General features: G+C 48.9%; 1 protein-coding gene across 1 annotated transcript; it reads right to left on the bottom strand.

Moving 5' to 3' along the window:
- Positions 1-3,253: 3,253 nt before the first annotated feature.
- LOC140212239 (ras GTPase-activating-like protein IQGAP1) lies at positions 3,254-99,078 on the bottom strand. Its single transcript, XM_072282963.1, has 28 exons — positions 98,891-99,078; positions 81,980-82,079; positions 49,307-49,463; positions 47,986-48,063; positions 47,218-47,294; positions 41,767-41,834; positions 40,512-40,625; positions 39,229-39,407; positions 38,326-38,416; positions 29,625-29,788; positions 28,622-28,709; positions 28,176-28,339; positions 27,225-27,385; positions 25,723-25,847; positions 24,548-24,711; positions 18,374-18,464; positions 15,281-15,448; positions 13,712-13,854; positions 13,280-13,450; positions 13,116-13,199; positions 11,347-11,418; positions 10,225-10,294; positions 9,104-9,312; positions 6,948-7,103; positions 6,143-6,306; positions 4,908-5,132; positions 3,994-4,134; positions 3,254-3,365 (listed from the first exon to the last, which is right to left on the bottom strand). Exons 1-28 carry the CDS (start codon positions 98,943-98,945, stop codon positions 3,254-3,256), a joined length of 3,591 nt encoding a protein of 1,196 aa, XP_072139064.1. The 5' UTR covers positions 98,946-99,078.
- Between the last annotated feature and the right edge of the window lie 2,315 nt (positions 99,079-101,393).

Genomic DNA, 101,393 nt, shown 5'->3' with positions numbered 1-101,393 from the left:
TTACCAACTTGACTGAGTTTTTTTGACAAAGTGACAAGAGAGATTGATGAGGGTAGGGCAGTAAATGTTGTCTACATGGAGTTTCGTAAGGCATTTGACGACGTCCCTCATGGGGTGCTAATCCAGAAGATTAAGATGCAGGGGATCCGTAGCGAATTGGCTGTTTGGATTCAGCACTGGCTCGCACAAAGAAGAGAGGGTGGTGGGTGGTGGTTGAAGGGACTTAATCAAGCTGGAGGTCTGTAATTAGTGGTGTTCTGCAGGGATCTGTGCTGGGACCTCTGCTGTTCGTGATGTGTACAAATGACCTGGATGACAATGTAGATGGGTGGGTTAGTAAATTTGCGGATGATACCAAGATTGGTGGAGTTGTGGATAGTGTAGAAGACTGGCAAAGTATACAGCACGATACAGATCAGTTACAGATATGGGCTGAGAAATGACAGATGGAACTTAATTCAGATAAATGTGAGGTGTTGCGCTTGGTAGGGCAAATGCAAGGAGACAAGGAAAAGCTCCTTAACAGTATTACTGAGCAGAGATCTTGGGATCCAAGTTCATACTATAGCTCCTTGAAAGTAGCTGCACAGATCGATAGGGTGGTTACGAAGGCTTATGGAATGCTTGCTTTTGTTAGTCCAGGCATTGAGTTCAAAAGCCAGGAAGTTATGTTGCAAATTTACGGAACTCTGCTTTGGCCACATCTGGAGTATTGCATACAGTTGTGGTTGCCCCACTATAGGATGGATGTTTGGAGAGGGTGCAGAAGAGGTTTACCATGTTGAGAGAGCATGTGCTATCATGAGAGGCTGGATAATCTTGGACTGTTTTCTCTGGAGCAGAGGTGGAGGGGAGATCTGATAGAGGCTTACAAGATTACGAGAGGCAGAGATAGAACAGAGAATATCTGTTTCCCAGGGTTGAAATGTCTAGTACCAGAGGGCATGCATTGAAGGTGAGAGGGGTTGGTTCAAGGAGGATATGAGGACCCAGTTTTTTGAAACACAATTGTGGATGCCTGGTATGGCAAATACATTAGAGGCTTTTGAGAGACATTTGGATAGGGACATGGACATGGATATAAGGAAGGAGGGTAGGGATTAGCGTTTATGTGTTTTTGATTTGTTTTTTAGCTGGTTCGGCAGAACACTGAGGGCTGAATGGCCTGTTCCTGTTTGTATGAAGGCAGTCTATTAACTACTCTAATGTTGTTCACAGTCAAAAAATGTGACATGAATGAATTCCTCCATCAATGAGGACTGGGAACTAATACTCAGTTTTATAGTACTGTAGTAGTATTGGTAGTGTTCTCATTTGTTCAGTATTTTACTCAAATACATAATTTGTTCGTCATTTTGTCTTTTTTTAAAAAAATATATACCTTTTTAACTATTTCCATGAAACTTCAGTGAATTGGAGCAGCTGCTTTGCTGATTATCTATTGGGCAAATGAAAATTGGGCCAAAATGGGTCCCAATTAACCGGAATCCACTGTACTGAGGAATCAAAGAACTGGGGGCGATGCAGGAGTGGTGGCAGGGTGGGGCAAGAGTGTACAGATGGCAGCGAGGGAGTCATACGGTGGGGGAGATAGGACACCAGGTGGTGGAAAGAGAGGTGCCAGGGCAGAGGGTGGGAGAGAGGAAAGAGGGAACAGATGCGGAGAAAGGACATTGCAGGGGGTGATTTATCTACTTTTATTATATATTATTATTTATTAGTAATAAATTCCAGTCCATTGAGCTGTGTTGCCAGCAACCCACCTATTTAGCACTAGTCAAATGGCAGGACAATTTACAATGACCAATTAACCCACCAACCGGTACGTCTACAAACTGTGGGACGAAACCGGAGCACCCAGAGGAAACCCACGGGAAGGAATGGAGGATGCCGGAACTGAACTCTGAACTCCAGTGCCCCGAGAGGTAACAGCGTCATGCGAACTGCTACTCTACTGTGGCACACAGAGAGGGAGGATGAGAAGGGGAAGGAGGGGACCGACTGGGACAGAGAACATGCTGGAGACTATATGGACACAGGGAGGGAAGGAGGAGCAGAGAGGGGGTGAACACACTGTGGGTGGGAGAGATGAGGGCCAGGGTAGGGAGGGAGAGGCGAGGGTAGGGAAGGAGGAGATTAGATGAGAGGAGGAGAGAAAGAAGAGGAATGAATAGTCTTGAGAAAGGAGAGGCAGAGGAAGCGGGGATTGGAGAGAGAGAGATGAAGAAAGAGAGAGAGAGAGCGACAGTGCGCGAGAGCAGAGGGGGTGGGGGTTAGACAGAGGGGGAGGGTTAGAAAGGGGGGTGTTAGACATGGAGGGGGTATTATATGGACAGAGGAAGAACACGAGGGGGTTAGAGAGGAAGAACAGGCAGCTGGTGGGGCTGCTGTTCCCCAGCAACTATTTCTATGTGGCCCGGAGTGAGAATCAAATCTGCATCACACGGCATATCAAGCGTCATACACCAGCAAGGAAACCGCCCCCCCACCTCCAATGGACAATGGCCAGGAGACCCCTACCCCCCGTGGATGGCCAGGAGACCACACCCCTGTGGACAATGTCCAGGGGACCCTACCCTATGCACACTAGCTAGGAGAACTTCCCCTATTTACAATGGGCAGGAAAACTATACTGTGGACAATGGCCAGGAGAACATCCCGTTGTGGACAATACCCAGAGGAACCCTACCCTGTGGACAATGGCCAGGTAACCTCCCTCTTGTGGACTATAGCCAGGAGAACCTCCCCCTTGGACAATGGTCAGATGACCTCTCTCCTGTGTACAATGGCTAGGAGAACCTCCCATATTTACAACGGGCAGGATAACTATGTTGTGGACAATGGCCCGGTAACCTCTTGTGGACTATAGCCAGGAGAACCTCCCCTTTGGACAATAGTCAGGTGACCTCTCTCCTGTGTACAATGGCTAGGAGAACCTCCCCTATTTACAACGGCTGGGAGAACCTACCCTGCCGACATTGGTTAGAAGGACCCTCCCCTTTGAACAATGATCAGGTGACCTCTCCCCTGTGGACTATGGCCAGGAGAACATCCCGTTGTGGACAATACCCAGAGGAACCCTACCCTGTGGACAATGGCCAGGTAACCTCCCTCTTGTGGACTATAGCCAGGAGAACCTCCCCTTTGGACAATGGTCAGATGACCTCTCTCCTGTGGACTATGGCCAGGAGAACCACACTGTACACCATGGCCAAGTAAGCACTGTGGAGGGAGAAGGAGAGAGACTAGCGTTTCACTGGGGGGGAGGGGCAATGCCCACCTTTATCAGCTCTTCATCCGTGGCATCCGGAAACTTCTCGTGTAGTGAGTCCTTCAGCACCTTGGCGATGATTCTCATGCCATACCTGTAGGTGAGATGGAGAAGGTCAGGCTCGTTTAGGGACACAGCAGGGGGATACAGGCTCTCTCGGGAATGAAGGGAGGTACCGGAGGTCAGAAATCCATGCTGAGAGTTCTTTGTCCTCAGAGTCTGGTGGGAGGGTGGTGGAGGTGAAGCAGACCGTGACCTCCCACCCAGAGTGAGGGTTCACAGGGAGCCAATGAGCTTTTGGCACCTGAGTCAGACTGGGAAACAGTACGTGTGAGAGAGAGGGAGAGAGCACGCAACAGAGTGCGTGTGTGTGAGAGAGAGCGAGAGAGTGTGTGTGTGAGATGGGGTGTGTGTGTGTGTGTGTGTGTGTGGGGGGGGGGTGTGTGTGTATGTGTGTGGGGGGGGTGTGTACGCGCGCACTTTAAGTGTGCTTTTGAGGTTGTTTGAGTGTGTGTGTATATGTGTCTATGTAGATGGGTGTGGTAAGTGCTGAAAGGGGTTCCACAGTGCACAACAGGAACACATTGGGGGGGGGGTAGGTGGGTGGGTGAGGAAGGGATTGCGGGAGAGTTCTCTGCACTGGGGGCGGGGGGATCTCTGTGCCGACGGAGAATTCTCTGCACCAAGGGGGGAGGGGAGGGGTTGTTTCTCTGGTCACTCACGGGATTTTGTCCACCGATGTGACAATGGCTGAGAGGAACTTGTCCGTCACCGTCCTCATGTTCTTGATGGAGGCGTCAAGCCTCTGCCGAACCTCTTCGTGCCCCAGCGCCTGGTCTGGTGTCACGTCGTATGGCAGCTTACTGCAGGGGTGGGGTTGAGGGTTAGTTACACCCTGAGACCATCAGCCAAACTCCTCAACCCCAACACCCACCCCCCTCACGCTGACCCTCCCAGCATCACGCACAATCTGTGACCCCTGACCTCAGTCGCAGTGACCCGATAACTCTGTTACAGTAACCTCTCCACGTTCCCTGCCCCTTCATTCCCCTTGTGAATCTGCTTCTCTGTTCCCCCTCTCCACCTCTGTAACTGGACCCAGTCTCTTCTCCCTCCTCCCACTGACCCCCCCCTCCCGCTGCACAAACGCGGGGTGGCGAGCAGTAAACCCGATGCACCCCCAGCCCTCCATCTGGGATCGTGCAAGCGGTGAGGGGTGGGGATGGGGAAGAGGGGTATCATCAAGGTCTCTCACCATCCAGGACTTGCTCCACTTACTGTTGTTTTTAATGGAAGGTCAGGAGCCTCAGGACTCACACCACCATGCTCAGGGACAGTTATTACCCCTCAACCTTCAGGCTCCTGAACCAGAGGGGAGAACTTCAACTTGCCCCATCACTGAACTGTTCCCACAAGCTATGGACTTACTTTCAAGGATTCTTCATTTTTCAATAATTTCATTGTATTTAGTATTTACAATGAATCCCACAAGAAAATTAATTTCAGGGTTGTATATGGTGACATATATGTACTTTAGTAATAATTTTACTTTGAACTTTGGAGAGAGGTTGGGGGTGAGGGGGCAGGAGGTGGAGGGTGATGGTGAGCAAGGGATGGGAAGAGTAGGGGTTCCTACCTGGCCTCTCCGGTCTGCGACTCCATCTGGTTGACCCAGGCCTTGTAGATGTCCACGGGGTCGGTCTTGATGTTCATGGTCTTTTCCTCGATAATCTCCTTGACGACGGGCGCCAGTATCTGGCGCAGGGCGTTCTGCCCCCGAGCCCCCCGGTTAAAACTCACGACCATCTTGATGACGGTGGGGTTTCCGGTGATAATCTCGTGGATCTGGTCGACCTTCGACCTGCCGGAAACAGGGGACACATCAGGCCAGAATGTGGTGGGGTCGGAACCACGGACAGGGAGAGAGAGATGGCAGGGAACAAGCCCTTCGACCCACTGTCCATGTCCACCCATTTACTCTGGTCCCATTTTAGTCTACAGTCCCATCAGCTCCTCCCAGATTCCGACATCCACCTCCACACCAGGTCATTAGAATGCGGGAGGAAACTGGAGCACCCATGTGGTCAAAGAGAGAGCTTGTAAGCTGCACAGAGACAGCAGTGGAGGTCAGAATCAAACCCAGGTCTCTGGCATTGAGAGGCAGCGGCTCTGCCCGCTGTGGGATTGGAGTGCTAGGAGCCGACACAGAGTGGGAGAGGGTCTGCTCCCTGTGGACCCCAGCATGACCACCCGTGGGGCACTGGTGACCAGATCGTCGCCAATTGGACGGCATCAGGCTCTGATGAAATCGGTTCCTGGGAAACCCAGTATGATTGTCCAAAAGCTGTGGCTTCAACCCAGTTCAACCAAGAAGCGTGGCGAGCGTAACGGTTTGCAATGCCAGCAACCCGGGCCCAACCTCTCCTCATAGCAAATGCCTCTAATCCAGACAGCATCCCGATGAACTGCTACACTTTTCCAAAGCCTTCCTGTAATGGGGTGACCAGAACCGCCACAACACTCCAGTGCCCATCTGGAGTTTTATTCAGCCATAGAATAAAATACAGGACAGAGCAGACTCGATGGGCTGAATGCCCTAATTCTGCTCCTATTTCTTATGCTCTTTACTTATGTAACTATTTGAACTGAGTTTGCAGTCCTGGGACGTGCCACGCACCATCCCCTTCCTTGCCAATGTCTACAATCATCAATGGAGCACCATCCTGTTCACCTCCTCCTGCCAAGATGCAGAGTGTAAACCTGCACAGCTTTGCCGTCGCTGGCCCTACCCTTCTCTTCACCTGTCCCCCGGACTGAGCATTGGCTCTCCCTCCCGGTGGGGAAGTGGAGAGGGAGGCCCCACACACGTACTTGATCTCCTCCTGAAGAGCTGTCTTGAAGAGCTTGAGCAGAAGGTATTCCTCTCTCTGGTTCGACGCGTAGTTGTACAGGGTGAAGATGACTGAGTCCATGAACTTGGTGGATTTGTTCTGCGGCATCTGGAAGATCAGCTTAGCCAGATAGGTGGGATTCGTCTGTGGGAAAACATGCACAGGTTTCTCAGTGATCCACAGAGCCCTGTTACAGACCAGTTATCCTGACGGATCGCACGCTCGTCCACCTAGCCCTGTTGTACAGGAGGGGAGGGACTGCGCTCCATGCCTTGGGGGGGGGGGGGATAAGGGGAGGGACAGCGCTCCATGCCTCGGGGGGGGGGAGGGATGAGGGGAGGGACAGTGCTCCATGCCCGGGGGGAGGGGATGAGGGGAGGGACTGCGCTCCATGCCCCGCAGGGGGGATGAGGGGAGGGACTGCGCTCCATGCCCCGGGGGAGGGGATGAGGGGAGGGACTGCGCTCCATGCCCTGGGGGAGGGGATGAGGGGACGGACTGCGCTCCATGCCCTGGGGGAGGGGATGAGGGGAGGGACTGCGCTCCATGCCCCGGGGGGAGGGGATGAGGGGAGAGACAGCGCTCCACCCCCTGGGGTCCACACTCCATAAATGCCCAGCTCGGCCAGGCCCAGGAGCAAATTGCCAAAGAGATCCCGAGTGGCCCACCACTCCCCGTACCCCGTACCGGGTGACTGTGAACCGTGAGGGCGGGGCTGGAATTTGAGGAACAACCCATTCAGATACTCATTTAGAATCTGCAACCTCCTCCCCCAGTATTCTCACCTGGAGAAGGTAGAAGAGGTTCTGATACGCCTCGAGCTTCATTCGTTTCTCCTTGCTCAGCCCCTTCAGACCCCCCTTCTGTCTGTCGATCTTCATCATGTCTGACAATTGTTCCTTGTTCTTCCGTGTCAGCTTCTTACTGTGTGACACCACCTCCTGCAAAATGTCACTGGGCATCAGAATCCAGGGCTGGTATGCGGCATAGGGGTTCATGGAGCACCAGCGATTTGCCATTGAGGTTCAATTCATGCCGCTTTCTGTAGGAGTTTGCACATTCTCCCTGTGAGTTTTCTCCTACATTCCAAAGACGTACAGGCTAGGGCTAGTTAGTTGTGGGCATGCAATGTTGGCACCAGAAGTGTGGCGACACGTGTGGGTTACCCCCAGCACATCCTCGGACTGTGTTGGTTATTGATACATTCCCTGTAATGTTTCCATGTGACAAATCTAATCCCACACTGCACACATCAACATGCAGAGGCTCCTACCTGCTCCCTGTCCTTCAACACATCACTGCAGTGGTGCTGACTGCCACTGCTGGAATGCACAGAGTATTGCATTTCTTGTGCCAGCAAACCGCCACCAACTCCTCACTGAGCTTGGTGTCATTTGCAGAATCCACGTTAATTTATATTTGTTCTCATCAGGGAGCAGGCACGGAGCTTCCAGGATATTTTCAAAAGGTGATGTCCGAAAAAGGTAGTATCCATCATCAAGGAGCCCCATTGCCCAGAACACGCCCTCTTCTCATTACTACCATCAAGGAAGTGGTACAGGAGCCTGAAGACACACACTCAATGTTTAAGGATCGCTTCTTCCCATCTGCATTCAGATTTCTGAATCGACAATGAACCCATGCACTCTACCTCAAACACGAGGAAATCTGCAGATGCTGGAAATTCAAGCAACACACATCAAAGTTGCTGGTGAACGCAGCAGGCCAGGCAGCATCTATAGGAAGAGGTACAGTCGACGTTTCGGGCCGAGACCCTTCGTCAGGACTAACTGAAAGAAGAGCTAGTAAGAGATTTGAAAGATTTCAATGTTCAAATCTCTTACTAGCTCTTCTTTCAGTTAGTCCTGATGAAGGGTCTCAGCCTGAAACATCGATTGTACCTCTTCGTAAAGATGCTGCCTAATCTGCTGCGTTCACCAGCAACTTTTTTTTATGTGTGTTACTCTACCTCACTAATTTTTGTTCTTTTCTGAGCTATTTATTTTATATATCCTTATTGTAATTTACAGTTATTTTAATGTTTTGCACCCAACTGTTGCCACAAAACAACAAAATTTCACGACATATATCAGTGCTAATAAACCTGATTCAGACTCTAGTAGACAGATAATGCCAGAGGTGGAGATCGAACCTTTCATGCCATGTGCCAGTGATATTAAACCTGGCTCTGATTTGCTTGCGTCAATGACCAACACAGTCCAGGAATAAGCTGGGGGTTGCACACAAGTCTTGCCATACTTCCAGCACCAACAGAGCACGCCTACAACTTACTAACCCGTGCGTTTTTGGAAAATGGGAGGAAAATGCAGCACCCAGACGAAAGCCACTTGGGCACAGGAAGAATCTACAAACGCTGAACAGACAGCAGGTGGAACTGAATCGCGATTGTTGGTACAGTAAAGCGTTACACTATCTGCTAGGCCACCGAGCTGCCCCAGTAATGTTCAGAGCTGCTGGAAAAAAAGTTAACTTTCATGGTGTTTATAGGTCGTTTGTCTCAGCCTATGACAACAACAAACCTGAATTTCTGCAGTCCAAGAACAAAAGTTGGGAGGGGGTGAGTCGGGGGATTTGGGTTATCGGCCCAGTGAGCTGTGGAATAGTCCACACTAGGTCAGTCTCGTATCCCAAAAGCACACCCTGAATCTCACAATCCAGAGGGACTTCCCTGGTGAGGGGAAAGTGACATTCCCAGGAGTGCCAGGACAACGGTTTCAGGTGATGTTGGGTGTGGCAGATTCCCGGTGTCTATACTGGGCAGAGATTCCTCATTTCTGGAGCAGAGGGGATACAGGAATTGTCTGGATGAAGGGAGTGATTCCCAGTATCTACGATGGGCATTCCTCATGTCCAGAGCAGAGAGACACAAGGATCGTCCAAGTGAGGGGAGCGACTGGTGGCTGGACACCCATCCAGGTACCTGCAGTGTGATCTTGTTCTTCACCAGCAGCCCGATCTTGATGTCCATGGTGTTGAGGTCGTTCTCCAGCTGCTGGTTGGATCGGATCCGAGTCACCACCTCCTCCCTCAGGCGCATCATCTCCAGCTCCTCCTGGAAGTCCTGGTCACTCTGGTCAAGCAGGTGGACAAACTTACGGACAACGGCCATCGGTGGCTGCTCTGCACTGACTGGAGAGAGAGAGGATGGTGAGTGGGGGGGTGAGAGGGAGGGAGGAGGGGTTTGGTGTGAGGAGGGAGGCTGGGCGAGGGTTTGGGGTGAGGAGGGAGGCTGGGCGAGGGTTTGGGGGTGAGGAGGGAGGTTGGGCGAGGGTTTGGGGTGAGGAGGGAGGCTGGGCGAGGGTTTGGGGTGAGGAGGGAGGCTGGGCGAGGGTTTGGGGTGGGGAGGGTGAGGGGGAGGGAGGGTTGGGAGAGGGTCTGTGGTGAAGAGGAGGGTTTAGGGTGAGGAGGGGGGTTTGCGGTGGGGAGGGTGAGGAGGGAGGAGGGGTTGGGCGAGAGTTTGGGGTGAGGAGGGAGGTTGGGCGAGGGTTTGGGGGTGAGGAGGGAGGTTGGGCGAGGGTTTGGGGTGAGGAGGGAGGTTGGGCGAGGGTTTGGGGTGAGGAGGGAGGTTGGGCGAGGGTTTGGGGTAAGGAGAGGGGCTTGGGGTGGGGAGGGTGAGGAGGGAGGGAGGGTTGGGAGAGGGTCTGTGGTGAGGAGAAGGGTTTAGGGTGAGGAGGGGGGTTTGCGGTGGGGAGGGTGAGGAGGGAGGAGGGGTTGGGCGAGAGTTTGGGGTGAGGAGGGAGGTTGGGCGAGGGTTTGGGGTGAGGAGGAAGGTTGGGCGAGGGTTTGGGGTGAGGAGGGAGGTTGGGCGAGGGTTTGGGGTGAGGAGAGGGGCTTGGGGTGGGGAGGGTGAGGAGGGAGGGAGGGTTGGGAGAGGGTCTGTGGTGAGGAGAAGGGTTTAGGGTGAGGAGGGGGGTTTGCAGTGGGGAGGGTGAGGAGGGAGGGAGGGTTGGGCGAGGGTCTGGGGTGAGCAGAGAGGTTTGGTGGTGAGGGGTGTGGGGGGAAGTTGACTCGAGGTGTCCTAGGTGTGGTCTGGATACTCACTCAGTGTTTTATAATCGTCCCTGGCCTTGTTGGCCCGGATGAACGCCTGGATTTTAATGATGTCCGACTCCTAAGAGCGAAACAGATGGTTGGATGTCAGGTGCAGCATTGGTCTCAGCGATACTGAGAGTGTGGGGCACACTCGACCCCCATCGCAGCCAACAGACACAGGTTATTGTTAATGCAGCTGCCTCGACCACTTCCTCCGGCTGACAGATCCGGATACGGACCAGCCCGGGTGAAGTTCCTCCACCACCTGTCCCCCTCAGGCTGTGGGCTGGCCGCAGCTGGTCGGGCGGACTGGCCTTCGAGTGTTGGGGGAGGCTGGGATCCGAAGGATCAAGAGGAAGGAGGATGGTCTGGTTGGACAGTAAGCCACTATTCACAGTGAACTCAGAGAGGGCGTGAAGCTAGAGCCTATGGTCACCAGAGGGTGGGAACTGATGAAGGGTCTCGGCCCAAAGCGTCAACTGTTGATTCCTCCATGTAGATGCTGCCCGACCTGCTGAGTTTCTCCAGCATTGTATGTGTGTTGCCCTGGATTTGCAGCGTCTGCAGAATCTCCGGTCTATAAAAATGTAAATCTGACCCTGTGCAGCAGGTCTCACCCTGTGCTCAGGAAATTGTTTTCAGCTGATGAAAGTGGCCCTGGGAGGGGAACAAACAGACAGTCCGGAGGGTCTCAGCCCGAAAGATCGACTGTTTATTCATTTCCAAAGATGCTGCCCAGCCTGCTGAGTTCTTCCAGCATTTTGTGTGTGTTTGGTCAGCTCCTGTTGTCACAACACAAACGTACAAATTCCTGCCTAGGCGCCGTTTGTTCGACGCTTTCTCCGGCTGACGAGTACAGAAGGGAATGGGAATGGGCGAGAAAGGGGAAATCCTGCCTGTTGTCACGGATAGACAGAGTGAAGGTGAATTCCCACAGGACTCCTCCAACACCCGGTCGAAGCACTTTCTTCAGCTAGAAACAATTCCCTTTTCCTTGGCGATGGATTTTATAATCCTGAGCCTGGGAACGTTTTACAGATCAGTCCAGGAATGTTATTCCCAGCCACATTTGAAACAGGTAAAAATGGAAATGGTGAAGGCTGTCATGGGATCTCACATTACAACACTCACGTGGTCTCTGAAGTACTTCAGACGATCTCGATACTTCTTCCTGGCTCGGAGCATTCGGAATAACGCCTGGATCTGTGCCAGGAGGGGGAAGAGACGGAAGGTGAGGAAGGGGCGGAGGGAGGGGTAGAGGGAGAGGAGGGTGAGGTGGGTGAGGTGGGAGAGGGTGGAGGGTGGAGGGGGAGAGGGGAGAGGGGGAGAGGGGAGAGGGGGAGAGGGGGAGAGGGGGAGAGGGGGGGAGGGGGGGAGGGGGGAGAGGGGGAGGGGGAGAGGGGGAGGGGGAGGGGGAGGGGGGGGGAGGGGGAGAGGGAGAGGGAGAGGGGGGAGAGGGAGAGGGGGAGAGGGAGAGGGAGAGGGGGAGAGGGGGGAGAGGGAGGGGGGAGAGGGAGGGGGGGAGAGGGAGAGGGAGGGTGAGGGTGAGGGGGGAGAGGGTGAGAGGGTGAGGAGAGGGTGAGGGTGAGAGGGTGAGGGTGAGAGGGTGGGGGAGAGGGTGGGGGAGAGGGAGAGGGAGAGGGAGAGGGAGAGGGAGAGGGAGAGGGAGAGGAGAGGGAGAGGGAGAGGAGAGGGTGAGGGAGAGGAGAGGGAGAGGGGGAAGAGGGAGAGGGGGAGAGGGAGAGGGGGGAGAGGGAGAGGGGGGAGAGGGAGAGGGGGGAGAGGGAGAGGGGGGAGAGGGAGAGGGGGGAGAGGGAGGGGGGAGAGGGAGGGGGGAGAGGGAGGGGGGAGAGGGAGGGGGGAGAGGGAGGGGGGAGAGGGAGGAGGGGGAGAAGAGAGAGGGGGGAGAAGAGAGAGGGGGGAGAAGAGAGAGGGGGGGAGAAGAGAGAGGGGGGAGAAGAGAGAGGGGGGAGAAGAGAGAGGGGAGGAGAAGAGAGAGGGAGAGAGGGAGAGAGGGAGAGAGGGAGAGAGGGAGAGAGGGAGAGAGGGAGAGAGGGAGAGAGGGAGAGAGGGAGAGAGGGAGAGAGGGAGAGAGGGAGAGAGGGAGAGAGGGAGAGAGGGAGAGAGGGAGAGAGGGAGAGAGGGAGAGGAAGGGAGTGAGGAGGGAGAGGAAGAAGGGGAGGGCAAGATGGAGAGAGGAGAGGGAAGGCGGAGAGAAGGAAGGGAGAGGAGGGAGGGAAGGAGGGAGGGGTCACAGCAGAAGGTGAAGAAAGATATAAAAATGGTTTGAACTCCAGTTTTCAGTTTGCAAGGTGGACAGGCCAGAGACCCTGTCCTGGTCCCCGTTACACACTAATGTACCAACACAACACAACTAGACACAATGAATCAACGTACACTGGACACACCCACCCCCAGAGGGTGCAGGACACAAGGCCCTAGGTGCACGCGGGCCCCAGTGCCAGCCGGACACACTGCATTCAGATATCTATCGAGATGTGACAGCAGTCACCCTCAAACTCAGCGATCATTTCCCATGTGGCTGCTTCCGACAGGCCACACTGGCTCAACTACTTTATTTTATCGAGGTGCAGCGTGGAATTGGCCTTTCTGGCCCTTGGAGCCACAGCAGCCAGCAACACCCAATCTAATCCTCGCCTAATCACAGGAGAATTTACAGAGACCGATTAACTTGTTAATCTGTGTGCCTTCAGACTGAGGGAGGAACTGAAGCACCCAGAGGAAAACCACATGGACACGAGACACAAAGTACAGACTGCTGACAGAGGAAAACCTTGCACACGAGACACAAAGTACAGACTCCTTACAGAGGACGCCAGGACTGAACTCCAAAGCTCTAAAAAGTTGTAAGTCAGTAAACTGCTCCTCGCCAGTCTCACCTTCACAACGGCAGCAGTGTTGTCTGCAAAGTACTGAAGCCTCTTCTGGTAGGCCTTCCTCTGTTTGAACCCTCTCCAGTTAGACTATGAAATAAAAGAGCCACGGTCAGATCATGAAATAGCCACCAAACGCTAACGGCCATAAAACAGGGGTCCGCACCCACCTGGATGGTCAGGATCGCTGGCTGCTGCCTCTTCAGGAACTCCCTCCGCTCCAGGAACTCCCTCCGGACCAGGTATCCTCGGCAACGGGCCTGCAGCTTGGTGACGAGGCCCTCATTGGCAACCCAGAGCTGTTCTCGGTTGTAGGCCGCTGTCACACCTGAGATGGTCGACTGCAAGGACAAGGAGGGGACAGGATGGGAGTGGGGGGGGGAGGTGAGGTGAGAGGGGTTGGGGGAGTAGAGGAGGGTGTAGGGGGAGGTGTGAGTGAGAGATGAAGATATCAATCTCAGGACTGAGTGAATTTAAGATTATTCCCACCATTGGAACAGAGAACTGGGAATTGAAGGGAAGTTCAGGGACCTGCTGAACTTCTTTCCCAACCACTATCAAACGGTTAGTGTGGGAGTAGAAGCACGAGGGCAGTCTGGTACCTGGATCTCCTCCCTGCTCAGCTGCGTACTGTTCTGGATGAATCCGGACGGCTCCTCCCAGGTCCCTTCTTTCGTTTCCAGGTTGAAGTAATAATGGTATCCACCCTTCACCCAGTGCCTGACCCACGGGCTGCCATTGTCACCTGAGGTCAAAAGGGAAAGGTTAAAGGCAAACATTTTTATAGTGAGGTCAACCCAGCCAGTGCCAATTCCAGGGAGCAGTGACTAACCTCCGGAGGGGTATGAGCCTCACCCCCAACCTCGGGAGGGGTATGACCTTCCCTTCCAATCCCTCACTATCTAGCAGCAATAATCCTGTGCCTGTCCCCAAGCAACAAATAACTTCCAAGGTTACACGTGTACCCACAATGAATACTCGGGGATTAATAAAGGGGTTTAATGTCTCCGGGCCTGTGCCCGATGGAGTTCAGAAGGGTGAGGGAGGGAGATTCGAATGAAACAGAACGAATTTTGAAAGGCCTACACTGGACATGGAGAGGATGTTTCCAATAGTGGGAGAGTTTAGGACTAGGAGGCACAAGTTTACAAGATCCTTGTGAATACAAGGATGTCCCTTTAGAATAGAGATGAGGAGGATTTCTTTAGCCAGAGGGAGGTGAATCTGTGGAATTCATTGCCACAGCAGCTGTGGAGGCCACATCATTGACTATATTTAAGGTTGTGGTTGACAGATTCTTGATTAGTCAGGGCATTAAAGGTTACAGGGAGCAGGCAGGAGAACGGGGCTGACGGGGGTAATAAGTTAGTCATAATCAGATGAAGGACCAGACTTGATGGACTGAAGTCTCTGCTCCTATGCCACATGGACAAGTGGACTGTGTGTCACACTGACTAGAGATCAAGGAGCAAGCCATGTCACAGTCTCCACCAAATGGGGGAACATCTCCGTGGAGTCGACTGAAGCCCGTGCAGGAGTACCCAGATCTCAGGCAGGGCCTCCCTGCAGCAGAGTCTGAGATACCACTCCCCCAGCACCAGGGTCAGTGGCCAGGCTGGAGCCCTGGCTGGAGAAGCAGATTCCAGGAAACACCATGCCTTGAACGGAAAAGCCTACAAAAAGTAGTGGATACAGCCCAGTCCATCACAGGTAAAGCCCTTTCACCACTCAGCACATTTACCTGGAGTGCTATCTCAGGATCCCCTACCACCCTGGCATGCTCTCTTCTCGCTGTTGTCACCAAGAAGATGGTACAGGAGCCTCCGAACCCACACCACCAGGTTCAAGAACAGTTATACCCTTCAGCCAACAGGCTCTTGAACCAGAGGGGTAAACTTCACTGACTCACTCAATCACTGAACTTCACAAAATCTATGGACCCACTTTCAAGGACTCACATCTCACGTTCTCGATATTTATTGCTTATTTATTATTATTATTTCGGTTTTTTTGATGTTTCTTTGTACTTACTGTGATTGCCTGTAACTAAATGAATTTCAGGGTAGTATATGATGACACGCGTGTAATTTGATAACAAATTTAGTTTGTACTCTGAGCACCAGGGTCAGTGGCCGGACTCGAGGGATTCCCTGAGAGGACCGTAACCTTACCTTCGGACTTCTTGGCTGCCTTGGCCTGGGTCAGTTCCTGCTGGTAGACGTCCTCACACTCTGAGGTGACCCCATACAGAGCCACGTCAGGGGATCGCAGCGAGGACAGGATCTGTGCCGTGTCCCCGGAGTCCACCGCCTCATTGATGGTCAGGATTCCCAGAGAGACTGGGTGGGCAAGAGGGGAGAGATCAGTCAGACCAGAGCAATGGAGGGGCAGAGAGGAATCAGAGAACCCCTTAGGGCCCAAACACTTTCACGTCTCTGTAACCTCTCTGGGCCCAAACACCTTCACATCTCTGTAACCCCTCTGGGCCCAAACACCTTCACATCTCTGTAACCCCTCTGGGCCCAAACACCTTCACGTCTCTGTAACCTCGTAGGGCCCCAAACACCTTCACGTCTCTGTAACCACCGCTGGGCCCCAAACATCTTCACATCTCTGTAACCCCTCTAACCCCTACACACCACCCTACCTCTGTAACCCCTTTCTGGCCCCTGCAGCCCCCCACCCTGTCTCTGTAACCGCCACTGGACCCCACACTCTTTTCCATCGCTGTAACCCCCTCCAGACCCTACAGCCTCCCCACCTCCTGTAAACCCCTCCAGCCCCTACACCCTCCCCATCTCCTGTAACCCCCTCCAACCCCTACATCCCCATCTCCTGTAATCCCTCCAGTCCCTACACCCCCCTCCATCTCCCAGAACCCCCTCCAGCTCCTACACCCCCCTCCTTCTCCCAGAACCCCCTCCAGCCCCTACACCCCCCTCCGTCTCCCGTAACCCCCTCCAGCCCCTACACTCCCCTCTATCTCCTGTAACTCCTCCACCCCCTACAGCCCCCTCTATCTCCTGTAACCCCTCCAGCCCCTACATCCCCCATCTCCTGTAATCCCTCCAGTCCCTACACCCTCCCCGTCTCCTGTAACCCCCTCCACCCCCTCTATCTCCTGTAACCCCCTCCAGCCCCTACATCCCCCATCTCCTGTAATCCCTCCAGTCCCTACACCCTCCCCGTCTCCTGTAACCCCTCCAGCCCCTACACCCTCCCCGTCTCCTGTAACCCCTCCAGCCCCTGCACCCTCCATCTCCTATAACCCCCTCTAGCCCCTCCATCCCCCATCTCCTGTAATCCCTCCAGCCCCTACACCCTCCACATCTCCTATAACCCCCTCCAGCCCCTCCATCCCCCATCTCCTGTAATCCCTCCAGCCCCTACACCCCATCGTCTTCTGTAACCCCTCCAGCCCCTACACCCTCCACATCTCCTATAACCCCCTCCAGCCCCTCCATCCCCCATCTCCTGTAATCCCTCCAGCCCCTACACCCCATCATCTTCTGTAGCCCCCTCCAGCTCCTACACCTCCCTCTATCTCCTGTAACCCCCTCCAGCACCTACACCCCCTCCATCTCCTGTAACCACCTCCAGCCCCTACACCCACCTCGTCTACTGTAACCACCTCCAGCCCCTACACCCCCCTCCAGCCCCTACACCCTCCTCTATCTCCTGTAGCCCCCTCCAGCCCCTACACCCCCTCCATCTCCTGTAACCCCCTCCAGCCCCTACACCCCGCTCCCTGTAACCCCCTCTAGCCCCTACACCCCCTCCATCTCCTGTAACCCCCTCCAGCCCCTACACCCCCCTCCATCTCCTGTAACCCCCTCCAGCCCCTACACCCCTCCGTCTCCTGTAACCCCCTCTAGCCCCTACACCCTCCCCATCTCCTGTAAACCCCTCCACCCCTCTCTATCTCTTTTAACCCCCTCCAGCCCCTACATCCCCTATCTCTTTTAACCCCCTCCAGCCCCTACATCCCCCATCTCCTGTAATCCCCTCCACCGCCCTCTATCTCCTGTAACCCCCTCCAGCGAACCTACACCCCCTCCATCTCCTGTAACCACCTCCAGCCCCTACACCCACCTCGTCTACTGTAACCACCTCCAGCCCCTACATCCCCCATCTCCTGTAATCCCCTTCACCGCCCTCTATCTCCTGTAACCCCCTCCAGCACCTACACCCCCTCCATCTCCTGTAACCACCTCCAGCCCCTACACCCACCTCATCTACTGTAACCACCTCCAGCCCCTACACCCTCCTCTATCTCCTGTAGCCCCCTCAGCCCCTACACCTCCTCCATCTCCTGTAACCCCCTCCAGCCCCTACACCCCCCTCCATCTCCTGTAACCCCCTCCAGCCCCTACACCCCTCCATCTCCTGTAACCCCCTCTAGCCCCTACACCCTCCCCATCTCCTGTAAACCCCTCCACCCCTCTCTATCTCTTGTAACCCCCTCCAGCCCCTACATCCCCCATCTCCTGTAATCCCCTCCACCGCCCTCTATCTCCTGTAACCCCCTCCAGCCCCTACATCCCCCATCTCCTGTAATCCCTCCAGTCCCTACACCCTCCCCGTCTCCTGTATCCCCTCCAGCCCCTACACCCCTCCATCTCCTGTAACCCCCTCCAGCCCCTACACCCTCCATCTCCTATAACCCCCTCCAGCCCCAACACCCCCTCCGTCTCCTGTAACCCCCTCTAGCCCCTACACCCCCCTCCATCTCCTGTAACCCCCTCCAGCCCCTACACCCCTCCATCTCCTGTAACTCCCTCCAGCCCCTACACTCTTCCCATCTCCCGTAACCCCCTCCTGCCCTACACCCCCTCCGTCTCCTGTAACCCCCTCTAGCCCCTACACCCTCCCCATCTCCTGTAAACCCCTCCACCGCCCTCTATCTCCTGTAACCCCCTCCAGCCCCTACACCCCCCTCCATCTCCTGTAACCCCCTCCAGCCCCTACACCCCCCCATCTCCTGTAACCCCCTCCAGCCCCTACACTCCTCCGTCTCCTGTAACCCCCTCCAGCCCCTACACTCTTCCCATCTCCCGTAACCCCCTCCAGCCCCTACACCCCTTCTGTCTCCTGTAACCCCCTCCAGCCCCTACACCCGCCCATCTCTTTAACCCCCTCCGTGTCCCTGTAACCCCTCCGACCCCTACACACCACCGCACCTCTGCACCCCCTCCAGCCCCTACACCCTCCCCGTCTCCGGTGACCGAGGAGGGTCTTTGCTGTGCTGGGCAGAGGAAACTCACATTTCTTGGCATCCTCGGTGTCCTTGTTGGATCTCCAGATGGTGTCCTGGATCTCATCGAGCCAGAGTACGGCAGAGTCATCCTGTGTCTCCTGCAGGGGCAGGGCCAGTTGACACCATCAGTGACACAGCAGGGAACCAGTCAAGAGACCCCTAGCCCCACGAACGGCTGGCCTGTGAGTGACATGTGTAACAGTAGCCCAAATCTCCCTGGTCACTATTTGTTCAGCACCTTTCAAAGCCTCTGGACGCCCCACAGAGCAACTAACAGCCAGCAAATCTCTTCTAAAGACCCCGGTGTGATTCCTCAAAGGCTACTGTGTGTATGTGGTGACAGGAGATAAAATTTAGACCTCACAGGATAGCACTGTAGTGTAATCATTAACGCATTATGCACCAGTGATCACTGATCAGAGTTCCATTCCTGTCACTGTCTAGAAGGAGTTTGGATGTTCTCATGACCGTGTGGGTTTCCTCCAGGTGCTCTGGTTTCCTCCCACAGTCCGAAGCTGTATGGGTTAGGGTTAGTGAGTTGTGGGCGTGCGATGCTGGTGACACCTGCTGGCTGCTCGAGGCATATCCTCCGACTGTGCTGGTCGTTGACACAATAAGATATATTTCACAGCATGCTTCGATGTACAAGTGACGAACAAAGCTAATCTTTAGGATCTTAATGTTTATACACTTTTCACTGACCATTCCACTGTGGCTTTCAGGTCGGAAAACCTGTTCTGCATCGTATCTCTAACACTTCTCTGCTTTCTTCTCTGTAGTGTCAGAGGCATGACAGAAGTTTATAGATTTATGACTGGCATAGATAAGATAGGCAGTCACAATTATTTCCCGAGGTGAAGACGTTGAAGGTGAAAGAGAAATTTAAAGGGAATTTTTGAGGCTTTTTTTTGTTCCACAGAGAATGGTAGTTGCTCAGAACATATACTACATCCACCGTCATTCCATAGGCCCATATGATATAGGAGCAGACGTAGGCCATTCGGTGCATTGAGACTGTTTCACCATTCCATAATGGCTGACTTATTATTCCTCTCAGCCCATTCTCCTGCCTTCTCTCTGTAACATTTGATGACCTGACTAATCAGGAACCAATCAACCTTTGCTTTAGATATACCCAAAATGGCTTGGCCTACACAGCCATCTGTGGTAATAAATTCCACAGATTCACCACCCTCTCGCTGAAGAAATTTTTCCTCAAATCTGTTCTAAATGGACATCCCTCAATTTTGAGGCTGTGCTCTCTGGTCTGAGACTTCTCCACGATAGGAAACATCCTCTCCACAACCATTCTATCTCGGCCTTTCAATATCTGATTGGTTTCAAGGAGATTCCTCCTCAATCTTCCAAACAATAGTGCTGTTGGCAAACCAAAGCTTAAATATAGCATTATCTTTTGCTATATTTAAATTTAAATATGGGTGAAGTAAGGGTTTGTGGTGACTTGTGGTGAGACACCACATGGCTTACAGTGACATGGTACCAAGAAACAGAAGGGCCCCATAGCCGACTTTACCACTGAGACCATGATCTGTAATGACAGTGGCTCACCAGCAGGGGGCTGTGCACCTTCTGCAATGACGACTCCCATGGTTTGCAGTGAAACCCCCACGCCACTAGTGGGCAGTGTCCCTGCAATGCCATCATCACCTCGTCCCACAAGAGGGTAGTGCTTCCCCCTCTCCAGGTGACATCATTCTCCTGGACCACAGTGACACCGCCACACAACCAGGGGTGGGGCCCTATGCAATGACACCTCCCCAGCACCAGGGGGCAGGGCCCCCTACAATAACATCATTCCCATCAGCTGCAATGACACTATTTTGTAGGTATAGAAAGGGCACACGATAGCAGACTTTTTCCACTGAGGTTGGGCGAGATGAATTGGTCATGGGTTAAGGGTGAAAGGTGAAAAGGGAACCTGAAGGGAAACTTCCTCACTCAGAGGGTGGTGAGAGTGTGGATCGAGCTTTCAGCGGAAGTGATGGATGAGTACAAGTTTAACATTTAAGAGAAATTTGGATAGGTACTTGGATTGGAGGGGGATGGAGCAGGTTGATGGGGGAGGGGAGGGGAGGGAACGTCGACTCAGACCATGAGAGGCCTGGACATTTTCATGCCTTACAAGGCACAGATTGGAAGTCTGTGTGGGGTGCCACTCCTCAGACAGACTAGAGCAATATGTGATTAAGTGCCTTGCTCAAGGGCACAAATACGCTGCCACAGCTGAGCCTTGAACTAGCGACCTTGAGACAACTAGATGAACGCCTTAAACACTTGGCCATGTGCCCAACACAATGGGTCATGGTCTCAGTGGTAAAGTTGGCTATGGGGTCCTTCTGTTTCTTGGTACCATGTCACTGTAAACCATGTGGTGTCTCACCACAAGTCACCACAACAGGTTGATGGGACGGCAGATTAATAGTTCGGCACAGACTAGATGGGCTGAAGTGTTGTAATGACATCTTTGAACCACAAGGGGGTGGTGCCTTCAGCAGTGATATCAACCCACATGACCTGCAGTGACAGCTCCCCACCACCAGGGGTGAGGTATGCCCTGCAGTGACATCACACACATGGCCAGTAATGACACCTCCTCACCACTAGGGGCCAGTGTGCCCAGCAATGACATCACACACATGGCCAGTAATGACACCTCCTCACCACTAGGGGCTGGTGTGCCCAGCATTGACATCACACACATGGCCAGTAATGACACCTCCTCACTACTAGGGGCCGGTGTGCCCAGCAATGACATCAGCCTCATGGACACCTCCCCATCGCTGGGGTGGGGAGCCTGCTGTCCCAAGCTGTGAATCAGTGTCATGTGACCACCCAGGGCAGCGAAAAGTCTCTCCCGGTTCTAGGGGATGTCTGATGGGACTGCCCAGTGCCAACTTCAGTGCGGTGGGCAGCAGAGGGATGATCTGTTTCTGAGGGTGGAGGAGATGAGCTCAGCCTCCGTGGAGGAGAGACACCGAGTGGACCTATTGCGTTTGGACCACCTTCCCCCACAGAGGCTGCCGACCCACTGAGTTCCTCCGGTGCTCTGTGTGTCAGAGATCTGACTTCGCTCACCACCACAGTGGCAACAGCGGCCCCACTCCTCAAATTTCTACCAGAGCCTCATGGTATTCTGGCAGAGGAGATACTGCCCGAGAGTCATACAGCACGAAGCGAGCTCTTTGGCCCATCTGCTCCATCCTGAACACAACATCCTGCCAGTCCAAATTGCCCACATTCACTCCATAACCCCCCAAGCCCCTCCCATCCTTTACCTGTCCAAATGCCCATTAAATGTTGCAACTGTATCTGCTTCGACCACTTCCTCCTGAGCTCCAGGTAAAAAAGATCCAGCACGGCCAACTTCTCCCTGTAATTCTGTCCCTCTAGTCCAGGCTTCGTAAATCTCTTCTGCACCCTCTCCAGCTTGACGATACCTTTCCTACAGTGTAGCCAGTTAGCATAACGCACAGAGGCAGCAATCACCCACCCAGGTTCACTTCCTGCCACTGTCTGTAAGGAGTTTGTATGTTCTCCCTGGGACTGCATGGGTTTCCTCCGAGTGCTCTGCTTTCCTCCCACATTTCAAAAACATACGGGTGAGGGTTGGTGAGTTGTGGGCATGCTGTGTTGGTGCCAGAGGAGTGGTGACACTTGCAGGCTGCCCCCAGCACATCCTGTGCAAATGATGCACTTCTCTGCAGGTTTCGATGTTTTGATGGACACGGGACAGATAAAGCTAATCAAACCTCTGTGCAAGGCACCTTCGCTCAGTCCACAGGAGTGATCGGGCTTCCAGCCAAGTGCCCCTGGAATCCCACGCACCTAGCCTACGCTCCATCTGACTCCAACCTTGACCTCCCCACCTCTGACCCCTGACAAGGTCTCAACAAAGCCCAACATCAGTCTGAATAAGAGCATCTCGCCTGCTGCACACCGCAAGACTCAACGGTTTCAGATAACCAGCCTTTCCAGGCTGTGTATCACCACTCCAGTGGCCATCTTTCTCCACTTCTCAATTTCACAGACTCTCACCACATGTAAGAGAAATTGAGATGGGCATTTGAAACGTGCTGAACAAAGAATGGGATGAGTTATTGAAAGCCACCAAACAACCAGCAGACTTGAGGTACAGTTCCGATTATAGAGAAACATAGAACATTACAGCACAGTACAGGGCCCTTCAGACCATGATTAACACCCTGGTTTCCCTAGTTCATCCTACATGTTCACACTTGCTGCTCCTCTGCACAGACACATTTCTCCAGCCTGTTTCCCTGTCTCTGTCTAGAGACATTTCTCCAGCCTGTTTCCCGATGTCTATCCGGAGACATTTCTCCTGTCTGTTTCCCGATCTCTATACGGAGACATTTCTCCAGTCTGTTTCCCCGTCTCTATCCGGAAACATTTCTCCTGCCTGTTTCCCCGTCTCTATCTGGAGACATTTCTCCAGCCTGTTTCTCCGTCTCTATCCGGAGACATTTCTCCAGTCTGTTTCCTGATGTCTATCCGGAGACATTTCTCCAGTCTGTTTCCCCGTCTCTGTCTGGAGACATTTCTCCAGCCTGTTTCCCGATGTCTATCCGGAGACATTCCTCCAGCCTGTTTGCTGGTCCCTAAAACATTTACTTTAGTATTCTGTCTTTGATAAATTCTCAAATCCTCTCAATTTGCTGACTTTTGCTATTTTCTGGCAATATTAAAATATTATCGTGACATCACCCTTAATTTTCTTCTGAGTCATTGTTTAATAACTTTGTCCACCAGGCATTTAATTCTCGAGGGAATGAATTATAAATAATTACTTCAAATATTTATATTATCTGTTATCTTAACTTTGAATCTTGTTTTCCCATCTGGCTATCACCGCTAATGTGTAGATGTTAGTACACCACAATGTAGATAGAACACTTTCTTATGATTAAGACCATAATCTAGTTGTTTAAGGCACCCTTAAACTGAAGAAAAGAAAACTGAATTTTATTCATTTAATTATTGAGAAACAGCACAGAACAGACCCTTCTGGCACTTTGAGCCACACCACCCAGCAACCCCCGATTTAACCCGAAGCTCTCAGAGGACAATTTACAATGACAAATTAACCTACTAACAGGGATGTCTTTGGACTGTGGGAGGAAACCAGAGCACCCAGAGGAAACCCACACAGTCCACAGGGATGATGTATAAACTCCTCGCAAAGGATGCTGGGAATAAACTTTGAACTCTGACGCCCCAGAAATACCTTCGTCAAACTGATGTCAATGAACTTCATCAGAATGCACATAATTGATTTTAAAAACCTGTCCCTGATTGGATTCCTGTCAACTGATCCAGATAATGGTCTGGCAATGGGTGGGTGTGTGAAGACATTGTTGTCTTGGTCGACAGTAGGAGAGGTTCGAGGGAAGGGGCATGGATTTGATGCTGAGATAAGAGAGGAATTTCAAAGGGGGAAAAGCCACTGTGGGGGTACAGGAAGGAGATGCAAAGACAAGATGACCAATCACAGGTGAGGATAAGGTTCCATCTTCCTCAAATCCCTCCCAGCTTAGGAATGACAACTTCCAAACATCCAACCACTTCAAGGTTGTTATCTGGATCAGTGGTCAGGGAACAGGTCAGTTCAGAATCAGACATCTGGATTGAGAAGGAATTCAAAGTTCAAGCTAAATTTATGGTCAAAGTACGTACATGTCACCATATACAACCCTGAGGTTCACTTTCTGGTGGCTGTTTACAGAAGATACAAAGAAACACAACAGAATTGATAAAAACTGCACACAAAGACAAACAACCAATGTGCAAAAGACAACAATTGATTTGCTTTTAGCTGGTTTGGCACAACGCTGTGGGCCGAAGGGCCGGTTCCTGAACTGTATGTTCTAAATTGCGCAAAGACAAAAAATAAGAATAATGAAAGCAAATGATTAAGTAACAACTACTGAGAATGTGAGGTGTAGAGAACGTGTCCTTGAAGACAAGTACACAGGTTGTGGGGTCAGTTGAGAGGAAGTGAGTCTGTAGGTTGTGGATGTTGGGGTGAGTGAAGTTATTCACTCTGATTCAAGAGCCTAATGCTTCAATACACCCACAATGGAGGTATCACTGGAGAAGAGTGATCACCAGTGAAATGTCACCTGGTGCTGCAACATCACCTTACCTGCGCTTTTTCCCTCTTGGTTCTGATGAGCATCTCCTGGTAATGTTCAGCCACGGGCGGGGAGACGTCGGCCAGCTTGGCACTGGGCAGCAGCAAAGCATCCAGGGTCTTCCGAGAATCTCCTTCATCTACAGCTTCGTTAATCAGGCTAATTGCCTTAATTCCTGAAGGGGTGGAAGTGTCAGAATAACTTTAACCTTCTCAGGAGGCCAAAGCAACCGGCTAAAGAGACCGACCCCTCCCAGAATCCCGCTCCGTGTTATCCTGGCTTGTGCTGCGGGTGGGGCCGACGATATTCCCAATGACTCTCTGGACACAAGGGGTGGGATGGAACTCTAATCACAGGGCCTGTCCACACTGTTGTGACTGTGGATCAGAGGTCATGTACCCCTACCAATAAGATCACAGCTTATTCACGACCCAACTCTAAAGTCCTCCAGACACCAGAAACTCAACTATCTCATTCAGCACTGCAAGCATTATTACCTATCCACGTACCAATTCCAACTTCTCTTAAATGGTGCAATCGAATCTGCATCCGCCACTCCCGCTGGCAATTCAGTCCCCACTTACACCACCCTGAGCTGAAGAAGCTCCCCCTTAGTATCCCCTTAAATATTTGACCATTCACTCTTAACCCATGACGCCTAGTTCAAGTCTCACCCAACCTCAGTGGAAAAAGCCTCCTTGCATTTACATTTATACCCCTCACAATTTTGTACCCCTCTATCAAATCTCCCCTCATGCTCCTATGCTCCAGGGAATAAACTCCCAAACTATTCAACCTCTCCCTATAACTCAGCTCCTCAAGTTCCGGCAACATCCTTGTAAATTTCCTCTGTACTATTTCGATCTTACTGACACCTTTCCCGTTTCTTCTTGTCTGCCAAGGACAGAACAAGAGGCTGGGACCTGTTCTCACTAGAATCGTGAAGAGTGAAGGGCGATTTCATGTCGATGTGTAGGTTCTTGTGGGCCTTAAGGATATTGACACAGGGATGATGTTCCCCCGACTGGGGTATCCCATTGTTGATTGGCTGATTAATGAGGTGTACCTAACAAAGTGGCCAATGAGTACACTTGCAATAAAGTAATTGGGATCTGAATCAGGAGCCATTCCTGGACCTACAACCCGCGCACCAGGAGCCTCCCACTCATGATTGGCCGAAACTTACTGTCGTGTTCCTCCTGAACCACCATATTGACCTGGTCAACTGTGGCCTGGATGTCATTCCAGGTGAGGAACTCGGTGCTCTCAATTCCAGCTCGAGTCTTCAGTTTCATCAGCTCGTCGATGTACCTGGGGCACACGAAAAGAGCCTGTCAGACCCACGCAGCAGGTGCCGGGGTGGGGGGGGGGTTCGGTGTTGGAGTGGTTAGACAGAGGGAGGAGGGAGGATCGGAGTTGGGGTTCACACGGAAGCCAATAGGAGTCCAATGGCAGAGAGTCAATGGGAAGCTTCAGATTCGAAGGAGATCTACGCTTGGAAATGGGGTGAACGGAGACAAGAGATGGACTGAGGATGGTGATCAGCCCACGTTATTCTGAACGATAGGAGGGGTTCAAGGGGCTGATTGTTATTTTCTTGAAATTTAGCGTACCTATGCTTGCATGTATTTTTATATTACCACCCACATACATGTGATTTTTCACTGGATTTTCCAGTGATTCTACTGCAGCTGCTTCAGCATTTTTCTGGAAGGTTCTCAGTTTTTCTGCAGGAGTCACACCACTTGGATCTTGCCACTTCAGAGGTTAATTGTTATCACTGCAATATTTTTCCTTTTACATATTTAGAGATACGGTGTAGAACAGGGCCATCTGGCCCAACAAGCCACACCACCCAGCAATTCACCAATTTGACATTTGCCTAATCACGGGTGGTGGCGGGGTGGGGATACCTCTCTACAAAAGGAGGTGTGAGGTGCTCCTTCTCTCCGCTAGCCTGCAGGTCACCCTCGGGCAAGGTGTAGCATCTGCTCAGCACCCCCACCCGCTCGGGGTCACGTGAAGCCATGGCAGGTGCAGGACGGTCGTACGATCAGCTGGTGCATAGCACGAGTCCTGGTTATGTGACCACTGACACCAGACAATCTCTGAAGAGTATTGATCATGGCTGGGGTCACCCATCTTGTAAAGACACTGCCCAGAAGAAAGCAATGGCAAAGCACTTCTGTAGAATTTGCCACAAACAATCATGATCATGGAGACCATGATCGCCCAGGGTACATAATGAAGAAAGTGAACAATCACAGAAAATTTTACAATGACCAATTAACCTACTAACCGGTACATTTTTGGACTGTGGGAGGAAAGCAGAGCCCCCAGAGGAACCCAGCAGGGGAAACGAATATATTGTTGTTGTTTTAGTCGGAGTTAGTTTTCTGTAAAGAATGACCACAACTAATTTGTTCTCTGCTGTTTTTTGTTTGAGTAACATTTAATCAAACAAGTTTTATGCCTCATTCTTAACTTCTGAACCTCTGGATCGCAAAATCACCAGGATCTTGTGCTTAAGAAAATGCTAGCGGTCTGTTGACCCTGCTCTTCTCCCCACAGACGCTGCCCGACCTGCTGGGTTTTCTGTGTCACTGTGGGAAGCAGGAACGACTGGGATTGGTGAGGTGTTGGGGTCGGTGAGGATGGAGGGAGGAGTCACTGGCCTCAGGACCCTACCTCTGTGCATTGCCATCGTCGACATTGGTGAGACCTGTCACCCGGTTACGGATCAGCCGCCACACCTCGTTCATGTCACCCGCCTCCAGCGCGCGGTTAATCAGTGCCACCGAGGAAAGCATCTCCACAGCTACCACCAGCTCCGTGTGTGTCAGGTTGCCCTGGGCCGGAGACAGTGCAAACAGTCAGTGCCCAGATCAGGGAAACAGGTGGACTATAACAATGCGACAAACCTCAAACCCTTCACCACCCGCTCCCCCCTCACTTACCGACACCTCCCCCACCACCAAACTCCCCCTGACCCGCTCCTATTCCTCAGACTGCAGGCAACACAGTTTTAGACCATAAGATACAGGAGCAGAATTAGACTTACTGGTGAACGCAGCAGGCCAGGCAGCATATCTAGGAAGAGGTACAGTCGAAGGGTCTCGGCCCGAAATGTCAACTGTACCTCTTCCTAGAGATGCTGCCTGGCCTGCTGCGTTCACCAGCAACTTTGATGTGTGTTGCTTGAATTTCCAGCATCTGCAGAATTCCTCGTGTTGCAGAATTAGGCTGTTTGGCTAATCGAGTAACTTGATCATGGCTGATTTATTTTCCCTCTCCCGGGGGCGGGGGGGGGGGGGTTGGGGAAGAGAAGGAGGGAGAGGGAGAAGTAGGGGTTGAGGTGGGAAGAGGGAAATGTGAGGGGGAGTGGGAAAGAGGGAGGTGCAAGGGGGGAGGGCGAAATGGGGCAGGAGCGGGAGATGGGGTGGGGGAAGGAGGGAGATGGGAGGGGGAGGGGAAGGGGGAGGGGAAGGGGGAGGGGAAGGGGGAGGGGAAGGGGGAGGGGAAGGGGGAGGGGAAGGGGGAGGGGAAGGAGGGAGATGGGGGGAGGGAAAGGAGGGAGATGGGGGGAGGGGGAGGGTGATGAGGCAGAGAGGGATAGTGGGGAAGGGGACCAGTCCTCACCTCCTGGCTCTGCTGTTGCAGGGTCCTCAGTTCCTGTTGGTACAGGGGGGCAGCAAACGGATGAACCTCCGGTAACTGCGCCTCGGGGTTCTTCAGCTCCTTGACCGTCTGGTCAGCATCCCCGCCGCGGATCGCAGTGTTAATCCGGGACACGGCCTCCAGCACTTGGGGGGGGAGCAGGGGAGGGGGTGGGTATGGGTGGAAAGTGAACAAGAGTGGTCAGCGTGGGACCTGATCAACCGCAGAGAGATCACCTCGCAACCCCAGGGTACAGGTTACACGCACTGCGACCCCGCCCCCCCCCCCCCCCCCACCCAGTGACCACGACGGCCGCTGCCTCCTGTGTGGGGCATGGAGGGACCAGCTGGGGAAATCAACAAGGTAGCACAGCTCAGCAGAGGGGCCGAACGATCTCTCCACATTCCTTTGCGGGGGCAGGTACTCACATTTCTTGAAGCGTTGAGCATCTTCGTTAGCCTGATCAACTCCAGACTGTAACTCCTCTTTGGTCAGTGGCTCGCTCGAGCCTTGCTCCTGAGGGAGAGGGGAGAGGGGAGAGTGGAGACGGGAGTGCACGTGAGTCCTTGCTTAGTCCTCAACACCGTCAGGTTCATCTTCTATCTGGGTAACATCCAACTTGATGGGGATTTCTCCAGCTTCTGGTAATTTCTCCCCACTCTCTTTTTCCAATTTCCATTCTGGTTCGCCTCTCACCTTTTCATCTCCTCACCTGCCCATCACCTCCCTCTGGTTCCCTTTATTCCACTATCCACTCACTTCTCCTATCAGATTTCTTCTTCTTCAGCCCTTTAACTCTTCCACCTATCAGCGCCCAGCTTCTTACTTCATCCTTCTTCCCCCCCGCCACCTCAGCTGGTCTCATCTATCGCCTGCCAGCTTGTACTCCTTCCCTTCCTCCACCATCTTCTCCCTACCTTTCCAGACCCGATGAAGGGTCTCAGCTGAAACTTTGACAGTTTATTCCCCCCCACAGATGCTGCCTGACCTGCTGAGTTCCTCCAGCATTTTGCGTGTGTTGCTCTGGATTTCCAGTATCTGCAGTATCTTTTTGAGTTTGTGGTGTGACACCCATCTACCGTCTGGAAGTAATTCCCTCTCTGCTTCTCCGTTGCTGGCTGATATGACAGTCATCCACAACACACAACCATTCACCTCATGGAATTAGCCTCCATATTCTTGTCCTAGCCCCACTCACCTATTTCCCCAGACAGAGATCTGCATTTACCAAACTCTCCTTTCGAACTTCCTTCTTACAATGCCCCGGGACGGGGGCGCTGGAGACCTGTCCGGGAGCATTACCCCAATCATCCTGGGCTGCGGCCTGGGGTTCTATTCATTCTCCTCCCCCTCTGTACTTCATTTGGCTGTGGGCAAGGAACCCTCGGCGCCCCCACCCCACCACCTCCTGCTAATCAGCCTCACCCTCACCTGGGTCTTCCGTTGTCTGGTGGTGGACAGTTCCTTGAGGTACCAGTCGCAGGCCTCTAGTTCCACGCCTCGCAGGCCGAGGGCTGGTGACCGCAGGGTGTTGTACAAGCCCAGTGCATCCCCCCGCTGCAAGGCCTCCTCCACACACTTCAGACCCGACTGCACTGCAAGGGAAGGGGTTGTCTTTAACAAGGAGCATCAGCAAGGCCCAACTCCTCCATGGACGGTCCCAAGCCCGGCTGTCTACGGAGGAGGATTGGGTAGCAAGCCATCCCATAAAATCCCAGAAGTACAGAAACACACACAGAGGCTTCAAAGCCCTCACCCCTGGGCAGGAAGGATCTTTGCCTTGAAGACGTATGAAGTCATGTGGTAAAAATGGAAACAGGACAGAAGATTCTGGTGAGCTGGGGTCAGTGGCTGATGCCCCAGTTGGAGTGATGGGCTTAAGAAGAAGATCAGCATGGCCCAGGGGTCAGCTGTAGATCAGCAGGCACCATCGCAATATCAAACAAATCCCCAAACAGTACACAGAACACTACAGCACAGTGCAGGCCTTCAGCTACAGTACTGTGATCAACTCCCAGATCAATCTAACCCTTCCCATCCTAAATAATCCTCCATTTTTCTATCATCCACGTGCTTATCTTAGAAACAGGAGCACCCGGAGGAAACACACATGGTGATGGGCAGAAAGTACAAACTCCTTACAGCAGCACCAGAACTGAACCGCGAACTCCGATGGCCGAGCTGTCAAAGTGTTGCACTAACGACGACGCTACCATGGCGCGCAACTCTGTCTGCTGTTATAAGATCATTCAATTGTCCTTCATGTAATGAAAATGAAGTCTTGATTTCTCAGTCTACTGCATCATGAACCTTGAAGTTTATGGCCTGCCTGCATTTTCTCTGTAACTCTAACACTGTACTCTGCACTCTGCTTTTATTGTTTGTACTACCTCCAAGTACTGAAGTATGAAGTGATCTGACCGGCTGCCACACAGACGAAAGCTTTCACTCTCTCTCAGGACATGAGGCAATAATAAACCAATTACCAGTAACTTCACAGGCAGTAATTAGAACCTGCATTTCACTACTTATCTTTTAGTTGGAGCACACTGGAGCTGAGACAATGGGCAATTGGCCAATGATGCAGGAAGGTGGGGTCGTACATAAACATTTCTTAACATGACGTATGTGAAATTTTTGGCAAGTGTTCTGTATTCCTTTCATTTGAAATTTTTCTAAATAAAATAATGGATTCCAGTTAATCGAGCCACTGGTTACTCGGGGCAACCGCTTATTTGGGACAACGCTTAAAGAACAAAAACTAATCCAAAGAATATCTGGGACTCCCTTTGTTTATTTGGGACACGATGCCACTTAATTGGGACAGGAGACTGTTGGCGACCAGTTTCTAACTCGCATCAGTTGCGCGCACGTGTGTGGCCATTAGACACTACACCGTGAGATAAGGTGAGGGCCTCTGTCAGTCAGAATTGACCATGGATATTGTGTCCTGGCTGTCTAGATGTACAAGCCTGGGCTGTACAATAGAAGAACCAGCTGTTGTCCATGAAGCAAGCTCCCCCTCTCCACGCATCTGAAGAACCCAAAGGAAAGGCAGAGACCGATACAGTTGGTTACCAGTCAGCGTTGAACTCAATGTAGGCCTGCCTCAGGGACTCCAGCTCTGGATTTTTCTCTCGGGGTTTATTCCCGACGCCTTCCCCATGAGTGGATATAGCCACAAGGCAGGGGAGGATTGAGACCAGTTTTCCTGCTCCAAGATGAGCTGCCAACCACGGCTAACGAGCTCCATCTGCCCGGAGCGACTCATTTTAAGGCGCCAGTAACGCACTTTTTCCTCTCCTCCTCAGAAACGGTTCCACTGGGCTTAGTAGCTAAGCCATATGGAAGATCAGGAGCTGGACTTGGTTGTCAGAGGCTATTTGAGGACCACGCCATTGGGAGCATTTAACAGGTAGTGGCAGCTTATCCCCATTACCACTCCTGGCTATAAAATCTGTTCTTAAGCAGTTTTTAAATAGCCTCGGTTGTATGTGTTTGCATTCAAAAAGCAGTGGCTTTTGTTGGTGAGAAATAAGCTCAGAACTGGTTTGCTCAGTGCAGATTCAATCATTCAGGCTCGCAGATGCCAGAAGTGAGCGGGAGTCAAAATGAAACAATTTCACTACTTCAACAAGTTAGGAACTCTGAGCAGTTTGAAGATGTTGACAATCATCTTCAATGAAAATGAAGATTTGGAAGACACAATTATTGACAGCATTATAAGAAGGCAGATCATAATTTATTCTAGGTGCCTGCACTGATTTTGTTCATTTACAGTCAATCAAAAGGTCATGGAATGTACACTGGATGAATTTCTGTGTCATTAACTACTGGGAACTAATAGACTCTTATAGTAGTGTTCTAATTTGTTCTGTATTTCATTGAAATACATAATTTGTTACTCAGTATATGGTAATTGTCTTTTTTATACTTCTGTAACTATTTCCATGAAACTTTTGGCTGACTGGGGCAGCTGTTTAATTGGGCCAAAATGTACTGGACCTGATGTGTCCCAATTAACCTGATTCCACGGAGTATGAAAAAACTGGCTCAGGAGGGAGCTGGGAAAGATCTTCATCATCTGTGGAGAGAGACAGCCCAGAGCTGCTCAGTGACCATCTGCTTGCCAGACAATTGAAAGACCAACTGGTGAATGAACAGTGGGGTCTGCCTGCCTCACTCAGGCTTGTGCACATACAGCTCCATTCCAACTGACCATACTGGCTGTCCAAGCACAGCAGGTTAAAGGAGAATTTCAACAGAGAATTGGGAACAGCACCTAAAAGCTGGAAGGAGGCCTGAAGGCAGGAATTGAACATGACCAGCAGAAAAAGAAGAGATTAAACAGCAAAACGGTCATTGTCTTTTCTCTAGGGTTGGGGAATCCAAAACTCACGGCTACAGAAAAGGGGAGAGATTTAAAAGAGACCTTCTTTACACAGAGGGCAGTGAGTACCTGGAACAAGCTGCCAGAGGAAGTGGTTGAGGCAGGTACAACCACTACATCGAAGAAGCATTTTGGACAGGTACATGGAGGGGAGGGGCTTGAAGGGTTACAGACCAAACACAGGCAACTCAGAAAATGCCGTGGTCAGCATGGACTAGACAGGCCAAAGGGCCTGCTTCTGTGCCGTACAAGTCCTCAACAGAATACGAGAAACAGGCCACTTAGTCCATCTTTTCTACCTCCCCTAAAACCATGTGGCCAAGTGGTTAAGGCCATGGACTAGCGACCTAAAGGTCCTGAGTTCGAGCTCCAGCCGAGGGAACGTGTTGTGTCCTTGAGCAAGGCACTTAACCACACATTGCTCTGCGACGACACTGGTGCCAAGTTGTGTGGGTCCTAATGCCCCTCCCTTGGACAACATTGGTGCCGTGGAGAGGGGAGACTTGCAGCATGGGCAACTGCTAGTCTTCCATACAACCTTTGCTCAGGCCTGCGCCCTGGAGAGTGAAGACTTTCCAGGTGCAGATCCATGGTCTTGCAAGACTAACAGATGCCTGTACTTGTAAAACCCTGCTATCGTCTGAAATATCCCAGCACAGACACAATGTAGAACCTGACCTTTCACCCTTGCTGGAAGATCCCATGCACCAACTCGGATTCTGTCACATGGCCAGATGAAGCAACAGGCGTCACCCAACCCAGACCTCGCAAAGAAACAAGAGTGGCCAGAACTTTGTGAAAAGATTGATACTATTTAATTTGAAAGCCGGGTTTTCAATCGAAATAAAGGAAACTCTGAAGGGTTTAGGAGGCTAGTTTGCTGGGGCTGATTGGGAAACTAGAGTAAAGAATGTGTCAATCACAGGCAGTGGCAAGTGTTAAAAACAATCGCAAGAATTGCAAAAAATGCACATCCCCTTACACAACAGGAAGTGAGGTCCAACCACAGGCTACAAGAGAAATAGATGGTGTCAAATCAAAAGAAAAACTGAGAAGGCAGTGAGAGAAATCAGCAAGTCACATGACAGCCTGTGTTTTACAAGTCAGCAAAGGATGACCAAAGAAAGGGAAAAATACAGTGAGCAAGAAACACTGTACAAGTTCCAGTGAAAAACATGTGGGCACCTTGTCGACAAAGGCCAAAGAGTTTATAATGCGGATTAAATGACTGAGGAAGTTTTAATTGGCAATGTGGAGGAACAAAGGTCTTGGGATCCCTCTAAGCTGCCACACAAGTTGATAGGGTGGTTCAGAAGGCGTATGGTGTGTTGAACTTCATAAGTCGTGTGACTGAATTCAAGCGCCATTCGGTAATGTTGCAGCTCTATAAAACTACGGTTAGACCACACTTGGAATATAGTGTTCAGTTTTGCTCACCTCTATCAGAAGGATGTGGAAGCTTTAGAGAGGGTGCAGAGGAGATTTACCAGGATGCTGCCTGGATTAGAGAGCGTGTCTAATTACAGCAGGTTGAGTGAGCTCGAGCTTTTCTTTTTGGAACGAAGAAGGATGAGAGATGATTTGACAGAGATGTACAAAATGATAAGAGGCAGAGATCAAGTGGACAGCCAGAGACTTTTTCCAGAGCGGAAAAGTCTAACACAAGAGGGCATAATTTTAAGGTGATTGGAGAAAAGTATAAGGGGGCAGGGATGTTGGAGGTGAGTTCTTCACACAGAGAGTGGTGAGTGTGTGAAATGTACTGCTGGGGTGGTAGTAGACACAGATACATTAAGGGCTTTCAGAAAGACTCTTAGATAGGCACATGGATAATGGAAAATTTGAGGGCTCTGTAGGATGGAAGGGGTCGACTGATCTTAGATTATGTTAAAAGGTTAGCACGTCATGGGGCAAAGGGCCTGTACTATGCTGTAACAGTGTTCTATCTTCGAAGTAAACACATTCTTTGCCTCTTTATGGAAGAAGATACAAAAATGTTGCTGAACAAGCTTTGAGCACAACGGAGTTGATGATACGAGACCAGTCTGGATTACGAGACAGAAAGCAGAGTCTGGGTCAGCGGGCTGTGACTCGTGGTACCACAAGGATCAGTGTCTGCATCTCAATGATTCACAATCTACATCAACAGTTTGACCAGTGCAACCAAAAGGACAGGCTGTCCCAAGCCGGCGGGACTCAGGATCAGAGGGTCGTTAAATGTTTAGAATTCCCTCTCTCCCAGGGAGACCGGGGGTGGAACACAGCAGGAATGTTAGTAAGGAAGTTGAAGGGTTTCGGGGAGAGAGAGGTCATGTTACAGACGGGCAGAGTACAGAACGATGAGGGGTAGAGTACAGAACCATGAGGGGTAGAGTATAGAACCATGAAGGGTTACGGAGGGGTAGGGTACAGGACGATGAGGGGTTACGGAGAGGTAGAGTACAGAACGATGAGGGGTTACGGAGGGGTAGAGTACAGAACGATGAGGGGTTACGGAGAGGTGGAGTACAGAACGATGAGGGGTTACGCAGGGGTAGAGTACAGAACGATGAGGGGTTGCGGAGGGGTAGAGTACAGAACGACGAGGGGTTACGGAGGGGTAGAGTACAGAACGACGAGGGGTTACGGAGGGGTAGAGTACAGAACGATGAGGGGTTATGGAGAGGTAGAGTACAGAACGATGAGGGGTTACAGAGGCGTAGAGTACAGGACGATGAGGGGTTACGCAGGGGTAGAGTACAGAACGATGAGGGGTTACGGAGAGGTAGAGTACAGAACGATGAGGGGTTACAGAGGCGTAGAGTACAGGACGATGAGGGGTTACGCAGGGGTAGAGTACAGAACGATGAGGGGTTACAGAGGGACAAATACAGGAAGATGGGGAGTGAGCAGCGACCTTGTTCAATGGCGGGGTAGAGTCAAACAGCTGCCCAATCTCGCTCCGACCCCTGATGTGACTGTATGATGAACGAGGAGTTTGCGATTGCTGCTCCCTCTGCAAGTCACCCACAGGCTAACTCATCGCCGCCCGCTGCACAGTTGCCACAACAGCCAAGTGTTTACACTGATGCACAGAGACTCCAGCAGGCCCTGAGTAAGGAGTGGCAGCTGTAGCTGGTAGTACAGACCAGCTTCCAGCCGTCACAATGCCACCTTCAAGGTCACACAGCCAGCGGGGCTGGAGAGGAGGTTGGGAGGTCCGGTGTCATGGACAGTGGACAATGGGTGTTGAGGGAGAGTCAGTCTCTGCTAATTAGTAATCGGTTTATAACTGTCACCTGTAACAAGGTAGACTGAAATGTTTTTGCTCAATGCAGATCAGATTCAGATTTATCCTCAACGGCATGTGGCATGAAATTTGTTAACTTAGCAGCAGCAGTTCAATGCGATACATAATCCAGCATAGAGAGAGAAAAAAATAAATAAAATATAATCATAAATAAACAACTCAATTACATATATTGAATAGATTTTTAAAAAATGTGCAAAAACAGAAATACTGTATATTAAAAAAAAAGTGAGGTAGTGTCCAAGGGTTCAATGTCCGTTTAGAAATCGGATGGCAGAGGGGAAGAAGCTGTTCCTGAATCACTGGGTGTGTGCCTTCAGGCTTCTGTACCTCCTTCCTGATGGTAACAGTGAGAAAAGGGCATGCCCTGGGTGCTGGAGGTCCTTAATAATGGATCAGGTCATACCCAAGTACAATGCAGTAGTAAAGAGGATTCTGAATACAGAAAGCAGGGTTGCAGAGAAAGTGCGGTATGTAGGTGAACGATCAAATGGCAGGGCCACAGTGAGGTGGACTGTAAGATCAAGATTTTGAGCACATGAGAGCACTGAAGAGTCTGATAATTGTGGGATAGACACTGTCCTTGAGCTGCTGGTATGTGCTTTCTGGCTTTTCTATCTTCTGCTCAAACATAAAATATTAGAGCATGGTGTAGGCCCTTCAGCCCAATGTTGTGCTAGCCCTTTAACCTACTCCAAGATAAATCTAACCCTTCCCTCTTACATCACCCTCCATTTTTCTACCATGCATGTGCCTATCTAGGAATTTCTTCAATGTCCCTAATGTATCTGTCTCTACCACCACTCTTGGTGGGACATCCACACACCCACCACCCTGCGTAAAGATCTTAGCTCTGGCACCCCCACCCCCCTACACTCTCCTCCAATCACCTTTATATAATGTCCCCTTGAGTGACAGAGAAGAGAGGATGACCAGGGCGGGAGCTGTTTGCTGTTTTCACAAGACAGGGGGAGGTGTAGCCGGCATCAACAGAGGGAAGGCTGGTTTGTGTGATCAGACCATGAGACATCGGAGCAGAATGAGGCCATTTGGCCCATTGAGTCGGCTCCATGGCAAATTTGTTATCCCTCTTAACTCCATTCTCCTGCCTTCTCTTCATAACCTTTGACCCCCCTTACTAACCAAGAATCCATCAACCTCCGCTTTAAATATACCCAATGACTTGGCTTCCAGTCGCTTGTGGCAATGAATTCCTCAGATTCGTCACCCTCCAGCTAAAGAAATTCCTCCCATCTCTGCTCTTTAGATGTCCTTGTATTTTGAGGTTGTGCGCTCTGGTCCTCAACTCCCCCACTATAGGGAAGAACCTCTCCATGTCCACTCTATCTTGGCCCTAGTGAAGTGTCCACAACTCTCCGTGGTGGTCTTGGGCAGAGCAACTGCTGAAGCAAGCTGTGATGCTTCTGGATTAGAGTGTTTTCAGAGTTAGGGACGTGCTGAATATCCTGAGCCTTCTGAGGAAATAGAGACATTGTTGTGGTTTCTTCAGCGTTGCGTCTGCTGGGCTAGACCACCCAGGATAACTTGTTGGTGATATTTACATCTCAGAACTTGAAGCTCTCTCAAAAAAAAACTTACGTTACCAAAGACTCTCACAAGTTTCTACAGACGTACTGTGGAGAGCATTCTGGCTGGTTGCTTCACTGTCTGGTACGGAGGGGCCACTGCACACAGCTGGAGAGAGCGGCAAAAAGTTGCAAACTCAGCCAGCTCCATCAAGGGCACTAGCCTTCCAGCACTGAGGACACATTCAAAAGGTAATGGTTCAAAAAGCGGTACCCATCATTTGGGACCCCCATGACCCGGGACATACCCTGTCCTTGTTGCACCATCAAGGAGGAACAGGAGCCTGAAGAATCACACTCAACATTTCAGGAACAGCTTTTTCCCCTTGTCCATCAGATTTCTGGACAGACTACTTTGATCAGTTTCTCCTTGTCCACTACTTATTTAACTTAATAACTTTAAAATTGTAATTTATTGTTTAAAAAATATGTATTGCGATGCACTGCTGTTGCAAAACAACAAATTTCACAACATTTGCCAGTGATACATGACCTGACTGATTCTCTCAACCCTTTGCACCATTAATACAGATGGACGTGGACGCCACCCCATGACCTAAAGTCAATGACCAGTTCCTTCGCTTTGCTAACATGGAGGCAGAGGTGTGTGGTGGTCCAGGGTATTAGAGGCACAGGTGAAAGAGCGCACACTGCTCCTCTGTCTCTGCCAAACGATGGTTCAATGGGACATCACCCCAGGGTGTTTGGCTGTGAATGTGCCCCAGCCTGCTCCTCTCACAGACCCCCACACACCAACCGGGCTCAGGATTTTCAGTCCCTTGCTGCTTCAGCCAGTTCCTCACTGCAGGGAAGGGGCTGGGCTTCCACCCAGGAACAGGCAAGGGTGACAACGTCCCTCCAACTTACGGTTGACTTTGTTGACGTTGCCCTGGATCTCAGCCTGAGTCAGGAGTACCTCGTAAGCATCTCGCTCACTGTCTGGGCTCCCTGGAACCTCCTGCAAAGTACAACACAGCTAATGTTTCCCTTTTCCAATTTCTGCGTCTCTCCCCTCCCCCCCACCCCAGCTCTCAGACCCCAGCACCCACCCTGGCCCCAGGCTGCTGAAGACATAAGACCTATGTGGGCTGGAGCTCAAAACTCCTTCTGCATCCGTATTCCAGAGAAAGAAAGCAGCATGCACACCACATACCCACTTTTTCCCTCTCTCTCTCTCAAAACACACACTCTCCACCTTCCCTCTCACTCACACATAGACACCTGCACTATTTCCCTTTTCTTTAACATATTCCAGAGCAAGGCAGCAGTGTGTAAACCATACAGCCACTTTCTCGCCCCGTCACACACTCCTGCACATTCCACACCTTCTCCCCCTCTCCTTCTCACACACACCATGTCTCCTCTCTTTCTGACACACACACACCCCTACTCACCCACCATATCTCTATTTCAGGCTCAGACTGGGGGTCCTTATAAACATTAACTGTTTATTCCCCTCTATAGATGCTGCCTGACCTGCTGAGTTCCTTCAGCATTTTGTACATGTTGCTCCAGATTTCCAGTATCCCTTGTGTCTCCCACCATCTTCCCTCTATTCCTCAGACACACACACAAATCCACACCATCTCCCTTCTCTAGTGCACACACATAGATACACCAGACACACAAACGTGCACACGAAGACACATGCACAGCACTTGGAAAACCCCACTTACAGAACCCATCTCACCGCTCAGCGACAGAGCCCTGCACACAGTCAGGGTGACAGAGCTACCCCCGGTACCACCCTGCGCTCACGCAGATGCCCACCTTGTTTTTAGCGTTGGCTGCCTTCTCGCGCTTGGCGCAGCTCAGCGTGGCCTGGTACTGCTCGCTCTGGCTCTCATCAAGGTTCAGCAGCAGGGCGTTTGGGTTCTTCATTGCTGTCAGGGTCTCTGCCGCAACCCCACGGTCTATGGCGTCATTGATAGCGATGACAGCAGCGTGCACTGTGGGAGGGGTGGGGGGAACAGCAGGTCAGCCAGGAGGAACCAGTCTCTTCCCATGCCCCCCGCCCCCTCGGTGTGGTAAGTCTTCATTCAGAACCCTCATCCTTTGATTCACCTCCTGTAGCCCCCTGTCACCTGCACTCCGTTTGTCAGGCTGACCCCTACACCCACCACTGTAATCACCTGCCACACTTAACCCAGCCCCCTGTGACACCCACCTCTGAAAACCCTCCAGTACCTAAACCAACCCCCTCCACCCTTCCTACACCTACTCCCCTTTCTGTAACTGCCCCCCCATAGTTACACCACCCCGTCACCCCCGCAAGTCCCTACACCCACACTCTGTAACACTCTTCCCAACCTGCAACCCCGCTCTACAAACACGTCCCACACCCATTCCTCTGTTGTACCCCTACACCCTCCCTGTGTAACCCTCACTAGCCTTGGCACTTCGCTACCTCAGTTACCCTGACAGACACGAAACAGATCTCTAACCCCCCCCTCCCCGTAACTGTTTCTGTGACAATGACTGGATGCTCCATCGCCAGAAGGTGCTAGCGTTTCAAACTCTCCACAACGCCTGAGTCACCCCCTCATCTCCTCATGAGACTTACATCAGTCACCCCTCTCTGCACACCTCCTCTTCTCCCTCACTACAATCCTCGCAATCCCTAAACCGTTACTCTCCTCCGTCACCCCCTCCCAGCCCCTCACACCCCCACACCCTCCCTCGAACCCCTCTCCTCACCCTGACCACCCCCCCCCGATACAAGCTGCCTTTTCTCTCAGTACAATGCAGGATTTTGATGCAAAACCTCACAATCACTTCGTCCCTCCCTACAGACACTGCTCAACCCACTGTCCCTCCAGCAGGTCGGATATCCAGACCACTATTCTCCCCCTACCCGGGGTGGGGGGAGGGTGACTCAAAAGGGAGACAGCTGTGATCGTGCACACCCTTTCCTGGGAACAGTGCATTCCTCACAGTGTAATACCACATGGACTGAGGCCCTTCAGCCCAGCTCGTCTGTGCTGTCAAACCTAGCAGGGCTCTCAGAGAGCATGCTGGGATTGGAAGGGGCCCCCGTTGCCGATGTCACTTACGGGCAGCCTCATCCACCGAGAGCTCGTTGGCGAGAATGCCGCCGATCTTGCTGAAGGCAGGCATCTGGATCCCATACTTCTCCAACTCGCGCTTCATGTTGTTGATCTCCTCCTCTGCAACAGACCAGTGAGGGTGGGTGGTGGGGGGGGGGGGGGGGAGAGGCATTAGGAAGGCTTCCTCTCACAGGGATCCCTGCGCCATCCGCCCTCCCCACCCTGTCGTCCGATACCACAAAGGGCCCTGCGTTCACCCAGTCCCATCTCACAGCAGGAAAATCCCACCCTTCATCGATGATGGAGAACACCCCACATGCCAAGAGGACCGGTACTTTCGGCTCTCTGCACATTGTAGCCCACCCACACTCCTGCCCAAAGCCCCCTGCCCCACCTTCGTTCCAACCACTTCAACACCAGTACGACCCATTCCCGTCCTCTGTCAGTCCGCTGACGCTCATCAGCAGCTCAGCACTGACTGGGGTCATAGGACTTCAAGACACAGGAGCAGAATGAGGCCATTTGGCCCATCTAGTCCGCTCTGCCATTCAATCATGGCTGATCTATCTTCCCTCTCAACGCCATTCTCCTGCCTTCCCCCCATAACCTTTGACAGGCTTACTAATCAAGAACCTCTCTACCTCTGCTTTAAATATACCCAATGATTTGTGCTCCGCAGCCATTTGTGGCAACAAATTCCACAGCTCCACCACCCTCTAGCTAAAGAAATTCCTCCACATCTCAGTTCTAAAGGGATATCCTTATATTCGGAGGCTGTGCCCACTGGTCCTAGACTCTCCCGGTATAGGAAACATCCTCTCCACATTCACTCTCTAGCTCTTTCAATATTTGATAGGTTACAATGAGATCCGCCCCCCTCCAGTCTTCCAAACTCCAGCGAGTACAGGCCCTGAACCGACATACGTTCCTCGTGTTAACCCTTCCATTCCCAGGATAATTTTTGTAAAGCTCCTCTGGACCCTCTCCAATGCCAGCATATTTTTTCTTAAATAGGTGAGAATACTGAAGGGTTAATCTCATCACAGGGCAGATGTCCCCCTTCAGTCACAGGGTCTTTTACCTCCACCTGTGAGGACAAATGGTCTTACTGCACCATACTCTTCGTGTGTCCTTCTCCATGCACATTCTAAGCGCATGCCCCCGGGACTGTGTAATTTAAGTGTGATATGCTGTCAGTACGTAGGACATACAGAAGGTGTCACACTGACCTTTGATCATCTGCCACAACATTTACACTCACCTGTAAAAGCAACTTTGCCGTAAAGGTCCTGAATTTGTGGAGCCAAGCCCAGTTTGAAAAGATACAGACTACAAGGAAAACAAGAGAAAAATCAAAACTGTAGCACTTCCCCACACAGCTCCTCCCGAGAGGTCCCTGTCAATACACCGGCATGTGTGGACATTGTTTCGATGCAGAGGTTTGAGAATCGGGACCAGGGACCAGCGGTTGGAAGCCCAAAGGTGGCCTGTTCTGTGGGTGGATAGGTGGGAGAAAAGAGGCTTTGCTTTGCTTTGTTTTACTGTCGTTGTTCTGCTGAACACTGTGGGCATGCTGTGTTGGTGCCCAGTTGTGTGGCATCACACAGTGAGTGGGCTGCCCTCAGCTCATCCTCGGACTGTGCTGTCTGTTAACACAAACGACACATTTCACTGTACTTGTGATAAGTAAATGAATCGGGATCGGATATATAAACAGCCTTTTTTGAACAGAAAGATCCCACAAATGCCATAAGCAGAATGGTTCCCTTGTACCAAAAGGTGGACTCATGGCCTGACAATTGTCCTTGTTATGATGGGGCAGCACAGTGGAGTAGTGATCAGTGCAATGCTTTAGAGATTGGGGTTCATTTCCAGACTCTGTCTGTATGTTCTCCCCGTGACCATGTGGATTTCCTCCAGATGCTCAGGTTTCCTCCCACATTCCAAAGGTGTACAGTGAGAGGTAATGAGTCACGGACATGCCATGTTGGCACGGGATGCACAGCGACACTCACAGACTGCCCAGCTGATTTGATTTGACACAAACAACGCATTGCACTGTACGTGATAAATAAAGCTCATCTTTTATCTCTTTATTGCACCTTATTGTCTGCCTGCACTGCACGTCCTCTGTAGCTGTGACACTTGATTCTGCATTCTGTTATTGTTTCACCTTGTACGAGCTCAAAGTATTGCATTCAGCTCTGGTCACCTTAGAAAAGGAAGGATGAGGAAGCTTTAGAGAGGGTGCAGAGGAGATTTAGCAGGGTGCTGCCTGGATTATAGAGCATGTCTTATGAGGATTGGCTAAATGAGCTGGAGCTTTTCTCTCTGGAGTGAAGGAGGAAGAGGCGACTTGACAATATGACAGCAGTCACAGATAGAGTAGACAGCCAGAGACTTTTCCTCAGGACGGAAATACAAGATGGCATAATGTCATAATGCCTTAGGCGCATATATATAGCTAGGGTGCCAAAACTTTTGCACAGTCCTGAAGTAATTTTATGCATTGCACTGTACTGCTACTAAAAAAAAACACATTTCATGATGTACGTGCGTGATGATACACCTGATTCTGATACAGGTTTCTATTGTGATTCTGATACAGGTTTCTATTGTGATTCTGATATAGGTTTCTACTGTGATTCTGATATAGGTTTCTTCCCCTGAGAGGGGGAAAGGGGGTTGGGAGAGGGGAATCATGGTTGGGAAAATGGGAAAAGAAGAGGCAAGTACCAGAGGGACATTCAGTACACCGATTGTTTGGAATCAAATGACCTTGCCTGGTGTATGCACCTGCTCCAAACTCCTCCCCTCCACCCCCCCACGCCCGACACTCCTCTGCTACCTGTCCCATACCCCTTCTGCGGCGTTCCGCCCTCGCCATTCCCAACATCCTTTGCTCCTGCCAGACTTACAAACTCGCTCTCTGCTCACAAATTTGGTACTGTGCAAAAGTCTAGCTATATACATGTGTCTCAGACTTTTGCACAGTACTCTACATTTGGGACATTTAAGAGACTCTTAGATAGAAACATGGATGAACGAAAATGGGGGTTATGTGGAAGGGAAGCATTAGATTGATCTCGAGCAGTCGGTTCAATATTATAGACCAAAGAGCCTGTAATGTACTGTATATATGCCCTTTGACCTTTCCCCTCTCACCTTATTGCTCATGTGCACTGCACTTTCTCTGCAGCTATTCCACTTTACTCTGCACTGTGTTGTACCTCAACGCACTGTGTAAAGACCTGATCCAGTTCCAGCTCCCTGACCAGGCTTTAGTCTGCTGGCTCCGGCCTGCTGCCAGCCTCTGCTCTGAGCAGTCTTTGTACAGACACATAGTGCTGGTGACCAGGGCAACCTGCTGGACACTGGGAACTGGGTCAGAGATCACCTGGGAACGGCTGACTGGCAACGGTCTCAGGCTGTGGTCGAAGGGCGTGACCCTCCCTGTGTGAGACGCTAACAGTCACTAGATCATCGGCCTGGCATTTCCTGCAGGGAATGAACTGTCTCCAGCTGCCAGCAGCAGCAGAGGGGAAACAGCAGGCCTCATGACAGGAAGCGGCTGGCCCAGACAGCACACACTGTTGGCTTTGTCCACCAAGCAACGACTTTGGCTGTCGCACAGCCCAGGCACTCCCCGCTCCAGATCACCAGAGGCTGCCGAGGGTGGCGGAGTCAGACAACTCCACCACAGGCACAAGCCTCCTCACACCCTCCAGAGGTGATACCTCAAGACGGCAGCACTTTGACCCTCATTACTACCATCAGAGAGGAGGTACAGGAGCTGGAAGATACACACTCACTATCTTAGGAACAGCTTCTTCCCCTCTGCCATCAGATTTCTGAATGGTCCATGAACCCACGAACACTACCTCTATATTTTTGCACGACGTATATTTGTAATTTACATTCATTATTGTATCTTTGTCTTGTCCTGCTGCCACAAAATGACAAATTTCACATTAGCTATGTCAGTGATAGTAACTCTGATTATGGTCCTCCGGTCTGACAGAACTCCTTTGGCTAGAAGACGAGAGCTTCATCATTCCCTGAATGGTCTGGGTTCCCTCCTGCTGAGCACAGCAAGATCCCACCCGACCACTTCCTTCTCTCCTGGGTCTGGGCTGAATCAAGAGTGTGTGCACGAGTTCCCAGCGGCCCCAGAACATTGGGGTGGAGAGGACTGCGTAGCTGGCTGAACTGGTGCAACTTCGTCTATGCCCAAGATCTGTTCGGCTTACTGACCACCGCTGGCAGCTTGGATCTGAGGATCTGCCATGCTTGTAACTTAAGACCCTGAGCTTGTGGACTGGGTCAGAATAAATCTCAGCCCCACCTCCCGGTTCGACACCCCCTTGCTCCCTGATATCAAAACAAACCCGTTGATCTTCAACACAAGAGATTCTACAGACACTGGAAATTCAGAACAACACACACAAAATGCTGAGGGAACTTAGCAGGCAACATCCATGGAGAGGAATAATCAGTCGCCATCTTGGACAGAGACCCTTCTTCAGGACTAGAAAGGAAGGGGGAATGAGCCAGAATAAGAAAGGAGGGAGGGGAAGGAGGACAAGCTGGCAGGTGATAGGTGAAACCAAGTGAGGAGGAAGATGGGCGGGTGGGTGAGCAGGGTGAAATAAGAAGCTGGGAGGTGATAGGTGGAAGAGGTAAAGTGTTGAAGAAAGAAATTTGGTAAGAGAAGAGGGTGGACCATGGGCAAATGGGAAGGAGGTGAGGAGAATAGAAGGGGAGAGAGGATTCTTATTCTGGTTTCTTCCCCACCTCCTTTCCAGTCCTGAAGAAATGCCTCTGCCCGAAATGTCGACTGTTTATTCCTCTCCATGCATGCTGCCTGACCTGCTGAGCCCTGATTAGAGCAAGATAGCATGGATACAGGTCCTATAGCCTAACAGGGACAAATACTGGCCCTGGTTAGAGCGATATAGCATGGTACAGGCCTTCAGCCTAATGTGGACAAATATTGGCCCTGGTTAGAGCGATATAGCATGGTACAGGCCCTACAGCCTAACCAGGATAAATACTGGCTCTGGTTAGAGCAATATAGCACGGATACAGGCCCTATAGCCTAACGGGGACAAATACTGGCCCTGGTTAGAGCGATATAGCACAAATACAGGCCTTCAGTCCACACAGCAAGTCCCAATTTCTTGCATGTGATCTAAATCCCTCCAAGAGCGACCACTCCAGACAGCTATCCAACTGCTTCATCCCCAGCCAGCTTGTCCTCCTTCCCCACCCCGCACCTTATTCTGGCTACTGCCCTTTTCCTTTCCAGTCCTGATGAAGGGTCTCTGCCTGAAACATTGACTGTTTATTCCTGTCCATAGATGCTGCCTGAACATTCGCAGAACCTCTTGTATTTTTAAATATCCCGCCTCAACAACTTGCTCTGGCAGCTCATTCCATGTACCCAACACCTTTACCAGGAAGAGTTGCACTCAGGTTCCATTTAAACCTATCCTCTCTCGCCCTAAGCCTATGCACCCACCCCAACCTTGGACTCCTACCGTGGGGAAAAGACTGCTCCCTGTCCATTTTATCTGTTTCACTGGAGAGACGTCCATGCTGAGGCCCAGAGCTGTAATGTTGGAACCGACTGATTGCAGCCAACAATTTGTAAAGTCCGTGCTGCTCCGGTTCACCTTGACCCTTTGTCACCTCCCCAACCAAATGGTGTGCCGTCCCCACTTACCCGACATTGGCGCGCGCACAGTACTGTGCAAAAGATCTTAGGAGTGTCAGGGATAGCCACACCCAGCCCTCAGATTCCAGGCAAGGTCATTTGATTCCAAACAACCGAATTTATTGATGACTGCAGAGTGTCTCTCTGATGCACCCTACGTCCTTCCCTTTCCTTCCCTCTTTTCCCAATCGTGATTCCTCTCTCCCTGCCCCCCTCCCCACTCTCAGTTCACATATCAGAATAACTCATGACATGATTTTTTTTTAAGTAGCAGTACAGTGTAATACATAAAATTACTACAAAAGTGTTAGCTCCCCTCGTGATGCCTGAGCTTTTGCTCGTACTGTACAGAGACACACATAAACCAGACACCTGAGGCCAGCCTGACATCAATGAACAAGATTGGGCTCGTCAACTGTCATCGTTAAATCTTTACTCGAGTCAGGCAGGAGGTATGCCTTCCTTCCTTATCCAAGTAAATACCTGAATATTGCAAATGATGGCAGAGCCCAACCTGGCCACGTTGTTTTCAACTCTCTGACATTCAGGCACAGCCTCCCTCCTTACCCAAGTAAAGATTTAAAGGTTTATGATTTAAAACTGAGCGTTATCGGTCATATGTTCATTGAAACATATAGTGAAATGCTCTTTTTGCACCAATGACCAACACAGTCCGAGGATATGCTGGGCATAGTCTGCAAGTGTCACAATGCTTCCAGTGCCAACGTGGCATGCCCATAACTCACTAACCCTGACTGGTACGTCTTTGAACTGTAGGAAAAAACCAGAGCACCCGGAGGAAACCCACATGGTCACGGTGGGGATCGTACAAACTTCTCAGAGACAGCGACGGGAATAGAACCCCGATCGGTGATCACTGGTGCTGTGAAGTGTTACGCTACCATGCCGCTCACACACTCGAAATTGTCGACCCATACAATCAAAAGGGAAAAGTGGCAGCAAATGCCACAGACGGCTCACGCAAAGCGGCCATACCTGAGGGCGTGGATACAGTAGATGCACCGTGGCATGTTCTTCCTGTCGTAGACGTCTGTTGTCTCAGGATAAAAAATCTACAACAAATGAAACAGATAATTATCAATGAAATACTCATCTAGACAAATGGAAAGCTCAGCCAGAGTTACTGCTGGAAAAAAAAATCACACGTCCTGCTTGAGGAACAGGCTGGCCAAGTGCAACACTCACTTTATGCTGCTGAACTCCGACTTTTTATCACTCAGCAGTGTGTGTGCATTGTACGGCAGAATGCTGAGGCCTCTGATTTGTCTGCAATGCACCCAAAGCTTCTCAACAACCAGGAGAAGGGAAAGGGTGCCTGGAATTCCACACTGGACAACTCCATGGCTGGAATTTCCAGGCAGTCACAGAGTGAGTCAGGAAATTCAAAGACACAATCCAACCATCAAGGAGGCAGCACAGGAGCCTGAAAACACACTCAACATTGTAGGAACACTCAAATTTCTGAATGGACAGCAAAATCTCACTATTTTGCTCTTTTTGCATTGTTTATTTATATTTTTATATATTTCTTATTGTGTAGTTTTTGTTTTGCACTGTACTGCTGCCACAAAACAATGAATTTGCTGAGATACGTCAGTGATAATGAGGGTTGGGGCGGGGGGAGGGCAGATTATTTACACAGGGGACGACCCATTGGGATCTTTTCCCAAGGATTTGTCACTGTTGATCTTCCCTTCCTGCTCCTTTCCAGAATGACGTGAGGAGAGCAGTGGGAATCCTCACCTTGGGCAGCCCAATTTTCGACATGGCGTTGAACCACTGGATGGTGTTGTCCGTGTGTCGAAAGTGCAGTCCGGTGGCCTGGTAAAGAAAAGACAGACATTCAGACATGCAAGCACCTACTTCTTCCGGAGAGCCAGAGCCCACAACAATCCACCCGTCCAGAAGTGGCAGTCTGGGCACACAGCCCATCTGGCCTGACCAGCCCCTCACCACCCTTCTCCTCCCTCCACCAGCACGTTCCTTTCCGTTCCCATGAACTCCAGTCGCAGGACCACTTAGTGTGAGAGTGTGCAAGTTCCACCTTCACAGAGTGAGACAGCAGGCAAAGAGATCCTTCAGCCCAACTCGTTCATACTTACCAAGGTGTCAAGCTGAGCTCGTTCCCATTTCCCCATGTTTAGCCCAAATCCCTCCAAACCAGGGGGTCCCAACTTGGGGTTCATGGACCCCTCGCGTAATGGTATTGGTCTACAGCATAAAAAAAGGTTGGGAACCCCTTTCTGTCCACATACCTGTCCAAATGTTGTTATTGTACCTATCTCAACTATTTCTCTGTCAGCTCGTTCTATAGATGCACCACCCTCTTTTAAACCTTTCCCTGTCAGCATCCCTGGATACAAGAGCGTTTTCCCTGGATATGACTGTTTTTCCTTGCACATAACACTTTTAATTGATATAGGGCTATGCACATTCACCCTATCCAAGTCCCTCATTATTTTATACACCTCTAATACAATAACCCCTCAGTCTGACCCATTCAGTAATAACTCCCAACTTCTCCCTTAAACTTTGACCCTCCTGTCATGACAACATTCCTGTAAATCTTCTTTATTCTTTTTCCAGCTCAATGATGTCTTTCCAAAATCAGGATGACCAAAATGTGCACAATACTCCCAAGTGCAGCCTCACCAATATACAACTGCAAGCCCTCTGAGAGTAGGTTACAAGGTTGGCACTACATCGTGGACTGTGCTGTAAAGCTCCATGTTCCATGTCAGCTCCTACACTGAACACAAGGGGTGAAGATCGGTCCACAACTGCAGTCCAAAGACATTCCGGTTAGTAGGTTAATTGATCACTGTAGATTGTCCTGCGATTAGAGTGGGTTAAATCAATGGTTTGTTGGCAGTGTAGCACGAAGGCACAGGACAGCCTCTCCCTGCTGTAATCTGAAAATAAATAAATACCCCGCGGGCACAGAGAATGGCCACTGCTTGTCCGTGGTCCAGGATTCTGAAGCCCTGTGACATCCAGTGCAGTGGATGCTACCCAGATGCCTGTTTGCCCACGTGAAGAGCTGCCCCAGACGCGAGAATGTTACCTTGTATCTGGTTTGCTCACAGTCGTAAATCTTTTTGCGGGACACCACGTTTGGGCTGAAGAAGTTGCCCAGTTTGGCCAGATAGACACCGTTTCTCAGACCTTCTTCCAGCTCGGTTGTGGGAGGGAGCTCTTCGTCCAAACAGGCCTCCATCCAACTGAAAAACAGAGAGTCAGAGAGAATGGTTACAGAGGCAGAGAGAATGGGGGGGGGGGGGTGGGGGGAGATTATACCAACTGGCTGCAGAGTCGTTCAGTATTGACAAATTCAGGATACAATGGGAGGAGGAAGTCGAGAGGGCAAGTGGAGGTAGAACAATGAATGAGAGAATGGGGAAGGAGAGGAGAAGAGAGCTTGAAGGAGGGAATGGGAGAGGGAGCAGAGAGGGGAGAGAACAAAATATGGAGAGCACAAGAGAGGGAGGGATGACAGAGAGAGAGTGACATGGGGGAGGGAGAGAGTTAGGGAGAGGAGTAGAGGGGGAGACTGGGGAAGGGTGAAGATGGGGGTAGGGGAGTAAGACGGGTATCCTGTTACATCAGTGACCCTTCTGCAGTAAGGAACCCAGAGTAGGTCATCTCAAGCCTGTGGATTACATGGAGGTCTGGTCAGGGAAGATAATCGGTGTGGATTGGTGAGCAGCGGGAGATGGGCCATAGTGAAGTCAGGCACGAGCTGCTTCCCATGGGAATGGTATGTGCACTGTAATCCCGGGAGACCACTCTGCCGGCTGACTAACCTCCTCAGAGGCCCCACAGATCAACTTAGCAATGTCTGAACTCAACAGTTAGTTCCTGGTCCTCACATCTGCTCAGCCAACAACAAAGACAAGTTTTTACTTGGAATTTTCTTATCTGGGCATTCCCAACAACGCCAGAATTTACTGCCCATCATGAGTTGCCCCTTATTTCAAGATTTAAGATTTATCACACACGCATCAAAACTTCATGACAGATTCCACCCACCCTGCTCAGGGACTGTCTGCCCCACTCCCATCAGGGAGGAGGCTACGTAACATCCACGCCAGGACCACCAACTCAAAAACAGGTACTTTCTCCAAGCAGCAAGGCTGATCAACACCTCCACCCACTAACACTCTCCACTCCACACCCCCAACCACCACTACTTTATCATTAACTGTCAGAGTCACCTTATAGAAAACCATAGAAAAAACCATAGAAACTCAGCACAGAAACAGACCTTTTGGCCCTTCTTGGCTGTGCCGAACCATTTTCTGCCTAGTCCCACTGACCTGCACACGGACCATATCCCTCCATACACCTCCCATCCATGTATCTGTCCAATTTATTCTTAAATGTTAAAAAAGAACCCGCATTTACCACCTCGTCTGGCAGCTCATTCCATACTCCCACCACTCTCTGTGTGAAGAAGCCCCGCCTAATGTTCCCTTTAAACTTCCCCCCCCCCCTCACCCTTAACCCATGTCCTCTGGTTTTTTTCTCCCCTTGCCTCAGTGGAAAAAGCCTGCTTGCATTCACTCTATCTATACCCATCATAATTTTATATACCTCTATCAAATCTCCCCTCATTCTTCTACGCTCCAGGGAATAAAGTCCTAACCTATTCAACCTTTCTCTGTAACTGAGTTTCTCAAGTCCCGGCAACATCCTTGTAAACCTTCTCTGCACTCTTTCAACCTTATTTATATCCTTCCTGTAATTTGGTGACCAAAACTGAACACAATACTCCAGATTCGGCCTCACCAATGCCTTATACAACCTCATCATAACATTTCAGCTCTTATACTCAATACTTTGATTAATAAAGGCCAATGTACCAAAAGCTCTCTTTACGACCCTATCTACCTATCTACGCCACTTTTAGAGAATTTTGTATCTGTATTCCCAGATCCATCTGTTCTACTGCACTCCTCAGTGCCTTACCATTAACCCTGTATGTTCTACCTTGGTTTGTCCTTCCAACATACAATATTTCACACTTGTCAGTATTAAACTCCATCTGCCATTTTTCAGCCCATTTTTCCAGCTGGTCTAAGTCCCTCTGCAGGCTCTGAAAACCTTCCTCACTGTCTACTACACCTCCAATCTTTGTATCATCAGCAAACTTGCTGATCCAATTTACCACATTATCATCCAGATCATTGATATAGATGACAAATAACAATGGACCCAGCACTGATCCCTGTGGCACACTACTAGTCACAGGCCTCCACTCAGAGAAGCAATTCTCTACTACCACTCTCTGGCTTCTTCCATCGAGCCAATGTCTAATCCAATTTACCACCTCTCCATGTATACCTAGCGACTGAATTTTCCTAACTAACCTCCCATGCGGGACCTTGTCAAAGGCCTTACTGAAGTCCATGTAGACAATATCCACTGCCTTCCCTTCATCCACTTTCCTGGTAACCTCCTCGAAAAACTCCAACAGATTGGTCAAACATGACCAACCACGCACAAAGCCAATTTGACTCTCCCTAATAAGCCCCTGTCTATCCAAATGCTTGTAGATTCTGTCTCTTAGTACTCCCTCCAATAACTTACCTACTACTGACATTAAACTCACCGGCCTATAATTTCCCAGATTACTTTTCGATCCTTTTTTAAACAACAGAACAACATGAGCCACTCTCCAATCCTCCGGCACTTCACCCGTAGACAGCGACATTTTAAATATTTCTGCCAGGGCCTCCTCCTTTTCAATCTGTACAGTTTCCATGGTCTCACTACTTGATTCCCTCAATTCCATAGATTTCATGCCAGCTTCCTTAGTAAATACAGACGCAAAAAACCTATTTAAGATCTCCCCCATTTCCTTTGGTTCCGCACAAAGCCGACCACTTTGATCTTCAAGAGGACCAATTTTATCCCTTACAATCCTTTTGCTCTTAATATACTTGTAAAAGCTCTTTGGATTATCCTTCACTTTGACTGCCAAGGGAACCTCATGTCTTCTTTTAGCCCTCCTGATTTCTTTCTTAAGTATTTTCTTGCACTTCTTATACTCCTCAAGCACCTGATCTACCCCCTGTTTCCTATACATTTCATACAACTCCCTCTTCTTCTTTATCAGAGTTGCAATATCCCTTGAGAACCAAGGTTCCTTATTCCTATTCAATTTGTCTTTAATCCTGACAGGAACATACAAACTCTGCACTCTCAAAATTTCCCCTTTGAAGGCTTCCCACCTACCAATCACATCTTTGCCAGAGAACAACCTGTCCCAATCCACGCTTTTTCAATCCTTTCTCATTTCTTCAAATTTGGCCTTCTTCCAGTTCAGAACCTCAACCCGAGGACCAGATCTATCCTTGTCCATGATCAAATTGAAACTAATGGTGTTATGATCACTGGAACCAAAGTGCTCCCCTACACAGACTTCTGTCACTTGCCCTAATTCGTTTCCTAACAGGAGATCCAATATTGCATCCCTTCTAGTTGGTCCCTCTATATATTGATTTAGAAAACTTTCCTGAACACATTTTACAAACTCTAAACCATCTAGACCCCTAACAGTATGGGAGTCCCAATCAATGTATGGAAAATTAAAATCCCCTACCGCCACAACTTTATGTTTCCTGCAGTTGCCTGCTATCTCTCTGCAGATTTGCTCTTCCAAGTCTCGTTGACTATTGGGTGGTCTGTAATACAATCCCACTAATATATACAGAGACTCCTGTGCCTAGCATCACCTTATGGACATACAATCAATCTATGCATACAAGCTATCTCAGGCGTTTAATTTTAATTTTTTTTATTACTGTGTTCTTTATCTTATTATTTTTTGTGCTGTATCAGATCTGGAGTAACAATTATTTTGTTCCCCTTTACACTTGCGCACAGGAAGTGACATGAAACAACCTTGAATCTTGAAACACACAGTGAAATGCGGAGTGAAATGAGGAGTGAGTAGGTGAGAGTGAGTCACCTCCTGCAACGCTGATGAAGGTGCAACACCATTACAAGTTTATTGCTGTGGGCATAAAAACTGTGAACAGTACAAATATGACTGCCTTTTCCTAAAGCTCCCTTCCGGAAAGTGCTACAGGGCTACTAGAACAAAAACTTCCCACCATTTAAAAAAATTTCTTCCCTCAGGCATTTAATCTGATCAACCATTCCAGTTAGCACCCCGGCCACCTCAATCACTGCCCTGTATGCATTTTAAAGCACTTTTTATAATGGTGTTTACATTGTAAATCCATGCTGAGATTTATTCCATACCCACATTTCAACCTCCGACTTGCTTTTATATGGTTATTTATTCTTGAATGGTGTTTTTTGCAGTATGTCATTCCAAAGCACTACAGCTCATTTCTAACACATGTAAACGTGCGTGGCGAGTAAAGCGGAACCCTGATCCTGAATTTAACATACATTATGCATACTTCACAGGACAGAATAAAGAAAGCTAAACACAAGGACCCTCCTCGTGGACCGTTACCTTGTCGTGGTGAGGGGGCTTGTGTATCTCAGTGAGGCTATGAGCTACACCGTATCCAGAGCTATTCAAGATGGACAGGTCATGGCAGAGAAGAAGAAGAAAGCCCGTAACTCTGAGTGGAGTCATCGGGACGCCGTCATGACGGCGTTTTTTTTTAGCAGGCTTTCTTATTTTTATGAGGCCCAGTTGCTAGCTCGACGCTCAACCCAGCACGGATGGAAAGCGTGCGAGGGAGCTGGCTGGATTCGAATTTAGGAACCTTCCCTCTGAAGTTCGGCACTGATGCCACTACGCCACCGGCCAGCTAACGGCAGAGAGGGCAGACTAAATATGGTCCACTGGAGAAGGAAACAGAAACCCACTCCAGTAATTTGCCAAGAAAACCTTATTGATAAAAGTGACCAGAGAACATAGAAGGCTTGATGTGCAGGAGTCCATGAGAGGTCATGAAGAGTTGGACTGATCAGCAAAACTTAAGGATAAAGCAAGTTGAAGGAAATATAGTCCGAGGTAGAATTAATATTTTTTTTTAAAAGAGACTGTTCTCAAAAAGGCAGCGTCCATCATTACGGACCCCATCACTCACGACATACCCTCTTTTTATTGCTTCCATCAAAGAGGTACAGGAGTTGAAGACACACACTCAGTGTTTCACAAACACCTTCTATCCCTCGGCCATCAGATTTCTGAATGGACAATGTTCACCATCTCACTATTCCACTTTTGCTACTTTTATTTTGGTAACTCAGAAATTTTCCATGCATGGCACTGCACTGCTGCCAGAAAATAACCAATTTTGTGAAATATGTCAGTGATAATAAACCTGATTCTGATTGTGCTGGCAGTGGGGAAGGAGCTGTTACTGAACCAAGTGGGTCGTCAGGCTCCCGTACGGGTCTCCCTCCTGTCTCTTATGCAGCTGGAAAGGGAATGAACAACAATGGCTCGAATTTCCGCCCACCGTGCGGGGTTCTGACAGCTGGATCTCGAGGGAAGCCTCTTTATTTCATCGGCAGGTGGCAAGGGAAACATGAGGAGCTGCCACACACCGGGACACATGGCCCGCTTTTGGCATCACGGAAGGAGAAAGCAGGACCTCTGCCAAGTCAGAGGTTCGAATCCCACTCGAAGGGGCACAGCCTTCAAGCACTGAGGCGAAGGGTAAGGGGGCAGCACTGAGCTGGCCTCCTGCCTGGCCCCCTTCCAAAGACTCTTCAGTACTCAGGGCCCCAGGGGAGGAAGCAGGGAGCCAGCTGGCTCACTGGATGGGCCACTGCACAGGATCGGAAAAAGCTGCAGAACGTTGTAAACTCAGCCAGCTCCGCCATCGGCACTAGCTTCCCCAGCATCGAAGACACCTTCAAGGTGCGATGCCTCAAAAAGGCAGCTTCCATCACCCAGGACATGGCCTCTTCTCATTGCCACCATCAAGGAGGAGGCATTAAAGACACACACATTTCAGTAACAGCTTCTTCCCCTCCACCATCAGATTTCTGAACAAACCTCACTAATTTTCCCTCTCTTCTTGCTTCTGGAAACCAACAGATTTCACAACATTATGCTGGTGATATTAAACCCAATTCTGATTCTGGAATCCTTGGAGAACTGGTGTTTCCCAGGAAGGCTGGAAACACTCAGCAGGTCAGGCAGCGTCTGTGGAGCAGATGTGAAACTTCACATTCTCTTTCCCAGAATGCTCTCAAAACCTGTGTTTCTGGCACTTTCTATTTTAACTTGGAATTTTTGTGTTGACGATATTATTTTAAAGCAAAGCATTAAATCCAGAGACTTGCGGATAAAAAGGAAGGCCCAGAATCCAGTGCTCAGGAGGAGGTACTATTTTTGAATTTTATTCAGAGATACATCACGGTAACAGGCCCTGAGCCACCCAATTACACCACATGAGCAATTCATCCTCTAACTGGTACGTCTTTGGGACGTGAAACTGAGCACCCAGAGGAAACCCACGTGGTCACAGAGAAAACGTACAAACTCCTAACGGACAAGTGCCGAACTGAACCCGGTTTGCTGGTGCTGTAACGATTCATTGATTGCTTTTCCATCGCGTCCGGCAAAGACAGGGAACCTGTGCAGGAGAGTTTTTGAAGCAGAAAACTTTGCACTGGGGCAGTTCCACTATCTCTCCCTCAGAAGTCCGGGTTCAGTGGTACGAACAGTTTGTCTCCCGGTTGCAGTGGACGAACATGAGTTCTCCTGTGCCTTGTCACGCTCTTTGCCTTCCATGGAGCGTTGCAGATCTCATCTGCCCAATCTATGGGAGCTGACAGCCACGTCCCGACCTCGCCGGTGTATGAAGCCCGCCAATTACTCTAACCTGGTTTGGCTCGCCCATCCATGCCACGTGGCCACTCGCATGCAAACAGCTACTTGGAGCTACAGGTGAGAGTCGAGTGTCCGGGGGGACCAAAGGTGAGTGGGCTACCTCGGAATGGCCACGACAAGAGGGGCTACCCCCTCCCTGGACGCCCCATGCACCCCGGTGCTGTAATAGTGTTACACTAACTGTTACATTATCCTACCTAACCAAATGCTCCTTTAAGTGAAGGGGAAAATAACTCCAGCTGAATGGGAGTACAGTATCTATCCAACCAGTTCAACACAATGCATTTGGAACTGTGACAGTGGGTGTTTGTTTGCAGAAGTCATAGGTCTGTTAAGCGGAGATGGCTGGCTTTGTCTGCGGAGCACACTGTGAACCAGACACACCCTCGGTAGAACCAGTCTGACAACTTGCCCCATCTCTCCTCCCTCTGCCATACAGAGCACCATAAACACAAGAGATTCTGCAGATGCTGGAAATCCAGAGAAACACACACAAAATGCTCGAGGAACTCAGCAGATTGGGCAGCATCTAAAGAGGAAAATGAATAGTCAATATTTCAGGCCAATACCACCCTTCATCAGGGTCTCATCCAGTAAACCTGATACTTTAAAAACAGAGTCTTTGCATCTGCCGTCAGAGTTCTGAACAGCCATGATCACCCTCTCAGCAGTTACTTATTTTTAATATATCCCAATGTAACATTTGGTAATTTTTCTGTCTTGCACGCACTGCGGCTGCAAAACAACAAATTTCATGACATACATCAGTGACAATAAACCTGATTCTGACGAAGTAAGGTCACAGCCTGAAAAGTTGACTGTTTATTCCCGTCCCTGGATGTGAGCTGGAGCGTGACGAAAACTTGAGGAACAGCCCCTGTAAATACAGAAACAAGGGCTGCAGCCTCTCACTCTCCGAATGTACATGGAACCCTGACTCCTCCAGGAGGCACAAATGCAAGCGAACTGAGTGCACAGCCAGCTTGGACACCTGCTGCAGAGCAGATTCTGAGCGTGCTGAATACTACCTTCCTATTCCTCTTTCACTTCACTCACTTATTTTAATTGTCATTTATAGAAATTCTTCATGTCTTGCACTGAACCGTTGCCTCGTAAGCATTAGACCATAAGACATAGGAGCAGAGTTAGGCCATTTGGCCCGTCAAGTGTCTGCCATTCATATGGCTGATTTATTTTCCCTCTCAGCCCCATTCTCCGGCCTACCCCAGTAATCTTTAACGCCCTGACTGATCAAGAACCTATCAACCTCTGCTTTAAACATACCCAATGACTTGATCTCCACAATTGTCTCTGGTAATCCATTTACCACTCTCTGGCTAAAGAAATTCCTCCTCATCTCTGTTCTAAAAGAATATCCTTCTATCCTGAGGCTGTGTCTTAAAACAATAAATTTTACAATAATATTGTAAGGATGTAATGTTGAGACTTTATAAAGCACTGGTGAGGACTCACTTGGAGTACTGTGAGAAGGTTTGGGCCCTTTGTCTTAGAAAGGATGTCCTGACACTGGAGAGGATTTCAAAGAGGTTCATGAAAATGATTCCAGGATTGATCGTCTGTCATACGAAGAGTGTTTGATGGCTCTGGGCCGGTATTCACTAGAATTCGGAAGAATGAGGGGGTGACCTCATTGAAACCTATCGAATGGTAAAAAGTCTTGATAGAGTGGATGTGGAGAGGACGTTTCCTGTGGTGAGAGAGTCTAAGACCAGAGGACACAGACTCAGAATAGAAGGGCATCCTTTTAGAATGGAGATGACGAGGAATTTCTGTAGTCAGAGAGTGGTGAATCTGTGGAATTCACTGCCACAGGCAGCTGAGGACGCCAAGTATTCATGTATATATAAGGCAGAGGTTGATAGATTCTGGATGGATCAGGGCATGAAGGGAAATGGGGAGAAGGTAGGAGATTGGGGCTGAGAGGGAAAACTAGATCAGCCATGATGAAATGGTGGAGCAGACTTGATGGGCCAAATGGCTTAATTCTGCTCTTACGTCTGATGGTCTTATCGTCTTATAATAAACCTGATTATGAGGTCTCTACAGGGCACCACAGACAGTAAGTAGAAAGGATCACCACAATATACCCAGTGTCCAACATCACACGAGGTGAAGTGAGTTGTTAGGGTCTGAGCCAGTTCTTGAGGAAGGATAGGCGAGGATACACAGGGGTACAGACATCGCACTGACTGATTGGTCTTCTTGGATGGTGGGGAGGGGGTGGTGGTATGAACACGTGAACAGATACGCAGCAGCCACCACCCTGTGGAACGGAGCCCAGTTTCAGGATCTCAGCGGACTCCTCCTGGCAGCATGACAGCGTAGCACTCAGTACAACGCTTCACAGTGCCAGCGCTCTGTGTTTCAATACTCACCGCTGTCTGTAAGGAGTTTGCACGTTCTCCCCAAACCACATGGGTTTCCTCCCACATTCCAAAGATGTACGGGTCAGGGTCAGTAAATTGTGGGCATGCTACGCTGGTGTTAGACACTTGCAGGCTTGCCCGAGTACATCCTCGGACAGTTGGTTGTTGTCATTAACAACACATTTCACTGGATGTTTCAATATTTCTCACCATCTGCAGGTTATTTCATTCCAGGAACTTCGTTAACATTTAGTATCATTAGTGAGATACGGCATGGAAGAGGCCCTCCAGCCTTTTCAGCCACACCGCCCTGCAATCCCCTGTTTTAATCCCAGCCTAATCACGGGACAGTTTACAAAGACCAATTAACTTACCAACCAGTACATCTTTGGACTGTGGGCAGAAACCAGAGCACCCGGAGGAACCCACGCAGTCACGGGGTGAATGTGCAAACACCTTACAGAAAGCAGCAGGAATTGAACCCGGGTCGCCTATAGAGCGTATGCTGACCACTATGCTACAATGCCGATGGAGTTGGAGAGAATGCAGAGGAGATTTACCAGGATGCTGCCTGGATTAGAGAGCATGTCTTATGAGGACAGGTTGAGAGGTTGAGCGAGCGAGGGCTTTTGTTTTTGGAGTGCTGGAGGACGAGAGGTGACTTAACAGCGGCATACAAGATGATAAAGAGGCAGAGATTGAGTGGACAGCTAGAAACATTTTCCCAGGATAGAAATGGAGGGGGCTTAATTTTAAGATGATGGGAGGAAAGTACAGTTGGTGGGGGCGAGGGGAAATGCCAGGGGAATTTTTTTTTAAAAAAGAGAGTAGAGGGTGTGTGGAATGTGCTGTCACGTGCAGAGGTAAAGGTAGATACATTAGGGATATTTAAGAGACTCTTAGACAGGCACATGGATGAAAGAAAAATGGAGGATTATGTGAGAGGGAAGGGTTTGATTGATCTTGCAGTAGGTTAAAAGGTACCCCGCTCCCTCCCAGGCACACACACAACAGACAGGCCTCCAACACGAGGACAGTCCCCCACCAGGCCTCCAACCACCAGTTCTTGGCCTGGAAGTCTCAGTCATTATAGATGCTCTCAGATAAAAGAAAAGTAGAGGGAAGGGTTAGATTGATCCCGGAGTACGTTATCATAGGCCAAAGGGCTGGTACTGCGCTGTGGTGCTTTACGTTCTGGTCACAAGTTCACTATGAAGTAACGAGGCATCAGCAGGGCCCTAGATGACAGCTGACATATCACCAGGTCTTTCAGGTCAGGCTCGAGCTACTGAAACTAACTGCTGAGTGGCTGGAGATGGTTGGTGATGAGTCACTTGGTGCATCACTCAATCACTAATGCCCCTCCCTAGTTTAATCTGAAAAAAAAAACAGGGAGTGGCACAGTGGCAGAGTGGTGAGGGTAATGCACTTACAGCACCAGAGACCTGTGTTCAGTTCCTGCGGCTCTCTGTAAGGAGTTGGCACAGAAAGGTGGCTGGAGATTGTGGAGGCATTACTAATGACCTTCCAAGAATCACCAGATTCTGCACTGGTTCCGGAGAACCAGAAAATTGCAAATGTCACTCCACTCTTCAAGGGAAAGGAATCCATAGGCCGGTTTGTCTGACCTCAGTGGTTGAAAAGAAGTTGGAGTTGATTACTAAGGATGAGGTATCAGGGCACATGATAAAACAGGCCTCAATGGAAAATCTTGCCTAACAAATCTGTTGGAATTCTTTAAATAAATAACAAGCAGGATAGACAACTGAGAATTAGTTTACACCATGTACTTGGTTTTTTTCCAGAAGGCCTTTGACAAGGTGCCACACATGAAACTGCTTAACAAGCTATATGGTATTACAGGAAAGATAAGGAAATGGCTGATAGGCAGGAGGCAAAGCGTGGGAATAAAGGGAGCCTTTTCTTGTTGGTTGCTGATGACAAGTGGCGCTCTACAGGGATCTGTGCTGGGATCGATTCTTTTTATGTTATATGTCAATGATTTGGATAATGGCATTGTTGCAAAGTTTGCAGGTGATATGAAGATAGGTGGAGGGTCAGGTAGTTTTGAGGAAGTAGAGAGGCTACAGAAGGACTTAGACAGATTAGGAGAATGGGCAAAGAAATGGCAGATGGAATACAGTGTCGGGAACTGTATGGTCATGCACTTTGGTTGAAGAAATGCAAGGGTTGACTATTTTCTAAATGGAGAGAAAATACAAAAAAGGTGAGGTGCAAAGGGACTCGAGTCCTTGTGCAGAACTCCCTAAAGGTTAACCTGCAGGTCGAGTATATGGTGAGGAAGACAAATGCAATGTTAGCATTCATTTCAAGAGGAATAGAATATAAAAGCAAGGATATAATGTTGAGACTTTATAAAGCTTGAGTAAGACCTCACTTGGCGTATTATGAGAAGTTTTGGGCCCCTTGTCTTAGAACGGATGTGCTAAAACTAGACAGGGTTCAAAGGAGGTTCACGAAAATAATTTCAGGATTGAATGCCTGTCATATGAAGAGTGTGTGATGGTTTTGGGTCTATATTCACTGGAATTCAGGATGAGGATGACCTCACTAAAACCTATCAAATGGTGAAAGGCCTTGATAGAGTGGATGTGGAGAGAATGATTCCTTTGGTGGGAGAGTCTAAGACCAAAGGACACAGCCTCAAAATAGAAGGGTGTCCTTTTAGAATGGAGATGAGGAGGAATTTGTTTAGCCAGAGAGTTGTGAACCTGTGGAATTCTTTGCCACAGGTAACTGTGGAGGCCAAGTCTTCATGTATATTTAAGGCAGAGGTTGATAGATTCTTGACTGGTCAGGGCATGAAGGGATACGGGGAGAAAGAGATCGGGGCTGACAGGAAGATTAGATCAGCCGTGATGAAATGGTGGAGCAGACTTGATGGGATAAATGGCCTAATTCTGCTCCCCTATCTTATGGATTTCTTCAAGGCTACATGGGATTCATCCCACATGGAAGGCAGCAGAAAGGAAACAATAGATCTGTTAGCCTGACATCAGTGGTTGGGAAGTTGTTGGAATCGATTGTTAAGGATGAGATTACAGAGCACCTGGAGGCACATGACAAGATAGGCCAAAGCCAGCATGGTTTCCTGAAAGGAAAATCCTGCCTGACTAACCTACAGCAATTCCTTGAGGAAATTACAAGCAGAGTAGACAAAAGAGATGCAGTAGACGTAGTGTACTTGGATTTTCAGAAGGCATTTGACAAGGTGCCGCACATGAGGCTGTTTAGCAAGATAACAGCCCATGGAATTACAGGGAAGTTACTCGCGTGGGTGGAGCATTGGCTGGTTGGCAGAAAACAGAGAGTGGGAATAAAGGGATCCTATTCTGGCTGGCTGCCGGTTACCAGTGGAGTTCCGCAGGAGTTGGTGTTAGGACTGCTGCTTTTTACAATGTATGTCAATAATCTGGACTATGGGATTAATGGATTTGTGGCTAAATTTGCCGATGATACAAAGATAGGTGGAGGAGCAGGTAGTGTTGAGGAAACAGAGAGACTTAGATAGTTTAGGGGAATGGGCAAAGAAGTGGCAAATGAAATACAATGTTGGAAGGTGTATGGTCATGCACTTTGGTGGAAGAAATAAACGGGAAGACTATTATTTAGATGGGGAGAGAATTCAAAATGCAGAGATGCAAAGGATGCCCTAAAAGTTAAATCTCCAGGTTGAGTTGTTTGTGAAGAAGGCGAATGCAATGTTGGCATTCATTTCTAGAGTACAGAATATAAGAGCAGGGATGTGACGTTGAGGCTCTATAAGGCACTCATGAGACCACACGGAGTATTATGTGCAGTTTTGGGCTCCTTATTTTAGAAAGGATATACTGACATTGGAGAGGGTTCAGAGAAGGTTCATGAGAATGATTCCAAGTATGAAAGGTTTAATGTATGAGGAACATAATTGGCAGCTCTTTAGCTGTATTCCCTGGAGTTCAGGAGAATGTGGGGAGATCTTATAGAAACATCCCAAATGTTAAAAGGCCTGAACAGATTAGATAGAACAAAGAACATAGTACAGCGCAGTACAAGCCCTTCGGCCCACAATGTTGTGCCGACCCTCAAACCCTGCCTCCTATATAAGCCCCCACCTTAAATTCCTCCATATACCTGTCTAGTAGTCCCTTAAACTTCACGAGTGTATCTGCCTCCACCACTGACTCAGGCAGTGCATTCCACGCACCAACCACTCTCTGAGTAAAAAACCTTCCTCTCATATCCCCCTTGAACTTCCCACCGCTTACCTTAAAGCCATATCCTCTTGTACTGAGCAGTGGTGCCCTGGGGAAGAGGCGCTGGCTATCTACTCCATCTGTTCCTCTTATTATCTTGTACACCTCTATCATGTCTCCTCTCATCCTCCTTCTCTCCAAAGAGTAAAGCCCTAGCTCCCTTAATCTTTGATCATAATGCATACTCTCTAAACCAGGCAGCATCCTGGTAAATCTCCTCTGTACCCTTTCCAATGTTTCCACATCCTTCCTATAGTGAGGCAACCAGAACTGGACACAGTACTCCAAGTGTGGCCTAACCAGAGTTTTATAGAGCTGCATCATTACATCGTGACTCTTAAACTCTATCCCTCGACTTATGAAAGCTAACACCCCATAAGCTTTCTTAACTACCCTATCCACCTGTGAGGCAACTTTCAGGGATCTGTGGACCTGTATCCCCAGATCCCTCTGCTCCTCCACACTACCAAGTATCCTGCCATTTACTTTGTACTCTGCCTTGGAGTTTGTCCTGCCAAAGTGTACCACCTCACACTTCTCCGGGTTGAACTCCATCTGCCACTTCTCAGCCCACTTCTGCATCCTATCAATGTCTCTCTGCAATCTTTGACAATCCTCTACACTATCTACAACACCACCAACCTTTGTGTCGTCTGCAAACTTGCCAACCCACCCTTCTACCTCCACATCCAGGTCGTTAATAAAAATCACAAAAAGTAGAGGTCCCAGAACAGATCCTTGTGGGACACCACTAGTCACAATCCTCCAATCTGAATGTACTCCCTCCACCACCACCCTCTGCCTTCTGCAGGCAAGCCAATTCTGAATCCATCTGGCCAAACCTCCCTGGATCCCATGCCTTCTGACTTTCTGAATAAGCCTACTGTGTGGAACCTTGTCAAATGCCTTACCAAAATCCATATAGATCACATCCACTGCACTACCCTCATCTATATGCCTCATCTAGATATAGCAAAGTTATTTCCCATGGTAGGGGATTCCAGGATAAGAGGGCATAACTTCAGGATTGAAGGACGCCTTTTAGAACTGAGATGCAGAGAAATTACTTTGGTCAGAGGGTGATAAATCTGTGGAATTTGTCGTCACAAGCGGCTGTGGAGGCCAAGTCATTGGGTGTATTTAAGGCAGAGAAAGATAGGTTCTTGATTAGCCAGGGCATCAAAGGGTATGGAGTGAAGGTAAGGGGGTGGGGATGTCTGGAAGAATTGGATCAGCCCATGATTGAATGGTGGAGCAGACTCGATGGGCCGAATGGCCTACTTCTGCTCCTATATCTTATGGTCTTGTGTACGGCTGGGCAGCATGGGATTGTCGGGCTTGAAGGACTTGTTACTGTGCTGCATCTGTAAATAAAAAATAAATAATGTTTTTAACACACTGAATGCTGGAGGAACTCAGCGGGTCAGGCGGCATCTATGGAGAGAAATAAACACTTAGTGTAGTGGGCTGAGACCCTTCATCAGGACAGAAAAGGAAGGGGTCAGATGAAGAAGGAATCTGGTAGGAGAGGAGGGTGGATCACGGGAGAAAGAGGAGGAGGGGGCCCAGGGGTGGTAATGGACAGGTGGTAAGAGGCCAGAGTGGGGCAATGAAGAGGGAGGGGCGAAGGGGAAAAAGACAGTAAGTTGGAGAAGTAACATTTGTAACTGGGGTCGAGAGAGAACGGCTCATGAGCAGACAGTGAGAACCAAACCTGCCCGAGGGTTCTGCTGCGCTCTGAGTGACACACCTCTGTTCACACACACACACACACACACACACACACACACACACACACACACACACGATCCCACAAGGGGCGTCTCAGTGACATCTGTATCTATCTCTCTTTGAGCAGTTCCTCCTGCCTGGGCTGAGCTCCACCCGTCGAATTTGCATTTCTCACATCTCGGGACGTCTCAGACTCACCCGAGTGCTGAATCACCTGATGGAAACGTGGCAGCTTGCAGCAAACTCTCTCAATTGGACCTGCGCCGTTCAGAAACAGGCCCTTCAGCCCAGCTAGTCTGTGCTGGCTACCAAGAACACATCCCACCAACCCCAGCACTCATGGGTCAGGCGATGGCTGGAAGGCCCACTCCCGGGGGCTGAGCACAAATACTTGGGAGGTACACTGGTACAAGGCTGGACAGAGGAGCCCGTCTGAACCAGATGGGCTCAGATGGCGATGAGGAGGGAAATAAAACCTCTGGTTGAGTGAGTCACAACAACAACCTTGTACTCAATGCCAGCAAAACCAAGGAAGTGATTGTGAACTTCAGGAAGGGAAAGTCGAAGGAACACACACCAGTTCGCATCGAGGGATCAACAGGAAAGGTGTGCAGTTTCAAGCTCCTGGGTGTCAACAACTCTTCTGGGTACAACATATCGATTCAGTTACAAAGAAGACACAACAGCGGCTATATTTAATTTTGTTGTTGAGGAGACTTGATATAAAGCCATAAGATTCAGGAGCAGGATTAGGCTATTTGGCCCATCGAGTCTACTCCGCCATTTCATCACGGCTGATCAAATTTCCCTTCCAGCCCCGTATCTCTTCATGCCCTGATCAATCAAGAATCTATCAAACTCGGTCTTAAACATACATGAAGACTTGGCCGCCACAGCAGCCTGTGGTAAAGAATTCCACAGATTCACCACTCTCTGGCTAAAGAAATTCCTCCTCATCGCTGTTCAAAAAGGACGGCCCTCTATTCAGAGTCTGTGTTCTCTGGTCTTAGACTGTTCCCCCACAGGGAACATCCTCTCCATATCCACTCTATCAAAGCCTTTCATCATTCGATAGGTTTCAGTGAGGTTACACCTCATTCTTCTGAATTCAGGCCATCAGACACTCTTCATATGACAAGCCATTTAATCCTGGAATTACCCTCATGAACATCCTTTCAATCCTCTCCAGTTTCAGCACATTCTTTTTAAAATAAGGGCCCCAAACTGCTCATAATATTCCAAATGAAGTCTTCCTAGTGCTTTATAAAATCTTAACATTACATCTTTGCTTTTACAAACGTGCTTGTGCATTCCAGGCCTATTGAAATGAATGCTAACATCACATCTGCCTTCCTCTTCACAGACTCAACCTGCAAATTAACCTTCAGGGAATCTTGCACAAGCACTCCTAAATCTCTGTCACCAAAGTCTCTGGCAAATTTCTACGATGTACCATGGAGAGTATTCTGACTGGTTGCATTGCAGTCTGGCATGGAGGCTCCAATGCATAAGATTGCAAAAGGCGACAGAGGGTTCTAACTCAGCCAGCTCCATCACGGGCACCAGCCTCCCCACTATCGAGAACATCTTCCAAAGGCGGTACCTCAAAAAGGTGGCTTCTATCATTAAGGAGCCCATCACTCACGCCATGACTTCTTCTCCTTGCTACCATCAGGGAGGAGGTACAGGAGTCTGAAGACACACACTCAGTGTTTCAGGAACAGCTTCTCCCCTCTGCTATCAGATTTCTGAACTATGAACCGCACTTCCATTTTGTTTTATTGCTGTAACACATAGCAACCTTTTCCATGTACAGCTGCTACAAAACGACTAATTTCACAATGCAGGTCTTTGACAATAAAGCAGATTCAGATTCAATCCAACTCCAAGTCCAAAAGCTTGGGCCTTTCTCTGTGGGAACACTGGTCTCTCCAGTGAACCAACTCGAGCTGATTTTCTGCAGGAAAGCGGCTGGAGAAATGACAGCTTTCGCTGAGGAGAGGGAAGCCTGGATGCACTGTGGGGAAGTGGAGAGAGGGGCGAGATATTTGGGGTGGAGCTCCGGAAAAGACGGTTCCAACATATCCGTGCGAGGGGGAGGGAGCAGTAAAAGGCTGATTCACCCTTCCACTGTTCTGTCAGCTCCCTGCCTTGGCATTACGCACAGCACTAACCACACAACTCAGCTTCTGTTTTTAGAATGTGCTTTCCGGAGTGTGACAGGGCCTCGAGGCAAACCACATGCTGCAGTGGGGAGGCGGGGGGGAGATCGGTGGGGGGAAAGTGTAGTGGGAGAGAGAGAGTGCAGGAGGGAAAAGAGAGGAAGCAGGAGAGCAAAGGAATGAGAGAGAGGAGAAAGAGGGACCAAGAGGGGGTTGGGAGTGGGTGGGGGGGGGGTGAGAGCAGGCAGAGAGGTGGGTAGGAGACTTTTTTTTGAGATACTATCAATTACATGACACACAACTTGCTGGACAGCCCCCTGTTGCAGGGTCCTCACTGACCTCCTTGGGCAACTTCCTTAATTTGACATCATTCTCAATGCTACTTAACATCCCAATCACCCTCTCCAGTCCTCTCTGCTCCACCATCATACACCACCCTCGCACCCCACCCACAGACTGCCCCTGCCTCTCCCTCCCTCTCTCAGCTTACATCTGCCCCTTAGTAAAGCAAAGGCTCCACAATCTCTGCTCTTCCCAGCTTTGGGCATCTTGACCATCCCTGTCTGAGCAGTTACATTACCAACCCAGGAGAAAAACTCTTCAAAATCAGTGAGCTGCCCTGCAAGTTGTTGAGGAAGGATATCTAAAACAAGAGACTCTGCAGGTGCTGGAAATCCAGAGGAACACACACATGATGAAGGAACTCAGCAGGCCAGATTGTGTCTGCGGAGGGTAATAGACAGTTGACGTTTCGGGCTGAGACCCTTCATTATGACCCCTCAACATCCCGAAACATCGTCTGCTTATTTTCCCTCCACAGATGCTGCCTGACCAGAGTTCTTCCAGCATTTTGTGTACACTCCTCTGGATTTCCACCTTCTGCGGGCTCTCCTGTGTTCATCCCGGATCGTTATACTCAGTCATCAGTCAGTGGGTGCCGTCCCGAATCCGGGGTTGGCAGCTATGCACCTCCATCTTCTTCGATCTTGTGCTCTTTTTCTGGCCTCGGCATAACTCAACCCAGTCCATTGCCTCACATTATCATACCAAGTGGTTCGCTGCCTTCCTCTTTCCCTCTTTCCTTCTATCATCCCTTCCAATAACAATTTCTGCAGTCCACCACCTCTTAACAAGTGCCCGGCATATTCCAACTTCCTTTTCTGCACATTCTTCAGCAACTCCTTTTCTCTCCTCGCTCCCTTCAACACCTCCATATTACTGACCTTCATCACCCATCTAATTTTCTGCATTCTCCTTAAACACCACATTTCAAATGCCTCCAGTCGTCATTGCGCCTCCTTGCATAAGGTCTACGATTGGACTCGGATCGTTATACTCACACAGGTCATTTCCCTCAACCTCTTGGCCCCTTCCTCCCACAGGGCATTTCTGAACCCCCACTCAGTATCTGTGCTTCCATCATCTTTCCCACAAAGTGCTTGCCGGGTTCAGTGCCCGAAAACATTTCTGACATCCTGGGATGGGTGATGGGGTGGAGACAAGTCTCTACTAAAGGAGGTGTAAGGCGCTCCTTCCCTCCGCTAGGCTGCAGGTCACCCTTGGGCAAGGTGTAGCACCTACTTAGCCCCCCCACCCCCCCCGATCAGGGTCATGTGAAGCCATTGGAGCAAGTGGTGGATGGTCGTACAAGCAGCCGGTGCACATCACAAGTCCTGGTTATAAGACCACTGACGCCAGGCAGACAATCTCTGAAGAGTATTGATAATGGCTGGGGTCACCCGTCTTGTAAAAACACTGCCCAGAAGGCAATGGCAAACCACTTCTGTACAAAAATTTGCCAAGGGCAATTATGCTTATGGAAAGACCACAACCAGCCACATCATACGACACAGTACAAAACAATGCTGATGGAGTGACTGTACTGGGGAAAGCCAATCTTGCACACCACTGAAGCAGATCAGATGATCAGAACAGCGCATTGAGCTGGAACAAGGTAAAACAACAACAGAATGCGCACTGGCTGTTCATTGTGTGCAGACATCTTTGATCCTTTCGTGTTTCTTTGTACTTACTGTGAATGCCCACAAGAAAGTGAATCTTAGGGCTGTATATGGTGACATGTGTAATTTGACAATAAATTTCTTTTGATCTTTGAAAATGTAGAATAAAGAGAAAGCTGCAGAGAAAGTGCAGTGCAGAAAATCTTCAGTTACTGGTTTGCTTTTCTACTGCCTCGATATGGTACAATACATCTTGATGGCACGCCAATAAAACCTTTTCACTATTTTTTAAAGATTTACGATTAGCTTTATTTGTCGCATGTGCAGAAAAATGCTTTGTTTGCGTTGATGACCAGCACAGTCAGAGGATGTGCTGGGGGGAGCCTGCAAGTAGCCCCAACATGGCATGCCCACAACTCACTAACGTTAACCCATACATCTTTGGGACGTGGGTGAAAACCACAGCACCCAGAGGAAACCTGTGCGGTCACAGAACGAACGTACAAACTCCTTACAGACAGCAGTGGGAATTGAACCCAAATCACTGGCACAGTAAAGCATTACTCTAGACATTACACTCCCGTGCCGTCCGATGGCAGTGCATATGATAGGACTGGTTCCCTTCCCAATGGGTTTGGAAGATGCTACCTTGGAAACTGTCAGTGGGGCTGATTCAGTCTTTCAGAGGGAGTTTGACAGGCTTTCCAGGAACTTTCACTGCTTCGTAAGGAAGTGAAGGGCTTCCTGAGGAGACTCCAGTGAGTGTGCTGTACTGGCAGACAAAGACTAAAGACAGAGAGCTCATAGGAAGTGAGGCACTGTATATACAGGCAGTGTGTGGAGGGGAGGGTCAGCATGCCAGACACACAGGAAACCAATTCACAGCTGGATTGTCATTCCAGAACAACATCATAATACTGTTGGATTGGGGAATGGAATTGTTATTTTTCTTGCAGTTTAACTTTTCTATGGTTGTTCGTAATTTTATATAATCACCTATATGCATGAATGGAATTGTTAAGTGCATTTTCTGTCCTTAATTCCAGCAATTTACAGCTGTGTTTTATACGATTGCTTTTACATTCATGTTTTTTTGTCTTTTTGAATTTTTGTTTTTCTTTTGTCTTTTTAATTGTGTTCTTTATGTTTATTATGTTTTTTAAGCCGTATCAGATCCAGAGTAACAATCATTTTGTTCTCCTTTACACTCATGTCCTGAAGAATGACAATACAATCTTGAATCTTGATCACAGTGCAGTTGCTTCTGCATTTTTCTAGAAACTTCTATGTTTTCTGTAGTGGACGTCATGCTGGTTGAATCTGGTTATTTTTAGTTAATTGTTATCACTGGAATTTTGGTCATTTCGGTCAGAGTATGAGATAACCATGACTGCTTTTTCCTTTCCCTTTCCTTTATTCTCTCATTATTCACTTTTTGCCCTACCCCAACACTGAACTGTTCCTGCAACTTATGGACTCACTTTAAAAGACTCTTCATGTCATGTTCTCAATATTTATTACTTTTTTTTGTTTCTTTGTATTTACTGCAAATGCCTGCAAGAAAACAAATCTCAGAGTAGTATTTGGTGACAAATATGTACAGTCCTTTGATTTAAAAAAATTTACTTTGAACTTGATATAGAATGGCCATTGTCTGAGAAGTTTGCAAGTTGTCCCTGCGACTGTGGGTTTCCTCTGGGTGATCCAGTTTCCAAAGACACACAGGTTAGCACTAGTTGTTGTTGCCAGAAGCATGACGTCACTTGCAGGCGGCCCCCAGCGCATCTCACACTGTGTTGGTCATTGAAGCAAACTATGCATTTCACTGAGTTTCAACGTTCTGACATACAGTACATGGGACAAATAAAGTCAATCTTTTTCCTCTTTCAAGCCTTATTGTCTCCTTCAACACAACTTCAGTCATTTCTGAGTGATTTTCCCACTGCAGGTTTCTGGATGGTGTGAGCATGTGATAGCAGACACACAGACCAGGCCAAAGGCTGGGGAGAGATGTGGGGATGGGGCAAGGAGGGAAATGAAGGGCCTCCTACACCTACACTGGTCTCAGATCAAAAGAAGAAAATCCATTTCTGGTCCAGCTCTGTGAACAAGGTCCCATAAGAGTCCAGGCCTTCATCCTCAGCCTGCGTCTTGGCCCACACTCCTGGCCTGGCTCCAATGGCTGGACAGCTCTCCCAGATCATGTCCTTGAACACTGGCCTCAAATCTAAGAAAGAATGTGCTGGCACTGGTGACTATCCAGAGGATGTTTACAAGAAAGACCCTGGGAACAAAAGGGTTAATGTACGAGGAACTTTTGATGGCTTAGGGCCTATATTCACTGGAATTTAGAACAATGACGGGGTAGGGGGTGGAAATCGCACTAAACCTATCAAATATTAAAAGACCTGAATAGAGTGAATGTAGAGAGAACAGTTCCTATAGTGAAAGAGTCCAGGACCAGAGGGCACAGCCTCAGAATCGAATGTGTGTCCCTTCAGGACGGAGATGAGGAGGAGTTCTTTAGCTAGGGGATGGTGAATCTATGGAATTCATTGCCACAGACTCAGTGATTCACACACTCAGCAATTTAGGAACAGCTTCTTCCCCTCTGCCATCTGATTTTAAAATGGACATTGAACTCACGAATATTACCTCATTTTTTCCTATTTTAAGACCATTTTTAATTTAACTATTTAATATACATATACAATCCCTATACAGTGTATTCATCCTCCCCAGAAATTTTCATGTTTTATTGTTTTACAACAGTGATTCACACTGGATTTAACTTGGCCTTTTCTCTACAAAGTGATCTAAATTAACTACAAATATAAAATGCAAAATACTTGATTGCATAAGTATTCATCCTCTTTTAACATGACACACCAAATCATCACTGCTGCAGCCAACTGGTTCCAGCAGTAACATAATTAGTTAAATGGAGATCTGTTTTTAGAGACCTGTGTGCAGTCAAGGAGTTGCAAATGATTGTAGTGAAAATACACCAGTATTTGGAAGGTCCAACTGCTGGTGAGTCAGTGTCCTGTCAAAACTACACCACAAAGACAAAAGAACCCTCCAGGCAATTCTGCGAAAAGTTTATTGAAAAGCACAAATCAGGAATTGGATACAAGTAAATTTCCAAGTCAGTGAATACCCCTTGGAGTACAGTTAGTCAATCATCAAGAAATGGAAAGAATGTGGTACAGCTGTAAATCTGCCTAGAGCAGGACATCCTCAAAAACTGAGTGACTGTGCAAGAAGGGGACTAAGAGACACATGACAACTCTGGAGAAGTTACAAGCTTCAGGGGCTGAGATGGGAGAGACTGTGCATACAACAACTGTTGTCCGGGTGCTTCACCAGTCGCAGCTTTATGGGAGAGTGGCAAAGAGAAAGCCACTGTTGAAAAAAAAAACTCACATGAAATCCCGGCAAGACTTTGCAAGAATGCACATGGGAGACTCTGAAGTCAGCTGGAAGAAGTTTCTATGGTCTAATGAAACCAAAATTGAGCTTTTTGGCTAGCAGACTAAACGCTATGTTTGGCATAAGTCAAACACTGCACATTATCAAAAACACAACCGTTCCTACCATGAAGCACGGTGTTGGCTGTATCATACGTTGGGGATGCTTCACTGTAGCAAGCTCTGGAAGGCTTGTGAAGATAGAGGGTAAAATGAATGCAGCAAAATACAGGGAAACCCTGGAGAAAAACCTGATGCAGTCCGCAAGAGAACTGCAACTTGGGAGAAGATTTGTTTTCCAGCAAGACAATGACCCCAAGCATAAAACCAAAGCTACACATGAATGGTTTAAAAACAACAAAGTTAATGTCCTGGAGTGGCCAAGCCAGAATCCAGACCTCAATCCAATTGAGAATTTGTAGCTGGACTTGGAAAGGGCTGTTCAATCATGATTCCTCATGCAACCTGACAGAGCTTGAGCAGTTTTGTAAAAAAGAATGGGGAAAAGCTGCAGTGTCCAGATGTGCAAAGCTGATAGAGACCTATCCACACAGACTCAATGCCGTAATTGCTGCTAAGAGTGCATCTGCTAAGTACTGACTTGAACGGGGTGAGCAATTATGCAATCAAATATTTTGTTTGATAATTGTTATAAATTTAGACCATTCGTAGAAATTTGTTTTCACTTTGACACAAAAGAGTCTTCTCTGTTGATCAGTGTCCAAAAAAAGCCAAATTAAATCCACTGTGATTCAATGTTGTAAAACAGGAAAACATGAAAACTTCCAAGGCAGGTGAACACTTTTTATAGGCTCCGTACTTACTATAATTGTTTGATTTATGTTTTCCTTTCTATATTATCATGTATTGATGTACTGACTTAACAAATTTCACAGTTGCCAGTGATAATAAACCTGATTCTGATTCTTCTGAGATGACCAAGGAGGCCAAGTCATTGGATAAAGTGCAAGCTGATGTGTTCTCGATTAGTCAGGGCATCATAGATGACAGGGAGAAGACAGGAGAATGGGATTGAGAAAGAACATAAATCAGCCATGATGCAATGGTGGAGCAGACTCAATGGACTGAATGGCCTAATTCTGCTCCTGTGCCTTAGGGTCTTAATGTGTCTTATTGGGCCCAACGGGGCCCTGGGGACCCACCCAAGTTACAGCACAGCCTTGGCCCATTTCCCAGTCTACTGTCTCACTCTAGTGGGTCAATGGGGAAGAGTGTCAGGACAGGCCAAAGTTGTGGGAACTGGCCCAGGACAATTGATTTCAGGCCCGGCTGTTGTCTACCCCTCAACCCTCTGCTGGAATCCTGTTTCCAGTCTGAAAGCAGCTGCAGAACACACCACATTCAGATAGAGATGGAGGATGCGTCTCCGCACAAGGTCACACCACTCACAGCAGGCCCCAGCACACTGTTGTCACCAGCTAGGAGGGAGCGAGCCCACAGACCAGGCTTTACCCGAAATCCACATGCCATAGTGTAAGGTCAGTAAGCTGGAACATAGAGGTGTATGATACTCTCCCACCCCCCCCCCCATTTCTAATAACTTTCTACAGGAACACCATCAAGAGGGTCCTGTCTGGCTGCATCATCTTGTGCTATGGAAGCTCCAAGGCATCGGACCACAGGATCCTGCAGATGACAGTGGAAAAACACCGAGAGCATGAACAGGGTCTACCTCCCCTCATTTGCGACATTTACCAGGAACGCTGCAGAGGGCCCAAAGCACTGTTGAGGATCCCTACCACCCGTCCTACAATCTCTCTGACCCATTACCATCGGGAAAGAGGTACAGGAGCACCAGGACTAGGACTGCCAGACTGGGTAACAGCTTCTTCCCTCAGGCTGTGAGACTAATGAATACCCTGCCACTGCCGAGGTCCAACAACACATCTCACTCTACGTACACGTGGCAAATAAAGGTAACGTGCAGGAATACAAGAAACTGCAGAGCGTAGAGTTCTCTGTTCAATATATCACAGGCATATCCCTCCCCATCACTGTAGTATCTCAAGACAGCAACATCCAACACCAAAGATCACCACCACCCAGGCTACACCATCCTCTCACAGCTACCATCAGGCAGGAGATACAGAAGCCTCAAGCCCCACACCACCAGGTTCAAGAACAGCTACTTCCCTTCAACCATTCTGGTCTGGAACCAACTGGCATGACCCTAATCACTGGCTCAGTAGAGCAACACTCTGACCACATTGCACTAAAATGCAATTTTTTTGTTCGAATTGTGGTTCTTCCTCATAAATATTCAAAGTTCAAAGTACTTTTATTATCAAAGTCTGTATACTATATACAATCTTGGGATTCATCTCCTTACAGGCAGCCACAGAATAAAGAAACCCAATACGTCCCATAAAAAGACCATCGAACACCTACTGTGCAGAAAAAAAAGAACAAATTGTGCAAACAGCAAAACGTCAGCAAGCAACATTCAGAACTGAAGTTCACGATTGAGTTCACAGCCACGAAGCCGGTCATTACTGCAGCCGGTTCACGAGCCCGCAGGTTGCAGGCCACAGCAGAGACAAGTAAACCTCAAAGAGCAGTGAACTGAACACCAGCCTGTCCCTTGTCTCCAGCCCCGACATCTAGACCTTTTCAATATGCTCTGGGGCTTAAATCAGCTAAACACCAGGTCATTCTTCACTCTCGGACCTGGGCCCCGCTGCTTCAATGAGCTCTCGGGCCGTCCTGCGCCTTCAAGACTTCAGATCACACCACAAGAATGCCAGGTCACACGGGTTCAAAAGCTCCACTCCAAAAGGGGAATTACAGGCAGTGACGGTTGTGATCATTGTCCAGAAAAAGTGTGATTAATAGAGTAGCTAGTAGTGTTGTTTGCTGCCAGTAAGACGTCACTGTGTCTCACCAGCATCACAGTACACCGGAAATATTGTGTGTAATTATATCTTGTCATGCTGTCGCAAGGAGCATTTTTACTGCGCCTAGGCATACACTGATCTGTGTCACACCTTCGGACAAAGGAGCAGAATCAGGCCATTTGGCCCATCGTGTCTGCCCTGCTGTTTCTTCATGTCTGATTTATTATCCCTTGCAACCCCATTTTTCAGCCTTCCCCCTTTAACCTTTGACTCCCTGACTAATCAAGAACCCATCAGCCTCCATTTTAAATGTACTCAATGATTTGCTCTCCACAACCTTCTGTGGCAATGAACTCCACAGGTTCATCACCCTCTGGCCAAAGAAATTCCTCCTACTCTCTGTTCTATTCTGAGGCTGTGCCCTTTGGCTGTAGATTCTTCTATTATTGGCAGTATCCTCTTCTTGTTCACTCTATCTAGGCCTTTCAGTATTTGATCGGTTTCAATGAGATCCCCCCTCATTCTTCTAAACTTCAGCAAGTACAGGTCCAGAGCCACCAAACGCTTCTCATGTTAATCCTTTTATTCCTGTGATCATTCTCATGAACCTCCTCTGGCCCCTCTCCAATGCCAGCACACCCTTTCTTAGACATAGAGCCCTAAACTGTTCACAATACAATGGATACGGCTTTGAGGCTGATCCTGAATCCTGCAGCCTGAGCGTATCCAGTCTGAGCCAGCAAGCGGCGCAGACCAGAGATCCCAGGCTCTGACCTGACTTGCAGCCAAGGTGCTTGACAATGACTTGTTGATGGGTGGGTGGACGTCGCTGGGAATGCAGGTTTAATGTCCACCCCCTCCCCCCCCCCCCCGCCACCAACCAGCTACTGACCTGTCACCGGGCACTGGACACCCCCAGGACTGCACGTGGGTTGACGGGCGTGAGGGAGTCAGAGGTCCACATTATCGAGATCATCAGGTTTATTGAGAACATAGAACAGAACAACAATAGCTCCTTCAGGCTGTTATAGATGAGGGGGTGGTAGTGGGGGTAAGCTCCCATCACCCATTAAGTGCCCCGATGGCCACTAGGCCCAGCGGAACCATTCCTACTAACAGGGGAATTGTCAAAGGCGGGTTACTGGCGCCTTAAAACCAGTCGCCTAAGGCAGACAAAGCTCGCCAGCCGTGGTTGCCAGCTCACCATCAAGAAGCAAAACGCTGATCTCAAACCTTCACTGCCTTGCGGCTATACCCACTCATGGGGAAGATTTCGGAAGTAAACCTCAAGGAAAAAATCCCCAAGGCAGTCCTAAATTGCGTTCAATGCTGACAGGCAACTCCTGCAACGCCACTGGTGCCAGACTGTATCAGTCTCCGCCGTTCCTTTGGAATCATCAGCTGTGTGGAGAGGGGGAGCCTGCTGCATGAGCAACAGCTTGCTCTCCACGTCCTACTGCCGACTTGCATATCTACAGCTTGCTCTCCACGTCGTACTGCCCTGACTCGTGTATCAACATCTTGCTCTCCACGTCGTACTGCCGACTCGCATATCAACATCTTGCTCTCCACGTCGTACTGCCCTGACTCGCGTATCAACATTTTGCTCTCGTCGTACTGCCCTGACTCGCGTATCAACATCTTGCTCTCCACGTCGTACTGCCGACTCGCGTATCAACATCTTGCTCTCGTCGTACTGCCCTGACTCGCGTATCAACATTTTGCTCTCCACGTCGTACTGCCGACTCGCGTATCAACATCTTGCTCTCCACGTCGTACTGCCCTGACTCGCGTATCAACATCTTGCTCTCCACGTCGTACTGCCGAGTCGCGTATCAACATCTTGCTCTCCACGTCGTACTGCCCTGACTCGTGTATCAACATCTTGCTCTCCACGTCGTACTGCCGACTCGCGTATCAACATCTTGCTCTCCACGTCATACTGCCCTGACTCGCGTATCAACATCTTGCTCTCCACGTCGTACTGCCGACTCGCGTATCAACATCTTGCTCTCCACGTTGTACTACCCTGACTCGCGTATCAACATTTTGCTCTCCACGTCGTACTGCCGACTCGCGTCTCAACATCTTGCTCTCCACGTTGTACTGCCCTGACTCGCGTATCAACATTTTGCTCTCCATGTCGTACTGCCGACTCGCGTATCAACATCTTGCTCTCCACGTTGTACTGCCCTGACTCGCGTATCAACATTTTGCTCTCCACGTCGTACTGCCGACTCGCGTCTCAACATCTTGCTCTCCACGTCGTACTGCCCTGACTCACGTACTATGTCAACGGCTCGGACACAACATCCATGGTCGATCTCAACCAATGGAGACCTCACAGCAGCAAGGCACGGCACTGCAACAAGCCCTTCAGCCCAATATGTTGTGCTAACATAATTAAAGAAAGATTAGCTTTAATTTATCACATGTACATCGAAACATACAGTGAAATGCGTTGGCATCAACACAGTCCGTGGATGTGCTGGGGGCAGCCTGCAAGTGTTGCCATGCTTCCGGTGGCATCACAGCATGCCCACACCTCACTAACCCCAACCTGTACACGTTTGGAATGCGGGAGTTAGTGCCGAGCTGTGTAACCAACGCACAACGCCACGGTCCTCACAGTGAGACTAGAACTATTCGCTGTCTCCGCGGGTTACACCGTCCAGGACACCAGCCTGAGCCCAGGCATTCCAGTCCACCAGGACACGGAGGAATTGGGACAGAACACTCTCCCAACATTTCAGGAACAACCCTGCCCGCAGACACAGTTCCAGGGCTTGTCCAGTCCAGGTCAGACGTCACTTACTCCCGGGTCAGGAGGCTGTAGGTCTGCAGCTGGCATTTCAGTGCCATGTTCTCAGCTCCGCCCGTGCCAACACCTGAGGGCAAACAGGGGGAAGTGGGGGGGGATAGCTGTGCCATCAGAATGACAGCTCCCCAAGGAGCCGTGAATCCCAGGCCACTGCCTGACGTGGCTGGCGGACTTGCAGCGTGCTCCAGATGGTTCCACAGAACTACAGCACTGCAGCAGACATTTACCTCTCAAAGATCAACCAGGAACATGGCACCTTGTTGTGTACAAAAGGCCGTCACGCAGTCCATAATGCACTCTACCTCTCTCGGCTGCAAAGGACAGGAAAGGTGCTAAGGAAACGCTGAGTTATGAGAAGAAAAGGCCTCTCCCCCCCCCCCGCCAGCTGCCTCAGATTTCACGTCCCAGCCCATTTCAGTGACAAGCATTTCCTGTCACAATCAACCTCACATCTGCTGCAGAGAGCGGGAGGGGTCACGAGGTGGAATCTGTCATCCCTCATGAACAGGAGGCCTCAGCGTCTCATTCTCAGGGTCGAGAACCCCTCTGGAGGGCCATCCCTCGTCAGGTTTTCCTCAAGAACAGGAGGCCTCAGCGCCTCATTCTCCGGGTCAAGAACCTCCCCGGAGGGCCAAGAACCCTCAACACGCCCTGCCTAGGTTTTCACAACCCTCTGTACTGTCTCATATCTCTCCCTTCATCAGCAACCCCAACCCTCAGCCTCTCAGCTCAGCCCCGCCCTGCCCTGATTCTAAATCTGCTGCAGACATCCGCCTTCATTTCCGGTTCTACGCACTACTGCAGGTCTCAACCGTCAGCGAAAACTGTTGACGTGTAATGTTCAACTCACTGGAGCTGTTCCCGAAAACTACGGTGCTCTGGGTGGCGCCTACCACTCAAAAATCATCCTGGTTATTTTCATAGATACTAGGATCCTGCTGTGCTCCAATGGCACTGTCTTGACGAAGGGTCTCAGCCCGAAACATCTACCGTACCTCTTCCTAGCGATGCTGCCTGGCCTGCTGGGTTCACCAGTAACTTTTATGGGTGTTGCTTGAAATTCCAGCATCTGTAGATTTCCTCGTGACTGCACTGTCTGTAACGCACCAATGTCCACTTACAAAGTGCATCCCAGGCCGCAAAAGGCTTCGGGACAGGCTGCAAGGAACTGGAAAGACACCTCGGGTTTGTCAGCATAGCAGTTAGAGCAATCGCTTTACAGTGCCAGCGACCCTGGGTTCAATTCCCGCCTGTCTGTAGGGGGTTTGTGCATTCTCCCGGTGACCACGTGGGTTTCCTCCGGGTGCTCGGGTTTCCTCCCACGTTCCAAAGATGCATGGGTTAGCAGGTTAATTGGTCACATGGGTGTAATTGGGCAGCAGAGGCTCATTGGACTGGACGGGCCTGTAACTGTGCTGCATCTCTAAATCTAAAAATGCATACAGATCAGAATTAGGCCATTCGGCCCATTGTTTTCTCTGCCATTTCACCATGGCTGATCCCTTTCCCCCTCAGCTCCAATCTCCTGCCTTGTCCCCCTATCCCTTCATGCCCTGACTAATCAAGAATCTATCAAACTCTGCCTTAAATATACCCAATGACATGACCTACACAGCCACCTGTGGCAACAAATTCCACAGATTCACTTGTCTCTGGTTAAAGAAATTCTTCCTCATCTCCATTCTAAAAGGACATCCCTCTATTCTGAGGTTGTGCCCCCGGTCTTAGACTCTCCCACCACAGGAGATATCCTCTCCACATCCACTCTACTGAGGCCTATCAACATTCAATAGGTTTCAATGAGGTCACCCCTCATTCTTCTGAATTCTAGTGAATACAGGCTCAGAGCCATCAAATGCTCGTCATATGACAAGCCATTCAATCCAAGAATCATTTCTGTGAACCTCCTTCGAACCCTCTCTAGTTTCAACACATCCTTTCAAAGATAAGGGGCCCATAACTGCTCACAATACTCCAAGTGCGGCCTTACCAATGCCCTTTAAAGCCCCAGTATTCCATCCTTGTTAAAGTAGTCTAGTCCTCTTGAAATGAATGCTATCATCACATTAGCCTTCCTCACTGTCGACTCAACCTGCAAATTAACCTTCAGGGAATCCTGTACAAGGACTTCCAAGTCCCTTTGCGCCTCAGATTTTTGGATTTTCTCTGCATTTAGAAAATAGTCAACCTTTCATTTCTTCTGCCAAAGTGCATGACCATACACTTCCCGACACTGTATTCCAACTGCCACTTCTTTGCCCATTCTCAAAATCTGTCTAAGTCCTCTGTAGCTTCTCTGCTTTCTGAAAACTACCTGCCCTTCCACCTACCTTCGCATTACCTGTAAACTTGGCCACAAAGCCATCAGTTCCATCATCCAGATCACTGACATATAACGTTAAAAGTGCCCCCACCACTGACCCCTGCGGAACACCAGCAGTCACCGAGAAAAAGCTCCCTTTACTCCCACGCTTTGTCTCCCGCCAATCAGCCAATGCTCCATCCACGCTAATAGCTTTCTTGTAATGGGCTGTTAACTTGTTCAGCGGCCTCATATGTAGCATCTTGTCAAAACCCTCTGAAAATCCAAGTACACAACATCCACCGATTCTCCTTTGTCTACCCTGCTTGTTATTTCTTCAAAGAGCTCAAACAGATTCGTCAGGTAAGATTTTACCTTAAGGAAGCCATGCTGACATTGGCCTATTTTATCGCGTGCCTCCAAGTACCCCAAACCACATCCTTAACTATCGACTCCAACATCTCCCCAACCACTGAGGTCAGACTAACTGGTCTGTAATTTCCTTTCTTCTGCATTTTTCCCTTCTTGAAGAGTGGAGTGACATTTACAATTTTTGTGTAACAGCATGAGACTAATTCACTGGGATGCCCTGGAAACACCAAAAATCCCTCCCATACTATCTGCCTTGCCTTACAGTTCTCCCCCACCCAAAACCTCTTATGTCACTGAAGGAGCAGATCAGGTCACTCTGAGGCACAATAGCGCAGTGGCTAGTGCAACGCTTCCAGCGCGAGCAATCGGGGTTCAATTCCCGTTGTTGTCTGTAAGGAGTTGGCACGCTCTCCTCATGACTGCGTGATTCCCCCTGGGTTCTCTGGTTTCCTCCCACATGTACAGGTTAGTGTTAGTAAATTCTGGGCATTCTGTGCTAGCGCCAAAAGCATGGCGTCACTTGCGGTCTACCCCCCCCCCCCCAGCACATCCTCGGACAATGGCAGTTGTTGATGCAAATGATGCGTTCCACTGCACATTTAAGTGTTTTGATGTAAATGTGACAAATAAAAGTAATCTTTTAGTCTAATCTCTTTAACTTTAGCCTACAAGCCCCACACCACAGCCAATCCTCCATCACAACCCATGGATTCCACTTGAACCCAGCTGGTGGGGTAGATATCTAGGTACTCCTGTTTGAGGGTGAAGGGAGTTCCCAGTGCAATCACTAGCGTTCCTCTCAAGGTGAAGTAAACCATTCCTGCGGGAGGAAGTTCTACATTCCTCCTGTGGAAAAGGCTTTCTCATTGGATTTATGTGGGAGCTGCCTTCATCTACATCTCCAATTCTGTTCCTTCTCTGTCAAATCTTCCCATAAGTATTAATGCAGATCTTAAACTTCTTCATAAAGATAATCTTTACTTATCACATGTACAGTACATCGAAACAGAGTGAAATATGCTGTTTGTGTTGGAGTAGTTCTGGGAGCAGCCTGCAAGTGTCAGCAAGTTTCTAGTGCCAACATAGCATGCCCACAACTCACTGACCCTAAATGTATACCTTTGGATTGTCGAAAGAAACCAGGGCACCCAGAGGAAACCCACGTGATCACGGGGAAAATGTAGAAACTATTACAGACAGTGGCGAGTATTGAACTCTGGCAATGTAAGGCATTACACTAACCACTACGCCACCGTGTTCTGCGGGTAAATAAAACGTTCTCACTCGGAACGGTTTGGCAGCCTTGGCCTTTATTGCCCCTCCCCATCCTCTCCCTCGGGGAAGGGTAGCTCCATCGTGCTGCTATAAGGAAGCATTATAATGTTGCAAGATGAATTAATGAAATTCCTGGGTGCTAAATGACATCATTCCAGCATTCTGATGGGACACCGCGAAGCAGCCCCAGAAAAAACGATAAGCCGCAGCCTGACATCTTGACTGTAGCCGCGCACACCACAACAAACAACTGTCTGAGATCATTCTATAGTTGGACATGGCTGCAGCAGCAAGAGGGTGGCAGAACGCTTACCGCTTCGCCTCCTCCAGATGACAGAGATACTCGTAGGCGATGTTTTGCCTTCTCCGTTCATCCATCTCCTCGGCCGTGAGACGCTCATTATCCAACACAGCTGTAAAACAACATTGAAATCAGAGCACTGCATAACTACTATAGATTTCAATTGTACAGAAAAATACACTCAGTGGCCACTTTGTTAGGTACACTTCCTCATTAATGCAAAATATCTAATCAGCCAATCATGTGGCGGCAACTCATCAGAATCAGGTTTAATATCTTCAGCATACATTGTGAAATTTGTCAACAGCGGCAGCAGCACAATGCAATATATGATAATGTAGAAAGAAAAAATAAATAAATCAACCAACTACACTAACGGTTGATAGTAAAACGGTTAAATTAAAAATAGTGCAAAAACAAACAATAAAAGTCAGGTAGTGTTCACGGGTTCAATGTCCATTTAGGAATCAGATGGCAGAGGGAAAGAAACTGTTCCTGAATTGCTGAGTGTGTGCCTTCAGGCTTCTGTACCTACCTGACAGTAGCAATGAAAAGAGGGCACGTCCTGGGTGATGGGGTCCTTATTAAATGGATGCCGCCTTTCTGAGGCACCACTCCTTAAAGTTGTCTAGGACACTACGGAGGCTAGTACTCAAGATGGAGCTGACTAGTTTTACAACTTTCTGTAGCTTCTTTAAATCCTGTGCAGCAGCACCCCCCCCACCCCTGCCCCACCAAACCCTATACCAGTGATGTTCCCAGTTAGAAAGCTCTCTAAATTGCATAAAAGCATGCAGACATGGTCAAGAGGTTCAGTTGTTGTTCAGACCAAACATCAATATGGGGAAGAAATGTGATGTAGGTGTCTTTGACCACTGAAAAATTGTTGGTGCTAGATGGGGTGGTTTGAGTATCTCGGAATCTGATCTCCTGAGAATTTCACGCATAGCCTTCTCTAGAGTTTAGAGAATGGTGCGGAAAAACAAAAAAAATCCAGTGAGAGGCAGTTCTGTGGGTGAAAACGCCTTATTAATGAGAGAGATCATAGGTTAATGGCCAGATTGGTTCAAGCTGACAGGAAGGTGACAGTAACTCAAATAACCACACTTCACAACAGTGGTGTGCAGAAGAGCATCTCCAAATCCACAAAACGATGAACCTTGAAGTGGATGGGCCACAGCTGCAGGAGATCGCGGACATACAGAATTACACTGAGTGTAACTTCAATATTGTAGAGTTGTACTGCACAGACAGAGGCCGATCGGTCTACCACGTCTACGTTGTAATTGTCTAAATGGTCACACTAGGTCTGAAGCTTTCTCTACCAGAAGACATCAGAGCAGAATGAGGCCATTTGGCCCATTGAGTCTGCTCCACCATTCCATCATGGCTGATTTATTAACCTCTCAACCCCATTCTCCTGCCTTCTCCCAGTCACCTTTAATGCTCTGGCTAATCAAACACCTATCAACTCTGCTTTAAATATATTCAAAGACTTGACCTCCACAGTTATTTGTGGCAATGAATTCCACAGATTCACCAACCTCTGGCTAATAAAATTCCTCATTTCTGTTCTAAAGGGACACCCTTCTATTCTGAGGTTGTGTCCTCTGGTCCAAGACACTCCATCCTCTTCACCTACTCTATCTCAGCCTTTCAAAATGGTCACCCCTCATGAGATCCCCTCCCCCCCACCTACCTATTCCTGTAAACCCCACTGAATACAGGCCCACAACCATTAAATGCTCCTCCTATGTTAACCCAATGATTCCTGAGATCATACTCATAAACTTCCTCTGCAACCTCCCCAATGCCAGTCGATCCTCTCTTTGATACGCAGCCCAAAATGTGCAGTCTCACTGGCTTTCCACTTGGCCTCGGACCACCTGGACAACAGTGTTACCTATGTCAGGCTGCTGTTTATTGATTACAGTTCAAATGTTCAACACCATTATCCCCTCGGTACTCATCAACAAGGTTCAAAACCTGGGTCTCTTGTTCCTCCCTCTGCAATTGGATCCTCAACTTTCTTATCAGGGGACCATAGTCTGTGCAGATTGGAACTAACATCTCCTCGCTGACAATCAACACTGGCGCACCTCCCTACACTCGTGACTGAATGATTTCTGAACAGGCCATGGACCTACGATCGCTACCTGACTATTTTACTCTCCTGTTGCACTATTTACTTATCGTTACAGTAATTTTTATGTATTGTGCTGTCCTGCTGCCGCAGAACTAGAACTAGAGGTTACAAGGGTGCAAGGTGAAATATTCGAGGGGAACGTGAGGTGGAACGTCTTTGCTCAGAGGGTGGTACGAGCTGCCAGGTGAAACGGTGGATGCAGGTTCCACTTCAACATTTAAGAGAAGTTTGGATGGCAGACTGCGGTCCAGGCAGCCATCAATGGGACCAGGTAGAACACCATGGGAACGTAGCAGTCAGTGCGATGCTATTACAGCTCAGGATGTTGGAGTTTGGAGTTCACTTCTGGTACGAAGTTTGTGCGTTCTTCCTGCATGCATGTAGGTTTCCTCTGGGTGCTCTGGTTTTCTGCTCCATTCCAAAGACGTACTGGTTCGTAGTGGTCATTGTAAATTAGGCTAGGGTTAAAATGGTGAGTTGCTGGGTGACGTGACTCACAAGGCTGCTAGGGCCTGGTCCATGGTGCATCTCTGAATTAAATAAACTAACAACTTGACTGGATGGGCCAAAGGGCCTGTTTCTTCTTGTACTGCTCCATAACGCTGACTATAACAATACATTCCACAACATAGGTCAGTGACAATAAACTGAATTCCAGTACTCTGGTGAATTCAGGTTCAAAGTAAGTTCATTGTCAAAGTCTGTCTGCCATCATATATAACCATGAGGTTCATTCCCTTGTGGGCATTCACAGTAAATACAAGAAACACAAACGAATCAAAGAATGATCACCACATCCAAAACGCAAAAGCAACAAAGTGTGCAAATACAGAAGTAATAAATAACAAAATATATAAGCAATAAATATCAAGAACATGAGATGAGGGGTCCTTGAAAGTATGTCCATAGGTTGTGGGAACATTTCAGTGATGGGGTGAGTGAAGCAACTCACTCTAGTTCAAAAGCCTGATGGTTGAGGGGTAATAACTGTTCCTGAACCTGGTGGCGTGAATCCTGAGGCTTCTGTACCTCCTTCCTGATGGCAGCAGTGAGAAGAGAGTATGACTAGGGTGGTGGAGGTATCTGATGATGGATGCTGCTTTCCTGCAAACAGGTTTCGTGTAGATGTGCTCATGGTGGGAAGGGCTTTACCCATGATGTACTGGGCTATATCCACTACGTATTACAGGCTTTTCTGTTCAAGGCCATTGGTGTTTCCACACCATTGATAGATTTAAATGTTATCTAGATGCTACGAAGATGTCTTTGGAGTTTCAGTCTCCACCACTTCGTCAGACAGTGCTTTTCAGAAATGTGTGCCAATTACCCAACTGCAGCTGCTGATACCAGCTTGTGTTTGTGGTACAAACAGTAACCAACAGGACTAAACAAAGCTCAGCAACACCACAAAGCAAATCCTGAAAATTCGTTTGAACCAAAAAAGCAAACGTATGATCTGCACACAGTTCCACGCTACACCCAGGGATCGGCTGTCCCTCACCTGCTCCATTTTGTGGAACCGGATACACATATTGCCTGCCTACTCCTTCCTCTCCCGTTCAACTTCTTCGTCCAGCTTCTGCCCAGAAAAGTCCTGGCCTGAACATCAACTGTGTATTTATTTCCACAGATGCTGCCCAACCTGCAGAGTTCCTCCAGCATTTTGTGTCTGTTACACATGAATACACCACCTGTCCCACTACCACACGGCCAGCATCAGCTAGTAACACCTGCCTTCTACAGACGTACAACAGGGAAATATCAACTACTATTGTGTGGTGGCAACCTCTGTCCGAGGGACTGGTCCGTGCTCCCAGTGAAAAGCACCCTGGGGAGGTTCAGAGAGAGATTGCAGATGCTGAAATCTCACTGAAACCTATCGAATATTGAAAGGCTTAATAGAGTAGAGAGGACGTTTCCAATAGTGGGGGGAGTCTGGGACCAAAGCCTCAGAATACTAAAACATCTGCATTGACTGTGGTCTCCTGATGAAGAAGTTGAGGATCTAGTTGCAGAGGGAGGTACTGAGGCCTAGGTTTTTATGTTTAGAGCCTTTTTTAATAAAAAAACACAGCGGAACAACATTGGCTATCCTCCAGTCCTCTGGTACCTCTCATGTCGCCAAGTATGATTTAAATATCTCTGCCAGGGTCCCCAGCAATTTCTGCCCCTGCCTCCTGTAGGGTCCAAGGGAACACCTTCTTTGGCCCTGGGGATTTACCCACCCTGATTTGCCCCAGGGTAGCAAATGCTTCCCCCTCTGTAATTTGAAGCTTGTTGATTCATACTGAGGGGAACATGGTGTTGAATGTTGAGCTGTAATCAATAAACAGCAGCCTGGCATTGGTATTGCTATTGACTAGATGGTCCATGGCCAAGTGGAGAATCAGTGAAATAGATTGGGCCTCTTACCCAAGAAAGGATGTACTGGCATTGGAGAGGGTCCACAGGAGGTTGATGAAAACAATCTCAGAAATGATAAGGTGTACTTGGTAAGTGGGTGGCCTTTAAAGACGGAATTTTGAGAGTACAAAGCTTGTGTATGCCTGTCAGAACAAAAGGCAGATATCACAAGTGCATTGAACTTTGGTTTAAGCGATATTGAGGCCCTGGTTAAGAAAAAAAAAGGGAGGTGCACAGCAGCTATAGGTAAGCAGGTGCTTATAGAGTACAAGAAATACAACACTTAAGAAAGAAATTAGGAAGGCTAAAAGAAGACACGAAGTTGCTCTAGAAGCCAAGGTGAAGGAGAATCTTAACGGATTCTACAGGTATGTTAAGAGCAAAAAAATTGCAAGGGACAAAACTGGTCCTCTGGAAGATCAGAATGTCAATCCATGTGTGGAGCCAAAGCAGATGGGGGAGAACTCACTGTAAATTAATTCTTTGCACGATGGGAGGCATTGATCATGTGGATAGCCAGAGGCTTTTTCCCAGGGCTGAAATGGCTAACACGAGGGGGCATAGTTTAAGGTGCTTGGAAATAGGTACAAGGGGGATGTCAGAGGCAAGTTTTTCCACACAGAGCGGTGGGTACATAGAATGCACTGCCAGCGAAGGTGCTGGAGGCAAATACAATAGGGTTTTTTTAAGAGACATTTAGATAGAAAAATATAGGCCTATGCAGTAGGGAAATTCTAGGCAGCTTCTAGAGTAGGTTACATGGTCAGCACAACATTGTGGGCTGAAGGGCCTATAATGTGCTGTAGATTTCTATGTTTCCATCTGTATTCACCCAGGAGAAGGACATAGCGTCTACAGAAGTGAGGCAAAGAGGCATCAACTTCATGGACCCTGTACAGATTACAGAGGAAGAGGTGTTTGCTACCCTGAGGCAAATCAGGGTGGATAAATCCCCGGGGCTAAACAAGGTGGTCCCTCAGACCTTACAGAAGGCAAATGCAGAAATGGTCGGGACCCTAGCAGAGATATTTATATCATACTGAGCAACATGGGAGGTATCAGAGGATTGAATGATAGCCAATGTTGTTCCACTGTTTAATAAATAGTTCTAAACACAAAGCAGAAGCCAGAGAGTTGTAGTAGAGGGTTACCTCTCTGACTGGAGGCTTGTGACTAGTGGTGTGCCACAGGGATAGGTGCTTGCTCCTTCGTTGTTTGTCATCTATATCAATGATCTGGATGATAGTGTGGTTAACTGGATCAGCAAATTTGTGGAGGACAACAAGACAGGGGGTGTAGTGGACAGTGAGGAAAGGTATTGTGGCTTGCAGCAGGATCTGGACCAGCTGGAAAAATGGGCTGAAAAATGCCAGGTGGAATTTAATGCAGAAAAGTACAAGGTTTTACACTTTGGTAGGACCAACAAGGGTAGGTCTTACACAGTGAATGGTAGGGCACTGAGAAGTGTGGTAGAAACAAAAGGATCTGGAAATACAGGTCAATAATTCTCTGAAAGTGGTGTCACAGGTAGATAGGGTCATAAAGAAAGCTTTTGGCACATTCACCTTCATAAATCAATGTACTGAGTACAGGAGATGGATGTTATGTTGAAGTTGTATAAGACATCGACAAGCTCTAATTTGGAGTATTCAGTGCAGTTTCGGTCATGCCTTTCATGCCTTACAAGGCGCAGATTGGAAGTCTGTGTGGGGCGCCACTCCTCGCACAGAATAGAGCAATGTGTGATTAAGTGCCTTGCTCAAGGGCACAAACACACTGCCACAGCTGAGGCTCGAACTAGCGACCTTGAGGTAACTAGACGAACGCCTTAACCACTTGGCCACGTAAGGCATGAAAATGCCCGACGCAGGCCTCTCATGGTCTGAGTCGACGTTCCCTCCCTTTGGTCAGCTACCTACACAAAAGATGTAAACAAGGTTGAAACAGTACAGAGAAAATTTACAAGAATGTTGCCAGGTCTGGAGGACCTGAGTTATAAAAAAAGATTGAATAGATCAGGACTGAATTCCCTGGAACGTAGAAGATTGAGGGAAGGCTTGATGGGAGTGTACAAAATTATGAGAGGTATAGATAGAGTAAATGCAGGCATGCTTTTTCCACTGATGATAGATGGGCTACAACCAGAGGTCATGTGTTAAAGGGGAAAGGTGAGAACTTTAAGGGGAACATGAGGGGAAACTTCTTCACTCAGAGGGCCGTGAAAGTGTGGAATGAGCTGCCAGCACAAATGGTGCATGCAAGCTCGATTTCAATGTTAAAGAGAAGTTTAGATATGTTCACGGATAGTAATGCTAACAGGGCTAAGGTCCCAGTGCAGGCCATTGGGAGTAGGCAGTTTAACTGATTTCAGCATGGACTAGATGGAATGAAGGGTCTGCTTCTGTACTGTACCTCTTTAATACTCTATGAAAGGGTTAATGTATGAGTGTTTGATGGCTCTGGGCCTATACTTGCAGGAGTTTAGAGGAATGGTGGAGCGGGTGGGGGGGGGGTGGATCTCATGAGGCGTGATCACATTGAAAGCCTAGATAGAGCGGACATGGACAGGATTTTTCCAATAGTGGAGGAGTCTAGGACCTGAGAACGCAACCTCAGAATAGAAGGACGTCCCTTTAGAACAGAGATGAGAAGGAACTTCTTTAGCCAGAGGGTGGTGAATCTGTGGAATTCATTGCCACAGACAGCTGTGGAGGCCAAGTGATAGGCTATATTTAAAGTGGAGGTTAACAGGTTCTTGATTAGTAAGCCTGTCAAAGGTTATGGGAAGAAGGCAGGAGAATGGGATTGAGGGGGATATCAAATCAGCCATGACAGAATGGCAAAAGAGACTTGGTGGGCCAAATGGCCTAATTCTGCTCCTATGTCTTTTGGAATCTGGAACAGGAAGCAAACTGCTGAAGGAACTCAGCGAATCGAGTAGCAGCTGTAGATCAGAGGGATGGTCAATATTGAGTACCTACCTCATCGCACAAAACTGAGGCTGTGCCTTCTGGTCCTAGACTCACCCACAATAGGAAACTTTCTCCTCATCTACTCTATTCAGTAGATTACAATGAGATTTCTCTCTCCCCCCCCCACCGCCCCCATTCTTCTAAACTCAGCGAGTACAGACCCAGAGCCATCAAATGCTCCTCATATGTTAAACTTTTTATTCCTGGGATCTTTCTCATAAACCTCCTGCGGGCCAAAATATGCAATCTTACTGACTCTCTACTCAGCCTCAGACCACCTGAACAAAAGCAAATCCTACGTCAGGCTGCAGTTTATCGATTACATCTCAGCATTCAACACCATCATCCTCTCAGTACTAATCAACAAGCTTCAAAGCCTGGACCTCCGTACCTGCCTCTGCAACTGGATCCTTGACTTCCTCACAGAGAGACGTCAGTCAGTGCAGATCAGAAACAGCATCTCCTCCTCACTGCAGCACTTCAAGGATGCATGCTTCGACCGCTTCTCTACTCCCTCTGCACTCGTGACTGCATAATTTCTGAATGGACCATGAACTTTATCTCACTGTTTTTGTACTACTATTTATTTTTACAGTAATCTTTATGCATTGTGCTTCACTATTGCCACGATACAAGGGCTCCGAATTAAGTCTCTGGTCTTTAAAACAGAGGTTTGTGCAGATTCCTTCTCTCAGAAAGTGGTCGCTGGAATTCCCATCTGGAAAATCCTTGCACAGCAAAAGAATGACTAACAATTGGTGTGTGTGTTGTGCGAGCCAGCCAATGAGGGCAATGTTTTAGTGTGGATCTCATCCCCGATCTGTGTGGAGTGGGAGACTCAGGCCTTTACCGTCAATGCAAAAAGACTTAGTGCTGCACTGACCCAGGACTGACAGGTTTCTTCACCATCTGGTATGGGGGGCTCCAAAGGACAGGATCAGAAGAGGCTGCAGAGGGTTGAAGACTTTGCCATCACGGGTACAACCTCCCCACAATCGAGAACATCTTCACGAGGCTGTGCCTCAAGAAGGCGCCATCCGTCACGGAAATCCCTCACTGTCCAGGATATACTTCCTTTTCCTTACTACCATCAGAAGGAGATATAGGAGCCTGAAGACACATACTCAACATTTTAAGAACAACTTTTCCCCCTCTGCCATCAGATTTCTGAACAGTCCATGAACAGCATTTTGCTGTTCCTCTTTCTCAGAGTTAATTTTTTTTATACTGTAACACAGTAATTTTTATGCCTTGCTTTGCATTGTTGCCACAAATAACAGATTTCATGATGCAGATCAGTGATAACAAACCTGACTGGAACAGTTATTAGTAAAAGGGAGCAAGCAACACCAGGCCCAGTGCTAAAGGAACAGGCCCACAGAGGGCAGATGCGGAAAACAAGGTGGAAGTGGTGACTCGACTGGCTGATGGGCAGGGGGACCCAACGGTGGGGGACAGACATAGGAAATAAGTAGCTGTAGTCTGTGAATGAGTAGATTGCTCTCGATCGAACCATGGTTTCTTTTGATATTTGGTAGATTTACATGATTACAGGGTTCATAAAATTTAAAAAATAAACAAATCAATATCCAGGATGGACCAGCCCCAGGTACTCCCAGGGTCTTCAAAGGCTTCCAGTGAACCAACAAGCACTACGTGCTCCCTCTCCAAGGACACCCAAGCACGGATGTGTTCATTGAAGGGGCAGGCAGAGCAGCTGGTGGGAGGAGTGTTCTATCTGGAGGCAACTGTCCCCTGTAAAGTCCCATAAAAGAACAGGCAACTCCCGCTGATGTTCCTACCGGGAGCTGTGTGCTGCCCCAAAGCCAGAGTCCCTGTCGAGGAAATTCTTCACCAGCACACCTCACCTGAGAGCATACCCTACATCCAGGTATCTGCTGGATCCAGAGGTGCTCTCAGTTTCCTTTTCAGCTGCACTTTCTAACCATTGCTCCGAGCAGGAAATTTTTACAACTGTACGGCACTTTAATTGATTTATTTTATTTATTTATTTGTTTATTTATTTATTGAGATACAGTGCAGAACTACTGTGAATATTTGGCATGGAAATGGAAAAGTCACATACTTTTGATTTTATTAATTGAAGGGTATAATAAAATACAGAACAGAAAATCTTTCACATTTCGTAAACTATTTCGAGCTGTGTCCAACTGAAGCTGCGTGGCAGCATTTCAGTAACTGCGTGGCCGTGCAGCTTAGGGGAAACAGTGGACATCAGTGAATGATCACCATTCTCAACAGGGAAGCTCAGAACCTGAGCAGAGGCCCATTGGCTCCCCCTGTCCCAGATGAAATCCACCAGCTTCTTCTGGAACTTGCAGGAGGTGAGAACAAAATGACCAACTGGTGCCACAGCAAGGACATCACCAGCTGGTTTGTGATCAGTGCTCAGCCTCTGTAGTGAAGAACTCGTCCAGCACCCTAGCTGAGTTGTGAATTCACCACCCGATTCTGCCAGGTTGCTGGTTAGTCCTTCTGGGTGAGGCGCTCAGGTCGAATCCCAGAAAGGGGAAGTACAAGGTACTTCATGTGCCACTACCCCTGCTCTGGGAGTGCATGATGGGACAGTATTGAATATGCTTCACAAGCACAAAGGGATTCTGCAAAGATTCACTCATATTCTCTCTGGTTAGCTTCTAGCCTGACAACATGAACACCTGTTTCACTGACATCCACTAATTTCTCCCCCCCACCCACCCTTTTTCCTCTCCCATCAGATTGTTTCTTCTTTAGCCCTTTAACTCTTCCATCCAACCCCTTGCAGACTTCTTATTTCATCCCCCTTCCCCATATACTTTCCCCCTGACCCTGTCTCACTTATCACCTGCCATCTTGTACTCCTTCCTTTCCCCCATTTTCCTATTCTGTCTCCTGCTCCTTTCCTCAATAGTCCTGACGAAGAGTCAAATCCCAAAACGACTGTTTATTCCCCACAAAGTTCAAAGTATGTATACCATACACAACTCCGAGATTTATCTTCTTGCAGGCAACCACACCAAGAAACACAATAGAAGCCATTAAAAAACTCCACACAACGTCAAACACCCAATGTGTGAAAATCAAGAACAAATTGTGCAAACAATTGGAAAGCAGGCAAATTACACGCGGAACGTGAACTGCAGAGACCCCGAAAGTTGAATCCGCTGCCACAGAGCCAGTCCAGGAACCTGACGGCTGCAGTCCACAGTCACGCAACCATTTCAGCCTTATGGCCTGTCCAGCAGCCTGAGGCAAGTGCCGGTAGTTGCTATTCCTATAGCAGAGTGCCTCACACTGTATTTATCTTGTGCTGCCTCTCCCTGAAAGTCTGATAACTAGCGCAGGGAAAGCTTCATTCTGTGAGACATTAGACATGAATCCCACAAAGTCCAGCCTCTCGTTCTGAGCAAGAACACCTTGTAAACCCACACACAAGAGCAGACAGATGTCAGGAGGTCTCCACCCCCACACCAAGGTTCAATCTGCTCTTGAGGAGATGCCAGCTGAGATATCAGCAATCAAACAGCCAACCTATACACCCTAGGTAAGGGAGGGGAACATCGTTCCATCTCCAACAGCTCCAGGACTTACTTTTAATTTCTTCAGCGATGAGGCTGCAAATTCCTGCCTGGAATTGAGTGCAATGTTTACCGTCTCCACTTGATAACACTGGATGAGGAGACTGGAATGTGTCAGGAATCCACAGCTTCTCAAAACTACAGAAGATGCTCGGAATACTATTAACCATTTCACGCCTGCATGGAATGGATTTGAGTAAAGAAGCCACTTTTCCTTTACCCTGTTCATATCATTGAATATTCAAACAAGTAGAATCAAAGACCCCACCCACTCTGGACAGTCTTGCTTCTCCCCTCTCTCATCAGGCAGAGGATAAAAGTCTGAAAGCATGTACCACCACCAGGGTCAAGAAGTTTCTATCCTACTGCTATAAGACTATTGTATGATAAGATGGGATTCTTGACCTCACAATCTACCTCATAATGATCTTGCACTTTATTGTTTACCTGCACTGCACTTTCTCTGTAACTTTTAAACTTTATTCTGCATTGTTATTATCTTATTCTACCTCAATGCACTGTGACGACTTGATCTGTAAGACAAGCTTTCCTCTGTATCTTGGTACGTGTGACAATAGCAAACTTTCGAATTTGTGGTCCCCACCATGTGACCACATGCAGTTCCCCCTCCATCACAATCCTGGGCTATGGGATTTGCCTGACCAGTCACATGACAGCTGTGGATAGAATGATCCCTGATTCTACAGATGAGCTTCCAAACAAGCTGCATCACTGCTCGGTACAGAAACTGCACTGCAGTAGACAGTAAGGTTCAACAGCAGGTCGTCAAAACTGCCCAAAACCAGCACCTGCCTACCTGCCCACAGAAAAGTGCCAGAAACATCATGCAGGATCCCACTCACCCTGCTCATGGTCTGCTTGTCCCACTCCCACCAGGGAGGAGGCTACGTAGCATCCACACCAAGACCACCAGATTCAAATAGTTACTTTTCCCAAGCAGCAAGGCTGAACAACACCTCCACACTCACTGTAGCCCTACTTTATCATTTTCTGCCAGTCACCATATGTATAGACAATCCCGTGCCTAGTGTCACTTTATTGACATACAATATATAAACCAGCTTATGATTTATATTTATTGTGTTTTTATTATTGTGTTCTTTACGTTATTGTGCTTTTTTGTGCTGCATCGGAAACAGCTCTAGTTCCATCTTTAATATCTGTATTTTCTCTTTCAGGGTTCTTTTGAAGACCCTGACCTGGAGTTACACGCTGACTTCTGTTCTTTGCTCTCGGGATTTCACGAATGGCCATTATTTGATATGCCAAGGATGCGGCCTAAGAGATTAGCTCGCCTTCATAGTTCCGGGATCTCGTGGCTCTGGAGAGAGGCAGACCAAAGGTCTATGTTCCGGCAAGAAATCGATGTGTCATGGGAAACGGAAGATCTCTGGCTGTGTGCCCAGAGACCCGAGATCTTTGGGCACAGAGCTCCAAAAAGCAACGCAATGGACTTTTAACATCTTAAATCAGTGAGCTGTTTGTTATGGCTCCCTTCTCACTGTGAAACAGAGACATCCCTTTCTCCCTTATTAGGGAGAGAGAGCTTGTGGTATGTCAAATACCGGGTGAACAAGTAGTCTTTGGGGTGCTGCAAGTCTGCGTCTTTGCTGCACGCTTGAGTGTTCAGTGGCTGGTGTTGATACTTTTTTTTGATGGTGGGGGAGAGGGATCGTTGCTTTGCTGCTGCTTACGCATGGGAGGGGGGAGCTGGGGGTGGGTTGTGGGGTTCTAACAGTTAACTGTCATTCATTCTTTGGGGGGCACTCCTCTGTTTTCGTGGATGGTTGCAAAGAAAAAGTATATTGTATACATTTCTCTGACATTAAATGTACCTTTGAAACCTTTGTGAGTGACAATTATTTTGTTCTCCTTTATACTTGTGTACTGGAAATGACATTAAACAACCTTGAACCTTGAAACATCTCTGCTGTTGCTGATCTGGGTGACAGCCCAGGTGGTGATGGTGATTGGTGTTTAGGAGGTGGTGGAACAGTGCCAAGGGATGCAATAGACCAGAGAGCAACCTCTTTCCCAGATCTGATGAAGTGTCCTAAGCCTGAAATGTTTTTTCTCTCTCTGCAGACCTGCTCACCGTTTCCCCTTTGATTGCAGTGTATGCTTGGTTTCAGAAAACACTCATTTGGGTTTCCAGTGCTTTGCCCTAAAATGACCACACTGCATGCTGGATGGATTGGACAAGTGACTCCTGATCGAATAGTCATTACACTATAAGACAGAGCAGAATTAAGCCATTCTACCCCCTGAGTCTGCTCTGTCATTCGATCATGACTGGTCTTATTTTCTTCCTCAACCCAACACTCCTGTCTTCTCCCCATCTCTGTTCTAAAGGGATGTCTTTCTAATCTGAGGCTGTGCCCTCTGATCCTAGACTCCCCCACTAATGAAAACATCCTCTCTGCATCCACTCTAGCTAGGCCTTTCAATATTCAGTAGGTTCCAATGAGATCCCCCCCTCCATTCTGTTTTAAATATACCCACGGACATCGAGGAACAGCTTCCTGCTTGGTGCACATCCCAAACAAGGAATGGGAGAAGCATCGAAGAGAAACAAATGGCTTTTAAATCCAAATCAACAGTAATCTGGTGATCAAAAGTGAAACCTCCCTCCCTCTGCCTTGCCTCGGCAACCATTTCCTGCTCTATGACACATTCACAACCTGCCTGCTGCTTCACATTCAAGGAGGAGACCACAAGACACAGGAGTAGAATTAGGCCATTCAGCCCATCGAGTCTGGCCAACATTCCCTCATGGCTGATTTATTATCCCTCTCAACCCCATTCTCCTACCTTTTCCCCATAACTTTCCTAATCAAGAACCAATCAACTTCTGCTTCAAAGGCCACAGAGTTTACAGGCATGGGGTATCCCTGGCCAGAGAGGACTGCAGGCTGGCTGCACTTCTCTTACACTGTCTCCTCTTTCTGCCGCTCCAGGAGAGCCAAGTCAGAAGACACGGGCTGGGGAGATGCAGGAGTGGAGACCTCCTCTTGGGTCAAAGAGTCTCATTAGGGGCACTCTATATCTAAAATCTGCTGACCCTTCCCTGAGAGTGCTGAATGAATTAGACTCAGCACCATGACCTTGGTGGAAAGTGATTTGATAGCCCAGGTATGGTAAGGTCCCCAATCTGTCCTCACCCTGAGCTCAGTGGCTGAAATGCTGCCCCACCACTATCACCTGCTAGTTCAGCTCATTCACTCTCCCTGCAATGCTTGTAATCTAAACGTCACCCACTGCCCCCCACCCCTCGTGCTCCTTGTAATCTAAACGTCATCCACTGCCCCCCACCCCTCGTGCTCTCCTTGTAATCTAAACGCCACCCAGCTGCCCCCACCCCTCGTGCTCTCCTTGTAATCTAAACGTCACCCAGCTGCCCCCACCCCTCGTGCTCTCCTTGTAATCTAAACGCCACCCAGCTGCCCCCACCCCTCGTGCTCTCCTTGTAATCTAAATGCCACCCAGCTGCCCCCACTCCTCGTGCTCTCCTTGTGATCTAAACATCACCCAGCTGCCCCCACCCCCTGTGCTCTCCTTGTAATCTAAGTGTCACCCAGCTGCCCCCACCCCCGACTCCCCGTGCTCATTCACCCAGGGCTCACAGTACCTGGCAGGGTCCTCCACTGCACTGAAACCAAAGTCCTTCAGTCTCTTCCAGCAGCTTGCCTGAAACCACCGCCCCCCCCCCAAACACACCTCAAATCTCAGCCACACCTTCCTTCCTCTTGTTGCCCACCTACTTCCCTTTATTCCATGGCCCGCTGTCATCTGTCACCTCCCAGTTTCTCACATCATTCCTGTTTCTTCCCCCAACTTCACACCTTTCCCCTCCATCTGAATCCACCCGTCACCCCCCACCCTTTTTATCCTAGTTCCTACCCTCTCTTTCCAGTCCCGATGAAGGGTCTCGGCCTGAAATGTGAACTGTTGATTTCCCTCCCTGCTGAGTTCCTCCATTTTGTGTGTGTGCTCTGACTTTATAACATCATTAAAATTCCCCCTCAGCAACTCCGCCTTGATCCTCTGACAGGTCCAGAACTCTCCTCCTCTTCACTATCACAATGTTCAAACCAGACCTACAGGTGATTCTTGGCCAAACTTGAAATTTCTTCCCCCCTCCCCACTCATATTCATCTAGGAACTACCTTCACACCACCAGCCCTGAGATTCTCAGGGAGACTCCCTCCTCTTGTCTATCCCCATGCTTTTTCTGCACTCTCTCTCTCTCTCTCACCTCAACCCCATCTGATTATGGATCTTTGAGAAGGATGTGGCACAGTGTAGATTTACAGCTCAGGCCAGGAGTGAAAGGGTTAATTTAGAACAGGCAACACACATTGGTTTCACATGGAATACCTAAGACTTAATGGGTGATCTAGTCAAGATACAATTATACGCATGATTTGAAATTTTTGTCAAAGTAAAAAGACACTATTTCTCCCAAGGTTGAAATGTCTAATACCAGAGGGCACGTATTTTAGGTGAGAGACTGTAATTTCAAAGGAGATAGGAGGAGCAAATTTTTTTAAGAAACACAGAGAGTGGTGGGTGCCTGGAATGCACTGCCTGGGGTGGTGGTCAAGGCAGATGCATTAAAGAATTTTAAGAGAAGTTTAGATACACATATGAATGTAAGGAAAATGGACATTGTGTAGACAGAGGGAACTAGTTTAGTTAGGCATTTGATTACTAATTTAATTGGCTCAGCACAACATTGAGGGCCGAAGGTCCAGGCCTGTCCTGTGCCGTACAGTTCTATGGCCTATGTTCTTAGCTACAACAGATAGCAAGATATAGACAAAGCCAGCCTAATAGGAACATCAAAAATTGAAGACCATTCAGCCCATCCAAACAGTTCTGGCAGGGGAAGGACCAATCTCAGATTTGAGCACAAAATTCTTCTGAAATCGGAACTCAATTGAAGATTTCAAATCAGCGATAGAGGGTTAGGATTAATTACACAATTAAGAGATTCTGTCAGTGCTAAACCCAATCTCTCTCTGGGATCGCGGTACCTCAGTCTGTCTCTCGCGTTAAAGTTAACCCCACTCTGTCCCTCTGGGATCTCATTGCTGATCCCAGTCTCCGTCACTGCCATCTCTCTGGGATCACTGTGCTAATCCCGGCACGTCTCCCACTTGGCGTTCTCTCCCCTCGCTGGAGGCTCACCCTGTCTGCAACCCCACCCCGCTTCGGGAAGGACAGCAGTGATCAAACGGAAGCCGCTTTCCCGCCACCAGACAGCCTCGCCCTGTTTCCCGGGCGCTGCTCAGCCGGAGTCGGGCGGCCGCGGGGTCGAGGCGGCGAGGGCGCAGGGCGGGGACCGCTTGCCGGATGGAGAGGGTGAGGACGGGGCAGACTCACACGGGAGGCGGAGGGCGCGGCCCACCCCCGTCCCATCAACTCTCTACAGCGGCCCCTCCCGCCGCCACCTGCCGCCCTCAGCACCACGCCCGAGCGTCGGAAAATGCACGGCAAGCTCCCACGGCAGAGGAGCGAGCAGGACACGTCGTCAGCCGGTTCCCCCTGAAGAGATCAGCTTTGCATCTCCCCCCGCCCCGGCAGCTCTGCCCCCACCCCAGCGCTGGGACTACCGACACTACCTGCAGGCTGGGGAGGGGGCAGCGTTTACTGACCCCCACCCCACACCTGTTCCCTGGGATCGGCACTTTCGCCCGCGCACAAACTTCCAGGTTCCAGCCGCTGGCTCGCAGTACCTCCCCCAGGTGCAGTTCCTGGACTTCGGGCGTGTCTGTCCCCGTCCCCTCCCCGGACTACTCACAGCCATAGTGCGGTCTGGGGGCCCCCAGCCCGTCCGTCTCGTCCGACGTGGACATTATCTGGTCTTTCGGCCCCTCTCCGAGCGCACGGACGACGTTCGCTTTGAGGAGGGACGGGCGGCGAACTTTTCTCCGCGTATCTCACTCCGTCTCAACGCTTCCTTCCTCTCTGCCTCCGGTCTGGGTGTAGTTTCCCCCTCCGCTCTCGTATCCACGCTCCCCCTGTTGCCTCCGCCGTGCATTACACGCTGCTCCAGGCCCTTCGGCACACTGTTCGTGGTGCCAACTAAACACATATATCCCTCCATTTCCTCGGTCTAAACGCCTCCTGCACTTATCTAAATACCACTTTAGTATCTGCTTTCACCACTCCCAACTCCCAACTGGCATCCCCCAGCTCTGAGAATCCCCCCGTCAGAGAAAGAAGTCGAGGGTGCAGAATGCTACAACGAGAGATTGGAACAACTTGGGTTGTTTTCTCTGGAGTGGTGGGGGCTGAGGGGAAGATCTGATAGAGGTTTATAAGATTATGAAAGGCAGAGATAAGAGTAGACAGACAGTATCTGTTACCCAGGGTTGAAATGTTTAATACTAGAGGGCATGCATTTTAGGTGAGGGGGTAATTTCAAAGGAGATGTGAGGGGTAAGTTTTTTTAAATGGAGAGTGGTGGGTGCCTGGAATGTGCTGCCTGGGGTGGTGGTGAAGGCAGATACATTAGAGACTTTAAGTAAATGTTTAGATAAGTGCATGAATGTGAGAAAAATGAAAGGATATGGGTATTTTGTAGACTAAAGATATTTGATTTAGTTAACTAATTGGTTCAGCACAACATTGGGGGCTGAAGGGCCTGGGCCTGTTCCTGTACTGTACTGTTCTGTGTTCTATCCTGTTGCAGGCACCTAAGATTAAGGTTAGCTTTATTGGTCACATTTGATCAAAGCATGCAGTAAAAAGTGACTTTTGTGTCAACAACAGTTCAAAAATGTGGTTGGGGCAGCCCACGAGTGTCGCCATGCTTCCAGCACCAATAGACCATGCTCACAACTCACTAACCCTGATCTTTGGAAAGTGAAGGAAACTGGAGCACCTGGAGGAAATTGTACACTGGTACAAGGAAAAACTTGACTTGCATACCATTCATACAGATCAGATCAATGCAGAACGAAGTGCTACAGTAACAGAGAAAATGCAGTGCAGGCTGATAATAAAGTGCAAAAAAAAATGCATTGCAGCCCAGTCTATCATGCAAACCAGTCTCCCCTCCAAGGACAGTTAAAAATACCTGCCCTGCATTTCTTCTTTAAACCTTCCCACCTTTTGTCCCAAATACATTTGCCTATTTTATTTAAATCTGAGCACACCACATCCTGTTTGGCTGCAGGTGCACTTACAGAGACTGTAGAAGGCGGTGAGTTGGAGGTGTATTCTAGGATTATTGTTGGCATTCTCATCGAGTCCTCCACGGGGAGATTAATAAAACATACAACAATACAGCACAGAAACAGGCCCTTCAGCCCACAGTGTTGTACCAAACCAATTAAATGAGTCATGAAAAGGCCAACTAAGCTAATCCCTTCTGCCTACACAATGTCCATATCCTTCCATTTTCCTCACCTGTGCCTTTCTAAATGTCTCTAATATTTCTGCCTCTACCATCACCCCAGGCACCCAACACTCTATATGTAATAAACTTGCCCCTCACATTGCCTTTGAAATTACCCCTTCTTACCTTTAATGTATTAAGACGTTACAACCCTTGGAAAAAGTTACCAGCTGTCTACTCTATCTATACCTCTCATAATGTAAAGCTCTATCAGATCTTCCCTCGGCCTCCGACACTCCAGAGAAAACAACCCAAGTTCGTCCAACTTCCCGTTATAGCTCATCCCTCTAATCCAGGCAGCATCCTGGTAGACCTCCTCTGCACCCTCTCTAAAGCCTCAACATCCTTCCTATAATGGGGCAACCAGAACTGTATGCAGTACTGCAAATGCGATGCAACTAGAGGGATTCGGTTACACTACCCTTCAGTAGGAATCATCCTGATCTGAACTTTTAATTCTGCAGACACAAGAGGCTGCAGATAACCCAGCCAGATGAAGGCTCCTGACACGGAACATCATCTGACCATTTCCCTCCGTGCTGCTTGACCTGCTGAGTTTCTCTGTGCCGCTCTGTCAGTGGAGCTGCCTCAGAGATGTTAAACCAAATGCAGACGGGGGACCCTGCGTCATTAATTTTTTTTCTCAGACCTGGAATCAATATTTATTGTGGTTGTTGGGCTGTCCCGGATTGGCGCATATCCGTGCGAGAAGAAGTCGTGGTCTAGTCAGTCAGCGTGCTTAGAGTTTGAGCCACAGGATTCCATCATCAGCTCCTCTGGGGGTTGATACTGAAGGTCGAAGCACAAAGGTTAATCGTAAGTCCGGAAGTCATAAGCTAGTGGCTGAAGCCTGGAAACCCATAAGCTCAGAGGCCTGAAGGCCTGTCGTGTGTGTGTGTGG

Source organism: Mobula birostris, chromosome 18 (assembly GCF_030028105.1).
Source record: "Mobula birostris isolate sMobBir1 chromosome 18, sMobBir1.hap1, whole genome shotgun sequence".
NCBI lineage: Eukaryota > Metazoa > Chordata > Chondrichthyes > Myliobatiformes > Myliobatidae > Mobula > Mobula birostris.
This window is presented reverse-complemented; position numbering and strand designations above follow the sequence as displayed.

Excerpts from the sequence above, each read along its gene's own strand:
- LOC140212239 (XM_072282963.1), bottom strand. The coding sequence starts at position 98,945 with ATGTCCACGTCGGACGAGACGGACGGGCTGGGGGCCCCCAGACCGCAC. Across the intron at positions 18,465-24,547 it reads CCAAGAGGGAAAAAGCGCAG|GAGACACAGGATGACTCTGC; the intron begins GTAAGGTGATGT and ends CTGCCCCTGCAG. Across the intron at positions 3,366-3,993 it reads ACATCGGTGGACAAAATCCC|GTATGGCATGAGAATCATCG; the intron begins GTGAGTGACCAG and ends TCTCACCTACAG.